Source organism: Pempheris klunzingeri, chromosome 22, assembly GCF_042242105.1.
Source record: "Pempheris klunzingeri isolate RE-2024b chromosome 22, fPemKlu1.hap1, whole genome shotgun sequence".
In the NCBI taxonomy this organism is placed as follows: Eukaryota; Metazoa; Chordata; class Actinopteri; order Acropomatiformes; family Pempheridae; genus Pempheris; species Pempheris klunzingeri.
In genome coordinates, this window is record NC_092033.1 from 11,825,043 (window position 1) to 11,969,221 (window position 144,179).

The window sequence follows — 144,179 nt, forward strand, 5'->3', positions numbered from 1 at the left end:
GGGAGTCGCATTTCAGCACCATTTCTTTCGAAACGCAACAGTGCAAATAAACGCCCATCGAAATCCAGGTGGCAAAGAGGCTTGACTGCAGCTCCACAAAGCTGCAAGCAACAATCAAGAAGGTCGAGCAAATTGTGCGTGTAACGGACGGGCCCGTTTGGAATGGGCACTGCTGCAAGAATCGATTTTCTAAATATTCAATCGTGCTTAGACCTGGCATCAATTGATTTTAATAATGTTTGTTCGGAGAATGTATAGGATCTTTAGTGTTTTTTAGTCATTGCAAAGGTTCTGCAATGTTTTCTGTTACTATGGTGGTTGCTATGGACATTGCGGCCGCTGAAAGGTAGCGTGCATGCCGTCTGAATCATATCTTTGATATTTCTCAACACAATGTTAAGGCCATCGGTTTTAATCTTTTCTCCTTCCATTCTGAGAAATAAAGGTTTTTGTCAGTTTTTGAGAAGGACACATTCAACTATTATTATGGGCTGTCTGCTAATTTGGAACATATCAAATATCCACCTTCAAATGCTCTCTAAAACAAGGACTATAATGCCTCGTGACCAGGACATGAGAAAATACATCAATGGACGGGTGACGACCTAGAGACCATAGGTCAATGTGAAGACTCCTCATGGCTCCTGTTGGGAAATACTGACCTTTGAACCTTGACCTTGCTATTTGAGGGCTTACGCTTCAACAACAAATAGGTGTACAGACATGGGACCACTTGTTATCGAGAGAAAGTATGGTTGTAAACAGGATGGTAGAAAAAATATATCAAATATGTTGTACAGCTGAACTATTAGTTCAAGCATCAAGATAATCTATGTAAAGAAAAAGTAAAGATGTTTGATATTTTGGCTAGTATTCTAGAAATGGGGCTTTGGGTTGGTAATTTGCAGAGTAGGGCTGTAAAAAGAAAGATCTGTTTAATATATCAAGTATATAGTACGGCTGAACTAGTGCTTAAACTGCATCTAGATGATCTATGTTAAGAAAAAGTGAAGTTATTTCAGATATTTTAGCCCAAACTGTGGTCGAACGCACCCGCCCACATTAATTATGAATTAAACTGTCAGCGATTTTTTACATTCACTTAATTATTTAGAGAGTAAAATGTCACAGAACATTAAAAAATTGATGAACAGACCTTAGGTGTTCACTTCACAACGAAAAAGCGGAGAAAAGCAAAAACTGTCATCTTCAAGAACCTGGAAAACAAATTTGTTTTCTGTCATTCATCTATTTGACCAATTGACTGTTTTAGCAACGCTCACGTAACTAGTGGTGTCTAACCATTGAGTTCTCTGTGTCTGAGTCCTCTGCCTTCAGCTCAATGCAGAGAAGGTCACTTGAATTTCAAAATTAAAACAATTGATAACAAAGCTCAGTAGTAGTCTTTCTATGGAAAGTCCTGTGAATGGATTTCATTGGCACTACTACCAAAGAAATAGTCCAAAGAAAAATGACATGCATGCTAACATGCTTTCTTGATATTTAGAAAGCGTGTAATATACTCAAGGGGGATCTTCTAAACCACAGCCTACTTGAGTTGAGGACAAGAATTCATGCGGCTATAAGGACCTTAGTGATCCTATCGCATGTGTATGATGCTGATTTTAATCTTCATCAAGGTTAAAAAGAAAAAGGAGACCATCAAGTTTCTTTTACTCTCTACTTTTTCTGGTTTTATTTAGTTTTTAGTCCGTTTATGACTATCTTTTGCTTTGTATATTTGCTGATTTCCCTATGTTCGACATACAGTAGCGTCTTGTAATCACATGCTGAATGGGCCTATTAAAACTGAAGAAAGTAGGAGCTTGTGAGAAAATATCGATATGCATATATATAATTCTAATTGACCCTTTAAATTCCCCTGACAGGCCTCTCACTGAGAGGCCACATCAAAGGAGGGTGACTAAAGCGGCAGAAAATAGCAATTACTTCAAAGATAGAGGAGCTGTGCGATAAAAGAATCATCCATAAATAATCTACATGCATGCCGCCACCAGAGAAAGACTGCCGACGCGTGACGTCTACTGCACTGTGTGTGGAAGAATGTGTAGCGCAGACTGACAGTGTGTCTAGTTTGGTGTTACAATGCATCTGTCCGACATGACTGCAGAGCTGATAAGCTCAGTCTTATCTGTGTAGCCAACTGCTGCCGCCAGAGAAAGTAACCGAGGGGAGAGCAGACACTAAACACAGCAATGGAACAACACTGAAATAATGCCTCCATTGTTCCATCTTCTGATGCTCTCCCCCCTACACACACACACACACACCCTTCAAACATTCCCCACCCTGTTTATCGCTCAGAGAAACCTCAACAGAGTCACCCGTGCTACTTTTACACCGTTACATCATGGCCTCCCCCTTGTTTACTCTGTCTTCTCTCTCTCTCTCATCTTTAAAGGTGCTATAAACACAGCATATGCACCCCCACCCACATGCGCACACTTCAGCTCGTCCAATTGGCAGCACACATGGGAGCCAAACCCACCCCGGGCATTACGTAAACCCAGCCTAAATCTTCTCATTCGTCTCTCTCAGGCTCTTTACGCCTTTCTGTCAGATTGTGATGGCAGCTCAAACGCGGGGATGCCAGGGTTAAAGCTGCTGCTGACTGAGCGTGCCAGCGCATGCAAAGCGACAGCGTTCATGCGTTTGCAAATGCAAAGTCTTCGTGGCGCCCAGATCGCTCACAACGCACAACCGAAGAGGGCATCCTTCAAATCAGGGGATGCAGAGGGAGAGTGGGAAGCTGCATTTTCTTTCTTTCTTTGGTCTTAAACAAAGAATTGTCAAACTCCCTGTGTAACTTTTGGGAAAAGAAACGACACATTCTTCTTTGTAGAAATGAAAGTTGAACTCATAAGCAATAAAGCACCTCCAGTTCAAAACATTGAGGGTTTTTTCTGCTGCAGCCTCACTTAGTAGAGGTTATGTTTATGGTGGCTGATGTTACTGTAGGTTAATGCTGTGTAAATACAGTCTGTACACTTTACAGTAAGTAAACATAAATTCACATTAGTTAATGCAGTAATAAGCATTGACTTACAGTTATAGTTGACTAATGAGTCTGGTGATCATTTACTAATGTTACAGGATTACTGTAAGCAGAGAAAGTGCAACACCTGACGTGACATGACACAGAACACTGCTGTACGGTGGGTTTGTGGAAATTCAGTTTATTCTATGTTTTTCATACAGATTTTTGCGCTCCAGTGGTTTTATTTTTAGTGTGAGATGAGACTGCAAAGTTAGCAAGCTAACACAGCACACTTTTCGAGCTAATCATGTGACTTTAGTGTGCATAGCAAGTGAATAAACTCATTGCACATTAAATTGTAAATCTTACCCTATTATCGTAGTATTTCATACTAAAATAATCTATTTATAGTATAGTTATAAATAGAGTATTTATATAGAGTATAGTTATAGTATAGTTAGTATAGTATATTTAGCTGTAGTGTAGTCAGTTCTCCCCTTTGTAAAGATTTTGCTTTCAAGATTTTTTAAGTTAACTTCAGATTAATTTTCATTTTAGTGAAGTTACCCACAGTTTACGACGTTAACGAGTGACTTGGTGTCGGCTACTGACTGCTGGGTTTGATTCTATGTTAACCTTTTAACTTCAACTGTTAATTTGTACTTGCTTAAAGCACTAGTGGGAGATCAAGTTCTGCAGCACGCTGAAATAATGATTATGATAATAGTATGAATAGGGGTGTTAATTACTTTTATCACGGTTACTAATGATCTAATTGGGAAAGAAGACAAGAAAATTGCATAGCATCGCAAAAGTTACAGAGTATTCAGCAGGGTCAAGCGTGAGCTCATTTTTACTACCCTAGATGCATGATTGGAGTGTATGAAACATACAGTGATCCAGTCCCCAACAAGTAACACATCATGAAATCAAATTTAATTTGCTTTCTCGTGGCTCTATTTAAACGAAACTACATTTATGGAAACAAATAATAATTACACAAGTTAAAGTTAATACATCATTTAGTCAATGCTGCATGAATCAGCCTATCTGAAGATCAATGCCGAAGGCAGCATCAATAAACCAGATAAAGTCACTCACTCACCTGGACCTCAGTAGACTTAGTGGACTGTAGTGTGAGCCAACACACACAGGAACTTCTCCCCCTCCGTGTGTGTGAGCGGTGCGGGCATGTCAATATTTAATTGGAGCAAATTAGCCTCTCTCCAGATCACCACTTCCAACTACTTCGTCCTGCAACAATAAACAGTGTTTACTTACAACTACAACGTGATTAAGGAACACACAGTTTAGTAAATTTATATTTCATTTGACTCACTAATACATGAATTTTCAAGTACAGTGGGGCAAAAAAGTATTTAGTCAGCCACCAATTCTGCAAGTTCTCCCACTTAAAAAGATGAGAGGCCTGTAATTTTCATCATAGGTACACTTCAACTATGAGAGACAGAATGAGAAAAAAAAAAAATCCAGAAAATCACATTGTCTGATTTTTAAAGAATTTATTTGCAAATTATGGTGGAAAATAAGTATTTGGTCAATAACAAAAGTTCATCTCAATACTTCGTTATATACCCTTTGTTGGCAATGACAGAGGTCAAACGTTTTCTGTAAGTCTTCACAAGGTTTTCACACACTGTTGCTGGTATTTTGGCCCATTCCTCCATGCAGATCTCCTCTAGAGCAGTGATGTTTTGGGGCTGTCGCTGGGCAACACAGACTTTCAACTCCCTCCAAAGATTTTCTATGGGGTTGAGATCTGGAGACTGGCTAGGCCACTCCAGGACCTTGTAATGCTTCTTACGAAGCCACTCCTTCGTTGCCCGGGCGGTGTGTTTGGGATCATTGTCATGCTGAAAGACCCAGCCACGTTTCATCTTCAATGCCCTTGCTGACGGAAGGAGGTTTTCACTCAAAATCTCCCGATACATGGCCCCATTCATTCTTTCCTTTACACGGATCAGTCGTCCTGGTCCCTTTGCAGAAAAACAGCCCCAAAGCATGATGTTTCCACCCCCATGCTTCACAGTAGGTATGGTGTTCTTTGGATGCAACTCAGCATTCTTTCTCTTCCAAACACGACAAGTTGAGTTTTTACCAAAAAGTTCTATTTTGGTTTCATCTGACCATATGACATTCTCCCAATCCTCTTCTGGATCATCCAAATGCTCTCTAGCAAACTTCAGACGGGCCTGGACATGTACTGGCTTAAGCAGGGGGACACGTCTGGCACTGCAGGATTTGAGTCCCTGGCGGCGTAGTGTGTTACCCAGCTCTCTGCAGGTCATTCACTAGGTCCCCCTGTGTGGTTCTCGGATTTTTGCTCACCGTTCTTGTGATCATTTTGACCCCACGGGGTGAGATCTTGCGTGGAGCCCCAGATCGAGGGAGATTATCAGTGGTCTTATATGTCTTCCATTTTCTAATAATTGCTCCCACAGTTGATTTCTTCACACCAAGCTGCTTACCTATTGCAGATTCAGTCTTCCCAGCCTGGTGCAGGTCTACAATTTTGTTTCTGGTGTCCTTTGACAGCTCTTTGGTCTTGGCCATAGTGGAGTTTGGAGTGTGACTGTTTCAGGTTGTGGACAGGTGTCTTTTATACTGATAACCAGTTCAAACAGGTGCCATTAATACAGGTAACGAGTGGAGGACAGAGGAGCCTCTTAAAGAAGAAGTTACAGGTCTGTGAGAGCCAGAAATCTTGCTTGTTTGTAGGTGACCAAATACTTATTTTACCGAGGAATTTACCAATTAATTCATTAAAAATCCTACAATGTGATTTCCTGGATTCTTTCCCCCCATTCTGTCTCTCATAGTTGAAGTGTACCTATGATGAAAATTACAGGCCTCTCTCATCTTTTTAAGTGGGAGAACTTGCACAATTGGTGGCTGACTAAATACTTTTTTGCCCCACTGTATGTATGATATATGCAAAAAATCAGGCATTGCACACAGCAACAACTGAGATTCAGAAACAAAATTTTTCCTTCGTCTTTGGACCAAAGGCTACTTTACAAAAGGAGGAGTAAGCCTTCTGAAGTTTTGAGGTCGACTTTATCTTCAGCATGACAGATGTTAGCATACTGACACATTCTGTCAAAAACATCCGCAAGTTTAGCAACAGCCTCGATGACTTAAGTGTGACTGATTGACACACATACTAACATCACACACATTGTGCATTGATCATGTTTTTATATTGGGTTACTGGCACACATTGTGTAAGAAGTAGACAAAGCCACAGTGATGTCACCCACTGGTTTGTGAACTGCTGTTTTGAAGCCCTGAATCTGGCTAAGGGCGTCGCCATCTTGGTTTTTTGGAGCCAGCAGTAACGTTCATTCCTCAAATACCACCTTTCATTAGCTAGTCAAAAGTTTATAGTCCATTATACTTTAAATGGAACCATAATTTATTAAATGAACATCCTGCTGTATTGAAGAAGACTTGATGAAGAAGACTTCCATACAATCCGACTTATTTTTGCAGCCAGTGGAGTCGCCCCCTGCTGGCCATTGGAAAGAATACACGTTTAAGACATTTGCGCCTCAATTTTCAGACCCGAAAGCTACGTCCACTTCTTTTAATGCAGTTACAGGTTACAGGTAATGGTTACTGGGACAGAACATGATAAATGTGTACATAAGTGCTAAAAACAAGCATAGTGTTAGAATTAGCATTTTAATTATGGTGAAAACCCGGGACAATTTGGTAGTGAATGTTGAAAACGAGGACATTTTATGGCTTTACAGATTTCTGCCAGGACTTGGGACACCCAGCTTGAAACCGGGACAGTTCAGCAGAAACTGGGACTTATGGTCACCATAGCAGCAACAGGGTGTATCATTGTACATTAGGTAAAAGGCAAAGTGGGATCAAAATTGACATTTTTCAAAAGGGTGAAATGAACGACGAATTGATTCAGAGTAATTTTGTTGGACAATTACACCCTATCACAAAATATTTTGGAATGAAACAGTATTTGTGTTCAGATTGGCACGTGCTTAACCATTTCTATGTCATTTCATTTGTGCTCCATGGATTCTAAAATCCAGTTAATGCAAAATGATATGTGCTGTATTCTTGCATTCTTCACATCAAGCGATAGAAATCCCTCTTGTAAATTTCTCCTCTGGTTAGCTAATGCTGTGTTTACAGGTCTTGTTCAGAGACATTTACAATGCAAATAGGGTTAGGGTGACATGTTGATGTGTGTGAGTGTGGAGACAGCCTTTACATCACAGTCATTAGCAAATAGGAATATAAGATTATGGTGGTTTGTGCATCAGCGCACGCACCTTTTCGGGGTCAACAAATGTTCAGGCATGATCCAATTTTCTCCCAAACAAGCCTTTGCAATGAAAACAACTGCAGGTAACACAGCCTTAAAGGCCACGCAGGAATACTAATGTGATGGAGGTTGTGTGTAGGACTGACAACATCGTCTCCAATTACCTCTGTGGGAGACCCTGTTTGGAGATCACAGGTACCTCGATTTATAGGATATTACTGATAAAAGCACCTTATAATGAAGTGGATTTTGCATTGGAGGTACACGATAGAAAAAAAATCATTCCTCTTTTGAGTATATTTAAGAGCAAAATCATCTCAGACGGAAACCTTTAAATTAGTACGAGGTATTTCTGCATTAAGAGCGGATGTGATAGAAACATGACATTTAAAAGGAAAGATGAGACACCGGAAAGGGGAATGAAAGGAATACATGTGCATTAGCACCTTATTAATATTTAAGTAATTTGTTTTTTTTTTAGTGTGCAAATGCCTCATTAACCGTTGAATATACATTTGTACAATGACACAGCAAGTCCAAGTGGTTTGTAAATGGTTTTTATTAGCAAAATAAGGGAGATGAGTCTACAAAGATTCTCCATCCGCGGAGAACATACACACACATCGACAGTTGTGGCAGTTTCTTTACATGAACAGATCCAGGACCGTTATTTATCGCTCTTCTTGGCAAAGTAGTACTGATCTAAAAATCACAGACCAGGCTCTTGACCGTCTTCGTTTCCGTCAACCTGAATGAAAGGCTTTGCGGATCCTCGAGCAGCGCCTCTACTCGCAAATCATCGCTAGACAGGATCCAAGAACGGCGGTCTGAACCTTAAAGTGTGTCAGACCTCATCCTCGTCTTCGCAACCATCTTTTCTGTGGTTCAGTTTTTCTCTCTTTAACACCAAAACTCTCCTCCAAATACATTAAAATATACATTAAAGTGTGCCAACTCTGGTCTTTACACTTGAAACACTGGAGCGTTTTGTCAGCTCGGTGCCTCAACTAACCATTTTCCGAATGGATATTTTGTACACTGTTTAAAAACCAGAGCCCCAAATCTTTGGGGTAAATGTAACAATATACATCTCAGTATTGTACTGCGTGATCAGCCAGTAGGCCTTCCATTGTCATGGCGGGTGGGGGGTGTGGGGGTAGGGACTGTGGAGGCTACATGTTGGTCACCATGGAGACCCATGTACCTTTAGACCAGAGGGAAATCGTCCTCCTCCTGATAGCTCAGTGGTGTGCACATAGAAGATAGCAGGGACACTAACATATGAAAACAGTTTACCTCTTAATGTTCAGAACAATTCAGCAGGCAACAGAACAAGCATTGGGACTACGACCGCAGTAAAAAGGCATGCGAAGGCACAAGTACCAACAAACTGGACTCAGAATTGGGCCCCTTTTCTTCCCTTTGGGTTGTAGCAAAGGAAGAAAAGAAGCGTTTCCACCAACAGCAAAGTTTCCTTTTCCAGAGACAGCGGCAGAAGGAACAGAGACAAAAAAAAACAAAACATGTTCTCAAAAATTAAAAACAAAATAGAAAGTAAAACTTTTTAAAAAATGTGCCGAAAATTTGCGGTGACGCTTTTACAATGATACAAACATCCTACACAAATGCCGTAACGCTAGTTCAAAATGTTCCAAGACAAAAACATAAATAAAGCTGTTAAAAGTGGCATATAGTACAGAACTGGTCCGTGACTGATCCTCCCGACTCTTCTCATCTTCCCCACCAAAGATGCACAATAAACTGGCTCCACTGCCTGAGGACAGAAGAGGAGACAGAAAGACACATGAAGGAAGGAAGTGAGGAGGAACGAGGTTTTGGAGAGCTCGACCTTGCTGCTGTCATTTCGCAACCATCTAAAATGGAGCAGAAAATGCATTTAAGCCTTTGATAAAAGACGGCACCGATCTCAGCGATTCGGTGATTAAATTATACATTCCATTATGATGGATTATGCCACATCTTTGTGGTCAGCTCCAGCTATGCTCCTCCATAATTCTGAGTGTTTAAGCTCCGGAAACAAATCATTTGAAGCCAATTTGCTAAACACATTTGAAAGAAAAAAGCTAGAATGCCGCACACACTTAAACCAGGCTCTCACGGTTTCCTCTGCAACGCCCACTGCATCCTGACGCTATTCCCTAAAACCCATTTTGCCTGGTGCACGCACACACACACACACAGGAGACCGGAAACAGGGTGTGGACCTTGGTTGAATAATATTAATCCCTGCTTAATAGAGAGCAGGGATGACGAGGAAGAGTTCCTTACCAAGAAAACGGTTGTCGTCTTCGTCATTGTCCTCAGAAGAGACCACAGTCTTTCAGGTTGTTCTTGATGATGACGTCGGTGACGGCGTCGAAGACAAACTGCACATTCTTGGTGTCCGTGGCGCAGGTGAAGTGGGTGTAAATCTCCTTGGTGTCCTTCCTCTTGTTCAGGTCCTCGAACTGACACTGAATGTAGGCAGCTGCTTCCTCGTACGTGTTAGAGCCTGGAGAGGACGAGGAGCGGTCGGTGAAAGAGGCAGGAAGTGGCAACACAGGGGAAAAGCGTATTGTTTGAGGACAGAGACATGGCTGGGCTTCATCCTGCTAACCAAGCATTCAAGGCTTATGTACCAAACGATTTCTTAACGTCCTGAAGTCTCTGCTGGTTACTCTTCAATGTTATATAATGACAAGACCGAAAGTCACTGCTCTCCATGGGGGAAAAAAACACAACTTGTGGTTTTTCCACTTTTTTTGTACAGATTTTTGGTTTTGTGTTAATTGAATAAATGTCATATGACAAAGGCAAGAATTGGTGAGCTTTAAAGGTCTAGTATGCAGGATTTGTTACCTTTTGACAGGCTAGCAGTTTCTGCCTGCTGCTGGTGTTTATGCTAAAATAAGCTAAGCTAGGCTAAGCTAGGCTGGCTCTAGCCGTATATTTACAATAAACCAATTTCCTAAAACAACTAATCCTCCTGAAGATTCAAAGAACATTTGCGATTTTCCATAAATAAATAGACACACCAGATAATTTCAAATATAACAATAATTTAAATTCATAGAGAAAAATATTACTCCTCAGTTTGTAATAGCAGATTGCACATATTTGAAGTCTTGAAAACATTCATCAGTAGTAGGTCCACTTTGAGAGCATTTTCTGTGAAATGCTGCCAGTCTTACCAGCGTACTCTGGGTAGCAGATGGTGAGAGGACTCTTCTTGATCTTTTCCTCAAAGAGGTCCTTCTTGTTGAGGAAGAGGATGATGGAGGTGTCCGTAAACCACTTGTTGTTGCAGATACTGTCAAACAGCTTCATACTCTCATGCATTCGGTTCTGAGGGCAGAAAGGAAGGCCAATGTGATCACTGTGCTTTGCTCACTGATCCATAAACGTGGAGCAACTGTGAGCGGTGCCTGTCTCTTATATTTCTACATCTCTGACCCATCACGACTCCAGTAAACAGAGACAACGCTGTGTCAGTGGCTGAGGCGCTCACCATCTCCTCGTCCTCGGCCAGCACCAGGTCGTAGTCGCTGAGGGCCACGCAGAAGATGATGGCGGTCACGCCCTCAAAGCAATGGATCCACTTCTTCCTCTCGGAGCGCTGGCCGCCAACGTCAAACATCCTGGAGGAAGGAAAGGAGTAAAAAAGGTTCACGTACGTGCCCACATTACAAGCAGCTTTAATGAAACAAAGGCAAAACGGATTATGGCGTTAAGGAGGTTCTTCTGCATGACAGTAATCGATAAAGGAGAAGGAAAAACAAGAATTCTTTGTATAATGTTACTTTTTAATAAAATGTTAGTAATGCAGAGAATACTCAAGTGCTCAGCAAATGCCTTTACTGAAGTGTGGCTGTGTAAGAAACACTAAGCTTGGACTTGTTGTCCATTTGGCCAACCTTACAGATGAACTGTAATGTGCTGTAATATACAACAGTGATTGTAAGTGTGTCATCATGACTGTTGCTGCTGTCTGAAAGAAAAAGAACGACATTAAAGTTTTGGATTTGTATGTGTATTTTTCCTGTTTTGTGGCGAACAGTATCAATTTCAATCACACTGGCATCAGCTACTAGAGCCGTTATCATGATATCATCATCTCCATCATCTATCATGCCTCCACTTCCTGTCTGTTTTTTTTTTTTTCTTCTTTCAACAGAGGACGACTACTGAGTCACCGCTGATGTGCAGAACACCTTCACAGACTGTGTCACAACTTACAGCTGTACAAGTACAAAGGGAATTTCTATGGGCGTGAATGAGTCAGCAACAGGAAGGAAAGCTAATTAAGCCATCATGTAAAAGGCTTTGAGTGTAAGCCAGTTGTTGCAGTGAGGAAATTCTCACTTGAAGTGCAGGTCCTTGAATGTGAAGTGTGTCTCCACAATGCCTGTGGTCTTGACTCGGGTCCTCAGGACATCCTGCTGAGTTGGGATATAGGTGGCCTGGGATATCCTGTCCAAATCGTTCAAGTAGCTGGAGGGAGGGAGACAAAGGAAAAGGACGGGAGGAGGGGGAAAAAGAAAACAACGGAGAGAAAAGGGGGTGAGAAAGAAAGAGATCAGGAGGGGAAACAAGTGGGAGCAAATGTGTCAGAAGTATCAAGGTCAGGTGTGTAACTGCCAGTTGAACAAACAGCTCCCAGCACTTTAAACCAGGCTGGACTCTGTATTTCAGAGTGAAGCCAAGTCGTGATTCAAACTTTCTGTTTCCTCTTACAAGACAATGAGTTCAGCATGTATCAGATGACTACATGCTTTGTAAAATTAGGACACACATGTAGAGATTCATATTTTCAACAAAACTGAGTTTCACCCAAACTTAGATGAAGATAAAAAGTGGAACACACTTCAGTTACAAGATAAGATGCATAATTTGCCTGTGGTGAACTTGGTGTTTAGAGCTGCTGACATGGGTTTTAACCTGAATGTGCATCATCTTCTCTGAGTCTGGGTTCCTCTCCAGGTCTAAGGACATGCAGCTGTCCATCTGTCCAGGGGGCTGTCCCACATTTTAAATACGTGCTGGGACAGACTCTAGTGTTTTCATGGTTGTGAATGAGAACCATCTTTACAGCATTACTTTCAGCATCAGGTGTGAGTGCAGCCCATGAAATAAGAAAGCACATTTTACAGAGTGACCCAGTCTCATCTGAAATAACGGTGGACAAATATCACACATTGGTTTCTTTTTCTACAATACCTTAATGTGTGTTTGAATTGTTTCAAATTTATCTCTCCAACAATCACCTTTTCTGTTATTTTCTGCTTGACTGGAGTCTTTATTTGTTTTCATTGTATGGACACAGATGTTGCACTCATACACGATGTCACACACAAACCAGCATTTTTACACACGGTGGGTGTCTTCTGACCCAAGCTGATACCTCAAGGTTATTGCTGATAAATTACAACGGAAAGAGATTAGTGACCTCTGGTTGCCAGCAGACAAACACAAATAATCTCCCCTTCAAGCAAACAAGGTACTCCAAGGTATTACATGAAGTAGAAAGATTTAGAAATGGAGTTTCCTATTCATGAAAGCCTCTGCACGGCGGGATTAGAGGAACCAATTAGAAAATGACCAACAACTGCACCTCTCTCAGCCTGCAGTGTAGCCACTGGTGTTTGTTTTGCAGCAGGAAAAACAAGGCAAAGGGCCTTTTCTCACACCTAAACACAGGAGCTGCCTTGTGATGATATCATTTGTTGCAATGCCAAGGTCTCTTGCACAATATATACAAGATTCCGGCTGGTCAAGGAAAAAAATGCCAATTTAGCTGTAGGCAAAAAATCTTCTCTGTATTTGTGAATTTTTTTCGACTTCTTTTTAAGCATGTGGCAAATGTTCCTGTGCCGAGGTGCGAGGTCAAAGATTAAATAGTCTTTCCAGCCACTGCTCTTCAGGCTTGTGGAGGAGGGCAAATATTGACAGTGTAAAAGTCCAGACAGAGGCACGGTACTGTAGCTTTCTGCTCTCTGAGCGTGGCTGAAGGCCGGAACAACTTGTGTTTGGCAAGTTGTGGCAGCAGCTTTCTGTGCGTTTTGCAGGGGGAGCGGCAGTAATTTGTACGTCTGATCATCTGGCGTGGAAGACTTTGTCGTTAAAAGTTGTTGACATGAATTGGTGCACGAAGGGTCATTGAGTCTTTTCAGTGTGTGACTCACAGTCTTGGCTAACCCTGCAACTGTCGCCTCGGCTGTTTGTGTGTGTGTGTGTGACTCACTATGCTGCCGAGTCGTTGAGCTGATATTCGCGGGAGCGGCTGAAGCAGGCTTGAACACCTCCGTCCTTCCACAGACGCTTGATGACACCGGCCAGCTCTCCCGTCATGAAGCCTTCCTCGGCTGAGCCGGCCAGCACAAACAGCTGCCGTGCATCGTCCTGGGAGAGGAGTCGTGTGGATTTCAACGTCATAAATCATCCAATTGCTGTCATTATTTTATGATTAACATTAAACACCTAACAAGCTGAAATGCCAGTCACACCGTTATGAGGGACATGCTATTTCCTTGTCTTGATTATACATGTGTGCAAGGAGAGACATTTCTCACTGTAGAAGAGCAAAAAAAGTCACATCACCTAATATGACAACCTTAAATATACTCAAAATTACTTTAAGCCAACCTGAAAAGACTTCTGAAATCGTGACTACATTCAGAGTGAAGACTGCTTTCCCAAGAGCAGTTGGTGACAGATAGACAACGTTTGTACCCGCTACTTTTCCAACACCGCAAACTTCAGGTTTCTGCTCTACACTCCCCCCTCTTTGCACTCACAGCTCTTGCGGCATCGCCAAAGTCGATCTTGAGGCGCCCCATGGCTCTGATGATGGCGATGATGGACTGGATAGTGTTGCTGTAGACCACAGCCTTGTACTGCTTACATTCCTCTTCTGAGTAGCCCGCCTCGTGGATGATCCTGCAAAAAAAAAGGGGGATAAATATGGTCAGCAGTTGCATCATTTTCCAGCACTGCGAAAACTTGCCAAATACAGCAACAAACAACAGCCACCATTTTGTTCCAAATGCTAATAGCATTGACAGATAACTCATCTTTTCATGAGCCATTCTTCCCTCTGCATGATATCTCCACCTTTTCCTCTTCAAATGACTTATTTCCCTCTTTGGCTCTTATGTGATATCTCTTCTCTGCAGAAATATTGTCAGGCCATAATGGCCCTGATCTCTGCAGTCCTCCTGTCTTGCTGCTTAAATCATGATCAACCAGGGGAAAGAAGCTTTTTCTACAGTTCTGCTCTGGATAGAAACATCAGCTGGAAGCATACAATGTAAAATTATCATCTTGGAGTTTACCTTGAATATTCTAAACAGGGACTTGGTGATTAGAGTTGAAGGATGAGGCAGGAATTATTCTATATTTTTGTCACTGTCAACAAATCCCACATAAAACACAAAACCAACAATGCACCTCTCAAGCTCTTTTGTTCCCACTGAAGGTGTGAATTCTACTGATGTACTGCTACATCATGTTCTTAAACACCTGGGAACTGTAACCAGCACACTTATTGGGGACTATTTTAAGCCACATGTTAATGAGCACATATGGCAGCGGACCAGTGAAGACAGGATCTACTCAGAATGAAACTTTAGTGCTCCTACTGGTTGTAATGAGGGAACATGTCACCCAGTGCAATATGTGGCTCTGTGATGCGTTTTTCCGTGTCAGGCTCTGACTACCCAAATAATATTTGTTAGCAGAGCTGCAACTAACAGTTATTTTCATTGCAGATTAATCTGCCGAATACTTTCTTGATTATTTAGCTATTTGTTTGGTCTATACAAGGTTAGAAAACAGGTCAAAATGACAACTCCCTAAAGCCAACAGTGGCTTTCAAAATTCTATTCCATAGATTTTCTAATTGTTAACATTCAATTCACAATAGACAAAGAAATGCAACAAATTCTCACAACTGAGAAGCTAGAACCAGAGAGTGTTTTATTTTCATTTTAATGATTAATTGATTAAAAATAGTTGCACATTAATTTTCTACTGATTGAATTGTTTCAGCTCGACTTGGAAGTTTAATTAATTTATTGTTGCTTTGGTCTTTTCATGAGATCCTCTTATCTTTTCATCGCATGAAAAAGTGCAAAAAGCTACTTTCACCAGCTAACAAAGTGTAAATGATCCGTCAGCTGCATTATGTTAAGATGAGTGTGTGCTGTAAAGGATTTCTTTAAAAACATGACTGTTCATTGTTAGTAGAATAACATTTGCACAGGAACAGTGTTGTAACTGTTCTGCGACCTTCACAGCTAACGAACCAACAGACAAAGCTTACTAATGCTGTGCGTCTGAAGTGAGTATCTCTGCTGTTTGATGAGTGTGTCTGCAGGGATGTTTATGACAAATGTAATTCATAAGCAGGGCACACAGCATGTGGACGGCATATAGGCTATATGTCTATAGAGTCTATAGTAATGTATTCTGCTGAGCTGTCATTATGTCTGGTACCTGTTTGTACTGCGATCCACAGAGCGTAATATTACCCAGAGAGAAGCTATAAAAGCATGATTGGTGTTTGACATTGTTTGCGTTGTGGAAAATGAACACTCTCTCAGAGCCACTATGCATATCTGATGAGAGAAGTCATTGTTCATACACTGGCGGAGGAGGGGGGGGGGGAGAAAAAGTTTGTTCTGATTGTTCGGTGTGCTGAATGATAAGATGCAACAGCAGCAAAGTGAACTCACTTCATCTGCTTCACAATGGTACTTTTCCCTGATTCACCGGCACCTGGAAAAAATGGAGAAGAAAAAGAGGTTTATTAGAGTGTAAATAATTCAAGAGGTTAATGTTGCCTGTAGCAAGCCAAGTGCTGTTTATTCATTTTAACGCTCATGTAGACCAGCTTACTTCCTTCCTACTTACAGTGTTTTACACAATGATCTAATGTAGCCGAATGACATGATGAGGAACCGTGACAATGAAACCCGAGCATTATAACCGCAACCAAAAGGAAGTAAGAACTAAGAAACAAGAGTGTGTGTGTGTGTAACTTGAGGTCTGAGTATGACTTGGGTGTTTAAGTTAAAAGGAGTCTTTAAAGCTCTGGTTTGGCCTCTGCTCCCGGCCTCGCATGCTGATGCGTTTGCTTGCCAAGCTTGCTCTAGTTTTGTGTTACCCAACCTGGCATTGTATACGCCGACTGAGTGTTTAGAATTTTATTAGCAAAAACATCCCATCATCGAGACTCTTGGCCTTTACTTGGCGTACAGCTAACGATAACATAGATTATTATTGACAGTGCTGTGAAGTGCCGAGGAACACGGTGTCACTTCAGGATGTGAGGGCACTCGGTGCCGATGACTAATTAGATTTACGTCGGTGTAGTTGAGACATAGTTGCGACGACGCGCTGATGAAAAGAGTGGAGGGGGGTCGGGTGGGATGGGGCCAGCATAGAGGGAATCAGACTGCTGGCACGGTTTTTACTTTGTGGATCCCTCAAACGTCACAGTGCCATGGTAACTGCTGTTATATCCAGGACATCTCTAGTGTAAGGCTGCAGTCACCTGAGGAGGCTTTGTGGTTGTGAGCGCGTGTGTGACATGTTGGCTTCCACTGAAACCATTATCTATTATGCATCTGCTGCTCTTTCCCCTCAACCGTACTGTACTTGATGTCCCCGTGGTCAGTCACTCGGAAGTGTTCTTTTATTATCTTCTTTTCTTGTACAAATCAAAGCCATTTGTGCTGTTTTCAAACCACATTCATTACACTCTTGTCCTGTAATGGCTATTACCGTAAACCGCATTAGATGTACTAATGTGCACTCAACATCCTCATATTACAGCGGCCCGGTCTTGGTTCTAGTGAGGCAATTGGCCAGTTGTTGCTGACGTAATGTTCCTCTGCCACTAGGGAAGATTTTTTCAAACCACTTGAGAGTGGCTATTCCCCGAGTAAACACCTCCAGCTTCTCTCTCAGCTCTAGAAATAAGAGGAAGTGGAATTACACATGAAATCTACCATTCTGCCATTACCTCGTGACACTGTGAGCAGACACAAGATGGTTTACTCTTGCATAATAAATCATCCACCTAGTCTAGTTCCACTTTGAGTCAGCCTCATGCTGCAAGTTAAAGCTCAGCCTAAGCTTTATTTCTAATAATTTTAACAGCAATGAAGACATAAATATAAATGTATCCCACTGCAGTGTTCATACCATCTGTCTGAATTCCTACAAACTTTCCCTCGGCAACAACTGCATGCTGATAGTGCACCCCTGGCATGTCACCTTCAGGATAATTGGATGAGATTCACCTGAGGACACATTATTTTAATTACGTGTCACCACTCAGGTGCCGCAGCGCCCTCGAGGGGGGGTGACGGTACAGTGGCAGCTCCCTGTGCTCTGAGGCCAAACACTGACTGTGTGAATCCCTGAGGGACCGGCGCGCAGGCGGCAGATACGCCGCTCAACTGGGCACGGCTGGCCGGTGAGCTGGCACAGTCGCACCCCTTGGCCTGCCCGAGAGCCATTTCCACAATGCCACACACACTTCACATACCGACGCTGTGCCTCTCAAAGTGGGACGCATTAAAATCCACTTCAGGCTCACACTGAAGTTCAATGTAGCCTCCTCATAAAGGAAACCTTTAGCTAACTGCTAGCAATGTGACTTCTCAGTGGTTTCTATGGTTTTTCTATGGTTTTGCTTGCTTTGAGTGTACTTAAAAGTGCATCATGAACAGAAAAACATACATGCAACTGTAATGTAATGAAATCGAGAAAACAACATTAGTCGCAGCCATACCCACATCAGTCAGAAAATAGTTAAAATACAATTTTCCAAGGAAGGAATTCCAATTCATTACATCCACCGGAGTGGAGGGGCAAGATTTTTGATTCAGCTTAAAAACAGGAGGGCTAATTTTGACAACTTATTAATGGTGCATCACACTGGTTGGGAAACACTTGGGCAATGGATCTTAAAGGCAAAAGTGATATCTGATTAATCGCTGTGAGAATATCTCCTTTCTGAATCTGTTTATTTCATCTTATAAATCTTAATTCATTTATCTTTAGATATTTGGGTGCGTAGAATTAAGAATAGAATAAGAATTAAGTGTGTTGAAGCAAGCTGTGCCGCATTGAATTCTTTTGTCCCTACTGTTCATTGCACAGCTACCTTCATTAGAAATCTAGTACTAGTACTAGTACTACCACAGAAATGGGAAGCACAAATACAATGGTAATAAGTCTGCTCACTAATTCTAAGAGTTCCAAGGGTTAAAAGTGAATGAAAGCAGTAAATTCAGCATCAAAGTCTTTATTATAATCAATGAGATGTGAACTATGGGTTTATGAGAGTGACTTGGCTCTGGGCCCTCAGCACCAGTGATATCATTAGGGTGTGGATCTTGTCAGAGTCTCCAGGCCTGATGAATACAAAACAAGAGTTGTCCTGATTTTTTTCTCTCTCACACACTCACATCACATTAGATTGACTTATAGTCAATTCCTGGAGACTAACCCTAACCATAACCACTACTTGCCTAAACCTAACCCTAACTTTAAACCAAATCTACACCCTAAAATTTTATGGCAAGGAAAGGAAGGCGAGTCCCCACAATGTGACTGTAAACAGACTTGTGTCCCCACAACAAGAGTAACACATGGCACACACACACACACACACAGACCTTTAAGGGTTACATGGCACCACAGGCCTGACCTATCGGCCCTCATGCAGAGTCATGTTACACACCCACAGCTTTGATACGCCCACCCCAAAACAGCTACAGATTCAAAACCACTGGAGCAGCTGGTTTCTGTTTCTAGCGGTTCAAACTATTTTAGGAAAATCCAAGCTAACCCTTCGAGTGAAAAAGGAGGGTTTTTTTTTTTTCCTCCCTCTCCTTTTTCCACAGAGAACAGAGCCATTTCTATCTACCAACCGCAAGCACATCTTTCCTCACGGAACTCTCCCAGTTGATATTCCACTAAGTACGAAGGCAGCCTGGATGAGGAATGTTTTATAACAATGGCAGTATGGAGACAAATGTGATTAAAATGGCGACCATGCCTGAGCTTTCTCCATTTATAAATTAACCATATGTTACTGCTACTTCTCTTGGAGAAGCAATGTGTGATGTCATACCAACCCAAAGTTAGTGAGGCTTTTGCTCTTTCAGGCTCCATATGCACTGTATGCCAAATCAATGGCACGAAGATACAGTTTTTGAAGGTCAGCAGGTTTATGGCCACCAGGCTGAGAGCCCAACACGTCCACTTTTAGGTGAGCAATCCAAGGACTGGAGCAGGGTTTGTGAACTTTGGCACAATGTGCTAAACACGTTAGTGATGCCAGATTAGCCGCGTGAGCTCGACACCACCTCTCTCTCCGTCTTCTCTTCTCTCACTCCGTCATATACATCCCTCTTCCGCTTTTACATTATCTCTGTCTCCCTACAGTCATTTTCCCTTTATGATTTATTGTTCCCCCTCAGTCAGTGTCCAGTTCCTCTTTTATTCCCTCCCTGTCAGGGGATTTAAGTATGAGTCACTCATGAAGGATTCCAGGAGCCTTCGAGCAGTGCTACCCACCAGGGGAAATGACCGCAGGGATCGATCTGCCAGCGAGCAGATCGAAGATTGTTTCCCACACACACTGAACGATTAACGCAGTTGTCCAATGATTTTTACAGTGATGAAGGAATGTGAGCAACTGCTATGGTTGTCCTTAGTTTTAAAATACGGAGAACATTTTAAAAAACAGTGACAAAAGTTAGACTAGGATTATTAATAAAATCTTCCCACAGTTGCATGACAGCAGTAGAAAGAGTAATTAGGCTGAGGAGATTGTAATCTATTTTAGCATGTAGATATGAATAGAAGGATAATTGGTTCCTGGAAATGATGGAAATAAAATGAGAGCCAAATTAAGACGAGAGCTAAATGAGAAATGTTCACTTTTGAGGGGAAAAAAAAAAAGAGAGAGAGAGAGAGAGATTGCATTCCCACTTTCTACAAAAGACACCTGAGCTTGCCAGCTGGTTTGGATAAGACAGCGTGCACACGGACTCACAAAGATTCAAATCATTTTTCATGCAAATTGAGTTTTTGACGTCAGCATGATGATTTCATGCCTGCGACTGGAAGCGGAGATAAGCCTGTCATTAACATTTAGGACAGTGGAGGAGAACCAGGCGGTCGCCACATGAACAGGTTTGCTGTATACACAAACATCTACACACTCGGTAGGAGTCACAGCCACGTGATACACAAAACACTTTGTTTTTTTAATCGTAGCATAAAAGAAATCCTTACAGCCCTGCCAGCCTTTTACTACCAAACCACATGTGCTGTTGACTTTGAATCTCTGTCGATGGGGTGTGTTTACAGAGTAGTGTAGCTACTCCTCAATGCAAAACAGTATCTTTTCACTGACATTTTTTCCCCCCCATCAGGTAAACAACTCAAAGTCCTAACCCAGGCTCCCTTCTTCTCTGCAGCGGAACTTTTTCATTTTTAATGCTTCAGTCATTAGCAGTGTTCTCGTCTTACTTTCACCAGGCGTCCCAGCCTGTCCGTGTGTCACCTCAGCTTCAGGTGGTAACCTGAAGAGGCTATCACGCTGAAAGGATCAAACACAAATGGTAGGACACTGTGCCAAGGCAGCCACGCGTGGGGGGCCGCACGACCTGGCACATGACTACGGCGAAAAAACAAAGCTATTCTACCCACCAAAAAAAAAAGGAGAGTGGTAGAACGGTTGCCACAAGGTTTGTGTCAGAGCAATGGGTGATGAAAACTCATATTCCACCCTACAGCGGCATAGCAGAAACTTGACCTAACTTGCTCGCTTTCAATCAGCAAGCCCCATCTGGCCTCCAAGTACCTGAGGAATGTGGTCTACCTTTAGTGAGAAAATATGTACATTCTTGCTCAAACAACACACCAATATCACACTTGAAGCCATTCGTAGCCCAAGAAATGTAAAGATTGTGTCCTTTTGATGTGTGATCCCATGAACGCCGGCGAGAGGGTTACTAAATCTTAGAAAAAACATGAAAAACAGTTATTTATCTTCCTCTGGCTCACAAATCTGCCCACAAAAGCCAGTTAAGAGCCCTTATTCTGTGCCTTCTGTCAGGTGTTTGCCTGATATTGGCGCTGGCTTCAGACTTCGTGTCCTGGTAACCCACATACCATGTGTGTGCATGTCAACATTTCCCAAAGCTGGGGCATTGATGGAAAAGTTTTTCACCTACGGCCTCTATTTACAAGGATAACAGTGTTTCCCCACATGTAAGTAATGCCATTAATTTTCACGTGGCTGCCTCCTAAACGCAAGTGGTTCACATAATTGTGCACACAGAAGCAATGACAGGGCAAATCACATGTAATGAATGCAATAAATTACTGTAATGATATATAAAAAGACTTCAGGGTGTGCGGTACCATTCATTATACACTTTCCCGGTCGATTTTAAAGGGATAAATCAATCTGCCAAAATAATACAGTATAGTGGATTGTAAGACACTGCCCAAACATAAAGAGAAAATGGTTTGGCGTAGAGTTAAAATTGGCCGTTGCTGTGAGTAATGAAAGGATCATGAGACAAACTATCTCTAGATCAGCACCTCATGTCATACAACTGCTTGGTTATTTAAGTTGATCTATGGCAATTTAATTTAAATGGCTCCTATTCAAATCTCATGTTTAGGAGGCTTATGACTGAATTAGACTTAATTTCTACCACACCATTATTATGATTTCCTGCATTTGTTGCGCAAGATGCTTCTCTGTGTGAATCTGACTCTTGAACTTGAAATGAGGGCAACAGGGTGTAGCAATGTGGCTTTCAAACACAGGGGGGGGAAAAAAAACTGCTGAGAAACGCAATCCCTTCAGCCCTTGACCCTGAAACCATCCCAAAATGAGTGGACTCAAAGTTTTCAGTCACATTCAGTCAGGCCTGGGCCCCTAATGAGCCACAGGCCCCCTTTTTTCACTGCATTGCACTGGACTAGACAAGAGGAAATGTGGCATTGTTAAAAGGGTTTAGTCAATACAAATGGTGTACAGGGGCTGCTGAATGGATCCAATGCCTACAACAGGGGGGGAAAAGGGAGAAAAAAACTTGCCATGTGAGCACGTCCGACTACAACATTTGACTAAAACGGGTTAAAACGCGAATAAAACACAATTTGACGTTAGCTTTTTGTTGTTTTAGATGATGTTTTGGGGGGTTTCCAGTTTAGAAATGTTGCGTTTACGGACCAGAGTTGACGGTTAACTAAGTGCAGCTAGCAAAGAGGGGAGTGACAACGTAAGCTAGCGATGCGGAATTGAAACTCCGTAACAGTTCATGACTGGCACCACCTAAAACTGACCAAAAACCAAACTAAATCAACCGACACTAATGTGGTTTCTTACGCTGAAGGGTGTCAGGCTAACACTGCTGTAGGAGCAGGGGGGTAAACACACACACACACACACACAGACGGAGAAGTTCGTGCCCCCTCCTCCACCCCATCTTCTCCTGCTTCCTTACCGAGCAGCAGCAGCTTGACCTCCCGGGCCGCCTTCTCTCCGTCGTCCCGCAGATTCCTGTCGATCATTTTGCTCCGCTCCACCGCCGCCTTGTCCTCCGTGCTCAGCGTGCATCCCATCCTCGACTGTGTCCTTCAGACCCAGGTGGTGTGATAAAAAAATATATCTAAAACACCATATAAACCCACATTAAATGGTTAAAACTGCCTTCACCCCGCACACACGCCCTTTTTTTAAATGACAGTCAATCGATCTGTTCGTGGGAGGAAAAGCGATTCGACTTTACAAAAAATGTCGCGGCGTTTCTTCTGCCCGTTCGGATATTTTCGGGCGAAAAACCCTCTTGTGTTTCGAGGTGAAGCTATTTTGATAACGAAACAATTCCTTGGTTATGTCTCCTCCACCCGTTCGCCTCCATTCGTTGCGGCGGCGACTGCCAGTATTGTGTGTTTGACGCTCCGGCTGGACGCGTTCAGCCAGCAGCAGCCACGACCACACATCCGGTCCGGATCTTCACAATGAAAGGCCTTGACTTCCACGCCCCTAATACTCAAAAAGACGTGTGGGAAAACACTGAAGTGATCTCTGTGGTAGTGACTGTTATATACTACGCAATGCTATACTAGACTAATAATGCACAAAATAGATTTAGAAATAACCCTGCAGGCCTGCAGTTTAGCAGTGCACCTGTAGTATCTGATGGATGCATTTAAGAGTGGTATTTATGATTGTGTCCACTTGGTGTTTATGGCTGTGCCTGTTGGTGTCTGTCTATCTAAATGAAGCATGAACTCGACAGGAGTGATTGATTATACCTCCTTATTTGGGTACGAATGGTTGTAAGTATTTTGGTACATTCCTGTACATTTTTAACAAAGACATCAGCTGTCGAGCTAGGAAGTGAAGAAGGAGTATAAAAGATGAGCAGAGAATGGGCTCAGGAGAAGACAGGGGTTACGCTGTCTGTTCCTACAATTGGCTGAACGTCTTCCCAGGCTTCCATGGTGCCTGTTAGACAACTGACCTTGTTGCAATAAACCTATTTTATTCACTAAGTCGTTGTCAGCGGAAGTTTCCTTTCATCAACTGCACATCATCATCATCATCAGAGAAGACACAACACACCAACATTTAGATCACATGCAGGCTAAGTGGTTCAGAAACAAACAAAGCACAATAGTTCAACTGTGCCAATGTGACATTTTAATACAAAAACTGCTTAAGATGTTGCATTCTGGATGCCTGGTGCTTGAGACTGTAACCCCGATGTGCCTGGTTTGATTGTGGTCAGGGACCTTTGTTGTCTAACTCCACTCATTGCGTGCCACTGATCCTCAGTCCTTTGCCAAATAGAACTGTTTGACAGTGTTGGGCAAAATGCTCTAAAAATACAGAATGAATTGAGACCATCATGTGCAATAGCTACGTTTTTCCACCCCAAATATGTGTTTAAATCTTGATCTAAACCTTATTTTCAGTCCCATTAACTATCAAAGGTGTATATTTGTTTTAAAATGTCCCACCAGATAGTATAACTGACTCAGACAGCCTCATTCAAAATGTATGACTACTGCTGAAGAGCAAGCCTGCTGAGAACATTACATAACACATGGATATATTGTGTGAACTTACAATCTAGGATGAGTTGTTACATCCGCTTTGATGGATGATTTTCAGTCTATTACGTGCAGTTCTTACAAGTGAAAAAAGCTCACACATTTGAGTGTTTCCATTCTGTTTTCTCATATCAAACAGGAAGCCGAGCCTTCATTTAGTGTGTGGCGATTTTAATACCAAACCTCAAAGCTGAAAGGTCTGACGCCTTTATTTTGAAGGTAGACGCCCAAACCGGAAACGTCTTGACAGAGGAACGCATTTCAAACATGCACACCCACAACTTAACTTAATGCTGCTGAAATAAAAAACTCCTAATTTTCACAATATGGGCCAAGTCATGTGACGTTTACATTGATATACAATAAAGATTAGATTCATTTGCCTTGTGAGTATCAACAACACATTTTTAAACAGATACATTAAAATATGTGATGCATATTTCCAGTATAATACACACACACCAATAGGCCCACTTCTTGGATCAGACATGTGACCTGTTCAGGCTTTACTAACTGTGTAACCTACATTTCTACCATTTACTGTTCCCATGGAAACCAAATGTCTAACCATGGCAGTGTCACTCCCTCTCCCTGTGCATTCAGCTGTACATGACCATTGTTTGTGGTTTAAATAATTTAGCCAAAGCCAAGAGTGAGTCTTCAAAGTCTTAAGGTCAGACTTACGGTCGGTTGTTCTCACTTCAAAACTTTCCGCCCCCCCCTTCAAAACTTTCCGCCCCCCCCCTCTTCCTCTCCAAGCAGTTTTCATTTCAAATGTGGCTTTTTGGGAGCACATGCAAATGACCTTTCCCCTCTAATCCTATACTGGCAGGAGGTTTCCCTCTTTGTTAGCCAGGCCCTCTCCAGGTTTGAGACAACAAGAGCCAGAGGGTGTAAACCCAAGGCAAAAAAGGTTATGTCATTCCATCTGACAGAGAAAATACCACAGACACGGGGTGCATTCATGCTCTTTGAAAAAGACAATGTTCCTCGCAATGAAAGATTCATGTATACCTCTGCTTACATTAGGATCTGTAAGATCTGTAAACTGTGCTTTCATTTTTTTCCCTGCGAGGCTGCATGTGTTGAAATGTATGCATTATGCAAGAGGAAACAACATTTTCTGGATGCTTATGCGCCATACAGCCACTTATGTTTCATTTATGGATTCAATCGTAGGAATAAATGAACCACGACAAACAAAATACGACACACTGTCTTTTTGTGTACACAAGATCATTCCAGATGGATAAGAAGAAAGTGGCTTGTTAAACTAGTCCCTGTATCCTTATCCCAGACAAAACAGGTACATTGTCTGACCGTGGTAACCGACATGGTCCTCATATCTCTTACAGGCACATGAATATTTCTAAGTGTGTGATTACTATTTATTTATTGCAGCAGCTGGGAGGGAAAAGTCTCGTCTACATAAAGTCTATATCTCGGCCCTGTGCGTGCCCACAGCAACTGAAATCCAATCCAAATGTTGAAGTTGTACTTGCAGGATCAATGTAAAGTCAGTCAGGTGAGATGACAAGTATGTGTGTTTGAATAGAGGGAAAGAGGGGACTCGGTGGGAAGAACCACGTGGGCAGCAGGGTCCTCTGTGCCGAACATGCAGTGGGAGGCGAGGGAATGGAGGTGCTGCCCTCCAGTGGTCATGACCATGTAACTTCACAGCGCCGTGGAGCAGCGTGCCTCATGTGGGCTGGGATCACCTTCTGTCCGACCCTACAGCGCAGCAAGGCTTTGCAGCATTAAAGAGGCAGTCCACCATTTTTTTTTTTTTTTACAAATAAGGATGAGTCTGCTTGTCGCTGGGAGCACAACGCAACCTGTAAAAGCACTTGTGTGATGTCTTCTATCGTTTTTTTAAGGAGCTTCCTGAAGTTGGTGAAAATAACCCCTTGTGAGGTCATGATGATGTCATCAGGGTCATTACAGCTTGGGCTTCAGACACAAAAAGCCTGTGGTCTGAAGCCAGGGAGGGAGGGCTTAAGGGAAAGGCACTATTCTGGAGCTTGACCTGCAGGGACTAAACGAGGACATTATTAATTAATAATCAATGATTTTTGTTTGGGGGAACGGAAAGACAGCAGACATTGGAACAGGAAAGTTACAATTAGATAACCCCCATGCACTGGCATTTTTTTTTTCTACAGTGTGGTTCGTTACTTTTAAATCAAAGACAAATTGCACAGGGTCCAATGATTACAACGTGCACAACCAATTTTATATTGTTGCTGATTAGGTTCCAAACACCCATGTGCAAGGAAGTCATTCATATCACAGTGAATCAAGATAAGCATGGTGAAACATCTTTTAAAGGAGATCAGTTGATTTAGCTTAGCCCCTTGAAACAGAACTTTTTTTTTTTTTTAAACCGTCCCTGCACAATGAGAATACACTTGATAATCGATATATTCCTCCTTTTCTGTTCCTGGTAAGCTTGTCGCTTAGACGAGCAGAAATTGGAGAGGAGACGAGAGATGAACAGACAGAGGCGGTTAGATAAGAAACAGAGCAGGAACGTAATAAGAATGAAATGTCTATGAAAGCTGTCATCACCCAGGTTATTGGATATCTAGAACTGGTATCTGTATATCTGTCTATCTCATAAGTCAAAATGAGATTTGAAATGAACTTTACTTTATGCACTACCTCTCTGTGTGCCAACTCCTCCTTTAACCTTTTTCCTCAGTTTAATGTAGCTGTTAATCTCCTGGCTGGATAGTGATTGCTGATATCATGAGTGCATCTCTTATCTGGACCTTAAACCTTTCTTGAAGTTATATAACTTTATTCAAAGGAGGTCCCTGGGCGTCTGCCTGAGGTGTCTGTACCTTTACCTGGCCTCAGCTGCTCAGTCAGCTCCTCTGATGGTACAGCCTGACTGTGCTGCTGCTGCTGCTGCCGGGACACAAACACAGACAAGCTGCACATACTAGCACACTCCACAAACACGGAGACAGAAGGAGAACAGGCTGCCAGGGAGACAGACTGACGTTCGTTCGGTCGGACGGAGGGAAACGCACACCACCATGGGCTGCTGTAACAGAAGGTGCGGGCTGATAGCCGGAGCTGTGTTTGGGGCGGTGGTAGCCATCCTGGGAGGCGTCCTTATCCCACTGGGGAACAGCGTCATTGGGGGGACAGTGGAGAAGGTATGGTGCTCAGTTTCATCCTGGGTTGGGGAATAGGGAGCGACAGAGTGTGTGAATGTGAGTGTGTGTGCAGAGATCAAGGTGAGTCAGGAGAAACGTGAGGGATGAGGTGTGCGTTTTGGAAAGCTGCTTCAATTGGTAAACCAGTAGCTGTGCAGAAAGCCAAGTGTGACTTGATCAGCGTCTGTGATTTCTTTTTTAGATGAAGAAAAATGTAAACGATTCAGACCTTCTTGTTTTTTTGTTTTTTCTTTTGAACAGAGCAGCTTCCCTTTTCATGTATCAGTGGGGAAGCTGGCCTGCTGGCAGTCTTGAGGCATGTTAAAAATAGACTGTCTGTGTGTCTGCGGGGTTTAGGAAGCCGTCATTGAGCCTGGAACGACAGCTTATGACAACTGGGTGTCTACGGGGGCAAAGGTATACAGGGAGTTCTGGTTCTTTGACGTGAAAAACCCCCTGGAGGTTTTGCAGTATGGAGCAACTCCAGTGGTGGTGGAAAAAGGACCTTACACATATAGGTAAAGTTGATTTGTTTACCTCTTAAATATCATTTTGATGACAGGCTATTAGAATTAGATTTGAATCAAATACAGTATAGAATTAGATCTGTTTTTTGCTTCCTCAATTAGCCCTTCATGACATTTATCTGATCAAATAACATAAAGTAATCTACTCTCCCCCATTCAGGACAAGATATCTCCCCAAACACAATGTTACATTCAACGACAATCACACCGCCTCCTTCCTGCTGCCTCTGGGCGCCATCTTTGAGCCAACCATGTCAGTGGGACCAGAGGAAGACAAAGTCGTCTCCTTGAACCTGGCTGTGGCTGTAAGTGAGTGTCACCCCACTGTGCGGTGATTCCTGACTTGACTCAGCTCTATCGTTAATAGTTACTGTGCATCTGTTCCGAAGAAATCCAATAGAAGCCGCGCCAGATCGAGCTGTGCCGCCCTGCGGTGGGTTGCTTTGGTCTGCGACCTCTCGTTTTACTGGTGGTTCCCAACCTGTCTGGTTTGTGACCAGCTGTGACAGGTTGTTTGTGAGCTGTGAGAAGTTAAGAGAAAGTGATTTCCCCTTTACAGGTTGTTCCTTTGAATAATTTATCTAGAGCTCAAAACTATCCAGAATTTGATATGAAAAGTAAGGATTAGAGAATAATTTATACAACTGACACTCTTTGTAGAGCAGAAATTCACTAACTTTAATCCAGTTTATCTTGTGACCCTATTTGGGGCCCAACTTCCAGGTTGGCAACCAGTGCAAGTATTGGATATTAGAGTTCCAGCACCAATGCAAATATGATAGCACACTTTGAGAAACATAAATGTGATTTTCTGCAACAGAATAAGCCCAATTCAAAGGAGAAAGAAGAATTCCAGTATTTTGGGTTCACTCTCACAGTGGTTATTAGCATAACATATGTAAACAAATGCATGTACGTAGATGAATAGAAAGCTAGCTTTGTTAGCCGTCAACTTTTCTTCAAAGTATCATGCCGTTAACAACAACAGCTAATAAAACAGGCTAATTTCTGTGTTTACTTTGACGGCTTTAAGCATGTTTCTCATAAATAGGCAGCTAGCTTGTTGAACTGGCGTGCTGTCCAGGGTGTTAGCTACAGTAGCGAATGCAGCAGGCTCATTTCTGTGTCTACTTTCTGTTGAATAAGGGTTTGAAACTACTACTTTCGAAGCTTTGGATGCTGACGTTGCTTGCATTGACAGATGTTGTTTTGCGGTGTTTTCTAAATCTCAAAAAAAATGGATGCAGCAGCTGGAAAGTTAGCATGACCCACGCCATGTCATGATGGCCGCATTTATGAGAAGAAGAACCAAGTTGAAAAATACCACAGTTTTCCTTTGACTTTTATCAAGAAACAAGCAAAGAACTTTACTTGTATGAAACAATGAGATTAGCATAATTATGACTCAAATCAGAGCATGTCCTATTACAAAGAATGAGTGAGAAGTGTACCAATCTGTGAGTAAGTGTTGGCATTTGGCATTTAACAGTTTTCTGTACTAAAAAAAGTATAAAGGTTTGATACCCAGCTCAACGGTGACTGTGGGTGTATGATTTGTTGTGTATGAGTTGTACTGTGTCGGAGTTTGGTGATTATGTGCAATTGGGAAATCCTGATTTCAGAACGGCGTCTATGATTACGGCCACAGTATATATGCCTTCTCTTCAAATATTGACAAGGCTCAAACAAGGAGTGCAAACTCCAACGAGACGCTCAGTAAGTAATTATGTAGTGTAACAGTCATAAAAGATTGTTCTTTACAGGCTTATCTCCTCATGAAACCACAGCAGTTTGTTTTGTCTGCAGTTTTGCATGTGAATCGGAGCCATGCTGTCACCTCTTGTAATTGACACTATGCAGAGAAGGAAATTAAAATTTGCTGAGCGTTTCCAAAAATAAAGATACTAAATGTTTTTGATTGTTTTTTGTTCAGGGTGCTTATTCTCTAGTTCCAAAAGTGTTTCATGGTGCACTGGAGAAACTGATAAAGTCAAGCAACTCATCCTTGTTCCAGCACCGGACAGTCAAGGAATTGTTGTGGGGTTACACAGACCCCCTGTTGAAAGGATATTTGGGCCTATTTGCACCCGTGAGTAAACAGATATTCACTCACACTTAGGTGTATAGATAATAAACACTGAAGAGACCAGATCAGAAATAACATTTGTCATTTTATTCCATGAAATGTATTTTCTGTAGTACAATGGCACCTATGACGGCTACTACACAGTCTACAACGGAAAGGATGACATCTCTAAAGTGGGAATAATTGACCGCTGGCGAGGAGAGAGGTGAATGTTATTCTGAATAAACTGATAGAGATACTGAGTCTTTTAATCAGGCTATACAGATTTGAACAAGTGAGAACGGCTTTTTGAATACTGCTGTTGAATCTAATTTGTCTGCCAAATTTCATTTTGTTCCGCAGGAACTTGCGTTTCTGGGATGACAAATACTGTGACATGATCAACGGGACAGGTGTGGCTCGTGCTGCTATGTGTTTTGTAAAAAAAAAAAAAAGAAGTCACATTCTAGCAGTTCCCAATGGAGATGAGTCACCTTTATGATCGTATTTCTTCTCCCCTCTTTCTCAGATGCTTCTTCATTCCCTCCCTTTCTGAAGAAGGAGAATCCTATCTATTTCTTCTCATCAGACATCTGCAGGTGATGAAGACTTTCATCTTGCGGAAGCAATTTCATCTGATCTAGTATGACTGTGCTTTGCTAACATTAAGTGAGTCAGTAAGTATCAACGACGGGAGATTTAATATCTTTAACTTGAGAACTACAACCCTTGGACTTTTTTCTCAGTAACCACTAGAGGTCAGAGCTTTCCAGTCCCAAAACCACAACCATGTACTTAAGTCTGTCTGATTTAAGTTGCACAGCAGAGCCAGAGACTATTGTGCACATAGAGGTCAGATGCAGGAAGACATTTGAACTAATCTTTGTGTTGTTCTGTCGTCAGGTCTGTGTCAGCTGGCTTTGATGCGAGCCTGGATCTGAAAGGGATCGAAGTGTACCGCTACACCCTGCAGCCAAACACCCTGGCCTCCCCTACTGTCAACCCAAACAACCAATGTTTCTGCAAAGACCTAAAGACCACCAAGAATTGCACCATGGCCGGAGTGCTCGACATCAGCTCCTGTCAAGATGGTCAGTTTGTATTGGTTTTGTTGAGCTCAACATAAATGAAGGCATCCCCAAACTTTCTCCTACAGTTTTATCATTCTGCTCAGCAGCTTGGCTATTGAATAGTTTTTTCTTTCATTGCCATCTAAACAGGAAAACCTATCTACATCTCTCTGCCTCACTTCCTTCATGGCAGTCCGTACCTGCGAGAGGCCGTGCTGGGCCTCAGTCCCAGCGAGGAGCACCATAACACCTTCCTGGATGTGGAACCTGTAAGAGCTTCTAAACTTTTATCTTTGTGATTTTTGACTTTTCAGGGGCAGCAGGTCTGATGCAAATTTTTTTGTGGTGTGTTTTCCACCAGACAACCGGGTTCACCTTGAGGTTTGCCAAGAGAATTCAACTGAATATGATGTATGGGCCATCGAAGGTCATCACGTAAGTTGTGCTTCACTTTTTTGAGGGAAAAGATTTTGGGAAAAACAATTATTTGCTTTCTTGACTAGAGTTAGAGGAGATGATTAAGGCTGCTCTCATGCCTGTGTAGTGAATGTGAAGCTACAGTTAGCAGCTGGTTAGCTTCGCATAAATACTTGGAGCAACTCACAAATTAACACATTAAGGTTACAGCTTTGGCACATAACCCTCATAAAACCACAACAGGTCATCATTAAACTTAAATGGTTTTGCGCAAACTATTTTTTTGGCTTTATATGGAATGCTAAGCTAATCTGCTGATGGATTTGGCCTCATATTTGCCATACAGAGATGAAAAAGTTATCCGTCCTCTCATCTAACTCTTGGCAAGAAAGCAAATAAGCGATTACCCCAAATGTCCAACTAATGAATTCCAACTCTGAGTGGCAGGATGGTTGGGTCTGTATCTGCACTGTGACAGTCAAAGCCAAAAAAAAATCAAGTTTGAGACGCCACGCACTGAATGCCAAGTAATGAACTCTTTCCCTGCAGGGTGCTTAACAAAGTCAAGGATTATACCATATTCCCTGTTATTTGGCTGAATGAGGTAAGATAAAAAAAACTGAGCCCTGCAGTCACAAAGTTGGCTATATTCTGCTGTCTTAGAGTGCATATTAACAAGTCAATCGCTCTCTTTCTCTGTGTAACCAGACGGCTTCGCTGGATGATGAAACGGCAGAAATGTTCAAGAGGGAGCTCATCTCCCGCATCCAGATGTTGGAGATAATACAGCAGTCGCTGCTGGGCGTTGGTGTGGCCATCTTCGTCCTGTGTCTCATCTCCTACTGTGTGGTGAGGCGCAGAGACAACCAAAGCAAGCTGGTGTGAGTGAATCATGCAGAAGTGTCTATTTCTGAGTGAGTTGCAGAGCATAGTGCATTTAAGCTGCTATGGGACATCAAACCTTTTGATAAGGACTTGCACATTTTTGTAATTTCAGTGTTATTTATAATGTCATACCTCCTTTGATACCAGGGGGGTAGTACTGTGATTTTGTAAAGCCCAGGAGCTGAATTCCTTTGCCAAGTATTAATTTAATTGCGAACACTGTAATATTAACTCAATCAGGGATTTCTAGATGGAGAGTAGATGGGGACTCCTCTAAACTGTCAGGTTATTAATCCGCACAGAGGAGAAATGTGTTTGTTTGACGTCCTGTAAAAGAAATGTACATGAATCCAATCTTGCGCAGATGTTCATATCCTTTGCTGAACTAGTGTCTTCAAAATGAATAAACGCTGAAAAGGAGTTTTTCATTGGGTGTCCTGTTCCTGGTATTGGATTGTTCCTTCTGCCAATACTGGTCTACATCCCCACTCGGCCAAAAGTGCAGCAGTCGTTGCCCCTGCTTCTGAAACAAACCTCTGCATTGTGCACGCTGAAGCAAAATGATTTGGTTTCCTCCTCACCTTGAGTGGCCCATAAATCAAAAAGAGCAATAGAAAAATGGGCTGGGGGGATGATTACACCGTGGTTATGAGTGGTACTTGGGTTTGTTTGGTGAGAAAGCAGTATTTCTGCCCAGCAGGAAGCCCCTCTTGGTTTTATAGGTTTTAAACGACCCTCTGCAGCCTCTTGGGTGTCTTTGATTGTACCGTGTGGTCTGAATCTGACATGGCACACAGATGAGGGAGTTTTATTGAGATTAAAACAGATACGTTTTTACCCCTCCTCCTTGAGGTGGTGCAATTTGTAACCTTTGGGTATTTCAGATACTGTGCACTGATCTTTGCTGGACCCTCTTAAGATTCCACGTCGTATTAAACCCATACATTGTCCAGTTTGTCAGAATTTCTTCTGTGGTTATCTTTTAAGAAATAGTTTTACATTTCGGGAAATATATATATATATAAATATAATTTTTTTGGCAAGACTTAGATAAGAAGCCACGTCGCCGCCATGTCGTCGCCATGGTGGTCTTTCGTTCTTTCCGTACAGAACTGCCACCAGCTGTAATGAACGCATTGCTACCTTTCTCTTTCGTTCCAAATGAAATGACTGGACGAGTTTATTACAGTCCTGTGACAGCCACAGACACTGGTGTTTTCTCCTTTCTTTTGGTCAAAGTGCTTCATTTATTGATTGCTGTTCAGCTGTTTTGACAGTTTCAACAAACATAATAAAACAAGTTGCATACCTTGCCTTTCAAGCCAGACAGTAAGGATTTATATCATCGCATGACCTCACCATGGAACCTATTAGGTAGACAGAGGGATGATGTGTTTGCCAGTAAAAGAGAAAATTGTACTGATACAAATGTCTGACAATAAAATGCACAAATCTTTCTGTAAAATTGAGATTCATCTGAACAGATTTATTCAGGCTATCATGACATTAATAAATAGAAATACACATGTTTCATAACACTGAAATTACACTGAGTTGAAGCTGACACGATGCCGGTCACAGTTCTATTAACGGTGGAGCAGAGATCTCTATGGGGGAGGGTACAACTAGAACGTCTTTTCTCAAAATGAAAATAATGCTGTATATCTCTGCAATTTGCAGATACAGTCAGATGGTGAAATATGTTGAAATCATAAACACAATAAAAACACGTTTTCACAAAACTCGGCACAATGTTAAATTAAAAGGATGAAACAACCAAACAAGAATACTCTGTACACAAGCAACAAATAAACTCTATCTACATTAACTATGCTTAGGAAAAAAAAGTCTATTCACATATGTCAAGTGGTCTATCTCACAGACTATGTCATTGATAATCACTATTTCTGAATTTATAGTAGGTTACGTCTACTGTGCTGTAGACATTGTGCAGAATGTGGATCCAAAAAAGGATGTTGTCATTTTGTATGTACCATATTTCCAGGTTTTTATCCAAAATGTGCGTATCTGCTTGTTCGGTTACTCAAATCCGATCCAGGCAAGGATCAAGAGACCTCTACATCACTGTTGAATTTCTATAAACATGCCACTGTGATAGAAACAAGAGAAGTATGATACGATGTGCAGCTGAATTACAGCGAAGCATGTTCTCTTACATGTACAGGAATAAATAAAGGAGAGATGTTTGCAACAACTCACTCGGAGTTTTATATTCTACTCGGTATTTTACTTCTATTTCTGTTAGCAGTGGATGTTGGCCTTTGAGCGAGTACATTTTTAATTTACACACAAATGTACATTTTATTACCCTACATGTGCCCACAAAGCCCTGTTCAGACATTTCCCTGAACAGAGAGAGTTTTGTTAGTTTAAAGTAAATACAGGATTGTGAGTAGAATCTAATTAAATATTAGTGTAATACTTTGAGATGGCACTCGCTGTCAAACATGCATCTGCCTCCCAATTGTCCCTTTTCAATCTCCTCTATTTACTATCATGATTTCAAATGACCTCTTTTTTATGAACAAAGGAGAAATCCATTGTGAGCGATCATCTGGCCGCTCCAATTTCCCCTCTAATATTTAAAGTATGATAAGATCAATGACCGTAGCTGCGCCTCAAGGTGTATTATTAATAAGCAGTATCAGCTACAGACTACAGTTCATTAGTGGCACTCGTAACAGGGCCGCTTCAGTTTGTGTTGTGACTGCGACAGCAAATGAATGGCTTGTGGGTGCCTGTGTAATAGTGTATGTCACAGCCATCTGGTCACATTGCCTCATGCAAGAAAAAGAGATATTGCAGAATAACAACTCCCCGCACCCACCTCTTCGTCTGTCTGTGCATCCACAGCGCAGCTCTGCAGTTTCAGATGAGAGGAAAATGAGGGTCTGGTTATAGAAACAGAGGAAGGTGTGCGTGTCAGTCTCTGCAGCTGCCAAGCCCCCCCACGTCAGACCTCTGGGAGGTGATTGCGGCGGTTGCGGCTCTTCCTCCGGTCCAGCAGGGGCTTCAGCTTTGCAAGGTCCCCCCTGAGAGGTCCAGGCGGCTGAGGCTGCTGCTGCTGCTGCTGCTGCTGCCTCTGCTGGAGGTTCTGGAGCTCCTTCCTCTCTTTGCAGTACTGTTGGACGGCCAGGCTCTCTGCTGGACTGAAGGCTGCCAACAGCACCTTGGGATGCAACGAGCTGGCCCAGGCCCACGGCGACTGCTGTTTGTCTGTCAGCACGCTCACCATGGCCTCGCTCAGCACTCGCAGGCGGATCTTGGCAATGGTGCGTTTGAAGCTGTTCTCGGTGGTCAGGCAGTAGTAAAGGCCCTGGTCGGACATCTGGGCCGAACGGATGAGGAGGCCGTGCTCCGTGGAGAGGACACGGTCGCTCAGCTTCACCTGTGATTGGCACAGTTGGACTGTGTCATCACCCCATCCACATGCTTTGTAGCAAGAAAATGGAAAAGAACCAAATCTATCTAAACAGTAACTATACAATACAGACTGGTGCCAGATTACAGGGGTCACTTAATCGTTTCATGAAGATTATGTGCATTAGGGTATCACCTTTGCATTCACCAGATTTCATCCAATTTGAACACACATGACAGATTTCGAAGCAAAGTGTTGGTCAATATAAAAAAGATCACTGAGAGACATTAAAATGGTAATCAAAGTGAAAGTGCTGAAAGAAGCTGAAGTGCTTTGGTCATCATCAGCTTTACATAAGAGAGCCAAAGCTGATGCTTGCACCCTAAACGCAACACTTTTTATTTATTTTTCACTGACTTCTTTAAAACCAGCCAAGCCCTCGTTTGGATAAGGCTCCAATAATTACACACCATAAAACCAAAGTGATTTATTTTAGGGCCAATTCCATTCTCATGGGGAAATAGCTATAAAACGGCCATTAGTCTGAGTCTACTACACAGAGGTGAGAGTTAAATCCATGAAAGATAGTGTCTTTATCAAGCAGGCACTCTCTTGCCCAGGTTTATTTAATCTTTCAAAGCCTTTCAAGGAGTTAAAGGGCTGTCAAATATTTGTCAAATGTTTCCCCGCTGAGAATCCAGCCATTAGTCAGGGTCCACATCGTGCTCAATCTGTATCACCTCTCATCAGGATGCTCTGCTGCCAATAAATGTTCGCTGTGTCATTCCTCAGGCGATACAAGGCCTTATCAAGCGTGTGAGCTCATTTGATTGCATGACATGTTTAATGTTTGATGTATTATTTAACTGTGTGACCCAAGCACCAAAGCGCTTCCCTATAAATCAGAAAACGGACATTTAATCAGTTGTATCGCTTAGGGATTTTCATCGTGTCCTTGGCTCCAGTTCAGGTATGAACAAGTGCGGGCTGTGACGATGACTGTTGACCTCTCTAAACATCAAACTGACCTCTTTCCTCCTGTCGTTGTCCCTCTGAATAAGCCAGCGAATAGAAGCCTGGGGAGACTTGGGGAGACACTCCAGGAAGGTGGTGTTGTTTTTCACGCCGTACTGTGTCATCTCCACTGCATTTCTGTAAGCTATCACACACACACACACACACACACACACACACACACACACACAGAGTCACGGAGAGTCACAGAGTCAAATCAGACGTCACTTGCTGACATACACAAACCCCACAGATGGAATCAAATCTGTCTGAAGTCTGAAGAGTGAAATGTTGACACAAGGCTTAGTCTGACACCTGCAGCACAACCGAACTCCACCCAAATTTCTTCAGTGTCTACAGACAACCAAACACAACAAAAACCAACCCTCGACACTCAGTTTCATCTCATTTACCGTCTCGTTCTTATTGCTGCTAAATGGTTCATCACTCAGCTGGATCTATGACAGGGTTCTGACTAATTAGAGGTAATAGCCATATGGTTGGTTCCCCAAGCTCGTGTTAATTTAGAGATGTAAACTGTTCACGGAAATGGGACACTCTGGGGAGCAAATCCTCCCCTCTCATTAAACTGCACCCTGCCAGTCCGCTGTGTGAATGTTCCTGAATGATGTTGTGCAGTGCCTGGAATCACAGACAAGGACAAACACCCCTGGACAGGGACATGAACACGAAAACGCTTCGGCTTTGGTTTGGAATCATTTGTTCTTCAAAATCATTTTGCCATCAAATGTGGACTAATTTTTCTCTTCTTTGTCCAGCCTATTTTTCCTGGACATAACTGAGTTCTGATTAACATCCATATGAGATTTTGACCATTTTAAAATTCAGCTCCTGAGAAATAACCTTCCTCTTGTCTCAACCTGCTTTAAGATCTTAAAATGCTCTCTATTTCTCTCACTGCACTGATCTTTATTTGTCTGAAGTAATTAGCTCCTCACATGATGGTAAGATCCAAAAGTAAAACCTGCACATCTCAGAGCTGTCTCTGTTATACTTCTATCAGCCTGTGAGCACAGCAAAATAACTGCTGATTTTCTTGTGTTTCTACTTTTAGTCTCAAACGGGACAGGATCATTTGTCTTTGATTGATTCATTCTTTTGCTCTTTATTTCTCCTAATGGGGGAGAAATCTCCAATTTCCCTCTGGGAGAATCTGCTGGCTGCCTAAGTGCTGTCTGTTGCTGGGCAGGTAGTGCACAGAGGGTTTATCAGAGCTGTTTTGCTGAAAACAGCTGCCTGCTGTTGTGAGTTTGATGGTCCGTAAAATCTAAAACAGTTAGCAAAAAGAGGCTAAACTCTGTCGAGCTGAGGAAATATACAAAGAGGGGTGAAAATTCTCTGAAGGTTTGCTCCTATGAGCGACTGCTTTCACACAACGTATAGTCATTAGTGTGGCTTTAATTACCTTTTAGATTGAATCCCCTGCATTGAGTGAGTGGATTTCCATGTATAATGTCCTGCCTTCTGCTTCTCCTAAAAAAAAAAAGAAGAAAATACATAGTATGAATACACTATGGCTAAATACAGAAACAACCTTCCTCCTCACATGTTCATCTCATTTTTAAAACTGAAGGAGAGGCAGTCAGAGCTAAAACAATATGAGGAAAATCTGACTGTTATTCATCTCAGTGGTGCACACTCATATGTAACAGCTTGAGGAGAAGGGCAAGTAAACAGCTGACACATTTCAGACGCTTTTTCCTGCAGGAAAACCGGGATCGCACTTTTGTTCTGCTCCCAAACTAAACTTGACCTGCGTCTGTCTGGAATGTCAAAAGACACAGGCAGCTGGTCCTTAAGGAGACCAGAGGCGGATCGTTTTAGAGGCGAGGTGTCGTTCATACCTCCCTGTCTGTGTTATGTCTAGACGGAGGGAGGGAAACAACAAAAGCAGAATTAGTGACATGGCTTATGTTCAAGTGTGTACTGAGGGATTCCAGTCATGATCTGTTCGCCCTCATGAACTTTTCTACTATTGTTCAACTCACTGTTGCACACATTCAATACGACTGGGTGTGGTACACGGATTGATTTAATATTTGTTACACAACTAATAAATATTATTTTGGTTGTTTATTGGAGGTCCAAACATTGGGGCAAGTTTGGGGCAAAACGGAGCATAATTGAATACAAGTGAACAGAAATACTGTATACTCTTCAACAAATGCACTCCGCTAATGTTTATTTAACATGTGTGAAAGTTTTGAATAGCTTCCACCATGAATGTGCACCCTAATCAACATCTGTCACCACTTATTAACACTGAAAAATTTGTTTTGGGGCCTAAAGGCTTTTTTTTTCTGAATGGCATCATTGTGGACACTCAGTATTCTTTAATTTTGTGCCAGTATCCAGTATCTTTCCATTTCATGCACAGTTTTGAACCCTACAACTGTAAACCTTTGTGTACCTTTTGCCGGTGGGATAGAAGCGAGAGCAGCTGAGTCCATCCCAGGCGCAGTAAGGGTCTCTGGCGAGGCAGCAGTCAGCGCAAGCCGAGCCGTAAGCGTGGCAACGGTGCAGGGAGACCTGCGAGACCCCGTACTCCGAGCTGACGTACAGCTGTTGCTGCAAAGCAAACAGTTCAAATGTCAGCCGCCCTGTTTGTCTTAATAAGTGGCCGGCTGACAGGAAAATGAGGCAGAGCGCCGAAACAATTATGGCTTATTATTTCCTTGCCTTTGGGAAGTTTATTATGCACAGGAGATATGTGTTTTGTGCATTACATAGTAGCCACAGACAATGAATAACATATTAAAACAATAAAACTGTGCTTAATATGTGAGGACAGCAAAGTTGGAAGGATGCTTACTTTTTTTGAAGATATTCTCAAGTTTGTAACAGAAGCTTGATTCTGAAAAACAACACATACAAGAAGCACGTTCAGAGCTTTTAGACAGTGTCGTCACTTGTTTCCATCAAAACCTAAAGGAACAGTTGGGAACATTTTGCGGAAGTGTGCTTATTCGCTTTCTTGCCAAGAGCGTGATGATGTCTTTGTGCTAACCTAAGCTTACCAGCTGCTAGCAGTAGCTTCATATTTACCATAAAGATTGGAAACAAGGAGACACAGCTACAGTAGCCTGGCTCTATCCAAAATCCACATACCAGCACTTCTAACATCACGAAATAACACATTATTTCTTATTTGTTCGTTATGCAAAAAAAAAAGTGTGAATAAGCGAATTTCGAATAAATAACGAAATCTTAACAATAAAGAAATAAAAAGAATAAATAAGTAGTTATAGCAGAGAGGGTAGACATCTAGAGCCAACTTCTGCCAAGATGTTCTGAACTTTAAAAGATAAATATATCGTGTCTTTTGAGAATAAATTGAAGGAAAGCTACAGTCCAGCTGCAGTGGAAGATCAAAGGAGCCGTGGCCTTTACGTCTGATCACAGACTGATCGCACATTTGGTGATCTGAGCTAACGTAAAACAGCATGTGCATAGGTTCACCTGGGGCAACAACCAGACCCCTGCACTATGCTAGCATGTTTCCCATCAGTCTGCACTCTGCACCACACGGCAGAGCATCCATCTCCCCCGAATGCCACCCTGCTTTTGTCTGCCTGCCCCTGGCCTTTGTGTTGTGGCCAAGCTCACCCTCCTCCTCCCTGCCTTTGATTTTGGGAGAGAAAGGGGATGAAAGTAAGGGAGGAACAAAAGAAAGGAGAGGGAAAACAGACAGCTGACCTTAAACACTTCCAGCTCCTCCAGGATCAGGTCTTCATGCAGGGACTGATTGCTCGGCAGCACAATCACCTTCTGCACTGTACCTTTGTCTGGGGGCAGAAAACAGGCATGTCATCATTGTGATCACACACACACACGCACGCACGCACTGTATTTAACAACTGTGTGAAACAAATGTGTGGAACAAATGTGGCATTACACACTCATGTGTGCCGGCAGTGAAACTAGACTACAACTGCTAGTGAAAAAAATAAACTCCAAGTCTGTTTTCCTTTGCCCATGTTTGCTTTTGAATTAGGCAAGATAGCCGTGGCCAGTTTTCATAGAAAAATCAACTGTGGCAGGAGTGGGAGTGGAAGCTCTTAAGCTCCCACGAGGGAGGACGAGGGCCACGAAAAGGGCAAAACGCGACGCTACTGTCATCAATAAGGCTGCTTTGTCCTGGGAGTTGGAGCAGCGGAGCAGGGAGAGGGAGTTACAGTAACAGCTCCTGAAAACGCCTGATAAGAGCGTTTTCCTCATCCGTCAGACAAAGCAGCATTTGGGGGCTCAGATATGGTTAGACAGCGTTGGCTCTCCTTCAAGAATCCGGGTGGGAGAAACAGAATGGAGAGGCTGCCTGATAAACACGAGCAGCTGTGAGCGAGAGTCCCTGAGCGGCTCGTCGAATGCAAGCATGGGCAAAGTGGACACGAATACATGCATAATCATGTGTGCACAGACACATATTATTCTGTGTAACCACCATGTTATAAGTGTGGAAACAACAGTATATATATATATATATATATATATATGAGGTGGGGTTCCCAAAACCAAGCGATAATATCAAGATTGACATTTGTTTACAAGAGGCAAAATAAGTTATCTCAACCCACCCACAGGCGCTTTCACCTGATTTAATTAAATGAAACCATAAGAGGTCAAAGTTCTCTCCATAATTTATGCTGCATGCTGTGTCATGCTGTCTGCGTTTTCAAATTTGCTACCACACCCACAGTTGCCTGTGTTATCTGTTTATCTGATGATCAGCTGTGCCAATGGGACTCCGCTCAGCAATCATTTACTTACGAAACACCTTACTGACAACACATATGAGAGAGGGGTGGTTTTACTGACGTTTTCCATCATTTCAGTGTAGATTTAGTTTGTTTCTAACTGACCTGAGGTGACAATGACTTCATAAATTAGCCGAGCCAGTATTAGCTTATAATAGATCTTTCTGCATCTGCGTATATATGAGCTAAACAAGAATCTGTGGCAGGAAAACTGCAAAGACATGTTTGAAAAGGAAAATGTTGCACTCAATTTTCTTTAACACATCCTTAAATAGAAATGGGTGTTTATATAAAGAAATCGTGAGCATTTTTTCACCCTACCTGCGAAACTGAAGGGAAAAAAAGATTTTCTATTCTTCTTCAATTGTCAGATTCTTTACATTTTCAAACACTGATATCAGGCAAAAAAAAGTCCAGTATCAGTTGGGCTCTAATGCTCATGCCAAAATTAGGTTGTGGTTTCTATATGGTTAGATTGACTCACTCAAAAAATTCATCATATTTATTGAATCTCATATGACTTTCTCTGTGATACTAAAGGAGTGATTTCTATTTTTGTATTATTTTTGAAGCTTATTTTTAGAAATTGAGTCAAACTGCACGAACCCTACCTGCAAAAAAAGAGATGTTACATCTGAATGACATTTTTTACATTTCTTTATCCATCCCAGTCTCCATAGCTGTGCACAAATGCTTTCTGGTGGTTTGTATAAAGTGAAAGTGGCAGAAAAAAATCCAATAAACAGTTGTCATGTCTCATGTGCTTCTGAGCAAATATCACACCTTGAAGTAAGGCAGTTGGATCATTATCCTGATAATCCTTTGATTCAGAACAGTTGTTCAAGATTAAACATTCTGATTTTTGCTTAAAAACCCTCAAAGCTGGCTGGACTTTGGTAGAATCTGCAGGACCTGTTTTCAACCATACCTGTGCCCAGGAAGAGCACTTGATAGTTGCCATCGGCAGCCATGACCTGGTCCACTGCCACTGACGTGTACTTGTAGTCAGCGTTGGTCCGGACCACAAGAGGTCTCCTCCCCACTGGGTAGATAAGGTTGAACATGACTGGGTGGTTCCGTACGAAGGTCACTACGTCGTCTGGGAACTCCTTTGTTGTGTGGATGTCAGGTGTGAAGGCTCCACCAGGACACTGAAGAAACAAAAGTAAGTGAGTGTGTTGAGGTTAAAAGAACGACATTCTTAGATCCTATCCCACAGATTTTATCCCTCTGATTGTTCATTCCCCAGTCTGTGACAATGAAGTCCCAAAACACAAAAGACAGTGTGTGCATTTCTTAATGAGGGACAGTTTAGAAATGGAACTTATTAAGATAACAGACAATATGTAGAGTTGTTGATAATTGATCTGAATATATGAAGATGACATATGGAGCCACACAAGGGCCCATATTAGGGCCTCTGTATATTTTACTTGTTTGCATATGAATGTTCTTCAGCTGTATTGTCATTCCTTTGATAGCAAAAGGTTCTTAAATCATTGATGTTATTTATTCATTTTTCAAGAAGGACGCTGGTAATACAAGATTTTACTTCTCCCTACTACTTTTCTGGTTAAGATGAATATTTTATGTAAAATTTTGGTTTAGAATCGTGTACTGCAGTAATGACTCACTAAATGAATGAATGAATGAATGAATGAATGGCATAGAAATGAACTCACAGTTCCGGGTCTTGGATAAGGGATGCGCCCCTGGAATGCCACCCACTGAAAGTTTGGCCCCTCTCTGTGAGCGAAGGGCCCGTTGAAGACGGTGAGGATGTCGGCCATGTTGTACACACACACTGCTGAGCCTTTAAACACGGAACTGTGGAAATGAGATGCATACTTTTATGAAACACAGGAACCTTCTGTGCTCAAAACCTGGAGACACACCCAGCTAGAATATTCTGCAGTTGTTTAGGAAGATCTGTTTCTGGGGATGTTTGAGTCATGCAGCCTGAAATGCTGCTCACCTCTTTCCCCCTCATTGATCTGATGTGGTTTGGCTCAGTTCTTTAAAACTACACTGCTTAAGACATAAAAGAGGCTTTGTTGAAAAGGGGGAACAGAAGCATATTGTGCAAAGTGGAGACACACAGCGTGGAGACATTGAGCTAAGAGACCTCAAGGACCTTTCTGTTTGGTTTGGCTGTGTTCTTTGAGCCAGGATACATTACTGTAGCCTTTCTATGATCCTGAGGTAACAAGTGGATGGAGGGCCTGCGGCAGTGTCACCCTGGGTTAACCAGACGAACCCAATTAGAGATCAGAACAGCCGGATCAAGTGACCATTCTTCTAACTTGCCATGTAGCCCTGCTGGCCGTGACTTTTGGCTGAATGAGAACAGTTTAATGTGTTTATTCAGTGTGGTTTTCTTCAGTTACCACAAAGGTCTAGATAGTGTGTGATAAACTCTTTCTATCCTTCATTTCTTATGTCAAAGATCATGATGTTTACATGATGTTCATTTTAAAAGTAGTAGAAACTCTACCATGTTTAGAGGTTCTGGGATTAACTGATGAGCTACTAGCCTTATAGAGCATAATATTTACTTTACATATATTCATATATGACTTAATATATTACTCCTTTAATCATTGCTGTCCAAAGAAAACCACTAATCTCCAAATTTTGAATTTGTCAGAAGAACTGAAGGGCTGTTTTTCTTAGCTCATCAAAAGGAGACATTTTGGAGATTCATGGTTGTCAAATTACATTAGATACTATTATAAGGATTTCAATAATAGAAGCGAAAGGCATAAATAAACCAATTGGTATTTTTATTTGTATTGATAGAATACTGGGAATAATTTCTTTTTGATTTTTCCTTCATCTTTTTCTTTTATTTTCACTGGAACACTTCCCAAAATATGGTCAAAAGTGACCACTTTGGTTTTTACAAATCTTTTTTTCAATAGAGAGTACATAAATAACATAAACTGTTCACAGTCATTTATCAGTTGGTCTATCTGCTTGTCTGTCTGAATTTGTCGAATGTTCACTATTTGAATTCTAAAATACAATGAAAAGAGTAAGGTGACCATCTTTCCACTCTGTCCTTTTTCCTCTGCTACCTGATGAACAAGGCTCTGGTTTCTGAAAAATACAATAATGAAACTCTGCCTGTGCTCAAAAATCCTGCTGTGTACTATTACTCCGTGCCTGTGGAACACATCCAACAATGCATATCATGTAATGCATATTCTGTATCAATGTGTACTATAAATATAGCTCATGCACTGAAAAAGCCATGCACTGTTGCTTGCGATGAGACAGAAAGATCATCAAATCAAAGGCCATATGGTTGAGCCACCAGGACACGTTGTAATTGATAGTTCATCATCTGAAGGAGCTACCCTGCAACACGACACATGACGTCTCTATCTAACCAGCCCTTTGACAAGCACACCCCCTCCTGCTGATATCCAGCCAGTGATTAACATAACCGCTGAGGCCTGCAGGAATGTTACAGTTGGCTTCATCGCCGTTGGTCTTACCTTGTGGATGTGAAGACTCCAAACACCAACAGACCCTTGGGCTGATCGGTTTCCAGCAAAAACATACTTTCTGTAAGGGAAAACACATATGTACACTCACAGACAAATACATATTTAATACCTTCAACAAATTCCCTTTATTCCGTATCACCTCATCCGTCAGGTGAGATTGCCAAAAAGTGATGAATGCATGAATTAATAACTGCACATGCTGACAGATGGATTGGCTTGATGAGCTAACTGGAAAAGCAGGTCCTAGGCTGAAGCTCAGACAGGAATGGAATAATATGCTCAGAAAGGAATACAAGTTAACCAAAAACAACAGAGGAGCTATTGTGAAAATTGATAAAAGAGCTACAGCTTTAATCCAGACCAAATAAAGGAGGTTCCACGGATTGTTTATGGAGAAAGCAATTGCTCAAAACCTTGGAACAAAAATAATGAGCTTTCGGGTATTAGGATTGTCTCTGGCTCTGTATTTTCTAAAATCCAAACTTGTTTCGTGGACCATGACAAACGGAGCTTGGAAGTCACTAAACAAATAAAAGGGAGATAAAAAAAAAACATGTAAAAGCACATCAATATCCTTCCTGTCCTGTTCCATCGATTTACTTACCCAGTTCGTCAAAGTGGGTTTCGGTGCCGTCCTCCTCCAGAACTGAACACACCATCCTGGCCTTCAGGAAGGTGGTCCACTTGTTCACCAGACTCCGCTGTCCCCCGATGTCATTCTGCAGACAGAAGCTACACATAGCAACTGGAGACCACAAAACATACACTGTTGATCTATTTAGGCATAGACAAAAGCACTCACTGGACACACTCTGGCCACCATGGTGTGAATATTTTTAGTATTTCCACTGTTGTCCGTTAACCTCTCACGGAAGAAAAAATACAATTTTGCGTCATTGGGGTCTGTTCCGTCTGGTATCAGATGGGCATCAATGAAGATTGGCTCTAAATGAAAGCAAGGAAAATATACTTTTTACAATGTATGTATAACTAAAAGAAAAGAAAACATCTCATCAGTGAAAATGAATCAAAATATTTATACACATTCAAAAGCTTAAGAGAATGTTGGTGTGCTCACCACTAAGCCACTTGGAGTTGTGCTGGTCTGTGCGCACTGCATTTCTCTTGGTCAGGCTCCTGAAGATGGCAGCATCTGTCCCCATGAAGTCAATGTACATGCCTGAGAACAGCTCCTGGTCTGGAGGAATGCACACACGCAACAATTCAACAATATGCTCACAAAATGTCTAGATGTTAAAAAAGAGGCAAAAAAGTACTGTACTTCTAAAAACCAAGAAAATACTGACACAGCCTCAGACAACTGAGATAATATGGATAATACACATTTTATTAAGTGAGTGATAAATAATGTTATGCTTCTTCTATGAATGGAAATAAAGGAGTGTGTGGGTGTCCTAATAAGAGGGGCTGTGCTCTCCACAGGTCTCTTCATGCTTTTTATCATTCCTTAACTCTCACTTCATCATCCATGTGTTCCACACCATGTGTTTTAGAGGATGTGGGGCAAACTTGGAGAGGAATAGGGGTATGTGGCCCACATCCAAGCTGGCTTGCTAAGGAGCAAGTGTCGACAGCACTCAGATGGCCACAGAGGATCCAAAATGTGAGGATGGGGAGATGAAGGAAAGATTTTTATCGAGCCCAGACACTGCCTCTGATTGTCCTCTCAAGATCGGAGTGTTGCATCTCTGCTGCCACGGCTTTGTCTTTGACCTCGACTCTGTTTGGCAGAGCACCTACCTTCCCACCCTTTAGTTTATTTCACAATCCAAATCTCCCACCCTCCCCCCTTTCTCCCTCCTGGGCATCTCTGAAGGCGCTCACTAGCTGGCAAAGCTGCTGCTGACATGGCCATGCTCAGGTGTCGGAAAGCAGAGCTGAGGGTGCAGCGTGTCGCCTTTAGCCGTGTCAACAGCAACCCTACACCCCTCGACCAATCAGAGATCAAAGGAAAGAGGGCAGGGGAGAGGGGAGGGTGCTGCCTGACCTGAAGGAGGTTGGCTTCTTCTGTGTGCATTAAAAACTCAAGCTGGCATTTGAATTCTCCTCACTTTTTGTGGAAAGAAAATTAACTTATGGTGATTCTATGAGTCCATTTTTCTATGTGGGCATTTGCCAAGACAGGTCGTCTGGAGCTGGAGTGAACTATTTTTAGTTACCACTCACACACAGACTGCCCCAATCAAATTTCAGTTCACACATCATTCAAAACCAAAAATGTTGAAGAATGCCAATGAAGGGGGCTGTGCTTGTGGAGAAAAATAAGAAAACTTTAATTTCTTCTTTTTTAGTAGAGGTATTTGAAGAGGCAGAAAGCATGAAGGTGGAGGTAGGAGGCACCTACTGAGCATGACGGAGACTGTATTCACTTGAGGGTTGAAGGAGCACCTCCCTTTTCCAGATTCGGTCCTGGAGTCAATGTGAAATACTTGTTCCTGTCACAGAGAAAAGAGAAGTCAGAGAATTTGGAGACAGTTTTATATGATAAATTATTCTGTCTGGTGGCCTCTACCACAATAAAACTGCATGTATGAGCGTACTAAGGTCCCACATGGTAGTCCTACTCACTTTTCCTTCCCTTTTGGGTTTAAGGAAGCACAGTAACAGTCCAGGTCTGGTCTACCTTAACTGGCCCATGTGGGACAGTAAAAAGAACATTCCATTTGGGAAGAGAGGAGGAATTTCCCTGCTAATATGTTGGATAGCCATCGCTCAATCTCAGGTGGAAGGACTGCCAAGTTTCTACCCCCTCCCGGTGGAGGTCTGGACGGTCCAAGCACCTCTAACAGAAGTCTGGGTAAATGATAGAGCCTCCTGTCCGATCCTATTTAGATCTGACCAAGGGTGGCAATGCAGCTTCCTTGAATGGGATGAGAGTGACGTCAACCAATGAGCATTTTTCCAGGAACAACACGTCTGTTCGCCAAGACGTGCTGGAAGTGGACTGAATCCATCTGGTGCTTTCTGTCATTAACACTACACTGCACAAAGAATCCATTTTAACAAGTAATCTTATGTTGCAATGAACCATTAAAGCCCCCATCCATTTAAAAATAGGTTTTGTTCATCGTTAGTGAAGAATGATGTGCGTGAAAGGTTTAATACTAAAGGATGTTTCACATAAATCTGCCAAAGAAGGAAAGTTTCTCCGTGCTTGTCTTTAAGGATGTGTACGTTGTGACATCACAACTTGTTTGGAAGTTAATCACGTAATCATGTCAAATATGAAGATTATACAAGTGTGATGTGGAAACTTGAAAACCACACACACGCACTTAAAAAGGATTCATCAGACAGTTCAACTTTTGAAAAAAAAATATATATTTGTGTATTCATAGTTACATCACAGGATTTTTATATGCCCTAAAACATTTCTGGAGGGGATCATTAAAATTATATTTTTCTTCTTATAAGTGAGAACTGTTTGTACTGATAAACGTTTCTGGGGAATTTCTAAAATAAGTTGTCTAACTTGAATGGAGTTACCACACGCTAAAAAGATTTAAAGACTAAATAAGAGACAAATTGACTCAGTAAGACGGAGTGCATTTACAAAACAGCACTGACACATGCAGATAACCTGTCTGTTGCTGCCATCCTATCAAGTTTCTAAACAACATAATAGTCTGGGGCACATTCTCGGAGCAAAGGTCCACACTGAGCTTTGTGTCAGCTTCCCTCTCCAGCAGCTTGTTATAGTTAACAGATCCCTTTTCTTGAGACACTGACATGTTTGAGCTCAGAAGTTGCAAACAGAGCAGTCTGCCTTTCAAACACAAACCCCAAATGACAAAAGGCACCGCAGTGCGGAAAGAGCCTGGGTGGGAGCTCTCTCGCTCTGCTTATTAGTGTTTGGCAGCGGCCGGCAGTCTGTGGCTAAATGTTGTTCACTCGGTGAGCACTTTTCTCCTGGAGGGCGTCCCTGCTCTCACTTACCGAGCCGTGTGGCCGGAGATGAGAGCGGCGCCGCCAGAAATCAGCCTCCATCCCTGACACCAGAGGGTCATTTTCTCTCTCTTATCCTCCGCATCTCCTCTCATGTGGCATCAAACTGAGTACATAAAAACTTTGCCCATATAGAGTTCGAGAGTCTCTATCAACGTTTGACTCTACGGCTTCTAAATTCTTAGTAGATCACTCATACTCCTGCTACCTGAAGTTGCATATGAATTTCATGTCAGGAAAAGATAAACTGTGATGAAATTATAGCAATTAATATATTCCTTCCGGTAGAGAGAGTGCGAAGATATTCTGCCTCATATTATTGCAGCTATCAATCACATGATCAAATGTGATTTGATCAGAAAACAAAATTCTACACCCACATGCCCTTGAGGCATTTTTTTTTTTAATCTCTCACAGAAAATTATTTTTGTTTACTTGCTCTGGGTGGCAGTATTCCCATTACTTGGATATCAATGCGCTCAAGAGTGACTTCAAGAGTCAACACTAAAAGTGGTTTTAGTGAGCAACATAAGAGGAGGAGAGTTATGACTCACTGTCCCAGCTGAGCAGTGACATTACGGACATTAACTCAATTATAGTTGATGTAATAAGGTTTATTTTTGAATTAAACTCAAGGGAACCACTGCATTATCTTTGGTCATAATATGTAGCTCCACAAACTGTCCCATCACCAAACCCCATTGACATTATTTAAAATTTAATAATAGTATATCCACACATGCAGTTTAAATACTTATGATGTAGGATTAGAGGTGTTGGGTGTTCTTTAGGGAGGTAGTATCATTCAGCAGCCTGTCCTCATCAAGTGATTTAATGTACAGTAATGGTATAACAGTAATAGGTGTGTTGATGTCCCCAAAACATGGTTTATACTGTCAAGAGCTTTTATATGAAGCGGAGTGAATCTGTCATCATGTGCCCACCTCTGGCCTGCGGCCCCTGTTGATGTACACACAGACGGGACTGTATGCTCCGCTGCCACACATAAACATATGAGTTCTGTTATAGGGCTGCACCACCCGGATGAAGTTCCCACAGCCGTGCTGGAAAATACAGACAATCACAGAAAGAGATGTTCATTAGATGAGAAGGAACAATGAAAAAGGCGATTCAACTTGCAGGAAATTGTTACGAGGAACCTTGTATATCAGGATCGTTGTTGCACCAGACTTTAAAGCAACACTTTATAACTTATGAGAGAAGAAACAACACATTGTTCCTATTACAAATGAAAAGTTGCATCCATAGGCAAGAACATGCACCACTGATCAATTTAATCCACTCAGGAGTTTTGCTGCTACAGCCTTAGTTGGTCTGGTATGACCAGTTACTTATGCTGGCTAATGTTAGCTAACTATCCATAAATATTGTTTTTCACTTGTAGTACGGTTACAATAGCTTAGCATTTAGCCCCACTGGTTACTTTTTGAAAAACTAAACTGGCGGTCTGACTAGCAACACACAATCCATTACAGTGCTGGAAAAAATAATAACTGTTTATTACTGCATATTTTCTAACCTCAGCTATGACATGATGCACTGAAACAGACATAACAGGGGATTAAGTCTATTTCCTGGTATACAGCCAAGGTGAACAGAACTTGTTTATCTCTCCTGAAGTATCCTATTCCATATGAGGGAGTTATTCAAACTTATCTAACATGCTATGACGGTTAGACAATCACATGCCGCACAATCAAACAGTCCCCGAGAGCTCACTGGTCTGGTATTAAGGCTGCTGGAAAAACAGCGTCAGTGGTATATGTGATATATCAAGGTGAGGCCGATCACTGAACGTCCTCTGTCTCTGTTTTCGCTTCTCCAACCCAAAAGGCAGCAACGGGAGTGCTGTACTTTGTGGCTAATTAAGCCTGAACTTGCAGAAAGGAAGAGGGAGAGGAAAGAAGTGGGGAGGAGAGGAAGACGTATCCAGGGAGCCGTCAGGAACTTGGCCATGGCTGCAGGAATGGCAGCTGCCGCAGCTCACGGTCAGTGCACGGCTCCTCTGAGAGCTATCGACGAAAAACAACTGAATTTTCACCGTCACACACCCATCTCTGATATTTATCCTCCTCCTCTTTATCTCCCTTGCTTTCTCCTCACTTTTATCACCCATTCATGCCATTACACACCCGCTGGGTCCAGGGTCTGCATCCATATATGATGTCAAGTTTCATAGAGCCACACATGTATGAAGGCGCATCCTGTTTGATTTTTCCTCTTACGTTTTCTATCCCAAGACAGGCAGCCTTCGTGACTGTGCCAGATAAACAGCATCCGGCCTCACGACCTCAAGTTCAAGTGGTGATCACGCTGGGTTTAAAGTGGAGGCTTTAGAGCAGGCAGCAAACACACAACCTGGTTGGTCTATATTTCTGCTTAGATGCCACCCTCGGGCGCAAACAATGCACGGTCGCTCTGTGGATCCCGGCTTGACCACAAATTCAATCGGAGGAGAGGAACTTAATATAAACAGATGGGAAGGGTAACCATAACAGAGGGAATGGGGGCCCTGATTTAAGTGAAGAAACCCATGAGTAAGGAGGGCAGCATTATGGTAGAGAGAAAATGAAATATACTGCGGTAAAAAAGAAACCAAGAGATGGAAAGAGTGACCAAGAAAAGTGGAAAAAATAGTAAGACCAAAAGAGAAACTGATTTTTTTTTAAGAGGTGAAACTGGCAGAGTTGCAAGTCAAAAAAAAGGGATGCCAGAAGGAAGGAGGGCCCATTGAGTGGCTCCACATAGAGATGGCTCACACAAATATTTGTGGGAGCCGGTCTGTGACTCAGAGCAGCACAAATCACTCAGAGACTGGAAACAGCTTCTTCTCTATTTCAGCAACAGCATGTTTTACAAAACCCTCGCTCTATAACTCCAGCTGCTGTCAGGGGATGGAGACGTGGTGGAGAATGTAGGACGATCATGCAGCACTGGTCGTGGTGTGCCGCTTTTTATGGTGACTCTTACTTTGAAAATTAGGGTTTCAATTTATGTAAAAAAAAAAGTTGCTTAGGAGGCTTCTTCTTTAAAAACTTTGCTCTCTACTCCCCCACTGCAGTATCTATAGGCAACTGCTCATGTAGACCAACCCAATTAGGGGTAAACAGAGGCGGAGGAGGAATCACTCTTCTGAGTCCTACTGTAAGTCTTCATTAAATCTCAGCTAACAAGTGCTGCTCAAAAATCAGGCTGGGTTATGAAATCTCTGCATCAATGAGCTTTGATTCTGGTTTATTTTTCTACGGCGCTCCATGGCCCTCCATCCTCCCACGCCTCGCCCTGACAAACTGTTCCGATGCCAGGAGGACTCCGGGCCAGTCTGTGACCCTGCAGACATCTGCTGCCTGCTGCACATGTGGCTGGACCTGACACAAGCTCACAGATGGATGGAAAATCCCAGGAGGTGGCACGAACAGTTCCCACTGAAAACAGCTGACAAAACCTCAAGTCTAGATTTTGACCATCACCATGGCAGACAAGCACAAGGGCTATTTCTGATTTATTGTTTTAATCATGTCAGTTTCATATGTAATTTGTAAGGCTCGCTACCATTAACAACCTCAGTATTAGCTACTGTTAATGGGGACCGTGTATGCACCATCACAGATGTGCTGCAGCTAGATAACTGTGATGAAGAAATTACTTTTACTACACCACTGTCCATGGCTTTATTCCTGTCTCAGCAGAACATGTGCAGTGAACATGTGTAATGTTGTAGTTTCCACAAACAAAAGAACCACGTGATCTGATTATACACAAAAATGTGATCAGTATTCTTTTTTATGTCGCATGGTCCAATAGTTTTTTCATAGGCTTTTCCTGTTCCTTTGCTAGACAGCAGTCAGTATGGCTACAAATGACTGTGGGATAGTTAAAATGTTATTGCAACAGTGGAGAAGTGTCGTGAAGTCAGCAAACTGAATCAGTATTGTCCATTTATAAAGGAATATTCACCCAATTACACAGTAATATTCATCCTGAAGCTTGCTAACATTAGCCATCATAAGCTTCTGGTCATAGCAGAGCAAATGAGGCAGTCAGAGCGAAACCTCTAAGTGCATTCAGATGATCAGCGGTGCATTTCATTACTATGAAGTCAACTTTTTCATTTTGTAAGAGGGAGAATGTGTTATAATGTTAATTATTTCTTCCAAAAGTTACATAGTTTTGCTTTAAAGAGAATCATAAAATGTAAAAAAAAATCTGACATAACAGAAAACAGACTTTTACACATGAGGAAAACATAAAAGTGAAGTTAAAATGTGCAGTAGGTGTGTTTATCACATGTGTTGAACAAAAAATGTGGTGTGTGATAATGTTCAAATGTTAAGATATTTACTGAATGCACAGTAAATATTAGCAGCTTCATGCGCTGCAAGCATTTATATCTGTATTTCTATTTATTTATAATTTGCATGATTTATTATAACTCTAATAACTCTACTCTATAAGACCCTCTGAGGTCCAAGATGAGAGTCTTGGAAGGTTCAGGGTTCTTACCGTGGGGTCCTTTCCTGCCATTTGGCATTCCTCTATCTTGCTTGCAGATGCAGGCCAGAACACCTGGTGGAAAGAACAAGACAGCACTTAAACAAGCGACAAGTGTGGAAGCGATCCTAGCAAACCGGCAGCAGATTGAGAGAAAGAGATACAACATGCATATGCCCATACTGAGGTTTGATCATATCCTGTTTACACAGACAGAAATCACACCCAACATTTGCGGAAAACAAATGTCCTAAAAGTTTCAGTGTCAGTGATTACAGCCAGCCACCATCTGTGGAAAATGTGTGTTTTGAAACCCAGGAGAGGTGCTTAAAAGGTCTAGCTCAATGAATATATCAAGCAATTTGCTAGGGAAAAATGGATGCGGTGCAGCACTCCCTGGGGGAACCTAAATGCTTTCCCATCTGTTTATGCACTTCAGGCCTGTCAATTACACTGAAGATAACTCCTTCACTGCATGCAGAATCAGTTATCAGAGCGCTCTAGCATTTTTATGCCTCTTTTGAATATCCCTAAAATTGGTCTGATCGTGGCAAATGTATGGTAATTTGCATATCATTGCACAGATTAGAATAAAACCACTGCAGCAGTTTTGTGATGTGCCTTACAATGTTCAATTTGACAAACATTTTATTTTCTCCTTTGCCATGGTGAGAGAAGACAGATGTAAGATGCAAGCAATGTTAATTACAGGCCTCAATAATAAGCATCTGCTGACCTTAAGCGTGCCATGGGTGATGTTGTTGATGTCCACGGAGAGGACATTATCTTTACAGCCCACATACATCCTGTCCTGGTCCTCGTCCATGTGCAGGATCCTGTAGTCCATGGCCTTGTCTGATATACTGTAGTGTTCAAAGGACTGGGACGCCTGCAGGTCTGAGAGGAGGAAAACATACAAATTAGCTCGTTTCCACACTGAGATGAGAGACGTTTTCTCCCACTTCTACTAAATTAAACTCAAGAGAGACGTACGCTTCGCACAAGCCCACATTTAGCTCTCTCTGATCAAAACAAGAACTCCAAATTAGGCCCCTCTGCGTGAGCCCGTGAGTTTGAGAGATCTCAAAATGAAACTCAAGATTGACTTTTTGAATTTGGAGGCTTCTCTTGAGTAGCTTCACCATAGCAATTTCCTATCGAAGCAAGCACGCAGCAGCGAGTTAGTGCCAGAGTACAGATCATTATCTGAAGATTAGTGTTGGCACCACATGCCAGCATTTTGAGTAACGAGAATCCAAAGTGTCAGGAGACAAAAGTTTGCATTCAATTCCAGGTCCAGTTTTATTTGGGTAATGTTCTTGCACATTCTGTACTGACTTTGCATATTAACAAAGCTACAACAGCTACTACTACTACTGTGCCTCTTCATGTGTGGTTAAACAGCAGTGTTTTAGCTACACTGGTAAGTAGCACAATACATTGTACGCAATATAAATCCAGTGTTGTGGGAAAAAAAATGCAGCACAGTTAGATGTCAGATGATTTATAGATGCCATTTTGGAAAAATCTGGGATTAAATGGGTCTCCAGAATCCTCATTGCTCTTGTAAGTGTGATTTTTATCAGATGTAAGTGATCAAAAGATGTGAAATTGAAAGTTGTCCACTTTCAGATGGGATTATCAGAATTAATTATCCGAATTACTCTGAAGTAATAACATCATCGCTATTGAGCAAAGAATAATTTGCCTATGAAAGTGATCTCACACGGACTTGTTGCTGAAGATACTTCACATTTCCACTTCACATTTCACTTAACTTTCATCCAGTCAATTAAAGCGCTGCTGCGACTACAGAGTACGCGTTCGTACAGCATGTACCGCATTAGAAAAATAAAAAATCTCTTTTTCTACTCATTAAAAAGTTCACATTGTTCACACACACGAAGTAAACATTCACAGACAGTTATTTTCAGCCTGTTTGCTCCAGAGATAGAGAACTCTCAACCATACCATCAAAGGCCTTCACTGTCGAAGCCAAACTCATGCATATTTATCACTTTTTCAATCTGCACTGAGAGCAGAGCAGGGGGTGTGGGGGGCAATGTAGATGTACACCCTCCATTTCCTCCCCTCCACTGACCCTCTTTGAGCTCTCTTTGCGTTCCCTCCTCTAATCAACAAACAGGTTGCCTGTGCTTGGCTTCAATGCCTTGGGCTAAAGTCACATTTTCATTATTGCGTGGCATATGCATTTGAGGCTGGGGCCTTTTATCTTGAAGAAAAGTGCCTTTTCTTTGGAACTCCTCGCTCTGATCACAGGCTGTTGCTCGGTGCGTTCACCACGTAAAGGCTGGAGTGTTTAACTTTAAATAAAGACAAGTTAACCACCTCAGTCACAGGCGAGTTTCCCACGATTCTTCACTCTCTGCATTGACCATGTTTAGGTGAATTGCCTTATAAGGCTGACGTCTTGAAGAGCAGGGTATTTTTGAACATTGTATCATCTGAAACAAGAGCATCATCTGGCGCCTAATGAAGAACATAAACAGAAATACGACTCTGTTTTTACCTGACTTGCCAAGAACAAAAAAAAAAAAAAAAAAAAAGCCATCGTGTCCTGTCAAGCAGATATGAGTTTAATAAAGAGGGACTTCTAAAAGAGAGGTCGCGTCAGCCTCCTGCTTCAAAGCTGAGGAGATAGTATCGCAGAAAGCGTCACAGAGCGCTCGGTGCAGAGGCAATATTTTCCTAACACTGAAAGGGCTCAAGATGTTACACACCTCGCTCTGCCAGAGCGAGAGCCACCAAGGGCGAAAGACTCACTAACAGCTAATTAAAAACATGCAGGGCTCCAAATTCTGCCAAAAAAATATCAATTTAAAACATCTTCCCATAATAAGTTCATGGGGGTGATGCAGAAAAACTTAGAGGTAAATCTTAATTTAAAACACTCAGCACCAGTCATTAAAGTTACAGCTGTTGACAATGGATAGTCTGGGCAGGAATTTTTGTTTTACTATCGCGTGTTACTGCTTGTAGAGGCAGAAATAATCACAGTGGTTGAGTTAAACCTCAGTGGGTTGAAGCCAAAGAACCACAGCTTTTTAAACTATGAGAGATCGGGGTGAAACCCTCTGAAAAGGGCAAGAGGTGAAGCATTCTTTGTACTTGCTAAGAAATGCAAAGCAGCTAAACAAAGCTTTTTGGCCATACTTAGCTAAGCCAAGCTGCTTTAGGATAAGCCGGTTTATTGGGCACAAAAGCTAATTTAGGAGTAGGCTTATGTGACATTTTGATTAGATAGTTTAATTAACAATAACTTTAAAAAGGGAAACTGCAGTCAGGTTTATCACTTAAATACAATAACTATCTAAAGCAAAAAAGGCCACTAATAACTTTTTTTCTGGAGCTGTTAACTGCATTGGTTTTTATCAGCTGTTTGTTGAATAAGACTTTCCTATGAGGAATGTCAAAATGATGAAATTGTTTTTTGTCAAACTGCTTCCAAGGTTAGTTAACTTTAGGCTAAATTGTTCATTAATGTTGATGCCTTCGATAACCAAGATTTTGGTTTCATTTGGATCAAATATGAAAATGTTAACTACATAATAATCTCATGGACCCTTTAAATGCTGCAAATCTGTGATGATTCAATGTTACATCACAAAAATGTTGCTTATATACAAGTGATCACAAGCACTAGTCGATGCTGCCAAAGTGATTTAAATTTCCCCACTGTAAACTCAAAGTGATGTATTTTACTAAGGGATGAAACTTAATTTATTTACTGCATTTCTAAAAGACCAACATTTATTTTTGCCATTCAGGTTTAACTGATCTCTGCTCAGAAATATTGAGGTTCTCTGACTTTTGACACAGGTAATTGACTTCAAATGATAGTACACTCCTGTCTTTTTAGCATCCCCCCAGAACATTCCACAAAGGGAACACGTTGTTCAGAGGGGTGTGGTGTGGGGTGAACTAACTGTTTAATATTATGGTGAACTTTGCATTGTTTTCTCAGTGGGGGGAAATAGGAGACTTTCATTCTCCTTCATGAGGGTGGAAGGCCAGTTAATCCTGGTGCTGAGATAGGACGCAGCGGGTGTGTGTCATATGGATCCAGCGTATTCACCGAAAGTCAAGTCGAAACCCTCTGGAGCCCACATACCATTGGATCCAGTATCTTCTCCGTGCTCTGCTTTCAGTCTCATGCAAACATATGAGTCATGCCTGCTCTGCTGCAGCATTGTAGACCAACATCAAGAGTTCATGCTGCCAGATGGTGCACCTGCTCTATCGGGGAGAGGGAGGGCTTTGAACAATTGTCAAGGTTTTTCAGAGTCATTCAATATATGCACTGGGACCAACTGTTTACAAAATCAATGCCAGCTCATAACCCTCGTATGAGGTCTTTGCAGACTGAGGTTCCTGCTAGTGTTGAGTCCAAGTTTCTCTTCACCACAAACTCAGTTTGTGCAGAATTAGACATCAGGAACAGCATTTTGTCACAACATAAAACAAAAGTTGAAGCTCAACTGTTTGTTGTTTTCGTGTCCGTGATGAAGAAATCCCCTGGACCACGTGTGGTTCATTAGTCGTGAGTTTATATGCATTCCTCATTGATCGCAGAACCTCCAGAGAGAGAAGAGTGTCAAAAGTGTTTGTGGACATCATTACTCAGGTAGCCTCAAGCAGCTTGTTGCAGCGTTGTGTTTTGGGATGCAGATTTAATCGTTTTGCGGATGCTGAAGGATAGAACACTAAATAAGAGAATAGACCTCTCCTGCTTTGTAAAAACAACTGAGGATTTGAAATGAGGACTTTTAGGGAAGATATTTTGTGATAAGATACAAAGTTGGGTACTGCACACTAGAACTGAGAAAAGCTGAAGCAATGTGTGTGATGAAATTACGTATTCTGTGTTGCTCTGCCTTTCCTGCTGCTGCCCTCATTACAGGTGGAGAGAGAAAGAAGCTGAAAAAAGAGAAAGGAAGCAGGGTTTGAGCATTGACAGTTGGTGGGCTTTCTATTATGTATGTGGGCAGAGGGGCGTTACACCTCCCTGTGGACCTCACAGCAGTCCCCAGTGTCCTGCTTTTGACTTTGAGCTTTGACCCATACAGCCCTATTGGTCAGATGCCAGACCAATGGTGATACTCTCTATCCTGATCCACGCTACAGACAGTGGGGATAGAGGAAAGGGCAAGGTGGCGACTGGAGAGCCCAGACTTCCTCTCTCTTTGATGTGTTTTTTTGTGTGAAGTGGTCAAGCGGAAGCAGCACAAAAGCCTTTTGTTGGACCAGCGGTCATTCAATATTAAAGAGCAGGTTGCTTTCTTCACTGCAGAAGAGATCGTTTTAGCTGAAAACATACCTCACATGTTGGAGGATGGACAATGATGCAAACGAATAAAAGAACTATAAGATTAGAGTTTTCCTGCAGTCATTTTATTTAATAATCGATTATCTATTTCAAGGGCTACTCCTGCAATTTAGTTATGTTATCACAAGATTCGTCATTAGCTATTCTTGAGCTTTCGATTGTATCACATAGCCTTCCTCAGCAGATGAAGTTTGCCCACTTGTCAGGGAATTTTAGATGTTCAAATTATCATTCATCATTTTGGTTTAAAAACTAAGATTAGATTAGTAAATATTGTTGGGTTTTGGACTATTGGTTGGACAAAAACAAATACGATGGTCATGTATCACTATTTCTCGACACTTAATGGACTGACATTATCATCAGATCAAAGTCAGATCTACAGAGGTGATCTGGTGTTGTGATCTGTTGTGACGGCCGGATGAATGCACATTCATCTTTTAACATGTGTGACAGGTTAATTGGCCGTCGGCTTGGCAAACGTCCCTTTTCAGAATTAAATACAGCCCTTTGATTTGTGACAGCAGACCATGCTTTTTGTTTTGGCTGTTACTATGGCCTTGAGGAAAAGATATCTAAAGAAACTACAAGCTGTGATCATTGTAGTGGGTAATTCAGCCGTCTGTAACCCGTAAGAAAATTGATTGTTCAAGGGCGCAGGCAGCAGGATAATAACCAAGAAAGGCGGCAAGCAACAGAGTCCCACAAACTGAAAAATAAAGAACTGAAAAGAACCTCTTTGTGATTGTGGTGAAAAGCCATGTAGAAATCGAAAAAAAAATGTGGGCATCAGAAATGGATCTGTCATTTGTGCCCGTTTGTATGGAAGCAATTAAAGCGCAGAGCAGATTGCAGTGCTCATGCCTCTCTGTTTTCTTCTGTCATGGTTATACGGCCACGAGAGGAAAGGCAACAACCACAGGAAAGGTTCACTCAGATTTTGAACCCATAAGACTTTCTGACAGTTTTGGCCTCCAAATTGTTCGCATGGTTAAATAACCAAGTTTTACAGCATTGCCTCCAGCAGTAAACAACGCGTCCATGGTTCTGGTTTGGGTTGTCCATACAAGGAGTGGTTTGTTGTAAGGCAGTGTCGTAAAAATTAGAGATTCATAGTGTCTGGAAAGTATGTGGGATCTTTATGAGAGAGACAACTGTAGTTTCGGACCGCCTGCGGCAGAGGTTTTAGGTGCTGGTGCCAACTGACTGAGCTGGTGTCGCTTCAATAGCCTTAGGGTCTTCTTCCAGTGTGATGGGAGATACCAAGAGTTGGGAGAACACAAAAAGAAACTTTGTGGCATCAAGGTTTGTTTCGAACAGAAATGTGGTGGGAGAAAAGTGGTTAAGACAAAAAAAACACAGCTGTAGTTTATCAGATCTTTCCTGCCATTTGCCAAATGAGGGAATCACCTCATGAAAACCCATCTGCACAGACTTCTCCGTCAACATGAAAAGGTGATAAAATCAGCATGGTGCAACAATATGGGATTATTTTGTCAGAAAATTAGCTTACCCATTATGAAGCAGGGATGAACGGCTTTAACCAATTGACTGCCTGTCTGAAGTGTTGGGTTTTTTGATTAACAACAGTGTCTGAACACGAGCCAAAAGGTCCCAGCACCTAATTAACACTTCAAGTTCGGACAGTGGGCCAATTACAAACCAACCTTGGCGTAGCCCATGCAAATCAGCCCTCATCAATTGGCTTTGTACCTGAAAGGCCAGCATGAATAAATGAATTCCATGCTAATGAGGCTTGCTTTCCCTTCAGTTCAAGGCAAACCTGTTCTACGGTTGTCAGGGGCAGCTGGTGGGAGGACCCCAGTCACCCATCTTGATAAATATTGAAGCAGGGGCTTATACCGCCCCTTTGCAATTCATCTCTCCTCACAAGATGGAGTGGGTTTTATCATGGAGGCCTGACTTCAAACCTGGTGCCAAATACCATTGCTCTTTGTCCGGACAATGCTAAGAGCTCTTCGGGTTCAATTCTGGATGGCTGCACTTACCTAACACAGTGTTGGCCCACTCACACATACTGCGCCAGTAAGAGACTTTATCCTGGCAACTGACAGGCCCCTCTAGAGATAAATAATAGCCGTTACCCGAATGGGACAGCCATCCACTCTCCTTGGGGACTAACTTGATGGTATACAGTAATGACTGGTGGTGTATACATATGTCAGAAGGGAAGTTAAGGTGTCGTTCCAGTGCATGGAGACCACCCAGGACGTCTTGCGCCGGCTGACAGAGTCGTCCGATTGTCTGTCCAACAGACATGCTCCACATTCCCAGGCAGGCCGTGCTCAGCACTCAAAATGCAAACAGCATGCACAAGCTTACTGTACTGCAACTACTTGTCATGGACAAATGCCAATGTTGGCTCAGAGACGAAGGCTTTATATCTATTACGTCTCATTAATTGTCCGATTGTTGTCTGTCACCAATTATCTATATCCAGCCATTCGTAATGGAAATCATGTGGCTGCACAGAATGCCTGAGCTCTTATGTATGTCTTCTCTCACTTTGGCTTCCCAGAGCAGACGCCGCATCTAAATATGACATGTGAGCCTGGAATGTATTTTCTCCTTTGGCTCTGTGTATGTGTTTGCGCAGAGTGATGTTATCCAGCACCAATGTCAACTGCAGGTTTCATAGCACGGCTGACCTGCTAAGGTGTTGGCTAATATTCCCTGTAGGAGCTGAAACTTGAGATGACAACCTGTCCATCATGTCGCCCTGCCAGCCAGCTAGTTTGCGTTCCCAATGCTCCAATTAGCACATGGCCTCCCCATCACATGTCACTGGCAGCCGTTCTCTCGCAGAGAACCAACCCTCACGGCCAGCCATGGCGGGGAGGCTGGTGGTACGGCCGTGACCTCTCACCCGCCACACCAGGAGCTTCTAGTTACTGTTCACCTCCGGCAGACAGTAAATCTCTGTGATTTTACTGTCAGTGAGGCTCTCATCGAGACTCTGAGAGTGAGGGGAGGCTTGCAGGCGATATGGGTCAGAGCATTTGCAGAGCTGATGTGTTTACTAGTCATGGAGGACGGCCAAAGGAAAAAGGAAAAGCTCAACCAGGTGGGACTCCTCTCTTCAAGGCAGGTTAAATGAAGCTATATTTCCTGAGTGGCACAATGTGGCTGAGGTCACGGGGTTATTTCTGTGGTGTTGAGAAGGTACAGATTTGCAGTGAAGGCACTAGTGACACATGCACCTGCTGAAACTTTTGCAGTTGGCTGTGGACTGCGGGAAAAAGGTTGTTTATGTACTCTTTTGATCCAGGTGCTCAGAGAAAATCCATTCAAGTCATAAAATATTTTCAATAATGGAAAAGGAATCCGTCTTAAGCCTTAATCCAGAGATAGTGAATGGCTTTTTTTTTTTTTACCCCAGCAATGTTAAGCACTCCTCACCTGATGGAAAAACTGCAATATGAGAATTGTTATTGAACTATTCAATAACCTGAGCTTACAAAATCTGTAACAAAGGAAGGAGTACAAACAAAGTTGCATAAATAGTTTCATAAGAATAGGTCATTGATTTGTGACAATGCCAACCTCCAACCAAAAGATTTTCCAGCTGACCTTGCCTATCCTTGAGGGGTTACTGTCTTTGTTCGTATTGACGACCATTGATTACCTTTCAACATGTTGCGGAGGAGGAATAATAAAACATTCAACAGGGCTAGCAAGGTCATACACATGAATAGCTGAACACAGAGAGACGGGCAGAGAAACGCAGACTGACAGAGGAGCTGTCAGACATCTCACATGCTGTCAGCCCCAAGGCGATGCAAGCTGGAGCTCACCGCAGAACCTCCTGCCTCCCGCAGAAATTGTCCATGCTGCAACTCAGGCAATTAGATGGACATCTGAGGACATAGGTCTGGAGGAAAAGCCTGCACACAAATAAGTAGCTCGCACACTGTGTATGCACCAGCATTCAGGCTCAGAACGGACACACACACACAGACTTGCCATGAACTCAGAACTATTTGTAGCATATCTTTGTATGCCCTTTACTTTACAGGCTTTGCTATGTTTACCACAGGAAAGTGGAGATGCTAACGTGCAGGTCTGGTGTGAAACAGAAAGCTGTCCTACGTTAGAAAAGAATTCACCTTTAGGCACGGACATATACATCCTGGTCTCCCTCTGGCTACTCATTGACATTTTGACCTTTGACCCCAAAAGTCTGGTGCCCCAAAGCTTGTGTCGACATTGTTGGACGATCATGATGTTCACTTAACAGACCATTTAAAGAGATTTCCATAAAAAAAGAGTGAGATGATTTATCCACAGCAGTAAACCCTCAGACAGGAGAATCCTTTGCATCAGATCACTTTTCCTTCCGCTCACACTGAATTTAAATATGAGGCATTACCTCACAAGAGGTTCAATGTAATATCAGCTAAGACTACTCAGGCAGATCTCCAAGAAAACAGAGCTTTGCTCAGATTGATGTAAGTCTTAAAATGGAGCTGGTTTTCTTTGAGGTATCCACTTAGACAGCTTATAGATTTAGTTCCATAACACGGAAAGCTGGAAAACCACATAGTTTTAACAATGATTCAGCAAAAAGTTTTGCACTGAAATGCAATCAAGTCTCAGGAATGCACAGTCAGGCACTTCGGAATAGCGCCATGGAATAACATATATTTTTTCCAACAGAGTGACACACGAATGCCTCTGCAAGCCCTCAGTACTGAATAAACATCCTTAACAGACTGACATCCACCTACAGCATATGAACAATGTCCTTGCTGCATGAATAATGGGGGGTGAGTGGAGGTAGTAATGAGGCATGATAAAAGTGTGGAGGGATCCAGTGTATCCGCTCTCTGATGCCTGGTTCCTGATCTCTGGTTCTGTTCAGGCTGTGAATGAAGTCCATGTGGCTCATACCAGTGCGAGGGAGCACTCATTAAACCACAGACATCACCTTAATCAATCTCTCCTATGTCTCAGCCAGGCTCTCAGCCAAACATGTGCAAAATCTACATTATCCACATGAAAGCTTGCCGAGGCTCGCTCACTTTCAAATAAACATCTTCCATGGTTTGACATACATATTGTATATATTTCTAAATTAATACTGTATTAAGTTAAGTTCTTTTGCCAGAACAGGGTGAGACTACTGATGAGGTTAAATGATCCTGATCATAAACATAGACCACTGCCCCAGCAGGCAACTGAAGGGATACATGAGGCTGAATTTTTGAGGATGGGGCATTTTGGGAACAGTCAGGCCAACCTCTGATATAGTAGCAGAGGCAATAAGCAACATATTAAACGTGCTATGTTTCTCAGCATTTGTATTACTCTTCTTCAGTTTACATCATATGAAGGCAACGTGTTACTGTATGTTAAGACTTGCAGGAGATAATGTGATGATGTTAATATCACACAGTAATAGAGCAACTTCTTAAACAGTACATTAACTTCCCTGATGTGGTATTTTGTCTGTTTTGAAACAAGATAACAGCTTTCATTAATTGACATTGGACATTCTGTGCCACAGTCCCATTTCAGATGGTATAAAAAGTTTCATGATTAAAATGTATTAGGTTCCCAACATTTAGCATCCCTAGAACCCCTATATGGAGATTCAATATGTCATTTTTGAATAACGACTCCTTTGGCTCCTTTGTCCGTAATGCCTTGTCACAATTCTGGCTCGATAATAAAAATTCTCCAGTTTCTCCTTCTATGATATGGGATGCTGCTAAAGCTACCATACGCGGTCAACTTATCTCCTACACATCCCATCAGAAGAAAATATTGGAGAACAATAGGAAACTCCTTGAGAAGGAAGTCTCTAATTTAGAACAACTACATAAACAATCACCTACAGTCTTAAATCTAAAAGCATTGGTGGCCGCAAAAACTAAACTCAATATTGACCACACACGTCATATTCAGAAGTTACTGCTTTTCTCTAAACAAAAGTATTACGAATTTGGTAACAAATCCAGTCGATTACTTGCCTATCATTTGAAGAACCAAAACAATGACCGTTCAATTAACATGATAAGGACACCTAGTGGCGGCGTTTCCTGTGACCCTCTTATCATTAATCAAACATTTCGAGATTTCTACTCTTCCCTTTATAGCTCCCAAAAGGCTGATTCTAATATCAATTCCTACCTTGATAACATCTCATTACCCGCTGTTGCAGAGGAGGATCGTTCCAACTTAAATTCTGAATTTACACCAGAGGAAGTCTGGGCTGCAATCCAAGCCATGCCAAATGGGAAATGCCCAGGCCCAGATGGGTTTCCATTAGAATTTTTCAAGAAATTCTGGCCCGAGATTCACCCAATTCTTATACCCGCCATTAATAACATCTGGAAGGGTGATACTCCACCATCTTGGAGATATGCCTCTATTAGCCTAATTTTAAAGAAAGACAAAAGCCCCTTGGACTGTTCATCCTATAGGCCTATCAGCTTACTTAATGTAGACTATAAAATAGTTGCAAAGGTACTGGCTCGTAGACTCGAAAAAATTCTCTCTAAAGTTATCAACCCAGACCAGGCAGGATTTGTGAAGTCAAGGTATGGTGTAGATAATGTACGGCGTGCTCTTAATATCATTCACTATATCAATACTAATAAAACCCCAGCATTTATAATCTCCCTAGATGCTGAAAAAGCTTTTGACAGAGTTGAATGGCCTTTTTTGTTTTCAGTATTGGATAAATTTGACCTCGGCTCTAACTTCATCAATGTGATCAAAACTCTCTATTCAGACCCAATGGCCAGTGTCAACACTAATGGCCTGATATCTGAAGGTTTCTCGGTGCGCAGGGGTTGTAGACAGGGGTGCCCTTTATCACCTCTATTGTTCACCCTGTTTATTGAACCTTTAGCCGAAGCAATTAGGTCTAACTCTGATATTATAGGGATCACAAGGAATGAGAAAAAACATGTAATTTCCCTTTTTGCTGATGATGTTCTCTTATACCTATTGAAACCTGAAAAGTCCATCCCAGCTGCTTTGAACTCTATAGCCTCATTTGGCGCCTTATCAGGTTATAAAATAAACTTAGGTAAATCAGCCGCTTTGTCTTTCAACATTCCTCGGGATAGACCAGTACAATCTCCTTTTCAGGTGTCAGAAAAGGGTCTCAAATATTTGGGTATTTTTCTCACCCCAACTTTGACAGACTTATTTAGTACTAATTACTCCCCTTTAATTCAGCAAATTAAAAATGACTTAAAGAAATGGTCATCCTTACCTACTTCTTTTCTAGGGAGGGTTAATGTTATAAAAATGAATATCCTCCCTCGACTAAACTATTTATTTCAAAACCTTCCCTGTTATTTGACCCCTATTTTTTTTAAATCTTTGAACACCAATATTTCTCAGTATATTTGGAATAATAAACATCAGAGAGTTAAGTTTACAAAACTCACTAAGCCGAGGGAACTGGGGGGTTTGTCCCTGCCTAATCTTCAACTTTATTATTGGTCGGCTCAACTTAAAATGATGACTAACTGGTTCATGAATAGACAGGACTCATTATGGATTGATCTTGAATCCCTAGCATGTCATCCTCTCAAACTGGATTCTCTTCCTTTTATGTACAATATAGACAGAGTAGAATTTCATTTTGTTGTTTACAATACATTATTGGCTTGGAAGGACGTTAGAAAATATTTGAACATCCCATCAGTTATTTCAGTTCGATCCCCGCTGGCTCTGAACCCTGATTTTCCTCCTCAGGTTAGGAGTATTGGTTTGTTAGAATGGATGTCTAAAGGTATCCTGGATTTCACCAGCCTGTTTACTTCTGACTCTTTAAAGCCATTTGAGCAAATTAGGACGGAGTTCAGCATTCCTTCTAAAGACTTTTATAAATACCTTCAAATCCGTCATTTTCTTGAATCCCTTCTGCGGGGGAGCAAATTTCGTCTGAATCTTTCTGAACTGGAAAACACCCTGATCTCTGCTGAATCATTGAAAGGGAAACTCTCAGAGTATTATGCTATACTTGTGCACTTCCAGACCTCTGCCTATGATTCTTTGAAGCCGCTGTGGGAGCGTGACCTGGGGGTAACATTTAGCTCCAGTGACTGGACCAAGATTTGTGACGGAGTGTTCCCAAAATGTACTTCCATCTCAATACATGAACAAAATTTCAAATTTTTTCATAGGACTTATTTCACCCCTGTTCGCCTCCAAAGGATGTTCCCCAACAGCTCAAACCTTTGTTATAAATGTAAAGTTCATAAGGGGTCATTTATCCATTTGTTCTGGTCATGTGATCACATCAAAATGTTTTGGAAAGGTGTACACTCTGTTATCCAGGAAGTGACTGGTAAACGTTTCACAATGTCATCCTCTCTCTATTTGTTAAACCATGTACCTGATAATCTTTTTGACACAGATACAAGATCTCTATTAACAATCCTGTTATTCCTTGCTAAGAAATGCATATTACTGCGATGGTCGGCCCCCCAGGTCCCTACGGTCAATATGTGGATGTCTCAGATATCGGCCCTTCTTCCTTTGGAAAAACTGACCCACGATCTGAATCACAAATCAGAAAAATTTTGGAGACTCTGGACCCCTCTGCATACTTTTTTACAAAAAAACTCTGACCGTAGCTCCATATCATAATAACTCAATATCTCACTGAAGGACGCAATGTTTTTTTTTTTTTTTTTTTTTTTTTTTTGTTTGTTTTTAAATCTGTCTGATAAGTATATGTGGTTTTTTTTCTGTAAAATTCTGTATATTGTATTGCAGTGCATGAAGTTAGTTTTGTAGTGGGTGGGATTGTTTTGTTTTTGTTCTTGCCTTCTTGTTTGCTTGTTTATTATTATTTGCACAAAAAAAAATTAAAAAAAAAAAAAAATGTATTAGGTTCAATATCAAGCCTCTAATTAAAATGGTAATAATGCATTTGGACAACGACTGTCAATTTTTGAATACTGTTCAAATGTTGGAAAAAATTAATTATTTGCTCTGTAATGATCTGTTCATTGCCGTATCAGTAAATTAAATATTGTTCTTCTTGCCAATGCAAATTGGAGAAAACCAGATGAACTATGACATTATCCAATTGAGAAGTAAGGTGTGGAGGCATTCTGGATTTGACACCATAGATAGAAAAATTATTTCCCAGCTTTTATAAAGTAAAACTGCCTTACAGTAACGTTGATGTTCAAGCGAGGCAGCAGAGGCAACACGAATGACAGTCGATTCTACAACATACTTTAGGATTGGGCTACATGTGCTGGGCTTGATACAGTAGTTTAAACCGACTCAAACTTATCTTTTTTTTTGAAAGACCTCCAGCTGAAGGGCTGGTGAACTTCCAAAATAAGTCAGGCTTTTTGGAAGTGCTGGGATTTCACTTTTAAAATTTAGTGTGATAAGACCAAATCTATTATACCAATGGTATCAGTTACATTTCTCTGCAAAGTTGCAGTCCAACTGGTCTTTCAGATCAGTCTACTGTAGCATTTCAGCCTCATTCTGACAGTAAATACATCAAACACGCCATGAAACAGGCCAAAATAAACACTCAGAGCACAAGAGATATTTAAAACAAATGTACAGGAGTAATTATCTTTTATCGCACAGAGTATCCCTAAATAGTCTTTGCTGTATGGAATGGGGGCTTGTGTTTATTATCCGAGGCACGGAAGAGAAAGGCATCGCTCGAGAGTTTATTATTTGGGTTAGCTGCATTTTTCACTGTTTATTATGCGGTTTTAATTGTGGTCTGGCTGTGTTTGCCTGAAGAACACAAGAGTAAGCAGAGTGAGGGAGAGAGGAATGTCAGAGACAGCAACTTCTCTGCAGGGTGTGGGGCTACGCCGGGAGTCCCATGAACCTGCCTTACCCCTGGATTGGATTTCAGTGGTGACATGAGGAGGAAAAGGGGGAGGATATTCCAGCTTCCAGATCTATGAACAACCAGAGCGTCTCACTCACTGGTATATTTTCTTGATTTAGTTCGTTCCAGCTTGTGATAATTAACAGGTTTTCACTTGTGGGAGCAGAAGAATCCAGACGAACCTTCTGGCCACCCAGCAGGTGCCAAACCACCTGCATCTGCACCTCTGGGACACCACTTCCAGCCTTCTTCCATGACTCTTCATCCATCTTTCTGGCTGCTTTGGATGGAGCCCAAACTCCCTGAATTCCTCCATCAGTGAGGACGTCCAGTGTTCACTGGAGAAATCGGCCTCCACCTCGGGAGACTCCCTACATCTGGTGCTCACCCATGCTGAACTCTCCTGCAGCCAAGAGGGAGTTCTGACCCTCATCCTCCTCAGTTCAAAATTATTTCCAGTTCAGAAACAAACAGGTGCATCTACTCTTGGCTCTCAGATGTGTTAAACTCAGGTGCTAAATCAAAGCTGGAATGTAAATTCACACCTTGAAGTTGGCTGTTTAGTTTGAATAAACATCCTCCTGCTTTGAGCTGCTCTTTCCTCTACAAATTCACCTACACCTATTCCAGGGAAAATATAACAGTGCATACACATAAACACGCATTAAGAATGAAATCTAGACCTGGTTAAAAGATACCAAAGATTTACTCTCCATTTATGGTCCTCCCTGTGGCAAAAATACTACAGTTTGTAACAACTCAAATGAAATCCGCACTCCGAAAGGGAATCAAGCGTTCCACGATTATAGGGATTTGCTCATTTTCGGCATGGCCACTTCTGACCATTTAAGCTGGCTATTTGGAAACACTGGAGGAATGAAGAGCGAGTGAATAATGTGACTCAAGTGGTCAAAACCAGATATGATGATGTGTGATGTGATGTGATGCTGTAGGTAGCCCCCTAACCCAATATTCAGTCATTAGTTTTGGCTCTTCTTCAAGCTGGCTGTCATTTTCAACAACTCGCACAGAATGCGGAGTAGAAATAGACTGCTGGCTGGTTCATATATTTGGAATGAAACAATAATCAGAGAAACCTGAAAGCACAAAAGGGAAAACAGACAGGGAAGGAATGAGAGGGAAAGCTTTAAAAAGGAAAGAATGGAACCAAATTGGAAAAAGACGTGGCAGAAGTGAGTCTCAGTGAGTCACACTCAGAGAAAGAAGAGGAAAAGCTACACCTGCTTTAGACTCATACTATGAGGCTTTATTATCCGTCTGAGAGCAGAAACCTCGCTGATGGACAGCCTCAGCTGCTCTGTGCTGCCTGTTCCACAGCGAGAGGTAGTGAAAGGCGATCAAACGTCTCCTTCAGCCCCTGCACACTATCCAGCCACTGCGAGAAGGTTACTGAGCCACTCATAGCTTAGGGGCATGAGTGATCGGCCCGCTCATCTACACTGACTCACGCAAGCATGCACACACAGTTAGTTAAACCTGCATACCCTTACACTACACTCTCATTTCAAGGGAGCATAAAAAATTCATGAAATAATCTATGTCAAACAAATTAAATAAAACAAGAGAATCAAAACCAGGGACAGCAACTGTGTTCACAGGCAGTATGGAGAGGTGTGATTAAAGTTTAACTAGGAACAGATTCAGGGTAGTTCTGACAAGCAGTGCCACCTCCTGCAGAGGTCTGACTTTTTGCTGACACACAGCAGGACAATGGATGGATAACGACTGTTAAAGAATGGAGCTTCCAAGGCCTGAGGTGTGTGTGTCTGTGTGTTTGATAGTTTGTGTACGTAGCTGGGAAGGTTGAAACATTAGTCTGATCCAAAAAAACAGCATAGCTGCATAAGATCTGCAAAGTCTAGGTAATTCCTATACCACTCCATAATGACGCAGCCTCTAGGCTTGTCTTCATTATCAACCATTTGTTCAGCATTAGCGCGCTAAACATATGGCATCAGTGCAACCTCATTACATCTGCAGAGAAACACAACAAATGGATTTGGGCCAAGCTGATGTTTTACATCCATTTCAGGGGTGCATGCTTGTTCTCTCTTCTTACCCTCAAAGGAAAGGAAGACTCTTGGCAGGGGCTGTGGGAGGCTGGAGACCCCGGTGGAGAGGAGAGAGAGAGCCAGGAGGGAGAGCGCCATAGCTGACACCAGAGGTGGCCTGGCCAACCCCTCCGGCCTGTCCATGACTGCAGCGCCCAAGAACCCTGACCAGTCACCACTGCCTGTTGGAGAGAATATCAAAGATCATGAGCACATGTTCCCCAGATTTCGGATTGTAATTGTAAAAACACATCAGTGCTTGTATAACTTTTTTTTTTTTAAAGGAAACCTACCCGAAATGGGCCTAAAAGACATCCAAGTTAAAGATTGGGCAACATTTGAATTTTTCTTTTTAAGCTAGCTGACATAAATGTTGTTTGAATAGTATTTACCAAGGCCACACGTCACACCACTTGAAATGTAGTCATTCCTCAATCACTCCACTATGTTGACCAACTAGTGGCTAACTAGCTGTAGTCTAACAGCGTAGCGGTTTATCAGAGCTTTCTGCTGCATCTGGTAACATGGTTGATAAAGTATTTACCAATAAACAATGAGATGCCAAAAAGCACATTACAGTCACGTGAGCCATTATTGAAATGTAGTGTCAAATGCAGTTGAAGAAACCATATTTATTCTATAAAAGAATCTTTAGATTAAATATGTTACATAAAATTTTCGCCCAATAGATTTTGAAAATTTCAGATCGGCTCCCCACAGTGGTGGCATCAACAAAGACAGTAATGTGTGCTGCGACACGACTGGGGTGAAAGGGACAAATGGACAACACAAATTGAGATTGACTTGAGCCATTAAAATAATCTGTAACACTATCTGTAATCACATATAACTTCAACTAACACTGGCTCTCACTTCAGCACCTTTTCATCTGCAAATCAAAGCTTGCTGGGATGCAGCAGTTTCAAGTTAACAATACAATAATGTTCATGAGACAATCTTTCTGATCATAATTACTTAATTCAAATACAACACCATCCGTTGCTATGAGGATAATTACATTTGCACGACACGACAGGTAATCAGTCTAAAATAGGTCCAGAAATGCTGACAAACGACACTGAATGAAGACACAGATGAGAGCCTCATGTCAGTTAAATCCCACCACTTACTATATCCTAGTGATGTACCTCTCTTAAATATGGATGAGTTAAATCTGCACAAAAGAGCTGCAGGAGAAACGCTTCCCTCAGCCTCCTCCTGTTCCTTTTCCATAACAGGACAAGAGCAGCTCAATTATTGATAGAGGCATCAGGCAGGTACTGTACTGCCTGTGGGGAACCCAACTCCTGAAATGCAAATCTCCTTTGCTGGAGTAAGGCTGTTTTAACCACCCAAACTGGCTGTTACACTACCTGCCTGCACAGAGCACAATCGCACGAGATAAAGACAATGTCCATTTTGCATGCACAAAGAAAATACAAGGGGGTGTGTCTCTGTTCTCATGGCTTATAGATGTGCAATGAAAAATTGATGGCTAAAAGATAGGAAAGCTGCATGATTGCTATGAAAATTTCAGTTTGGGGTGTAGTGTACAAATAGGGTGAGATATGGGTGTGTGTGGTGGAGTGAAGCGTGACTGATATATCGCTGAGGTGAAATTCTATAGTTCAGGTGCATAAGGATAACCAGATGGAAAACTGCAAAAGAATGAGATCTCTTTGGCTGCACTTGAGAGGAATAAAACCGCATGGGGCTCATCCAGACGGCCCCGGACGCTGTATTGCAGCCCTTCTAGTGCCGCATCATCCACACAAACACACACCCTCCCCCAGAGCCTGCCTCAGCTCGGGCGGCTCCCACAATTTGAGCCCCCATGCAGGCAGATGGCTCTAACCCTGTCCGGTCCTGCTCTGTCCTGCTCTCTCTCTCTATACAATTTCCCTATTACCTCTTCCATGCAAATAGTTTGACATATTCGTCTCTTAGATTTCTGCCTCCACCACAATACAATCTAGATAAAAGGCAAATTACATATGAAGTGTAAGACTTTCAAGTCTCTGAATGTCTGCCATGAAAATGACACAGCATTTGGCATTTTCCTTTCAAGGCTTTCTTAATAGGACAAAGTTCTTTGAAAGCATAATCACATTTTCAACATCTTTGGCCATGCAAGATCCACCTGTCAACCATTTGTTTTTTTTGTTTTTTTACCATTCCAGGACTTAACCCAGTCAGAACTTGACAGAACTAACATTTTTGCATTCAGGTCTCACACCAGCTGAGGCCACATCTCAAGTCCACCTTAAGTTTTATGTCTACAGCTTTGACGCAAAATAGTTTGAATGTATGTCTGTTGATTATTCACAGGACTAATTTGTATTTGGGTGCAGGCAAAGAGAGAGCAGAAAGTTACAGTATGGTGCAGCTCTTGCAGCATTGGATGGGAGTGGGAGTGCACCCCATCACCAATCAACAACTGCCTCTTTATTAGCCTTAAGCCACAATGTTTCCCTCATTTTAAGTGTTCTTGTTGTCTACACCTAATCTTACACCCATAGATTTTTGCCATACTCAGAATATTTCCTTAAGCTGAAACATACTGCTGATGCCATATGCAGAAATTGTAGAAAGGAAGAAAAATATTAGCATTGGACATAAAATTGTTGTCATTGGATGTAATCTGGGGTTTTACCCAAATGTCCAATATTGACATTCTTGTCTGGGGGTCAAGATTAAGTTACCACTAAGTGAGAGTGTAATGTTTTTTTTTTGTTATTTTGAGTGAATTGATGCTTTAAATGTTTAACACCTACCCGTCCGTGCATGCTCAGAGAGAGTCTCACAGCTGCTAAACCCATTGCCAAGGGAGTTTGTCTCCTTCTGAGTGTCCTATGACACCCCACTAGGTCAGGTTTTGACACTTCCTTTTCTTCAAACAGCGGCGGCTTTATGGAGACCATTACACTCAGACATGAATGAGCTCACTACCGACCTCCCTCGCTAACCACCGTAGCGCTCGCTTGGATTAATGGGTTTCCCAATAATAAAAAAAATAAAGGTGCAATTTGTGTTTGTTGCTATGAACAGAAAATAATTAATATGTCAGTTTTGCTGAGCTTGTCAAAGTCCAGAAATTCCAGGGTTGAGTTTGCCAGGGATCTGTGACGGCAATTAAATGTTTCCACAAAAGGAGGTCAGCCTGTGTGAGTGGAGAGTTATATTTCCAGTGGGATGCAATGATAATTGTGTTTATTGTGCATTCCTTGGCTGACAGCCTAATGAATTTTCCATCTCACTATTTCAGCTCAAAAACTAATATTGATGAATGTAGAAAACTGCAGCGCTATACAAGCAAACAGCCCCCCCCCCACCCACCACCACCACCACCACCACCACCACCTCGGTCTTCCCAAACTGAGTCTGTGATTGTTTGGCTCCCACTAATCTTTAATCGCATGAACATATACAAGTATGAGAAATTGAGACATTAAGTCCTCATGTCTGGATTTAGGTTTCATGGATTCTAATGTTTTTGGTATTTGGATGTAAGAATTGAAAAGGTAAACAACTTGCAAGTTGCTCCCTCTGGCCCAGCTCTAACAGGACAGTGTGTGTTCATACCACACCCCTGTCGCTCAGTTGTCAGCGGCTCTGTTACAACCACACGCTCACACACACACACACAAACACATGCGCGCACACTCACACTCACTCGAGAACAGCAAAACATGTGTACAAAGTATTAGTAGAAGTATTATAGATCTCTAATCTAATAATGTGAATCTTGTCATTGCAGCATTCAGACCCTGTGATTCTGGACGATCATCTTCGGAGTAACAAATAAGTTGCTGGTTTTTTTTTTTTAAAAAAGGAAAGAGAATATGTGAAGCTTAAATCAGACCAGAAAGCTTTTCTGGTGCAATAAAGTAATAGAAAAACACCAGGCTAACCAAAATACCATTTAAAAGTGCTAATTCTCTTTTTGTCATGACTCATATTCTTGAAATTTAAACTGTATTTAAAATAGATGCAGAAGTATGTGAGAGCATGCCACAGTAGCCTGATGTAATACTACACAAGATTTAGAGGGAGCAGCGAGTGAAATGTGTTAAACACTCTACAGTCAGATTGAGTTTACTTCCAGCTTTTCTCACTGGTGGGACTCTGCACCTGTTAGCCTCCTGCCTACCACCTCCTCTCTGCCTCCACTACAGCACGGTGCAGTACAGCAGGTAGACCCCTCTACCTACAGAGCAAGGATCCAGATCAGTCCCTGGTCCAGGACTCACCTTCCAGGAGCTTCCTCCAGTGCTGTTCCCACTTGAAGCCAGGTACCAAACAGACCTGGATCTTATTTATCCCCCTTTAAAAGACACCTTGTTTCCAGTTTCCTCCAGTGACACCAAAGAAGAAAAATGCTGCTATTCCATCTAAGAGCTCACAGAGCAGGCTTGACTGAGAGAGCACAGGAGAGAGGAGAGGAGAGAGAGGGAGGAGAGCGAAAAGACAGAGAGGGCTGGTGTCCTATTACACACTCTCCACTGAAGTCCCCCTCCTCCTTCCCCTCCGCCTTTTCCCCACCCCTCCCCTCCCCTCCATCTCCCTCCCTCTGTTAACTAGACAGCAAACTTTAACATGTACAGCTCGGAACATGAGAGGTGGAGGACTCGTACCTCAAACACAGAGAGGGTGAGGATGGAAAAGTCAGACACATTCAGGACAGAGGCTGCTTGTAATGATCACATGTACCCTCCATGATATGAATGAACGCAGACATTTTCCATATTAAGTATCATCAGTTTTTCCACAATAATGAATCAGCTTGTAGGTATTTGCTGGAACCATTTTAACAACCCAGCCACACGCTAAACCATGCAAGAAATTATAACTCAGCTCCGAGTAATAATTGAGGCTCGTGGCTCAAGGATGCATTACTAGCATAACACACCCCTTCTGTTCTGACTCATCAGCTGTATAAAAGAAGCGGACATATCCTCCAGGTCGAAAAAGTGAAGCCAGGCTGGGAGTGCTTTAGACCTGCACTCCTGAGAAAGAATAGTTGAAAAGGCCATCTGTATGCAAGTTTGAGAAAATGACCCTTCTTCAACACAGCATGATGCTCATTTTATAAAATTATAGTCCAATCAGAGGTGGGTTTTGTCTAATCCTAACCAATCAGAGGTGGTCTTCGCAGAATGAACATCAAAACTGCCGTCAGTGACTACCTCTGCTTCTTATCTAATATACTCCAACTGAACTGTCAAGTTGAATTATGGGCAATGTAGGAAGAAAGGAAGAAGAAGGTGTGGAATAAATTTTTTTTAAAAAAAGACGATATTTCTACTTCCGGAAAATCGTCTGGCAATTTTACAGGACTGTTAAATTGAGAAATCAGTGATTCTTTTTCTTAAGTGTGTTAGCATGCTAACTTGTGCTAATTAGCACTAAACACACAGTACAGCTGAGGCCGATGGGAATCATATTTGTTTTAAATGTATTTGTTCAAAAGCCAAAGTATTGGAAACATCAAAGTTTTGACCAAATATGCTTTATGCAAAGTTAAAGCTAGAACCTCTCTGAGCATAAATGCACGATACAAGCCCTCACCACGTACCGTCATCGTGTTTTGTAGTCTCAGTGTTTTTGAATCTGGGTTTCTGGCCTGATATTCCCATGCTTGCAAACTGTTAGTGATGTGTCTTACGTCAGCCACCAAAGATTGATTTGCCAGAGCTGAAGGGGGGAGCAACCGAAGTAACAGAGAAGGCTACAGCAACCTTAGAATCGTCCGAGAAAGGTTTTATGCATTTTGTCAATGCCAGAAGTCATTCGAACACATTGTCAGGGAACCATGGTCATCTGACAAAATGTTGTGCAAATTCATCAGGTTGTCTGTACCAAATTTCATGGCAATCCATCCAATAATCTTTGAGATATTTCAACCCGAGAGCCAGCTAGCGTGGCTAAAAACAGTCGAGTCAGTCCTTTTTCCCTTGCTGATGCATTCTCCCTTAAACAGCATTTACCATTCAGTATATTCAAACATCCTCTTTTGAGTAGTCTTCCCAACAGAAGTGATGGATTTCATCATCAGAATAGACAGTGAAGTAAAGTAATAACACAGGACATTCTTCATCCAGTGCGGTCAGCCATTAAAGCATATGCGGATATGCTTTTGGTGAGAGAAGCACGCTCCATCAATCCCAAAGCATGCAAACTCTGATTTGTAGAGAAGGTCTCATGTTCAGCTATTTTGAAGAAATGAAAAAAAAAAAATACAGTTATCGCACAATTGCATTAAATGGGCTTATTGGGGAAAGCTTGCTCAGCACAGGGAATCTAAACCATGTCAAACCTGTATCAACACACACAAATTCTTATTCCAGTACAGATTTGTAGTTTCAACAAGACCAGAGTCTAGACTTGGCTGGATACTGCTACAGTATGTATTACCATGTTAGCCTCTAGCAATATGCATTTAATTTAAATATTTCCACACTAAACTCCAGAGAGAGAAATTATGCTCTCTTTGCATTTTCATGAATGGATGCATTTGTCTTTCTCCTGAGCTGAGTGTCACATGTCACTTCACTGTGAGTATGAGCCAGGATGTGAAGGATTTTATGCTTTAGCACTTTGGCTTCAAGGTAGAATTAGAGCGTATTGCTAAAAATCACAGCTCAGGAAAGAAAAAAGGAAAGTGAAAGGAGTGGGTGAGCCAGGTCTATGAAGAAAGCGTCTAAAACAAAGTAAAATGGGGGGGGGGGGGGGGGGGGGGGGGGGTGAATGTGGGGATTACTGGTGGCTGAGACAGGAGGAAATAATTAGCCTTCTTCCTGACAATGGAGCCTGATTTACGCCTCTCCAATTAAAGTGTCAGGATGGCCCACTAGAGCGATGCAGGGTTTTCCGTTGGGCCGGATCATGCTCATCATTGGTGGAGAACAAGAATGGAAAGGGGTGGGTGAGAGCAAAATAGAGATGAGGTGTATCCTTTACCATCCCCACAACAGAGCTTCAGCAGTAAATTAACTTAATGAGTGTGAAGAGCCAAAGAGAGTGTAACCAGGTAACACCACAGAGGGTGAATGTCTGTCAGGAGACATGATTATAGGAAGCTCTTCCAGCAAGCGACTGTAAATCGTCAAAAAAAGATGCGTGAACACAGTCTGGTCATGCAACATCCAATCTGCATCGTCTCTGTTGCGCAATTCACAGGTGGCAAGGTTTTACAGTGATGTCGGTGCTGTGTGCACGCAATGCTCCTCTCCCGCTGCATGGCTTGTCCACGCACACAACTTTGAACAACCTGTCCCTTGTTAGGACTGCAGATGTTATACATTTGTCATGCTGATGTTAAATACGCAGGCCAAGGTCAGGGGAGGCCCTCACATGATGCTCGCTGCATCACATGCACATGCGATATTGAGATATTGTCACAGGCTGAACTGTACCATACTAATATACTGTCACCACTGATGTTATATTTTGGTTTGGGTCCTTGCTTTTATGGTTTTGCCTGTTCCTGAACGACCAGGAAGGCTCACAAGTTACAAAATACCCCAAACTTGGTGAAAAAAGTGGTCACAACCAATTTTTTTTATCTCCACAAAAAAAAGGTGTTCTTAAAATTACATCTGCTCTTCCCTCATTTAAATATCCAGAATCTATGAATGGGCAAATATTTCTCATTGCAAAGCTGGTGCTGCTGGCCACAAGATGTCTTTTTCACTCAGAAACTCATTATCAGTGCTGACAGGTTTATTCTGAAGGAGTTTAATGGACTGTCCAACACCCTCCAAAAATGTGTCTGAGGTGCTTATACAGTAATAAAATGTCTGATTTAATGCGTAACTTTTTAAACTTGCAAAGCAAACAGTCATACAGATTCCAGTCAAATATTATTATCAAAATATTAAGCGTGTCATTTTCTAGCTTGATGTGCAACTGAACCTTGAACTGACTGGTTTGCTGCACATATTGTACCTAGCAATAAAACCAGGCTTTTCCCATCGAGGCAGCTGATTCGACTTTACATATGTTCATTCCATCTGTGCAGCCGTTGCACATTTGTAGCTGACACTTCTGTAAGCCCGAGAAAGTGAGGAAAAACAAAGAAAGGCAAATCCATGAATAATGACATTGCCAATTAGCTGCCAGGCACCAAAGGAGAAGATGTGATAAATGCTAAACAGAAATAGGCGGCGCCCTTCACTTTCAACGGCTCACTCTAAAAGATTAATCGAGCGGTTTAGTCACCCCTGCAAAAGAGGTGAGGAATTCTGCCAGAGTCACGCTCCGTGTCTAAACAGCTAGAGGGAAATCTCCCTGCACCTTTTTCTCAGTGTCTGAAGTCATCAGCTGCGATATACACATTACAGTACAACTCGGGTGCCGCGTAGTGACGGAGCCTGAACCGCTGAGGTCGGCTCTGCTCCGTAATGTGGAGTGACTGGGGCTGAAAAGTGAGATGGAGTGCGACTTTCCCTGTGAGGGGGCCATTTTCATCATAGACACCAGCAGTGCACAATGCGAACCTGCAGATGAAGCTGAAGGTCCAGCACAGAGAGGAGGAGGAAATAAGGAAGGGTGGAAATAAAAGAGGACTCAAGCTGGTGGTGAGCCACAGAAAGGAGGATTAGTCATTTAAGTGACTCATTTGTCCACTGACACATTTTTGCTCCAACTAACTGTCTTCTAAAACTAAAACACAAGACCCATTTTTAGTCGCTTTACTAGCTATGAACCTAAATCCAGTTGATGAGGATGTAAACTAGTATTACTGAGTGGCATGGAGCACCAACACCAGAGGTTCATTTAATATATACATAGTACAAAGCTGCAGTTGCTTAAACAAAAGAAAAACTTAAACACAACTGAGGGATTGACCATCTCACACAGTAATGGCTGCTCAGTCAAACAGTAGTTTTAAATCCATGATGGCTGAAACCATTTACATTAACAAAGGTGAAACAAAACAATTAAAACTGCCAAGTAACTCAGCAACATTTAATTTTTCACGTACTGTAAGCTTTAAAATGTATAATAATCATACAATATTACATTCATGCTAGCGTTACCTCTCAGGGCTGACCCTGAACCCAAATACAAAGAAAAGAACCCACTGCTTCCTCCCCCCTTCAATCCCACTTGGTACAGTCCTGATTGCCTGGACAATCTGGAATAATTGCCAGCACCTGCTGAAGCACATGTTCATGAATGCAAACAGCTTAAATAAAGAAAATGTATTACTGAACTCCTCCAAAATTAAGATGATGAATGTTCCATAAGCAAAAAGAAGAGGGGAAACTGTTGAGTGAAAGGGCTTTTCCAGTGGTCCATGTGGGAGTTAACGACACACTGTTGTTGGACATGGATTTAGGCTCATAGGTGACAGGCATGCAGGCCCCCACAGGTTTTATGACTCCAGTGATGAATGTGGGTTTGAAATTAAACCATGGCTGCTAAAAATTCTTAATTGTGGCTGGTGGGTATCCATACATTACTCTGGACAGTGTATCAAGGCACCTATGAAAACACAACCAAAAATAAACAGCCTATGAATAGCTTCTAAATATGATCCAGGTACATTTAATTCACAAGGCCTATATATAAATATTCAAATTTAGCCTTTTTTCCAAAAAAGACAATATTCCAGTAAAGCTGTTTACATGGCTAATGAAAATGTATATTCCACTAATATTCCTGATTAAATGGAATATGCATATGTATACCCCAATGAACATGTCATTTATCACGTCAAAATAAAGGAGGAGTGAATCTGCCTTTGTGTCAAAACAGGGTTTTTTTGTTTGACTATATGAAAACAGCCTCCTCGTATCATTCTCTCTTGAAAAGGTCGTTGTTGCCATAGTTGTGCATATCTCAAAACCAACTGATATCCGAGGACTTGAAAATGTTTACAGGTAGGTGTGTTTCTCCTTCTGATCAGACATGTGGGCTTTTCTTTGGGCATACAGCCTCGCAAAATGTTTCTCTGAAATCTAATTGTTGCTGTTGCTAATTGAGCTGATCGTTAACAGGCAAGAATGCTCAGAAAACCGAATAATATTGGCACATCTCACAGTTGGATAATGCTACATTTGGAATAAGGCCTTATTCAAAATATCCAAAATGGAATATGCCGTTTACATGTATCGAATTCAGAATATTATCATATTCAAAATAAATGTGGAAATGCAAACGCAGCTAGTGATACAACTAGTAAGGTATTATCCCTTACTGCCTTACTTAAGTCTGTATAACTTTGCTGCTCTTTTTCTTTCATCTCGATCACCGCCACCAGCCCATCAACCCCAACATGGTCTCTGTCAACAGAAAAATGCCCCTAACATGTCCCTGCATGAGTAAATAGTAATTTCATTTCAATTTGCATGGATTAAGTGCTTGAACACACAGTTTAACATGCACACATGACCTGTCATTATAACCTCCTCTTAACTTCATCTTTAAATGTGTATCAAGTTGGATTGTAATGGCCTCTCTCTGTGTTCTTTTTTGTAGACAGTAAGGCAATGCGATCTTCATTTGATTTGACTATAATTAATTATTTCAAAAAAGAGCATCATGCCACAGTGTTTAGCAGAAAGGAAGAGCACATTTCTACTTGCTTTGGGCTATTTTTGACCACGATGGCCGGTGTGGAGCCCATCTGTCCCTGTTTTACCAGACACACTATACTGATGATTCTCATGTTGGTCTCCTCTCCTATCACTGCACATCATTTCCTGTCCTCCACACTTCCATCTCAGTGGGTGGGTGGGTGGGGGGGGGGCATAATAAATCAAATTAAAAGTTCTCTACTCGAGGCATTAACTTCCACAGAGGAACTAATGGAATCTGGTTATGATTTTTACGACTTCCTGCTTGTGTAGCTGCCGTACTACACGCAATACTGAACTCCTTAGTAAGATGGATTTAACACTGAGATCTTAATAGATTTATTAGACAACACCATCCACATCCACAAGTTTATTAGTCTGACTATTAAGCTTAATTAATTTACATGTAAAACAACCACTGTAACAGTAGTTGTGGTTTTGAGAGGCAGATTTACAAGCCTCATGTGGAATTTACATGCTCTTTACTGGTTTCTGAGCAATTTGCCACATACCAAAAGCCTCTGTATCAGGACTGCAGTGTTTTGTGATGATCATTTCCTCGTTTTCACGCATGCTCCAGATTTCCTGTTACAGTCATTGTGATGCTTTAAATCATACTTATCTGTCTTTAGGGATCAGCAAGATTACTTCCAAAAGATTACAAGTGGCCTCTTGAATTTAGCTTTCAGTTTTCCCCTCAAGCAGCTTCCAAGTTAGACAGAACTATTCTCTTCACTTTCCGTGACTATGACAAATATGTAACCCACATGTATTTGATGCTGAGGCTTGATCGGAGCTGTGCCACATCTTTATGAAATGCTATTATTCAAATTCAGAGTGACACTTTTTCACATCTGCACAGTAAAGAAAACTCTATTGATCTTGTACCCTACTTTATACTGATTTGTATAACATATTTGATATTTTTTGAAAACCTTGGGATCTGGCCTGGAGTTGAAAGTTTGGAGTTTAATTATTTGGGTTTAACTGATAGACCCATTGTTGGCTCTTGGGAAGAGTTTCTTTTACAGTGTAGATGACCTTAATATGCCGGCTAATAGGTGGGCAACTACCCTAGGGTGTGGATTTGGTACTGACATGAAACTATATTCTATGTTCAATGCGAACCACAATTGGAGGTTTCATGGGCCACCGTGAGTTAAAGAATGAAAGGGCAGATTTTTGGTCAAAATGGCTTTTAAAAAGGCTGGACGACACTCAAATGAGTAACACAATAACAGGCCTGGAATGATGAGACCAATGCTGTACATTGTGGATATTTGGCTTGATGAGGCTGATCGCTTTGGGATTACACAAGATGAGACAATTGGCCCCAGATGCTCTGAGTTGGGATCCAGTTTTTTGGATTCGGGCAAGTGACAGCTGCTGAGGAGAGAGGAGTCCTGGAAGCAGATCCCGCAATAATGGACTCACTGGAGGGTGGAGAGGTTGTAAGAATGAAAGGTTTGGGAGAGCTGTTGGCAACTGGGCTGGACTGTACTGCTGGGGGTGACATGCTGGAGGGCAGACACGGCCAGAGAAATTGGGTGTTTGGAAGGATGGTAGCATTGGATGCCATTCAGGTGGTATCTGATGTTTTATAGCTGTTGAGCTGGTCTCTGAAGATGAGAGTTGAAACAAGAGCTTGGAAGAGACTGAGCGCAGGGAAGAAGGCAGCTGGGAAGAAAGCTGCAGCATGTAATGGAAATTTGGACCAAGGGGTATGAAATACAGGACAAGTAGGCAAGCTGAGACAATGACAATGTAGCCCAGATTGTCACTGGAGGCAGCTTGTTTCTGCCAGGTAATCCTGGAAGACAGAAGTATCCTTTGAGATCATGGGGCTGGCATGTGTTCTGGAGGATAGTCTTTGGAGAGGAATGATGTGTCTGTGTTTCAACAGAAATCCTTTAGAGTGTCTCAAGGCAAGATGGCAGTGTGGAACAAGTAAAGAGGATAGGGAGACAGGTTTAATTAAGGTAAGATCAACAAGGAGTAGATACTTCAGTTCTGTTTCAGTAATGTTTCTGTAACGGTAGGCATAATAAAAAACTATTTACTGCTGAATCGTTCTATGTATTATGTGTGTCCTCAAAATTGAGCACAGCTGAGCTGGAAATTGTTGTCTTGTGATAGAATATATATATATATAAGTGTGCAATGTTCAACCCAACTGACTCGAGAAAGAGCGATACTTAACAATATTCCACAAGACTGAGAGAGACAATTGGACTAACCTCTCTGATTGGAGTTGTCGATTGTTAATGTTTTTCTGTTAAACAAAATAGAAGCAATGGTTCATGACTAGCAAAAGCAGGAAATATGATAATAATCAGTGAGCGGATTGAGCTGGCTCCAAATCTATGAACTCAAGTAATTCTCCATATCTTCGCATGCTCCTGCCTTGTAAAAGGCTGCTATTCACAGCGCAAACACATAGCCACTCAGCAGATGCTATCAGCTAAATAAGTTATTTTAATGATGAGCATGCCAGAGAGACAAAGAAAGACTTGAAGATTGAGCAGTTTAAGATGGTACGCACAAGATGCTTCCACGCGTCCTGCTACACCCTCATTCCACATCATCATCGTGGAGAAAAATCCATTTTGGCTTGTCAGCTACAGCTCATTAACTTGCCATGCCAGTTCCCATCTCGTTACTGTGCCTTCTGCTGCATTTTATTAAATTTCATCCCTCATTTCACTGATTCTTTTTTTTAAATACTATCAGACATGCATCCTACAGCTGCACATTCTTTGTGTTGCAAAACGTGTTTGCTTCTTTATATCAAGCGGAACAAGCAAGCATAAAACTTAATAAAGGGTAATTCTTACCATCAACTAATATGTATCTAACTGTTTGAACTTCCAAAAATAGCTTTGAGCAAAATCAGCTGATAGGAAAAGTTGTTTTTCTTATCAGTTGATTTTGCTTTCTTTTTTCTCAGGAACATGTTGGTTTAACCTCCAGTTAAACTCTCAGATCAACAGTGTGCTTGATTTGACCATTAAGACCAAACTTCGATAAGATCTACAGTGATTACTTTGACAGTAAGGTCCCTCAGTGATTGATACTGATGAGATACTACATATCAATTGGAGACAAATCTTAAAAAGGAAAAGAAAAAGCCTGTTCCAAGAGGCACATTCCACCCCACTTTAATTTATCATAATTTACATGACTGCAGTGAATAGTTAAGGGTGGAGACAGAGATAAAAGTCAGCTGTAGGGGGGACTGATTTGTTTTATCTTCTTCATCTGAAGTCCTGTGATTTGACTGTCACTGTGGATCACTGCAGTTGCTTCAGATTTTCATGTGGCCCCTCCACAGGAATTTCAATCAGGCTGAGAGGGGATTCACCACAGGGATTTTCTTGTCAATAGGTTCAGAGCAACAAGATCACTCAATCGTTGCCTTTGTGGTCAATGCGGTTGATTGAAATATATATTCTGTGGGCGTTCTGAGCTTTAAGGAGATCATGTCAGTGTCAATTCTGAACAGTCATGATTGTCCGATTGAGCCTTAATTTAAGGTCATAGGTCACGTGTCCGTCACCGTCCTGCTGTCAGTCACAGGTTGACCTCCCTGAGAAATGGAGAAGATGCAGATTTTCTGCTGTCGCCGCACCTCCTCCCACAATATGAGAGTGTACAGAACAATGAAGACACCAAGTCCAAGGAACCGGAGAGAATTCCACCGATTTAATACAGCTTCCCTAGGACATTGTTTGGACGTTCTTTTTTATTCCACATATTCTTTGTTTCAACCACTAATATTTCGACCGGAGATTTGGGTGTGTTATGCAAGTAACGGCCAATGTAACCTTGAGCTGCTAGCCTAGAGATGAGGAGCAGGCTACAGAGGTCTGGTAAACTCACATACCGAGGTTTTCCAACTGAGTTTGACTCAAGTGACATCACTCTGGCCTTACAGATAGCAAAAAAAAAAAAGTAACACAGTATACATAGAGTGTTTAAGCAAAAGGGAGCGATCGTCATCAGTCTTGGACAATGTAAACACCTGAAGTTCCCTAAAGGCTCCTTTTTATAATAATTTTAAACACCCACTGACAGCTAAATGGGACACTTTGCAACACTCATGGCATTGTTTGAAGTGTAAAGATGGATGGATACTTTATGCATCAACGGGCAAAAGTAAACCCCTCGATATATTGGCGTTTTCAACTATCCCTCGATGCATCTTACCAAGATTCTTTAGTTCATAGATGAGCACGTCTGCTAAACTCTGACTAAAACTCAAAGGATATACAACCTCGTTAGGCTGAAAGCTAGGGTGTCTCTTGAAGCACATGGCTCAACTGCCATCAATTTATATACATCAGCAGATTGTTCAGATTCACGGAAGCCACAGCCCCCCACACACTACCTGCATTATGAACAGATGTGCCAGGAGCTGGAGCCCCTGATCCAGCGGCGCATGACGAATGGCTGAATTTCACCTAAGGCCAAGGGTCAAGTCGTATCCCTTACCCGACCCTGGCATTAGACACAGATGCATGATGTCAGTTCCCATGTGTTGGGACTGGAAGGTGACTGCAAACCCTTTGACATGCCTGACACTTCCCCACGGAGCTGCAATCCCGGCAACCGCTCACCATGAACCGTGAACCCTCAGTTCCCAGATACCCACCTGAAATTATCCGGTCCCAGAGGAGCTGCAAGCTTTCTTTCATTCACCTTCACCGACAATTCCCCTCTACCAACCAGGCCCCAGACACCCACCAAAGTCATTCACCTGTGGAAGGAAGCACATAGTAAAAGAAGAGGTTCAAATGATGTCTCAGCATACAGGTCATGGTTTCAGTATGTCATGGCCTTGTAACTCCTGGTGTGCAGCAGTTCCTTTTCATTATCTATTGAACACTACACAGGCCCACCACTTTAGTGAACACGCTCCTAAAAAAAAGGAAGCTGCTGCACTCTTGTCCTTCCATCAAAACCTTTTCAGAAATATCAACATTTTACCTCTTTTCATAATAAAATATGAACTAATCCAGCAACTACTGACGCTGTGCGCTGTAGCTTTAAGGATGAATGGAGGGCAGTTTTGTATTCAGCAGATGTTGAATTTATCAATGTGATATCTGTGTCATTACTGGATAAAAGGTGATTTCATGCAGCTGTTTTTACACAGCAAACACAATGAAGGCTCCTCTCTAAACACATGTGTTGCCAGAACAGAAATCTGTGGCTTGTTTTTCACTTCATTGTACCATTATGGTTTTGCTTTTCCTCTTCATTAGCTTCACTGTGCACTAGCAAAGATAGATAACAATATATAAAGTTTTACTTACTTACGACTGTTCTCAATATCCAGACAGACAGAGCAAAGATGTCTAAATATTACCCATACGTACATCCGCACAAGGTGTAAATTTGTGTGAAACAAAGGTCCATTTATCAGATTAGAGTGCCTGGATGGCAGCAACAGGGAGGGTGTATGGCCCTGTTTCACCCATCACTTATAAATTCGGGCTTGTGTAAACTTCCTGGTGTTTTATATGCTTCCTGAGGTCAAGGGTCACCTGATGAGAATGACCAATCACAAGATAAATCAACGTCTGAAAGCATTTTGTCATCGGCACACTAGAATTCGATTAGCTATAATTCATTGTAAAGGGCCTCAGTTGGCCCTGTTGTTACTCATCTTGATGGATGATGTTTTTAACAGTGAGCTTACATATACAGTCTGCAGACACTGCATTATATGGGAGTGCTGAAACGTAACACTTGCCGTGAGTTACATTGCAAATTACTTCAGAGCAGTATGCGCTTTGAGTCCACCATAAAAACTTAACACAGAAAAAATATGTCACTTTTTTTTTGTTTTCAGCTTGTTCCTCTGCCTCCAAGTGGCCAAAAAATCCATTAATGCAGCTATAAAATGTTACTGTTTTTATCCCACTAATGGAAGAGCTTTAGATAAGGCAATATCGGTTGGTTGATACATCACTTTCTCTGAATATCTCAACAACTATTTGAAAGACTGCAATGAAATTCTGTAATATCTATGGTGCCCAGAAAATGAATCCTGCCTTGGTGACCAATAGGTCAAAACTTTCTCTAACCCAGTAAAATATCTCCACATTTACTGAATGAATTCTCACTAAGCCTTGTAGAAAACATGATTTACTGTTGGAATAACTTCGTGATCGTTCATTGTAAATATAATATAATTGTCTTACATCATGTGTAAATAGACAGCATCGCAATAAAAACTTCATTAAGTCATGATGTTTTAGAACCTCGTTAAAATGATCAATACAGCTTTAATTAATGAATGGTTTCTCTGCTGCTAGAGCAAACATTATTCTGTCTGTATTTCATTTTTACTAGTGAAGCTGGACTTTAATAAAGTCATGCAGGTGCCTGACATGCTTTATTAGCATGGCTAATCGCGTCAGTACACATTATTTATTTGTGCTTATTTCAATCTGGGGACCCCTAAAGACCAAACTAATCAAATCCTGAATGACCCTCTGATTGAGGTTCAGACAGTTTAATCAATATGCCCTGGATTAGTGGTAAGACGGTGCCATCTCATAGGCTGCTACTTTTAATTACTGTACCGCTTTGCATTCTGGAAGAAGGCAGTTTTAATAACCATCTTAAGTGTAAAAGGAAAGCTGAAACATTGCCAAGTCTAATTTCTTTCTATCAGGTTAAGTGAGAAAAAATAACCACAGTTTTCCTAAAGGTATTTTCTGGTTCCCTTTAGAAAAGTCACATACAATCCTTCAAGAAAATTACAGATCCAGCTATAAGATCTGCAGTATCATTTTAAGCATTTTTCCCATTACAGCCAAGGATTCAGTTGTTTCCTCTGCCAGAGTGGTGCTGCAGCGTGAAGGTACGCAGCATTTTTAGCAGCTGAGTATAACCGTTGGAAATCAAATTTTCCACTCATCTTATCAGGTCTGATTTGAATCACTCACACTGCTGAGAGTAATACCTCCTAAGCTTGAAACTGGAATCGCATGGGGAGAAGATTATATTATGGGAGGATATAGCTTCATCTTCATTCTTGTGTAGGGGAGCTGCTGCTGCGTCCGAGGTTAGGCCTGCTTCGCCATGAAGAAGAGGCTCATTACGGCAAAAGAAATTAGGCCATCACGAGGATTAGAAACATATGTGAACAAGATGCACAATTAAGGTACTTGGAGGAGATTCAAAAGTGTGGAACAAACAAACACTTCCATACGCCCATCATCTATCAACTGTCAGTTTTTAATTTCAGCACCACTCTTTGTGTGCCAATAGAAGACAAATTCATATATTATGGAAATCACCCACGCGTCTCATTCTGACCAGCCCCTCCCTCGCTATATTACTTTGAGTTGTTTGCCGTTTTGTCTGCCACTCAGCAGTTCAATTACAATGAGCTCCATGACCTGTCATTTCCCATTTTCTTGATTACTTCTGCAGGGTGACCCCCAAAAGACTTCAGGTCCAGATCAATAATCAAACCCATCGCCCGTCTGCAGACTAAAGGCAATGCCCCGCCCAGCCCCTGCTGAGTTCCTCAGACTTAAATGAGGAGGAGGGTAACACCGAGGGGCCATATAGAGCCAAGATGTTTAATTAGTTTGACCCTGTGAGTGCCATGGGACTGTCTCCAGCCCAACTAGATGAATAGTGCTAATTAGCTGAGTGGATGAATGGGGAATACTCACAGGTAATTCCATGCAAGGCTCTGATAGATTAGGTCAGATTTAACCTGTGGACTCATTTTCCCAGGAGACTGTGGGGCGGACTTCATTGTCTCAGTTCCAAATTGGGCTGGACGGCCATCTGCCACAAGTGGGTACATCACTTCAGCAGAAAACCAGTCACTTTGGTATATACCAGATGATATATGAAGATGAATGTACGTACTAGTGCATACCAATGAAACAAGAAAGATGAGGCCTGAGCCACTTTGTTAGTTTTTTATGACGCAGTTTTTGAATTTTTGCTGTTTGTAAGAGGAAAACAGTTTTTATTTAAAGGGACCTGGACATAATTTCACTCATATTTACTCTTATGTAATTGCTCACAAGCACATCCGTGAGAGAGCAATAAAACATTCAGGCTCATAGCACGCCGACATTTGCCAAGCACACAGATCCCAACAGAAAAGAGCCAAGAGATGGATTTAGCACAGGACAGCAGAAGCTGTAGGGAGTCCAGGGAAAATTTCATTATGTTTCTCCAAAGCCAACTTGAAGCAACATTTTGGGGCAGATAAACAGATGAGCTTGCGTATAATATGCTACATGAGCAGTGATGAGCGGTTCTATGGCTTTATTTATCCACATCCTGAAATATATGAATTAGTTACTCAGTACGCATCATATTTATGAGGCTGCGCTGTCATAATTGTAATATTGACTCACTAAATGGATTGTGGTATTATTTATAGAAATCACTTTTTAAGGCTGAGATGTGCACAATCAATCTAATACAGTAGTAGCTGTATTGACAGATCAGTATTGACTGCATATTCTGCATGCACACAACACTTTCATACTCGCCAGCCATGCATAGCATTATAGTCATTGAATTAAATACATTTTATGAGGTCAATACTGAAAACTCAAATCCAATGTATGTTCATTATTCCGTCAGCTAATATAAGCAGCTCTGTTCTGATTGTTTTTACTTGATTACAGTATATGTGAAGTATTTGTGGCCAATTAAACACAGAAGAGAAACATGTGCTGTATTTCTTGTGTTTTGGACTAAAGAATCTTTAAAACCTGCTATGTGACTTTGGGCAACACTGGCACCACAACCAGACAAGGATTTCCTGGGTAATTTGGTGGGAGAGCAGACAACAACACTGGAGGAATGCGATCATATATGCTGGTATTTTTGAAAGGAATGCCCACAAGCTATGCATAGCTCAGCTCGTTAACCATCAATTAGAGATTCTTCTGGATGAACAGATCCCACCTGTTCGCTCACTGTGACACGGCAAAGTTAAAAGTTCAGTAGCTCTGAATTTGGAAAAGGGGATGAATGAGTTGGAATTATTTAAAAAACAGCAATGAACATTCAGTACCACATGTCAGAGTGAGTGTTTGCTGTGGTGAGTGGAGCTTCGCTGTCCAGCTTCCAAACTAAAAGCATCTGCAGAGGCACTTTGTGACTACATTCACATCTGTTTCCTTAAATTGGAGTGCTATAAAATGCAACTGGAGGCCAATGAATCTTTGTTGTCTTAGTTTTTTATCATTTGTTCCCCATAAACATGTTTCCTTTTCTGTTGAGGAAAACAAAGCGTTTTCTAAAAGTTGGGATGATGCATCGAGTGGAAGCAATGATCTATTTTAACTGTAAGGTCAGAGTGAGGACAAGGACATTAACCAGTAAAAGTTGTTTTATGTCAAGTGTGGATACAGATGATACACAAATGAGATGGAGAAATGAGAGGGTAAGCAATGTGTGAGTTAACAGTTGGTATACGACTCCCAGGGGCCCTGTACGCTTCTACACAGTCAGTTTGACACCAAACACATAATGGGGAAGGCAGGCAGCCTCTGGTGATTTGGCCAGTAGTCCTCTCTCTGTCTCTCTCTCTTCCATTCAAACACACACCAAACACGCACAGACAAACACACTGCATTTCATGGTTTGCTCTTTGAGAAACAAACACTGCTATTCCCCATTCTGACGCTTCGTTTCCTGAGCATGTTTATGCTAAAGCACATCGTCCATTAAAGTCAAACCAAGATGGCGGCAGTTAAAACAAAGCTGGCAGGCCATCGAGCCCCAGTGTCACTTAATGATTAATTCTTCTCTAAACAGGGAAATGTGCCAGAGAGCTGAGCAACGTTCAGCTGAATTAATCAAAGCCAAGTGTTTGATTCTCGGCCACCTGCTGTTGCTGTATCACTTACCATTGATCACAGAGTTCAACGGAAGCAAGGCTGAGTATCAACAAACATTCATTTTCTAAAGAGGAAATCAAATGTTTCACTGTGTTTACACGATGGATTACTACCCACGAGTCCACCTCTCCAGCCTTGACTGTTTACTCATTTCTCATAAAGGCAGGATCTGGTTCCACGGAATCCCACTAGGGTCTATCTTTGGACCACAGTTTTTTCAGAAATCTTTGCGCAAGGATACGTTTAAAATTTTGCAGAGCTATATTAGGTAGAATTCTGGCCGTGGCTTTTCTGCAGCCAACAAACCTGCATATCAGAGTGCTATGAAACTTAATATGAGGGTTTATATGAAAATCATCTCTGCCAATGCAGACATACAGACCTAACATACAAAGATTCATAACAGGGAATAAGGAGAAAATGGCTCACGGGTTATGTGATCTAGTGTTGAGGATCTTCGGGCTTTCAAATACAGGGTGGTTGAGGTCAAAAAAACTTGGAACCACAGTGGTTTGAGGTCTCACTGTTCCCCCTCTGCCATAACATTTCATCAGCATGCCGCGGATTTGAACATGACAAGAGACATTTGACTGGATCAGCAGACCCTCATTATCAGGGCAGCTCAAGACAAGGCACACTTGTTACACATCTGAAGCACATCAAATTCCAAAAACGTTTTTATGTTTAAATTGCTTCTGGTAATCCTACGTGTCTTCAGCATCTGACAAGGCGAAGAGCTGTGCAGAGAACATGAGATGGAATATGGTATTCATCATGGATACCATCTCCAGCACAGATGAGTTAAAATGAGATTCTGGCTCTCTGCCAAGAGGTTACAATGCTATTTATTGCTAGGACTTTCACGTTAGTGCTGTGATGTATTGAACTGAATTGAATGAAGCTTATTTTGGGGCACCATTAATTGCCTTTTGGGCCATTTAGGGACAGCAGAACAACCTGTAAATACCTTATGAAGTTGTTGTTGCAAACAGTTATTTACACATTCAGCTGGTACAGAGCAACACTTTTGTTCATTTAGAGTTCTGTTTCAGGCTACCACATGAATGTATGTCTAGTATTCTCTGTCCCTTTAACTCTGCTTTGGTCTTCAACAACTCCTGACTAGGCCTGTTGGACAGGGAAAACCATTCCACATTATGAGAAAATGCAGATTGATACTACTTTCATATCTGTCTGTTCAAAATAAAGCCAGAGCCAAATTCTGAGAAGTAAAAATTATGCAACTTGTCAACCACAACTTACTACCGATGAAGGAAATTAGATATAATATGTTTATTTTTTGACATTGCTAGCTAGCTATTTCCCCTTGTTTCCAGTCTTTGTGCTAATCTACATTGGCTGCTGGCTGTGGCTTTCTACTTAATGGACAGAAAAAACACTTTCTGTCCAAAATGTTGAACCATTCCTTTAATAAAAAAGTATGAATTAGTGCAGCTTTAAAACATTCCTTATTTTGATCACATCTATATTGCTCCCTCGGAGGCTTACTTGAAGATTAATTTCAATTTTCCAAATAAAAAAGATCTAAAGGGAGTCTGTGAGATAAGACATCATATAAATGTCACAAAGAACATCATCCTCACGCAGCAGCATTATCAATCACTCATACGCTGTCATTTTCAGGCATTCATGGGCCGACTGAGACTTCCCTTTGAGACCGCTCCACCTGTGGCTGGACTGCACCGAGCCAAATCAAATTAGGGACCCAGGGCTCTGTGTTGAAGCACAGCATACCACGACTCCCATGTGAATTCTGCACCTCTTCATAACAATACCCGATAAGAAATCGGGAGGGTAACAGAGCTATCCCGTGGTCTGCCAACTGTCTTTCTCCCATCACTGTATCAAAAACATATTATCCCCAACAAATCAGCTTGGTGGGAAAGCTGAAAAGTATCCCAGGAGTGGGATGGTTGTGATAGCTGAATTGGCTTCACTCATAGGATTTGAATGACATAAATGAACTAGGTATTGTCAAAAACTTGATTTGAATCCAGATTCCAAATGTATCAGGACAATAAAAACCCACACAACACTGTTACTTCAGTTCTATTCACTTCATATGACCGTCTCCTGGCTGTTGTGATGTTCTGGTGAAATACAGTGTTGATTCCTGGAAGCCGGGGAGAGCAGGAGGCTGTTTTGAGCAGACTGCCTGCTCTCACTCACGCTGTGTAATTGGCTCTCCGACACAGCGAGGTATCCCACTCCCCGACTAACACATTCCACCTCTGTCCATCCATCTATGCACCCATCCAACCAACCCCTCCCCAGTTTCCCCCGCTGGCACCAGCTCTCCTCTACTCTCAGCTACTATTATACACACCACAGTAGCCACATTAGAATAACTGGGCTGCAAAAATGACCATGGACTGTTTCTAGAGATGTGGTTTCCACTAATGATCTGCTATAATGCTGAGTAACTTTAAGATTGCATTTTTTTAGAAGGAGACTCCAGACCAAGAAAACTGCAAAATCACCCACTCAAGACACAGGCATGACACTAGTTGATGGGCACATGTTCATGACCTCACCCTGCTTGCGGCTGCAGCTCATAAATCACCTCCTAATGTGCAGTCATATTTGGAGTTTTTGAGTTACAGTTTTCATTTTGCTCACGAGGAATGACAGCGATTCTCTAAAAAGCCCTGTTTGGTTATGAAAACTACATTTTCCACAAGAACATCTTGTGTCAAAAGATCTTCAGAGAAAGAAGTCTGTAAGGGCTGTTGCTGATTTTTTTTTTTGCCAGAGGAATGTTTTCAGTGGTGTGGCCGGGAGTGTTTGATGCCTGAGATCAAGATCCTGAATTACTTGCTCATGATGTCCGGGAAAAACAAGGCCAAGCTATACCACAAGTCGTCTGACTGGCAGACAAGGGAAAAATCCATGAAATCTTTAAAAGGTTTTATTATGGCAGGCTGCCGTACGCTCATTTTATAAACCACATGGATAAGGTATTGAGCTGTTTAATTTGGTGCAGAAAGGCACAATGTGTATGCGTGTGACACATTGTGATGCCTCCTCGGTCCCTCTCTGCCAGCGGAGACTTGAAGCATGAAAATATGTCTGACAGCTGTGGGGAAAACATATGCAGCTGATAAGCATGAGTTAAAACAACTGGGTGTTCAGCTGGAGGTGATCACAAAATATTTCTAATAGGAAGGACACATTCCAGATTTGACAAGATTCAGTTCTAATTAAGCCGCCTCAAAAGCAAACCCCTTCTCCCCCAACACACCACACCACACAAAAAAAGGAGCCCAAATTAGAAATGCCACGTTGTTGATTTTTAAATTATTTTTTTTTATGCAGCCCACATTTTGTGTCAAGGTAACAAAAATACATTGTAATGACTTCAAGAGCTCTTAATGAAGTCATACAGCGTGCATGTATGCAGCACATAGACTCAGAACTGACAGTAAGAGAAGACTTTTACTTCTTTTACATGTTGTTCTATTACATTTAGCTCAGCTGTCCCCCATTATTCCTCAAAATTCCTGTTCAAATCAATAACAAATGACAAGATCATGTATCTGATAAGAGGAGTAAGGCTCCAAGTAGGAGCCAAATTTGGAAATGCTGCCACCTAGTGACCATGATCAAGCTCAAATTACAGACACATTGTTTCATAAAAATATATTATATTATACATAGGAGCAGGTGCATTACCATGAGAAATAGGCAGGTTTAATAGTTTCCTTGAAAAGGAACAGTTATGTTCTTTGTATTTATGGTAAGAAGAAAGATGGAATCCACCTGTTTTCTTGCTCATGTATGATCATTTAAGAGCTATGCTTTGCCACAAAATGTAATTCAGCTGTAATGATTTTTGATTGGATTACAAAAGACATAAGTTGGGTGTTAAGAAGTGAGACAGATATTTGCAATGTAATATTATAAATAAGTCACTGTTGTGTCAATTTGTTTTAACACTGGTGGCTTGGCACATAACAACAACTACTGTTAAATATTGTGGGCTTAGGTTAAACTGCACTGCATGATATCATGTCCCAATGTGGAGATAATATAGTTATGATATGATAGAAAATCATACACAAGGGCATTTTTTATAGCTATCTCCCTATTTTGGTAGAAATATCACACATTTATCAAAAAAAAAAAATTATAGTAAACATGATAAAGGTGACTGCAAGTTTTAAGAACATGAAGTTTCAGATGAAGAACTCCAAGCCAGCAGTTCTGTCTGCGGCCACTTGGTGCTGCTCTCTCAACATGCATCACGCCGCTGAGGGTTATACGTGACATTTAGGGATAATACACCAAGGGGGTGAAATATTACAGACTCATTTTTCATGATGCATACTGATAAGTCAATAACTCAGGTAGATAATAATCTTTCTTATTAAATCTGAGGAGGAGATGGAGATAAAGAGAAGCAGAGCAGTTAGTCATTTTAAAACTTTAAGACAATTAAAGCGTGCGAGAAGGGCTGTAACTCACTATCGGTTTGATTTTTATATTCAGTGAAGTAACAGAGCAAAATGAAATGACTTGCCGAGCAAATATTTTACAATTTCACCACAAGTATACTTATATACATTTCACAATCCTTCATATATTTACTGAGTACAAAACTAAGACACTCAGAAAACCACATCTGCTTTAAGCCTATAAAAACATCTGCATCAAGCAACTAAACTTGAACTACTTGAAAATACAACATTATACACATTTTGCCACAAGGATTTAAGGACTTTTTTTGCGCTTTATGCCAGAGGTGAGTAATGGTACCATCCAAAACAATAAGGCATTACAATATGGGAAAATACGTATGATAGATGGAGCACAGCGGTTGTGAGGGTGGGAATGCTTTAATGAAACTCTGCTGTCAGACTCAATCGTGGGAGCAAAGTCCTGAGCTGTTTTCTTCAGTGTCCCAGCTTCTTTATGCTCCATCAAGTTGTGCCCAGAAACATCCCAAAAGCCATCATCATCATCATCATCATCGTTAGAGCAGCGCAGGGAGCAAAAGGCTGATCCTCCGTCTTGGAAGGAAATTCTGCTATACAGTCCTCACCTCCTCATCAGTCAGTCCTCCTGAGTCAGAGCCAGTAGCTTGGGCATCGGATGAATGCTGACATGCTGAGAGAGAGAATGAAAATCCTGCAAGAAGAAGAAAAAAAAAATTCTGTGATCATCATATACATCTTCAGAAATTAAATGCTATGCGGAGAACATGCAGCTCTGGTGGCAGGAAATGACAAACGCTGGCAGACCAGCGTTTCAAAGGCGGGTAAAAAGGCTTGAATTGAACCAAAGTGCTAAAATGTAAGCAAATGTAAAACCAATTGAGTGGAGGAGGGAAAACAGCACAAACCAGATATATACTTTCTATCCACTCCAAGAGGAGTGAACTGCAGGAAAGCCTATTACGGCAAGTACCTATTTCCCAAAACGAGTGGGGAAATGGGTAGCTTTGAAGCAAATATCTATCAAACATTTTACAGTTTACTCAAATGAGCAATCAGTGGTATTGATGTACACAGACTCTTAAGTACGAATCTGTGGTTTTCGTTCAAAAGGGCTTTTACTGTCAAATTGAATGAGCACAGCAATCTTTTCTAGACAGAGGAAAGAAGCATCTAATGCCGCCGTAAAGTAATTTGATGACATCAAACACGTACACAGTCAGCATAGAGGGGGTGGAGGTGACTCTGCACCAAGCTGTCAAACTAATATACCGCTCATAGTTTGATTCTGCATATTTCTTTCTTTTTAAAAGTAGATCAAAGGTCAGAATTATCAGAAAAGTCAGTATGCAAACTAGCCAGAGCCCATTACAAAACCCACATCGTTTGCCTATAGTCAAGTGCTCACTTTCATGATGCAAGTGGAAGCTTATTGGAGCTCATGGGTACACAGTTGATTGATTAATAATGCCATCCTGTGGTTCACACACAGATTCGTTGCTGGATTTATCTTATTTTCATATAACGCACAGATAAGCCGGATCAAACATAATGTATTACAGTTAGAATCTGATAAGACTGACAGTGAAAAACAACTGCATTTTAGGAGCTTAATTCAGTCCTTTAATAAATCAAATCCATGGGTCTTTGTTGCACGTCCTACCCTTCTCTCACCAACTGTTTCCTGTCTTCATCACTAGTGTTAAACTGGATAACGGCCAAAAAAAAACCCCAAATTAAATGATCTAGAAACATGTTGATGTACTTCACATAAAAATGACATACTGTGATATTATCTTGAAGGCTCTGTCTCCGATTAAATCTTTAGAAAAGGAATGTGTTTATCGCAGTCAGTGATAAAAGCATATGTTGGAGGATAAGGATATTTATTGTCACCATGTCAGATATGCGATGCACACTACTGTCCCACGAAGCATTGTACAAATGAAACGGAGGAGATGCTGCAAAACATTTAAATACATTGTGGGCAGTGATGAGACGGCTTCAAGAAGAACAAAAAAAAAAAAAAGAAGAAATCTTTGGAATATTATTCTTAGAATATTTAGCGCTCTGTTTGTGAATTACTACTGGCAGCTTGTGCATCGCTGAATATCATAAACAAGTGTATTGATTTTTCCTCAGTCTCATTTTCGACCTTGAAAACTATTAATTCAAGGTCCACTCTCTAGCTTTCTCCTCAGCAGATGTGTTGGAAGGCTCATCTGTTTGAGCTAATGAGTGGACTCAGCTCCATTAGCTGAGGAAGACAAAATGTGGACAAGCAATATGTGGATAAAAGCTAGTGGAAAGAGTAAATACACTTGAGATACACTGAGGTGACATACATGTTTTTGCATGCTAAGTGCAAAAGTAGTACACAATAACAATTAATATATACCGCTCTGCCTACTGTATAAGATTTGTATGTACATTTGTATTTGTATTGTACACAAACATCACCTCAAGAGGGTCTGAGATCCTTTTGCACGGCTCTGAACAGCTGTATCACAGCATCAGTCCACGCCCCTCTCTGCTGCGGGTTGCTGACTCGAGCCAGCGTCTGAGTGCTGTACACCAGGGTCAGCACCGTCCTCTCAAAGTCCTGCCAGCTCAGGGGCTGCCGCCGCTGGTAGAGCTCTGCTGTCAGGCGGCGAATGTCGGAGAGCCTCTTGGGCAGGACGTCATCACAGATCACCATCAGCTTGTCCACGCTCTTCAGGGAGGCCAGCTCCTCATCTGGGATCAGCATGGAGTGTTCCCCACCTTGGATCTGCATACCAGCTAGCAGGATCTGGGAAGAGAACCCAAGAACTATCTAGTTGCACTACTAACCAAACAAATGACTGAATGATTAGTTATTCACCTCTTTCAGAAGTGAACTGAGGGCATCGTAAGATTCTGAAAAATGTTCATTAACATCAAGAAAACTCATACCTAACATTTCTGCTTGTGATTATCAGAGCAGCAGCAGTTTTTAAAAAAAAAAAGTTTTTCATTCAGGAGCTTTCAGCAGTGGACGACAGTGAGTGACTTGGACAGATATTTTGCACATTCTCAACATACTTAAATTCCAGCAATGAGCCCTGAACTATTTCAACACTTCTAAACCCACAGGATCTAAACTGACCTCAAAAAGCAGGTTGACGTCCTCCACCGATCGCTGGAACGTGGGGTTGATCAGTGAATATGTCCCACGCTTTATCCTGTGTGCAGATGGATACAGAGCTAGAACACATATGAACAGGAAATTGGATTAGTGGATCTCCCGCGTATTCAAGAAATTAGGGAGCACATTATCCAACGTGGCATGCATGTGGGTGGGCCAGCGGTTGAGTAAACACAGATATATTACTGCTCAAATATTATGCAGGTGGGATAGAATCTGGCTCCAGCTGTGCAGAGGGTAATTGGTTTTCGACCCGAGCCACACATGCTCCTATATTTACAAGTGGCAGTGGCCGGTGCATCCAGAGGTGAGATATCCCCGCTCACAGAGGGGCAGGTGTTGCTGACCTCATTTGGTCAGATTTCAAAGCGAGTCCATATGTGTAGCGGACCGGAAACCCCGTAATCTGAGGTGTGCAGATAGGGCTGGAATGAAACCCCTCGCTCTCAGCTGGTGGGAACCGTTGCTACTGCCACATCTCTATGATAAAAATAGCATAAAATTCAAAAATTTTTTACTGGAAGTGATAACCAGAGGCAATTCCACATGGTCACACACCTCTTATCCAGAGCTAGAAAGTAACTAAGTACGTTTATTCAAGTATTCAGTTTAATTTTGAGGTACTGATGCTTTACTATACTTTTAAGTTTTTTTGTTAATTCCTCTTATTCCTCAGAATTGTTTTTGTGTTTTAAAGGGGACATATTATGCAAAAAGCACTTTTAAATGTCTAAAGACCATCAAACTATGAGAAACGACCATCCTCTCTCTTTCTCTCCTGCTCCATCTTTCAGTAAATGTGTGTGAAAACGCTACGTTCAGATATGGCCACGTGTGGGACGTCACACGCAGGGATCGGTTGAACACGTGCACTCCTTCGCTCCTTCAGCAGGCTCACAGTTCTACCCACTGGAAACCTGAATGCATCTTGCTGTCCTTCACTGCTATATGTGGTTAACCCTAGCTCTGGTAATGACGTGTCAAAGGTACGAGCAAAGCACGTAAATTAATCTGTTTTTGGCTGCAAAGGCCCACACAACAGTTTTTATCCATCCACCATGTGTGGAAGTGAAAACTCAGCAGATTTACTTCACTCTGGATGAACCTGTAACATAAATGTCTTCACAGCGACACAGCAGACACGACTGCTATGTGTTTGTATGTGTGTGTGTCGTGTTAATGAGTACTGTTACCGACACAGCACAAGAATGGATCGATACTTTCCGTACCCGACTTCAGACTTGCAGGCTATAAGTTTTGCCTGTTTTATGTTATTATCTATTATGTTATGGTTAGCATGTGGCTCAGCTAACGTAGCTCCCCCTCAGAGCGGGGCCTGCCCAGGCTTGTGGAAGCTGACCAATCAGAGGACACTGAGCTTTTTCTCTCTCTAATACTCATGTCTGCAATTCTTTATGTTTGGATTTGACTGCTTATTATGCCATTCTCCTTATTCCTGTAATCTAGTGATATTGTCTCTTTAAATAATTGAAATTCAGTGCTTTCTTTCTATGAAGACTTGTAAAGCCTGGGAAAGATTGAAATGCTTTGTATTCAAAGAGACATCTTTTGGTTCACTGGCTTAAAATGCAACAGCAAGTTGAAGCAAAATTATCTAAATTCTTAATGAAACCAGGAAGACATGTCTTTGTCTAAGGGATGATTCACGAACTGGCCTGACCGTCCAGCCCCATATTTGTGGTCTTATTTTTGCATAGCAGCCCTGCGTGATAGTGAGCAGACATTCCCACTTGTAATGGAAAGTCATCGGGAGGTCGAGTATAAACAAGGGTTGAATAAAAAGGAAAAGAAGGAAAGACAGCAGAGAGGTCACACAAGGAGCTCAGAGTAACCCCATCCACTTTTCCCCCTCCATACTGATTATAATACGACTACTAATGGTGCCCTGACTCTTTAAATATGTTCATATTATAAAGCCTCCTATTGTATGAGACTCCAAGACCAATTTGATGACGCTGCTTCAGGAGAGTTAAGTGAAAAGCAAAGTTGATTAGAGCTGAAAGGGGATTCACAGCATAATGAAGTAAGTTAAACCTTCCTTTGAGCTCCTCCAGACATCTCACTCTGGTTTTTTCCACAGCATATATGGTTGCCAGCCAGTGCTCGGCCCAGTGTGTAAGCCAACACACAGATCACACACATTGATCTTAATGAGGTGTACAGTATAAACACTGGACTTCATCCGAATTCAGACCCAATTGTTCTCATCTCGTCTACAGCGTTCTGCCCTGCCAGTTCTGCAGTAATAATCAACCCTGCTGCAAGCCAGATACGTTAAGCTTTACAGTATTTGTTCGGCCAGCCAAAACCACATGCACCGTCTGATCTCTTAGGGTACCTGCCTCCTGCTTGGGTGACTGCCAGTCTCAGCTCAGCTTTGCTTTCGCGATCCAGCCACCATTCACAATGTAAAGAAAATCTGTGGCTCAGTGTTGCAGTGTTGGAATAATAAAACCCACCACTGTGGCACATTCATGTAATCCTCAAGATATTATCTCAAGCCTGTCATCCCTGAAAACTACCCCAACCAAACAGCGTCATCGCCAGGATTTTTAGAAATACTAGTCCCCAGTGCAACTCCACCCACATTTATTTATTTTTCTTTTTTTTTAATCCACCAAAAAAACGTTTAAACCACATGTGGTTGTGGTACAGAGCACGACTCAACCTGTGAATCTGTATTCTAGGATCTTGTACGGACACTCACAAAAGCAACGTGTTTCACGCTATACATCTGGTCTTTATGTTAAGCTATGCTAATTGTCTCCTGGCTCCACCTTCATCACAATCAGAATCAGGATCAGCTTTTATTGGCCGAGCATGTGAACACATAGAAGGAATTTGACTTTGGTTTTTCCACAGCTCTCGTGGACTGACACACAATCAGACAAAAAGAGAGACAAGAGCACCAACAGTGAACAAAGTAAACACATATTCATATTGACTTAAAAAAAAGATCCTAAAAAAAATGTACATTAAGTAAAGCCCTAGCTTGTAAATGCCTTCCTTAATTTGGCAGGAGCTGTATTGAGGGAATTTCTCTGTGTCCAACACTGACTTGCAGCTCTGAGTACAAGGTGATAGTTTACACTCCTCATTGAGTGAGTGACTCCCAAATGAACGATAGGGAACGCCCGGGCAGTCATATTAGACACAGAAAAGACACTCCAGCTTCAGTGGAGCATTGTCAATGTAAACAAAACACCACCCAGGGGAAAGTGTGCTCATTAGAACAAGGGTTATGTTACTAAAGGATGGAGGAGCTGCAGAGAAATGACAGCTTAGAGGCTATCCCGGTGCTGATTTACATTTAAAATTAATAACCTGTGATTTACATAGCAGTTATCTGCTACTCTCTGGCATTGTTTGCTCTAATGCAATAGTCCATGGGCATGCAGGAGTGTGTGTTTGATGTTTGCAGCAGGAGAAACAGCAGTTTGGAATGAAAATATTGGGAGGAACAGCACTGCCACTGATAAAGAAACAGACCATGTGACTTATAACATTTATAAAGCTAAAAAAACAACCCTGCAAGTAATTTAATGTTGCACGTTTTAACAGCAGGCAAAGAATAAAGGCAGGCATACAGGCGGGCAGAAGATGGTTGAAACGCTACGGCTGCAGTGCACAACAGAAAATCTGGCAGGGAAGTGAGGAAAGAGTTGTGTGTACTGAGGAGCTGGTGAGGGCGATGGGAACAGGTCTGCGGCTCGGTGTGGAGGTCAGGTGATGATAAGGAGTGGGAAAAGGGTCACTGCAGTTCAGAGAGGGAATAGAGGAGAGGAGAACTAGGCAATGAAACTGCTGGTAACTCTAAAACGGTAACTCTGATATGACATGGTAAATGGTCTGTGTTTGTATAGAGCCTCTCTAGTCATCTCAACTACTCAGATCACTTTTTACGTTACATCCTCATTCACCCGTTCACACATCATTCATACGGGAGGAATCTAACTTTGAGGGAACACACACATTCACACATTGAAGCTAGGCCTCAGGAGCAAGTGGATGTTCAGTGTCCTGCCCAAAGACACTATGACATGCGGACTTAGAGGAGAAAGGGATGAAACTCTTCCGATTGCTGGACGACTCGCTCTGCCTCAGCAACATAAGCTATGTAGACTAAGCTAGAAACTTATATTCGGACAAATGCCACAGTTTAGTCTCTTTCTCAATATTTTTTGCTGATAAGGATTAGGCATTGAAATACATGATATACATTCAAACACCATGCAACTAAGGCGTACATACTTTGATGTCATAATGTGAGCTTAAATCATCATCAAATGCCCCCTGCACTAGATTCCCAATTACAGAGTGAAATAGATTTGTAAGTGTTTGACTGTAAGGTTTTAACATGTTAATGCAGGGGAACAAACAAACATAAGGCGATTAATATTTTTCAGCTGATTTGTCTTTTCCTCATTTTTCTCTCTCAGGTTGAATATCTAATGTACGTTCCCCTCCTTACAACATCCCAGCTTATCCTGCCGCTTGCTCTAAGCCTAGTCATACCTCCCCTCCCTCCCCCAGTGCTCCAAACAATCAGTGTTTGGATGGGCAGGCTTCCCCCGGTGTCATTATGCACAGACAGGGAACTTGTAATCTCCTGCTAACTGCTTGCAAGGAGATGAGGGAAAAACAAAGATCCATTAATTAGCCGGGCTAAATGGTATTCCTGGCTGGAGGGATGGCTTCAAGGAAGAGAGGGAAAAACAAACAAAAACAAAAACAATATGGACGTCTGGATCCCCGTAGTTAACTGTAAAAAGGGGTGAAAAGGACACGGCGAGAGTAAAATGTTTGCCGCAGTGGTCCATCTACTGCTTAGCATTTCAGTTTATCTCTAAATTATGTTAAAATCCAAACAAACTGCACTTTTTTATCAATTCAGATAGAAAATATAGTATTTATTATGTATTCATATGCTCAATAAAACTGTGAGGAGGCTAAGCTGCAATAAAGTCACTTATTATTGGCAGAGAAGACAAGATAGGATTTGACACTGGATATTAGAATACTATATATACAGTACAGGCCAAAAGTTTGGACACACCTTCTCATTCAATGCATTTTCTTTATTTTCATGACTATTTACATTGTAGATTCTCACTGAAGGCATAAAAACTATGAATGAACACATGTGGAATTATGTACTTAACAAAAAAGTGTGAAATAACTGAAAACATGTCTTATATTCTAGTTTCTTCAAAGTAGCCACCCTTTGCTCTGATTACTGCTTTGCACACTCTTGGCATTCTCTTGATGAGCTTCAAGAGGTAGTTAAAGGTAGGTTCTTGCCATAATATGAATTCTAACAGTTGTCCAATAGGGCTGTCGGCTGTGTATCAACCTCATTAATAAGGCAAGAAATCCCACTAAGCAACCCTGACAAGGCACACCTGTGAAGTGAAAACCATTTCAGGTGACTGCCTCTTGAAGCTCATCAAGAGAATGCCGAGAGTGTGCAAAGCAGTAATCAGAGCAAAGGGTGGCTACTTTGAAGAAACTAGAATATAAGACATGTTTTCAGTTATTTCACACTTTTTTGTTAAGTAGTTTTTTGTTCATAGTTTTGATGCCTTCAGTGAGAATCTACAATGTAAATAGTCATGAAAATAAAGAAAACGCACTGAATGAGAAGGTGTGTCCAAACTTTTGGCCTGTACTGTACATATATATATATATATATATATGTTGTTGTTGTTGTTGCTTTTTCATGATTTTAAATGGCCATAAAAAAATTAAAGCTGCACCAATCAATACTTGTTATGTATCTTTTTTTTTGCAATAAAACTACGAGACATAAATGTTTAAATTAATTTAAAATAAACAAACAAAAACAGTAGAGGTATCATTAGTCACAGTATTTTCCCCTCCTGTTGCTGGTTTCAGTATCTTGTGACTTATCCAAATACTTCAAGTTATGTGAGCGCTGAGAAAGGAATTTCCTCAGTGAGAGGATCCAGTAACAACAGGCCATCACTTTTCACTGGAAAATTATCTGTTGATGTCCCGCATGTCGCAATGGTTCTGATATATTCTGAAGATAAACACATTCTTTCACAGCCTCACACACACATATACACACACGTGGATTTAAACCATCATGAATGTTCGTTTCCATTTTCTAAGGTTTTAAAAGAGGATGCAAATCATTGCAATTTGTGAATAATGAATCATTCAAATCAGCTTTTTACATGATGCTGACATTGTGACCTGAACAAGATAAGTTAGATATAACGTCTGCATGGAGCAGGTGAGTCTGCACAGCCTCTCCAAGTCCACCTACCTTTCCTGCGGTGCTGAGTGGCTGCCAGGTAGACGGACAGGTAAACCACGATGAGTAGAGCCCACCACTGCGTCATGTTGATTATCGTCAAACACAGATCGACTCACACAACTCGAGCTACGCTCACAAAGAAACGAACATCACAATGGTGGATAAAAAAGCTCAGACTGTTGAGTTTTGGCATTTGACATGCATTGGTTTCATATGCAGGATCCACTCCTTCATTCACTGTATTCATTTTTCTGTTGCCTCCTCCCTCCCTCCATCCTCTCTCCCTCCCTCTCTCTCTCTCTTTTGGTGTGTGTGTGTGTGTGTTCTCCACTCAGGCCAGGCTGTCTGGGCTCTCATCTGGAAATCATCAGGCTTTGGGTAGTGCCTGCCCTCTTGGCTGGACTTTCCTCTCAGCTACTGGCTGACTGCTCGACAGGCTGACTGGTTCAGTTACTGAGTGACTCTCCAATTGACTGTATAACCAGGTGACTGGCTAACTGGATGAGGGGCTGACTGGCGTGCCGATTGATTGACTGAGCATAATGGCATCCCATGAGCCAGAACCAAACCTGTGCAAGTACAAGAGGTGGATGGTTTTAGTAGAAAAGTGTTCTAGCTTGATCAAGCATCCTTTTCAGCTTAATGTATTCTTTCAACTTGGGGTTTATTTTCCTTGTTTGGGCCAACAGTTCTGATAACATTGTACACACAAACCAAGTTAACTATTAATATCTGGGAACACAAAAACCTTGCCATTATTAAAGTAGAGGATCTAGAAATGAGCAGTCAGAATATATTTGACACATTGTAAACAAGCCAACAGTTACCTACCTCACTGCACAAGGAAACTACAAGCGCACAACTTAGTAAGGAAGGTCACTGCCTGAACTGAACCAGTAAACTGTGATGGATGAGGACAGTGGACAGTTTCTGTTTCTGTAGCCTAATTTTAGGGGTGGTCAGCTGTAGGCATGGTTAGTCAGCTGGTCCAGACTAAAATCTCTCAGCAACTACTGGATGGATCGTCAGAAGACTTAGTACAGGTATTCATGGTCCCCTGAGGAATGCACCAGACTTCTCCTCTAGCACCACCATAAGGTTGACATGTGTGGTTTTGAGTGTAACATCTCAAAAACCTTTGAATGGATTGGCGCAAAAATATTGTACTGAAATTTGGAATTCTAATAATTCTGGTGATTCTCTGAGTTTCATCTTCCATCAGGTCAAAATCTTAACATGTCCAATACTTAGGTATCCTATACCAGGTCCTGCAACACCTAACCTGCAAAATTAAAAACATTCTCATCAGCCTCAGTCGTACTTTGTGTTAAATGTTAGCAGCACAAATGTTAACATGCTAACACACATGCAAAAAAGAATACTGTCATCCATATACCTGCTAAACATTACCGCTGTAGCATTGTCATTGTAGCAAGTCGAACTGTGCCTAAGTACAGCCGCACAGAGCTATCTGTCTAGATTGTAACATTAGATAACAATTGCGAGATTCATACGTGTTGTTTCTGCATTGTGCGCTCTGTTTGACATTGGGTACTGCTAACCATAACCAGAAACCTAAGCATAGCCTTAACCCTAGACCAAAATCTTAAGAGAGTTTCACCAATCTGTGGTTACCATCTAGATGAAACCTTATTGACAGCTTTACAATCATCTGACTTCTCATGTATCTGAACCAGTTGGGCAACGTTTTAGCACTGTCCCCATATTATCAGACCTCAGCAAAGAACTGAACTTCTGAGTACAATTTTATCATAAAACAATCAAGATCCCAGATAAGTTTATAAAATGGTTTATTGTAACAAGATCCAAGCTGTAATAATAGTTTTTTCTTTAATGTATCCTGCACAAGCCTTTGTCATGTGTTTTGACTCAAATTCTTGGTTAATTAACAGAATTTCAGCATTACAAAGAGCAAAGTCCTGACTTAAAAGGCCTGTTTGATTGCAGCTAGCGTGCAGCAACTAGGCAACGATGAAACCCGGGCCGAGGCAGACAGAGACAAACGGCTACAACCACCACCAACAACGTGAGGAGCACTCAGAGCATCTTGATTCAAGGCTGTCAAGACCCTTTCCACGTCTTTATACTCTCTCCTCCACAGCCTTTTCTGCTCTTTGTTGTCACAGAATATGTGCATTAAACACATTTCCCCATTGTGGTGCCAAAGTGCATAATAGACAGTGTAGGTGCTTAGGATTTCAGATGGTTTGCTTTCTTGGCTCTGCCTCTAAGGCTGCATCTGCCAAAATAAAACACAGATAATATTCCAGTAACGGTCTTGCGTGAAAGAAAGACACTCATGCTCAATCAGTAGCTTAGAGAGCAATAATTAATTATTCAAATAGAGGCTGCAGGTTTTATACTTAAAATATTTATTCTATCATTGTAAGGCTGATAAGAGCCCACTATTCCTTATCGACGCTGTGCTGCTGGAATAACCAATGATGTCTGGTATCTGTGCGCAGTTATCATAAGCTTTTTGAATCAGAGGCCAGTGCATTTTTTTCAGCTAAAAATTCCCTGTTGACAAAAGCAATCACAAACAGCAGCCCCAGTGCTCCAATTTCATTTCAGCAGCGATAAAAATATTGAGTGGACACGTGGGAGCCATAACTCTGTTAATCTGGATACTTTTAGAGGTGTTTGATGTCTGTACGAAGGAAGTTGTCAACAATGCGGCACACACGTGTTCCATTTTAATGCTCCAAAAATATGATGGCAGGAAATAAAGTGGGAAGCGGGGGCGGAAGAACCCAACAACAAACGGCTCTGCCTGCTTGATTAGGAGACATAAAACATAATCTTGTTAATCTAGTGGCATTCAAAGGTTTGATTAATCTACACAGCGCTGGATGACGCTCTGCTGCTGCCATATGTTTGATTGAATGTTAGCTCGCAGCAGATGGGAAACCAAGGTATGATGTCCTTCTCGCTTTCTTTTTTTCTCAAGCCTGCGGAACATAAAGCACATTTACATGGATGAGGGAGCTGGTAGAACGCCTCGGTGGACAAGCTGTAACTCTTGTCTGCATGTGATTCACATGACTAACACATTAGCTGACAGCAGATGGCATTCTGAGGGACAAAACAAAAGCCACAAATTGTCTTGCCTGCAGCTCACAGCTTACCTGCAGGGGCAACAACTGTGAGAAAAGAAAAATGGTACTGGCCTCTGAACATGTGGGGTTATGAACACACAGTCCACGCTGATGCACTGTAAAAACCTTTTTGGTAATGACCATGAGGGGGCAGTGTTACGACGCACATCCTGAGCGACCCACAAGTACCCAACTTATCCAAGATCCTGCATTGATTGCCGCTGCTCCCCAACTCTTTTGGTGATGCTGTATGAATTCAGGAATAATTTAAATCTATTCAGATAAGGTCTGACAATATGAATGCAGCCACTTAACAGAGATCAAAGGGTTGTTTGGGTTCAAACCAGGTGGGGACCCTCGAGACATCCTTTAGTTTAATTGCTTCTATGCTGTAAATCACTGGAATGCCTCAAATATGCAAATTTATATGAGGCCACTGTACATCTGAACTTGCATGAGGCTTGCTTGATAGTCAAATTGCTATCACACAAAAGTCTGCAGCTGCAGTTTTATCTTACAAAGCTGTGAGTCGGGATAATAGGTAAACACCTGACCTGATTGTGCAAATATAGAAAATGCTGAGATGTGTAAAGCTGAGGTTTTGTACTTCTTCCCAGCCAAGGGATTGTGACTCATGGGGAGTGTTTAGAGTAATGGCAAAGTTGAAACCATGTTATAATATATCCAATATTGCCTCTGACAGCTTGCAGGAACTGAAGCCTGGAGGCCCCAGCAGGAGACTGCATGTACTAGATGTAAAACACACTGCCTTCCTGGAGGACAGCCTCCAGCTATGAAATGAGTTGTATGTACATTGTTACTGTATTGCCGTTCACTTCTACTGTGTTCACAAGTCTGTGTAAAACCAAACCGAAGCCTTTAAGATGTTGGGAGTTAGAAATTTTAATTATTTTTAATCCCCAACCAAAGCTCTGCTGAAAAGCTTTTTTTTTGCCTTCGTCAGGCTTTCACTGGATATTAGACTTTGTTCTCGCTTGATCCAAAAGGTTGAAAAGAGGCAAAAGCACATAGGCAAGTCAAAATTATTTTTTTGGAGGATCATATTCACTTAAATTAATGCATAAGTGCAGGAAGCTTAGGGAAAAGCAGGAACAGGCTGCAAGAGATGTATCATGACAACAATTAACACTTCTTTGTCTTGACCGACAAAGAAAACTGAGAAAGGGTTTGATAACATTTGGATAGGAACTCTTTAAAAGTTTAAAACCAAGGTCTACTGATTGACCATATTTAATGGCAGCATGGCAGCTGTCACAACAAGTGAGGCCGGTGTGAGAGCAGGCTGTCTGGCACGTCTCTGCTTTGCTGGCAGGAGGCACGCATCAAAACGAGTCAACAAAAATACAGAGCGAATGAGTGTTCAACCACAATGGCTAATCATCATACCTCAAGCAGAATAATTACCTCAAATGTCCATCAACACCTCTGCAAACAATTTCATCAAGGCCCATCTGAATAGAGGCACAGTCACAGCTCAGCGATGAGTCTTTAAATGAAGTTGGCATATCTTGGACAGCTTGCATTATCATGGTTGGCCCTGGTGGGTGCCAGTTGTCTCCAAACCCAAAAAAGCAGCTACTTGCCTGTCTGATATACACCGCAAGTGCCGGAGAGGAGACAGCTACAGCAGCATTCTAGTCCAAACAGACCACCTGTCTTATTACTGCAGCAGCCACTATTTTTTACTTTACAATACCGTAATTAGTCACTGGAGTAAATAAAGCTTTTTAACTGTTGTGGAATTAATAGAATGTCTTACTGGAGTTCATGTTGCTAATTTCCTCCTTTGTTCTCCTGCTTGTACTGTCTGACCAATTAATTTATAATGACCGGGCTCGCGGTCCAGATGGCAGCCGCTGTTCCAGTGTGCACTGCAAAACAAAGTAGTGTAAAATTGTGCGTAGGGTCAACACAAGACAAGATCACAAAGGTTATTGTACAAAATACTTGTTGCTCTTAGGAGAGTCATGTGGAACCTATTTCAGGTTTAACTTTGCGCATTCATAATAAACTGCAGATGCTCAAACTTTCCATTATTGACAGATCATTGTTGGGCAAAGTTGGCAATTATTCTGGAGACCCAGACCCTCATGTAACACAAGATTGCTTGACTGTTTTCTGAACCAACATCCCAAAGTTTAATATGAAAAGCCAAAAAACTGAAGGTGAAACACAACTGAAAAAGTTTAGACTGCTTGGAGCAAAATCAGCCAAAACTGCTGTAAAGTTCTACTGCTCTCAAGGCCAGGGGATGAGGATGTACCGTCTTGCTCAGGGACACTTCGGTAGGGTAAATACCAACCAGCCTTTTGATTTGGTTCTGAAGCAAATGTGTTCTACCCTCTCACCCAGCTGCCAGTAACTGCTGCCTAATAACTAGAATAATGATGGATATGTATATTTCATTTCCTGTGTAATCATTGCACTGTTCATGCTTCAGTGTGCGTCGGCGGGCTTCTGCATGTTAATGAAAGGTGCTTATGGAGTCATGGCGAGAGGCGAACACATGGGCAGAGCAATAACATCTGTCACTATGATCATGACCGATGCGTGAATTGGACTCACGACTTCCAGTTACCATCATCAGCCGGTCTTGAGTAATGAGGATGTGTTTGCTGGGCTTGATCACTGGCGCCTCAACATTAGCACACCCCAGGGAGGGAGTTGTCATGATGTGAGCCAGAGGCACCGAAACGGACTTGACCAAGAGTTGTGTACATACGACATGGTAATGAAAACTCTTTGGTGCTTATGAATGCTATGAAGTATGTGTATGTGGGCTTGTGTAATTTGTTTTTACAGGAATTTCCAAGAAATTGACCAAGGAGAAAGATTGAAAAAATTATGTAGATATCAGTGTATATGATACTGCAATGGTTCTATGTCATTGTCAGCCTCTGAACATTCATTCATTCAAGGCCAATACTCCCTTTAGCCTGATTCAGTTCCATGACAAATGATGGAATGAAAATACTTCAGGCTCTTAGTAAGAAAGTTTGGAAGTTTTGATGGAGAAATGCCTTACTTCTTACTTTTGATGCTTTATTCAGTTTATTCTGTTGCTCCAAAGACTGTATCTTCAAAAGGATATGGTGGAAAATATTACTGGTCAATATACAATAAACCCAGGTCACTTGGCAATCTGGGAAACTGCTGACCTGGAACCGAAGTTCCTGAGATCAGTCGATGTCTGAGCTGTTGAGCTGCTCAGGCAAACAAACAAACACAGCAAAAACAAAGTGGTGGTCATTTTCACATGAATTGTACGATGTGAATTCACCCTAAATACATCTTTGAATATTACGGATGAAAACAAGATGAGGTTGGGGTACAGATTAGCAGTGGTATAAATTGTGTCCGTGACATGATGATATACATAATTAAAATTTGCACTTTATTTCAGTCATCATAAAAACAGGCTTGAGAGTCTGAATCTGCTTCTTTCCCTCCCCGACACCTGTGCCTCTTGGGACAGCTTCCCCAACCTCAGCAGACAAAAACCTCCCAGCACCTGGTCCACAGAACAAAGCTGCTGCCCTGTGAGACATCATGTGGATGAATGAAAGATGGAGAGCAGAGGGAGAGCGAGAGAGCAGCAAATGAGGTCAGTTCCAGGTCCAGGAGGCTGTGAGGTGTATTTGTTTGTGTGTGTGTGTGTGTGTGTGTGTGTGTGTGTGAAAAAAACACCCCCAGAACTGGGAAAACACTGCTGTATGGGGCCCACAGTGTTTTGTGGGGGCATTTTGCTGAAAACCACTAGAATAACAACGATTTTCTAAACTGTGTTGTTGTTATTGATGAAACTAAAAGTGTCACAATATTTGTTTGGTGATGGGTAAGGTTAGGGTAAGGGTGAGGGATAGGTTAGTATTCTTTAGTCCCCACATGGATAGCGATACATGGAATGTGTGTGTGTGTGTTATGTTTGGTGTTTGAGGTAGTAGACTTAGGTGGGAGCTGAGTTTGAAGAGGTGGGTTGCAATGTTTGCTCTTGGCCCTGAAATGGAGAGCTAGACATCAAAGCTTCTGCAGCCCGGACCCCAGATGGCTAATAGCAGGATCAGGCTGTAGCCTTCTGCTGATGATGCAGTGTCAGTGGACACAGGTAGAGAGGGGCGGCTTTATCCCACCAGAACTTGGAAGGAAATATATTGGCAGAACTAAGGAGAGGAAGAAGAAAATGTATTAGTGCCATTTGTGGTGGTTTGTCAGTCAACGAGACAGCTGTTCTAGAGAAAAAAAGACCATTATAATATAATAACGATATACATAGTCAAATCTTAACTTTCTATACACATTGACACAGCGTAGTTGGACTTTAGAAATGTGGTTCTCTAATTGGTTGGAAGGTGAAATCCAAAGATGCTAACATCAAAAGCAGGAGGTTCCATAAAGGTAAAGAACCACTTCCTCACAGGGTGTCATTGTTCTTGTCCTCCAGCAGCATAGCACACACAACAAGACAATCCGTGTTGTCCTCCTTTTGTTTGTCGACAGTTTATTGCTGTGTTAATGTCATATTGGGCAGTGATAATGAGCGGTCAAGTGAAAAATAGCTGGAGGTATTGAGAATTTTGGCATCAATATTGGAAACAGCTCCCATATCTCCAACTTAGCTAAAAACGCATACAAGTTACAGCACAACAGCAGCAAAATTGTGTCAAAACCACCATCACAGGCAGTTAAATTCAAATAAAAAGTATTTAGATTCAGTTTATTGAAACAGAGCAGATCAGAGAGAATAATAAAACCCACCAATATCCATTACATGCCAATACTTGAAATCCAATTTCACCGTGTGACCTTGGCGGTACTATTGATGAAAGCTGCTTTCCATTAAAAACATATCAAATGAGGTGGATTGGGGGCAACAAACAAACATTAACTTTGCCAATGTAACATAAATAACAAGAGAGATGCGGATACATGATGCAATAAGCAGCTGGGAGCCAGAAAACTCTCTCAAAAACATTTCATCTCTCAGCTTGTGACTGGATTTGGGCTACGTCTTTTCAGCCACCGACAAGCTCTGACTTTCTGTATGTGATTTGAAAACAACATCTGGAGGGAGGGAGGGATGGAGCTCAGCTTGAACCTGCCTTTCTCTCTTCATTGTGCGCACGTCTTTGTGATTGTCAAGCAGTCACAAAGCCAACCAAATCCAAATCTCTCCCTTGTTAAAATCTCACACTTCTTCCTCCCCCTCCCCCCAATCCTCTCAATGCTGTCTACCGCAGAGCAAAGTGCCTTGTTAGATCAGATCTGTCGCTGGTTCTCCTGCAATATCCCTGGCTCGCAAAGTCTGGATTATACAATTAAACTCTACATTTTTGCATTTCAAAGCTTAAGCCTTCATCAAAGCACAAACATACAACATACGCACTCAAATTCATGAAAATGAGCAAGGAAACTTAAAGTTCGCCCACTCAAGTGAGATGTACGTGTATCCTAATCAGAAATTAGTTTGTCATAGTTTTGGGTCCATAAACTGTTCCTATCGTCTCTGTTTTCTCTTCTCAGGTTATTTACTGTGAATGCAATTCTTTCCTCTCCGCTGCGGTCTCATTCATTCGTCTCATTAGCTGTAACCCTGTAAAGTCAACTCTCAGAGCTTCCTCCATCAAGGCTTTTCCTCAGGAGCAGACTCGCTTTGGTTGCTTTGCTTGTTCCTGCACATCCTCAGGACCAGCCAGTGACAGCAAACAGCCCAGGATCTGCCTCGCTACTCAGCTACAACTCCATAAAAAGCAATAGCTCAGTTGTTATGTCCACAGTTTAAGTCTTGATTCTGCTTGCGTTGAATGCTTTTCTCTTTTTCGGGGGGAAAACTAGAACCGTGCAGTGGAGCAGTAACAAGTCCAAATGTCATGAACTAGCATCTTTGGTCACACAGATTTTGGCAATGAATCAGTGCCTTAGAGAACTAGTGTGACAATTCTGGGCACAGTTTATTGGCTGAGACAATTTTGACTTGGTTTGTATGAACAAAAGAACATTTGTGCCGAAAGGCATCAGTATGCTTTAAATGGTGTTTGTCAGACTGCTGAACAGCCTCTGTAACCCCCTCTCACCAAGCCTTTCCTCTGTTGGAATTAGAGGGACTACCTCTGATATTATTTGTATCGGACACTTTATGGAACAACTGGCCAGCTGTGTCAAGGTCAGACAGTATTCAGGGTTTGAACTGAACCTCTCCCTTCCTGCAACTACTGTTGCGACCATTTGTGAGTGTTACACCATGAATGACACTTGAGGACAGTTTGCTCAAATGCGTACAGTTGAAAACCTTTGCCTTTAGCAACTTGGAGTATACTGACACCTGAAATATCAAAACATGGAAAAGTTGGACAAGCTGACTGGAAGTATTGATTGAAAGATTATTAGAAGATACATCTTTACAACCAGTAACATGACTGCTAGATTCTTTCTTAGTTGTTTTCCTTCCTACCAGTTTCTAGTTCACATTAGTGATGATTACCTCTTTAAAGGAACAGCAATATTTTGGGAAATGCTTGATTGGTTTCTTGCTGGTTACATAACGAGAATGATACCACCACAAACGTCTACAGTCAGGAGACAATTAGCTTAGTTTAGCGAACAGAAGCATATAGCCAGCCTGGCTCTTCTAAACCTCAGTGCTAACCATGTTCACGATAAGAGTCCAAGGAACGCCCCCTCGTGTAGTATTTACAACCTCCAAAGTGGGAATTTTCTGAAATCTCAGAGTTCATGCGCTGTGATATGCAGTTGACATTTTCAGAAATAGTGGAGGCCATGGAAGTTAATTATTCGGTGGATGGTAAGCTTAATATGTTGGAACCGTATAAAGTTTTTCTTGGTAACTTCAAATGTAAGGATAATGCTAATATTTCCAACAGCCTCAAAATTCCTATTTTTATGTTACTCTCTCACTAGCTAGCTAAAATGTTCACCTCGTTGGCTTCTAGAAGACGTCTTTTGGCGTCGTTGTTGCCTAGCAGTGATGCCTAGCAATATCGTTCTCACGACGAAACACCAAACATGTCGTGTGCACAACTTCACGTCATAACCACAAGCTCACCGTCTCTATTTGCAGGCAGCATAATTTTCTTCAATCTGTACAAAAAGTTATGTTCTGCTCTGCAGACCAGGAAGTGCTGATGGGCGAATCCTAAAACAGAGGAAGGCTAGCTGTTTCCCCATACTTTAGGTTTTTTTCCCCCTAGGTGTAGCTTCATATTCAATCTACAGATATTACAGTGTTATCAATCGTCAAGCCTTTTTTTCCAAAATGTTGAACTGATTATTTGTTCTTGATACATCCCCCCCCCGGCACAGGATGCAAAAAGACAATTCAGGTTCAGCAGATGTGGTGCTGTGTGTCTGCTGCCTCTGTACTTTGGGTATAATTACAAAGGCTACTATATTTCCAAGTTGATATGGAGCTTTTTTCAGGGTTTCTCTGCCAAATCAGCAAAGTGATAGGAAGGAAGGATAAAGTGCTGGAGATCAGAGTGTCCTCAGGTGCACTCTTGGCTTCTTAAAAACGAGTCTAAGAGTCTGCTGCCTCCACATCTTGCCTTCCTATCTCTTCAAAACACAGCATCCTAGACTTTTTTTTTTTTTCCCTCTGATGATCCAAAATGATTTTAAGGGCAATTGTGAAGCATAAGCTTCTCCCTGACTTACCCCTTCAGCATTTTGTTTAGCTTCCTGCAATACGGGGCCTTGGGGAAGAAATGGCAACACAATGCAGCATGTGACTTAACACAAAAATTTGGAATTTATTCAATCAAAATCCTCCAACTCTTTTTTTCCCAGGATAATCTTTTGGATTTGTTTTAATCTTTCTGTGCTCCAACTTTGCGTACTAACCCAGAGTGTGAAAAAGCACTGCCCTAGATGTGTCTCTCCTCCCCAGCAGTTATTACTGTTATTTATCTCCCCCTGCTCTCTATCTGTCCATCTTGCCTACTCATGACTTATTCCATTATGTCTCCGAATCCTTCTCGCTCTCACTCCCTGAGCCCCTCCCTCCACTTTTTACTTTCTTTGTCTGTCTTTCATTGTACGTCAGTTTCTCTCACTTTAATCGGTTCTCTCAGCATTAGGTTTCTCGCTCACAGCATCAAGGTCAGTTTTTCAGTTACAATCACAGATGTAACGACACTGACTGGTGGTAATCCCAGCCTTGAGCACAGCGCCGTGGTTACAGTCGGGAATACCATGCAGATGCACATGCAGGTCAGGATAGCGCTTTTGTCTGGGTTACGTGGGGTCGTTCTCTCGTTTTGGCAGTGCTGCTTGGGTGCGCCGGTTTGTTTATCATCATTTGTCCTCTACTGTCACGCCTCCTGGTCAACCCCTGGGCCCCTACGGCGATGAATGTTCTGACCCCAGCAACCAGGCGCGCACACGGCTGCGCACACTCATTCCTCATCTACATGTGTGTACTTGAGCCACAGGCGAGGTATTTGCGACCTTACATAGAACTGTCTATGAATTCATACAAGCGTGCGTCTTTGTGAATAGAGAGAATGAGGCCACCAGTGGGGTTGCATAGATTTTTTTTCTCTGCTGATAGTCCCCAGCGCTCAGGGGAACACTGACCCTGGCAGTTTGCTGGCGAGCTGGGGCCTGCCATTGATCACTTCTAACACAATAAACAAACAAAGTCCTCCATGCTGCCTCCCCTCCCTCCCCATCATCCCTTGCTGCGTCTCCGAGCCAACACCAGACTCCAGGGCACAAACTGGCAACACTGGGCTCATAATCCTGTATTACCCAGCTGAGGTTTGCTTTGTACTGATAAAACTTTACTACGATATACAAAATAAATCACATAAAGAATATTTATTCAATCCGAAGGTGTTATCAGCACTGAGTACAGCACACACAGCCACAAAATCCCAGTGACTTTTTGAGGAAAGATAATAGGGTGGAAGTAAAATACTGAAACTTTTTTAAAATCTGTTCTGGTCAATGAATTTGTTAATGTTAGATGATGAGTCTGGATTTATGAGTTCTATTTACTTTGTGTCCAGCCACTATTTCAACATGGGTGAGTGATTTTTATCCAGTGAACCAGTGTCAGGTATGATGAAAACTGAAGTCTAACAGACTGCATGGGAACGCCCGAGGAGGGAGCTCCTGATGACATCACAAGATGCGAGTCGTTTTTTTTGTGATGTGGTGCTGCATGACTGACCTCGCAGCCTTTCCTCCAGGTTTCGCATTATTCAAGAAACCGCCAGCCATTGATTCAAGCTTCACACCTACAGGTAGGCAAACTCCTCCCTGAAGACACAACACTTAGTCCAAAACATAAATATTTAATTGTGTTGAGCACAAAGGCAGAAACTCCAACACCGGTTTCATATTCAGAACACGTCTACCCATGAGAGCGAATTAGCATTGAAGTTTTGTGAAACTTTCTCAAAGATTTGAGAAGAGCTACAGATAAACAAGACACTCTGTATAATTACTCAAGTAGCTACGCCATAATTAAGACCCATACTATCAGTTTTCCTTGACAACTTGATACGAACCTTTTATTTTTTTAAAACTACTGTAAACAATACAGGAGATACTTTCTCTTTGTGTGGTTCTAATTCTGGCATGGAAAAATATATGGTTTCTTTATTTCCCACAGTTTCCTGATTGCAAATGAGGTGACAATGTTCTTTGTATGCTCAATTGCTTCCTGGGTTGCTTTTTCTCGTCTCACAGCGATGTCCCCCCCCCGTGATCAAGATGAATCAGCCTTGCAGAGAGACCAGCCGCTGTACGGTTCACATTATTTGCACTCACCACTCTTTTGCGCTTGACAACATAATTACCAAAGCCGAGGCCCTGTGCAATTAAAAGCCAGTGACTGCTGACAGCGAGGGCTTGCGCAGAGGGAACATGGCAGGGATGAGACAGGATCTCAACAAAAGGTGTTCTTAGAGAGGAACTGTCCCGGTGTTTCAACGAGGCTGACAGGAGGGCACGGAGGATCGGGAAAAGTTTTGCCATCTCGGTGGTCTAAAAAGGTCTAAAAGTCCCTGAAATACCATGAATCTCTTTTCATTAGCATGCGTTGAGAGAAGAGCGGGCGAGAAGCTAGTGAGGAGCGGTTTGTGGGGGATTTTGGAAAAGTTTTCTTATTGCATGTGTTGATGAAAGTTTACACGTCTGGGACGGTGCTGGACCCTATCAAAGCACTTGGCCTACAAGCGCTGATCCCACAGAAGTCCTGCAGGCCAGACTGAAGGACTTGAGCCAGATGGTTAAGCCTCATAGTGAATTAAACTAACGAGGCATTCAGATACTCCTCATTAGCATGTAAAGCTAAACATTCTGCCGCCCTTAGAGTTGATTAAATGGGAATACCAACATGAAAAGTTCAGCGGTATCCAATATTTCCTGACTTTGTGAGATGATAAGGATCCCCTGAAAGCTGTGTTTAACAGCCTGAGAAATATTGTGGTCTGACCTGGAAACCGTAGGTCATGAGTTGGTTAACAGGATAGGAAAACAAAACATTTCTGCTAAACAAAATTATGTTTAGTTTTTGGATTATGCGGTTTCTTTTTTAAATATTGAATAACTTTAAATAATTCAGTCTGAGAAGAGAACTCTCCCAGAGGTCCGTACAACATTTTTAGCATTATTCAGCTCATTGTTTTGGGTTTCAAGGCTGGCAACTTTACTGTTTTGGTTCACTTTCTCTTCAATCAATCTTAATTCCAGAAGCAGCAGAAAACTTTTGCGAAAAAAACTCCACAAAACCCATTGTGCACTGCCTGCCGAGCACATTAACCACCTTATCGGGTGAACATAGTGGATTATTTAGCAGGTAAGGTTTAAGTCAAATATTCTTATGTGCGGATGATGGACCCCAAAACAGAGTTAAAAGGATACTAGGATGTGTAAAGAGTAACTGTTTGCCACAACAACTTTATATGGCAATAATGGTTGTGTTTAGAGTTTGTTCCACTGCCTCCAAGTGGCCAAAAACAGCAGCATTCCTTTTGGAAGAGATTTTGAAATGGGGCAGACCTCGTTGACCCGTCACGATGCATTCACTCTCAAAATGCAGCCTTTGAACTGGGACACAGCCACTGAGAAACTGTAATATTGTATAACAGTCCTGGATAAAATGGCAGCAGGACAGTCAGATTAATTCCATGGGTCAGATGACTCAGTTACCAGCTGATAGAAACGTCCCTTTGGCAGGGAGCTATTTAGATAAAGACATACTAACACACACACACACACACACAGTCACACAGGTCTGCCTGAGAGCCCAAATGCATGAATACATGGCCGGAGGGAAGTAACTGTCAACTTCGATGTGCGTTAAATCTGAATTATTGTCTCCCTGCATCTATTTTTATGGTAATATGTGGAACCCTTCTGTGCATTCAACATAAATCAAGAATACAATTTTTGCTGTTTAATGAAGAAAAATTACCAACTTGTGGCTGCACAGCTTGTTAGGCAAACAAAATGAGTGGAGTTCCCGTTGGGCAACATGGTTCCAACCTTTCCAAATGAGCTCTCCATCACATACAATCAATAATTGTCATGCCTTGCTCCACTCTGAGAGTGCAGCGGCTTTCAACTAGTCCAAATTGTACACATTGTTCTGCCAAGCCTACCAGTGCTGCAGCCACAGAATAATCAGATGTTTAGCCCTCTTATCACACTATTTCACTGCAAACTCGCTGGTCTGTTTTATAGAGCCGAAAAAATGAAACAAAGAGGAAACATTTGTGAATAAAACAGCTGTGAAAAACCAGCTCCATATCGTACAGATACTCCTCAGCTCCAATAACAAAACAATATATGCATGAGATGCTAAAAACCCAGCATCACAGCATTAGCTGTGCTGTTTTCATATAATTAAGAAACCTAAAACAAATTATTTACTTCAGTGCAGATCCACAACTCTGCAACGTCACAATCCTGCACATAACAATCAGCCGTTGATGAGCCAGTGCTCATCCTGTGAGCACTGGCTCATGGTAGGAATGTAATGGCATTTTCATTAGGGAGTTTATTTGTTTATTGGCAGTTTTTGAAGAGACACAATATTGGTTTAATTAGGAAAAAGGCAGAAAGTGGCAGTTTGGGTTGTAAAACAGCTCAAGAAATGAAAAGGCAGTGAGGCATTAAAAACAAAATGTTGTGTAAATCAAGTCTGCCACGGTGCTTAATCATCCTCCTGTCAATAGAGAAACTTTCTTTGAACATGTTCACTGCTGTCAATAGTCTCGGTCTTTTACTCTGGATGTATGCTTTTTTAATATCCATGAAGGCTGTCTTAACTTTCCAAGCTTGCACAAAATAAGATATTTTTCTGCACTTACTGATGAATCTTGTAAACATGACCACAGATGATGTGTTCTGACTATTGAGATCTAAAACTTTCTACAGATAGACTATAAAAGACGCTTATTTTTTTTTATTTTCATTTTTTTTCCCCCATCGGTGGGTGACTGTAGATGGATCTCTATTAAAAAAAAAAGCTTTAACCACAAAGCAACATTGACGACCGCAGCTGTCAGGCTGATGAACAGTTCAGTGGAAAGACGATGCCCGCTGCTGCTTATGTAAAATAGAAAAGTTTTGCAGTGTTCACTTCAGAAAGTAGCGATAAACACAGCAACCAATGACCTGCTCTGCGGAGTTAATAGAAATTGTCTGAGAGGTGAGAGTGGTCAGCTGAGCAGTATACAAAGGATTAATTGAAAATAATGAAATGTTCAACAGGAACAGGAACATATACATAACGAGATAAAAGGGCACATTACCTCTGCCTCAGTTCACAGTTGTTTATGCTATGACTGCCAAAAATCATAAAGTTTCCTTTTGTTTTAAGATTTATTTTGCTGCAGGAACGACTTGATCACACTCATACAGTTACACATTTACACCTGCACAGTAGAACCAGTCTGAGCTGTGTAGCGCCATTGGAGCAATTGGGGGTTTGAGGGACTTGAAGAAAGGCAATGAAGAAAGTGTGGTGTTTATTATAGTAGTTTAGCATGTGAGCATAGCAGCACTTGCTAATTAGCACTGAACACAGTTGTTGTTAGTTTTTTCATTTGGTCATAAACCAAACACACTGGATTAGTTGACTTAATTTATCTTAATTTGATCTGATGATGGTGCCAGGCAAACAATTCATCCAGAGGGGGACAAGAATGTTTGTACCAAATTTCACAGCAATCCATCCAATAGTTTTTGAGACATTTCACTTCCACATCATGGGGGGCGCTAAAGGAAGTCAGAGGGTGATCAGAGTCATTGGGATTCATCCTCTGGAAACCATGAATGTTTCTATAACAATCTACTAGTTGTTGAGATATTTAAATCTGGACCAAAGTGATGGATAGACCAGCTGCTAGCATGGCTAAAAAGAAAAACCTTAATACAGCCCATGCATTTTAACTTTTCACTGTAACAGCTGGAGATCATCCAACAGAATAGACAGCCCAACACCACAGCTCCAGTGCAGCTCCATGTTTTTACACCCCTCCTTTCACTTTTTTCATCTGAGTCATTACCGGAAAGTCACCTATTCCCTGTCGAGCTTCTCCTGAGCTGATGCTCTTCTGTCAGCATTTCATCTCCACTTGCTGTCACCTTTGAAAGTCTCAGTCAAAGCAGCAGATTCTTTTTGAGATTTGCAAACATCTTACAAACATCTTACTGTATTTGTATGCAATTTTTGTCAAATTGCCAGGTACGATTATTAAACTTTACAATTTAAGATTCATTTTTTGCTTAAATCAAATGAAATGATAATAGACATTGATACTGATTAGAGGTCTGTGGTACATGTACAAAGTCTCCAATAAGGTTTGCACGAGTTAGATTATGCTAAATAGACATTATACAGTAGAATGCTTGTAGTAAGTAATGAGCTACTTAGTTTTCCATTCATCCAGGCCAAAATTAACAGTTTTGAGGAACCTCCATTGGTCACTCGTTTTATTGATTTCGAAATTAAGATATCTGCCACCACTATTTCTATGTCATTTCTTGGAAATCTTCAAGTACTAAATTGTTGGCAGTGTTTTTTTTTTTTTTTTCATTCTCCATAACTAGTGCAATTTGCCAGGAGTTTTAGTCCTCTTAGGAGATGCTATCTCTCCTTTTAGTCATCTCAAATTCTATTTTTAACAGACACGTCCTCCTCCTCCTGCTGCCGTTTTCTTTTTCTTCACTTCCTCACGTTATCTCATCTTAAAGCGCAGAGTGGTGATCAGCACTGACAGATTGAAGCCACCCTTCATTTCTGTCAAAAGAGCCATTGGCTTCTGAGGTGCGAAGAGGAAGTGAAATGCATCTCTTTGCCACCCACTCCTAAAATTAAAAAGTCAAATGTTCACATCCCCTGCCTCTATAGGTCTCTGCCGTGTTTGTCCCGAGCTTCGGAGGTTTCAGTGCAATTTGCTTACACGTGATCCTGGGAAATAGGTTGTAAGGTCTAATCAGCATGGCACAGCACAGCACTGTCTTGCAGGTATGAAAGAAGGCTGATCACGTATGAGCTTTAATGGCCTACTTACCATAATAACACCTGGTAGTAAAGCGTGCTCTCTGGAGTCAGAATTCAGCCCCACACTGACACGTTCCCATCAGTGTCACATGTCCGCATTATGCTCCATAATGGAGGTCAGCAGTATAAATAATGGCACGTTTGTCATTAAATTAACCTTCAAACACTAACTCAAGTATGCATTAGCCTCCCAAAGACCCCCAGCAATAAATTCTGGGCATTAAAAACGTGCTAAATAAAATCATAAAAAAAAATAGAGTATGCCTGCTGTTCAATTTTGCCTACTACTTGTAAAGATAATGACCAGATGGTGGGACAACAAGGAATTAATGTGAAGTTATTTTAGAAATTAATAATCTTGAAGGAGAGAGATGCTTGGGAAAATAGAGTCTCGCCCCTTCTGTCAGCTTCAGTCTCAGCGGAGGCGCCAAAGTGAGTAAACATTAACAAAAGACCAAGAGGGATGTTCAGAGGACGGAGAGAAAACACACAAATAGTTCTTTGAATAAAAGGTCAGCCACACTGCTGCTTGGGCTACTATGAGTTGGAGCACTTGTGAAATCTCTTTTGTGCCCAATTAGTTTCTGTTGTGCATCTGCAGAAATGAACACAGGAAACAGGACTGAGGATCTTCTGTCACCAGCCCTCAAAAGTTAAATCTGTTGAAAGTTTCTCATAGTTTCTAATATCTCATCAGGCTTAAAGAGAGCAGTCTGATCATCAGTCTCAGTGACTAGATTAAATGAGACGGTAAACTGACTCATCATTTCTGGTTGTTCTGTTATATTTTATGAGCTGGGTCTGATGCTTTCCAGCCACGGATATCCTGTGAGCCTGAATTAGTTCTACATTTATTGTCAAACACAATAAATGACAAACAAATGCATCTTAAATTGTTTCCTTCAAGGCAACAGATTTAAAAAAAAACCCAAAAAACAAGAATTTTCTGCATCAGACTCATCATCATATTGAAGCGACACAGTTTCCCAGGTTATATATAAACTTTCAACAACCCATGTGACCACTACAACAGGTGTCCTTAATCTAGGCAATCACTGCAATTAACAGCTGTGCTCCAGTTCCACACCTCGTCCTAAATCTAAGATGGTTTCGAGTATGTTGTGTCTACACTTGAAAAGTGACAAAATTACGTATAATCAAAAAAAGGCAGCATGCAAGTGAAGTGTTGACTGTTTTCTCACAATGCAATTCACACAAGAAATAGTAGGAGCCACTCACAGCTGCAAAACATGACAACAAGGTGTGGCAACATCAAGCACACATATTATGTTTTGTTAATTAATAAAAAAAATTGTGAAATCTTTGAAAAAAAAAAGTTGAAGCTGCACATTATTCTTAATTTTCTGTCGGTACAAAATGGTAAAGAGCACTGATTCTTGTATAGTAACTGCAAGAAAATTGAAATATGACAATCAGTACATGGCTCATACTGCACAGTAAATGCACCGGTTCAATTGGACAACATTTAAAGAGGAGTGAACAAACAAAATTCTCCTAGTTGCATATCATCCACGAAAAGGTGATTAGCAATTTTGTAAGCCACCAGCTCTTTACAAATAACACTCAAAACCCTGTGATTAGAAATGGCAATTTCTTTTCAAATTGAACAACTGCATCCAAAGTGGTAATGAACTAAAACAAGAGTGAAGTATCACCATCCAATAACCAAAACCAACACATTTGTTCCACTGGCAACACGCCAAAACCTGAGGCTCCATGTGAAACAGATATGTTATGAAGCAGCTGACTTGATTTTACTTGCCAAGCAAAACGTTTAATTTCTTCCCTGCAGACAAACTCTTTCTCTTCGCATATCCAACTGTAGTCATTTCTCTATTGTCCTCAACATCCAGTACAAGGCAGCGATAAAGGCAAATACTGAGCTAGAATGCAGCATTGATATTCATAAAGTGTGCAGTAAAAGACTAAGGTACTGAAAAGGTTAATAGAGTGCACATAATCTATTCTTCTCAAAAGATTGCAATTGAATTACCTTCCAAGCCTGGAGGAAAAGCTCAACTCTGAGTAAAAGAACAAAAGGGAAAATTAAGGTGTACAGGTATTTGCACCGCTGTCACTTTGCACAAAGACCAGTGGAGCGAGTAAATACTTTACTTCCTCCTTTTAATTTCTACACCCCAAGTCTCTGCCATCAGTTGGGCTTGACATTGTAATTTCAGCCCACCATTTGGTACCCTGCTACGCCACCCATGATACGTCTGTATTGTGGTTCTCTCTAATTCCATCGGCAAGTGAGGGGAAAAAGAAGACAGAAGCAAACAAGCATAATCAGTCCCCCTGAGAAGCTTTTGTTGATGGGTTAAACAAGTGCCCTTGCTGCCAGCAGCCATTAGCCACTGCAGCTAGTGCCAGCTCTGACAGAGCATGGGGATGTTTAGGACTCGGAGATAATTTGAAAAAAGCCCTATAATTGGCCGCGATCTGTCTGACAGCTTTGAGTGGAAGTCCCCGGGGGCCTCCATACCGATGAATCTTCCTGATTTGAGCTTGAAACCTTCCTTCTACCTTCTACGGGCAGTATGGGATGGTCATTGCTGGAAGTTGCTTAATCCTCAAGTCCTTTAAACTTATGAGACACTGTGTACCTGGACAGTGATCGGAAAAGGTTTAGGAATGATGGAGTGCTGCAGTGGTACTTCTGGGCAAGTCAGGATCAGAGGAAAGTTAAGCACTTTTCAAGCACTTTCAATGTAACGAAACCAAAAAGGTGAAAAATAACCTACAGAACACCTTTATACCCACAGACATCAATGTATATTGTCACTTTGTTTTACCAGCTGTTCATATTAACTTTTATTGTGCGTTTTGATTATGAATATTAAATCCTCGCCCACTCTACTCAATGTCTGGTGTGAGATTAATTGATAACTGACCCTTCTTTTGTCTTGTCTGAATTGAGGCCAGGAGAGAGAGAGAGACAGTTCTGCTGTTCTCATCATGGCTTGCCATCCCTGTAATGGAGTTAGTGCACCAGCCCTCTCTGCTCTCACAGTACAACCAATTAGCAGCAGCTTGCCTAGTTCCGTATGTTGAATGAAAAATTCACAGTCACCCTAGACTCAAACAACTGGCGTCAAATGCTCCTGATCCTGTTTGGAATAATCCCTCTCTCTGCCTTTCACTGTGGGTCTTCGATTAAGTGCTACCACTTGTTCCACAAGATCCTGCACCATCCGAACCAGCATCAGTACCCAAAGTATCCTTTGGAATATTTCATCTTATATCTACAATACAGGAAGCATTCAGCATTACTCTAGGAAGTAAACTGGCTTTCATGTATCGAGGAGGAAAGTAAAGGTGTAGAGGTGAGGGTAGTAGTGTGCGTCCAACTGTTATGTAGGTTTCACAAATCTCCAAGTAATAATAGCTTTTGTTTTAACTGTAAGTTATCTATCTCTGACCCTCTGGTTGCCTGAAGGGTTCAGTGTGCTTCAAGCAAACTACCTTGTACAAATATGTCAATGCCAATTCCCCTAAATGCTATATGTGCTACCAGTTGTCATTCATTATTTGTAAGTAGGCTAATTTAAAGAGTGAAGACACAACTATCCCTCTACAAAACCACACCACCCACACTTATATAGGCATATAACGACAGTCCAGCAGCAGCAGCGTCTGCCATAACTTGTGGATTACATTGAAATTGAAAGTTGCAACACCATAAAGCATTGACTGTAGAAGCAGGATCTTTCATGTGGAGGAATCACTGAAGCAGAACATCATCAGATAAACGGGTAAACGGGTGTCCCGTAACGGGATAACAGTGTCGACCGCTCACCACATGACAAAGCACTCTTCCTCCCATCATGCTTCACTCGGCCTCCTCCTCAGACGGCCCCTGACCGGCGTAACAGGACCCTGGGTAACTGACACCTTAGCCTCGCAACACAATAAAACACTTAATTAACAGAGTAGCGATGATAAACAGCACTCCACTGACCGTTTAATGACTGGATCAATGCTGTGACATACAGCCTATCTGAGACTGCCAGCAGGATTCACTGCCATATTCAGCCGCCTGCATAGGAACGCAAGTAAATCAGAAAACTCTCCACACACATATGTATGTGAGCACTGATCAAGATGTTTCCTTTCACCCCCGGGGGACTTTAAAGCTTTAATTTTGGTGAGATAACGCTCCACTGTGTTTTCTATATGTGGATGATTCTTCGCAGAAAAACGGCTGCCTCGATCAAAGAACTAAGATGTTTGTTTCAGATCTAAACTAACCATCTAAAGCACCAAAGTCACACAATAACACAAGCAAACTAACGAGGAAGCAGTAGGCTAGAAACTCCCATTTCCTGCACGGGAAAATTACTGTTTTTCTGAAAAGCGTCTGGAGGGTTTGAGGTAAGTAAAAAGAAAGAGAGTTCTGCTTGTTAAGCAGCAAATATATTCCAAATATAGTGACGTCTTAATCTGATGCTTATTTTTGTAGGTGACCATTCTTTTAGGTGAGTAAAGTACATTTTTCTGCTGCCCCCAGCCACAGAAGTAGGCTTTCTTGCTTAGCATCCATACTGGCAGGTAATACTCTAACTACAGATAAGTAGCCGCGTGCAACTCACTTCAAATAACCCAAACTCTCCCTTGAATGCGTTTACTCTTAATGAGCAGCACTCTGCCACTGAGGCCTCCGTCCTACCGAGAGAGAAGTTGGGAATGGAGATACGCTGTCATCGAATGCCAGGAAGAGATATGATCTTAAAGCACGGCAGCATGGCAGATGCCAACATTAGTCAGAGGGGACGACACAAGTGGAGACATCAGCCCTGTCGTAATGGACTTGGTCTTAGCCTCAAGTGCAACCTGTACTATTAGTCACTCAGTTCCCTCTATCACTCTGCCGCAGACAGACAAACAGCGCCTTGAGAAAATAAATGAATCAATAGGAAAAACAAAGAAGATCTTTCAAAGATTTCACTGCACCACGGGCCACAGAGCGCCTCGCACTCCATCTGAGCACTCAGAGGGTACGGTGCCCTCATTCATTTTGACCGAGAGAAATGGCTGGTAGACGTCCTTCTGAAGTCTTTGTGAAAGGATATGGTACAGCAAGTTGGCCAAGAAGGTTCAGAACTGTTGTAAAATACTCCGAGTGGCCATTTTAAAGTTGCTTTATTAAACTTTTGGCCGTCGAGGAGCAGAAGAGCCCTAAAACAAGCTAATGAATGCAAAGCCTGACATACAGATAATGTGTTAGCTAACCACTGTGTACAGCAGAAACAAACGCCCCATTGGAGATGCATTTCTGGCCAGCAGAAGAATATAAGTCAGCATATTCACTCTTATTTGAATCTCTTTTAATCTCCAATCAGCCCTTAAAAAAGCTGCTTGTGTCTCTGATAATTCTCTAGGAGTGTTCTTCTGTTTTTGCAAATTCACATTTCAAATCATCTTAATAACTTAGTTTGTTTTCCTTCTGCATGAACTCTTTTGATAAAAGTTTTTAACTGTGGAGATGAAGTGTAGCATACGTGAAGTTTTTGGCTGAACATCACAACACAGAACATCCAAAGGTATGTGATGTATGCGTCCACCCTGCCATCAACATGTCACAACAGAAACCAATATTTGGACAATCCCCCACTCCTGAAAAATCCAATTGATGTGACAGGAGCGTAGCTCGGCCACTTTAGCTCGATCTCTTTGTTTTTACCAGACAAAAGTGGACAGTGGACAGTCTGTCGTGGCCTGTGGCCCCTGACACTCTGATGCCGCTCTGTACATGATTGTTTCTTCAGCATGTCTGTCCCCGGTGATCAAACTCAAGTCCTTAAATCACATGCCCATCCCATTCTACTGTGCAGCTGAACAGTAACTCAGCACTTCATGTTTCAGGAGTGAGCAACAAAAAACAGAGAAACGCCTTTTTTTTTCTGAACATACTTGTTACTGCATACTGTTTTCTTTTGAATGAAACAAGAGAACAAAACATCTAACTGCACATTACATCGACCCATTGATTGGAATATTAACCTCCTCCATGAATTATTCTTCCATTTTGTATTGATTTTTCATTCATTTACATTTTTCTTTTCATTTAATTTTTTGTGCAGATCCAGATTCGACAATATATTCAACAATAATATTGACCAAATGATAACACCAGCGTCTATGGCAAAGTGAATGGTGTGGTGTGACTAAACATGAACGTGAAACTTTTAAAACACTTGGAAATCAATCCAGACACCTATAGAGGTTGCACATGCAGATTTGCATCTCATAGAAACAAGACTATTGGCCTCGGCGGAGGTCTGCCGTCTCCGATTGCCCCTCTAGTCTGTAAATTTAGCAAATAAAGTTATGTAGACAACTGAGATTATTTAAAGTTGCAGAAACAGAACGTCAAAGTGCAGTGCAGGAGCGGCATCCTCAAACAAATTACCCAGCGTTCAGTGGCACGCACAACCATGGCTGCCAGCCACGCTGCATTCGAACTGCTCAGCCGTCATAACAGTATTAATGAATCCGCTTTTACATCCAATTAAAATGTTCCTGATAGCATTGTGGTTGCATCGATTTCTCTGCAAATGGCTGTTCAGCTGAGAACATTTGCACTGAGGCATCTACGGGGATTTGGATTGGACTCACAGCAAACTGGCTCTGAGTACAAACAAAGAGGGACTGATAAGTAAATAGCCCATAAGAGATTTATGCTTATGCATATGTGTTTAAGCATGACAGAGCACAACTGCCTGCTTTTAAATATCCCTTCATGGTGGGTCAACTGATGTTGGACACTGTTAACGATGCAGGTCTTCAGCCCTTCAGTCTACTCTCCATCTTTCTCTCTCCAACTTTTGCTTTCCTGAGCAACAAAGATGCAGGCAAGATTGTTTGGGGAAGGGAGAGGCCCATCTCACTTCCTTTACTCGACAGCTGTTTGGTCTGGCATAAAAAATTCAAAATGCAGGAGCATATTCACTACTGGCAAACAGTATATGTCCACTTGTGCATATACGGACACAAGAAAAATAACATACACCTGCAACACACCCACTAGAGATTATCTGAGCACTTGTCATACATGATAACTCTGAGTAAACTTGCCCGAGTGAACGGGACAGTATATAATCATGTTTATGTATATGTAGTACACAAAACTGCGTGCTAGACTTCACTTAGTTGTAAATGGTCAAATGGTCTCCCATCCACCACTCGTAGAATGACTGGTTTGTCTGTTAAACTTGGCTATTTGGTTGTATAACTGTTAAAATCAGACTTATCAAACAGTTTGACGGAGCTTAATCAGGCAGTTACATAAATGTGCTCAATTCGCAATACAAGTCCTGCAACATAAGAGCATGCAATAAGGCGTATGCGTTCAGAGGAAAGCGTGCTTGGCTTTCCCCTCCGCTAATCCATCATTTAAAGACCCCTCACTATAGCCCTGTGCACTTAAGCTACACTATTAAATACAGTTGGCTCCTGCAGCCATGCAGGTTTACAGCCAATTTGTGTGCACTTGAGTGAGTGCCAAGTGGAGGCTATACAGCGATTCAGGAGACTTGCAGAGGATCCATACGAGGCTGATACACTGGCTCGATGTCTCTAAAATACTATGCAGCATGTTTTGTGTCGCTCCATACTGTTATTGGAGGTTTATCACAAACAGCATATGGTAGCTTGGTTGTGCAATGAATAGTTTTGAGGAGTTTGCCGAGGAACATAATTCAAGAAGTACATGGAGCAACAATTAAATGCAAATCATCAGATTTTTTTGGATGCGTGGACTTTTTGTGGCCCCAATTACAGATGTGGCTGATTTCCAGTTTTATAGTGTCTATGGTAGGTAATGAATAGCCATTAGTACGCTGAGGCCAATGGTCAATGAGGCTGTGCCTGTTGGTGCTCCTGTTTGTATCCACTGCACATACACCTGACGCACAGTCTCTATATGAGCCTGTTGTTTTTGTATTTCTTCTGTATTATCTCTTTAAACAGCATCTGCATGCTGGATGCTCTATAGCTATACATCCTACTATTAAACAAATCACAAAACAACCTAAATTCAAATGTTCAACAGAAGTTTGTATAGTGATTTTCAATTTGTTGGACTCCTTGGATTCAATTGTTGATTTCATGCTCGGCTTGCCTCCAGATCACGTGACTGCTGAACAACAACTAGGGAAATAAGTTATAGATTTGCTGAAAATCAGTCATAAGCTCAACTAATGCACAAGACAAGGAGTCAATAATAGATTAGAGTGAGAGAGAGGCAGAGAAACCCAAAAGGCACTCAGGAGTCCATGTTAATTATGCTAATGATTTGGATTTGCTACTCCATTAACCACCATTTTGAGCTGGTTGATCACAAGGGTAGCTCCACATAAAGTCTCTGTAGCAACTGTGCGGAAAAAACAACAACAAATGAGGCACAAAGAGAGATTGTGTGTGTGTGTGTGTGTGTGTTTGCGTCCATCTTTGTGCACGCATGTATGTGGGCACATGTCCTAATTACTGCATCTGGTAATTACTGTAGAGACACTCAGCAATCAATTAGGTCGGTGTATGCAATGGGAAAGTACTGTATATATTTCAACTGACTCACAAATCATCATCAATAATGCTTTCAATTATTTATGAAATGCTTTCACTGGTTAAAATAGGCAGTTATAGAAACTCCTGAAGAGAAATTCCCTCAGATTCAGCAATTAAATTCACGCAGTTTTCTTTGAAAAACAGCAGGTGGGAGCAGAGTTCAGTTGTTGTGTATGACCTCCATTACACTCGTTTCTTCTTGTCAGAAGACTGACGCTCATGTTTTTGTGACTTAAGGAATACTCTTTCACATTTTTGGTTATCTTATTGGAGTAAACAAATACAGAGGTTTGGGAGCAACTCATCTGCGCAGCACAGGACCACATACAGAATGATAATATGATACTAAACAAAAGATCCTATGCGGGATTAGTGCCCACGTCAGAGCCCAGGAATTGCCCTGGGTGCCTGTAAAGCAATTTAAAAAAAGACAATTCAAAGACCAAATGAAAATGTACTGCCAATGATTCATATCACATTCATCATCAGCCAGAATCGCAGGCTCTCTTCAGCAGACATCAAGATTATGTGCTAGTTTGACAAAGACAAAGGAAAAAAATGGAGTCTTTTATATTCCGAGAATGTCACTGTCAACCAGCGGACCTCAGTTTTCTCTGGTCGCTCACTTTGAAAGTAATTTAAATGAGCAGAAATAAGATGGTTCGGGCCGGGGGTGGGGGGGTGGGAGCAGTGAGATGAGGCTGTCAAAACGTGGCCAAGTCATTTCATCTTGATGTTTGCCCACATCGCAATAATTGATTTGTCTTTGTTATCGAGCGTGAGGATACAAACATGGCAAGTGGCCTAGAGAGGCATGTGTCTGTCTGATTAACAAAGCATTGCAGCACTCACCGAGCACTTCAGACCTCTCTCACTGTGTCTCAGTCTGAAGCTTCCCTCTGGATGGGCTCATTTGACAGGGCCTGATGCGGCGCTTCACCACATGCTACAGCTTAGTTACACGCTTCTATTGACTTCTTCCACTCAACTTCTACCCCATGGACTCGTTGGCTGGTCCATCATTAATAACTCATGTCATGTGGACAAGCAGCCTTCAAATCCACATAACTTTATTTTTTAATTCTAGTTGAGACCCAAAGGTTTCCTAAGACTCCGAATCCATCAGGCTGAATTGCAGGGAAATGTGTGCAAAGTGACTCATCATCAGACATCAGTGGTGTTGAAGCCTCTCTCTTTTTTTCCTGTTCCAGCTTTCACTACGTGTGTGTGAATGCACACCGTTTAGATTTGGCTTTCGTTCCCACGAATAGAAGTGGGGCTTGTTGAACATAGAACCTCCTGACTGCAAAAACCAACACACTACTCTTCATGTCCTCGCACCACCTGAAGAAGCGAAGAGGAGGATTAACTTTATTTTGGACGGAAATGGAATGGAAACGTCCCCACAATTGATGTAAACCTGGAATGTGTGCGTGACCGTCAAACATACATACAATAGTCACAAATTAATATTTTGGATCTAACTGTACAATAAAACCTCAACAGTAAGTGTTACAATAAAGCGTGCGTTAAAACTATTTGGCAAACAAGCTGAGAAGTGGAAATCGACAGCTGAAAGTAATCGAATAGGTGAAGCATCCGGTCTTAGTCACACAAATACAAATTTGACCAAACAGAAGAGGAGACAGAACTGAAGCAGAATGAAAACATCAGCATAATCTGGTATCACTTTATCTTTTGCAGAAGGCATCTTTTGCTTGTGTACACCTACATAGTCCTCGCCACATCTATCACCCAGAATTAATACACACTGAGGTCCCGCAGGTACTTGTCCCAGGAAAACAGCATTCATTCCCACTCCATTTATCGAAGGGATACTTGCAGAGCATTAGAATTACATCAAACTGAAAAAATCTTGAGAACCACAAATACATTTCTCAATGCAAGCCAACATGTTTCTACTCAGATTTATAGGTGTTCTCCTCCGAAATCCATTTTGGGTGGTGAATTTTATTGTACAGTCATTGCACAGAGAAAAATAGTCAATTTGTTTGTCCTCTGTTGGATCATACTTTGTAATTTGTTTTCTGTTGTCAACCTCAACCTGTTTCAAATGAGAGCAGTGTGAGGTGTAAAATATTTATGAATATACACCAGACAAAAGGAACATGCAACACAGGTGGAAATCAGTTTGTTTTTCCTCGACTCCCCGTCGGGGGGCTCAGAGCTTAGAACAAATCACATAGGAGGTGGAAGGAATTGGTATGATTGCGAAGTAGCTCAAAATTTCAAAGGTTTCTCTAGCAATGGGTGATTGTTTGCGTGCTTGACCTCTTTTCATCTGGTAAACTACAAGACCACGTCATACTGGGCCTGTCCTTAAATAACTATGGTATTTTTACCTTCACGTCTGACATTAAGGTGAATACTCCAACAGAGGCAGACCTGTAAAGATCCTTTTTTTGTTGAACCAGAAACAGCCATTATATCACTTGGTTCAAGCCACCAGAGTTCCATTGACAGCAACAGTAATTTTACCTCGCAGAACACAGAAGTTGCTTCTCTAGTTGCTGTGACTTTGGTGATTTAACGCTTTGTTTTGTATCTAAACCAGCTCCTCAATACACCAAAGTCACACAATAACAAGCAAACTGAGCGATCAAGGAAGCGGCAGACGTTTCCAAGTCCGTTTTCGTCACATTAAAATCATTTTTGATGCAGTGATCCTACAAAATTAACATTTCAGAGTTACCATGACAATACTTGGTATTGACTGCTACAATTTTCTATGGATAGCTGTTAGCATTTTGTGTATTAGAACTGACTGTCACATTATAATATGGATCTTATTTGAATCCAGACATTCCGACAAATCTCATGGGAGTTAAAGTTGGCCTGTGATTTATAATGGAACAGCTTGAGGCAATGGATTTGTATGGCATCAAAGATTAGAGTCTGGAGTTTTTCAACTTTTGGGACAGAGTTGCTTGAGTTCACAAACACTGATTAAGTCGCCCAAGGCTATGAGAATACCAAGGGTAACATTTGTCAAGCAGCGTGATGTCCTTTGTACTAGAAAATTACTCCATATATTAATCGCCGTCTATATGGCTAATGGCAGTTAATGTCTTCATACGATAACAATACCATGGACAAGAACAATAAAAAAGGTGGCAAATTGTGAGTAAATGAACATTTTTATTTCTGGTGCTTGCTGTCAAATAACTGCTGAGAATGTTTCAAATCGGATGGATTATTTAAAAAAAAAACTAATGTAGTTCTCATTTTACCACCAGGCAACCTTGTGAGTGCTTTCATAACTTTAGTTGAGTTAGTTTTCAAAGAAATTACAGATGGCAAACATTTTTATAGATATTTTTATTTGTTTTTACAGACTTTTTGTCACAACAAAGTCAGCAAGAGCATTTTTTTTTGTCCATTACATTGTAGTAATTCATTTGAAAGCAACCAAGAGAGGACCGGCGACCATTTCATAGCTTAAAAGCAGAGGCAATTTTGACATGCAGCAAAACAGGCAGGGCTTTTCACCAAATCCAAGGCAAGGGGAACAACCCCCACTATCCAGTTTCAACTCTAACCCCCATTTACCCATCGTTCAGAGCCCCGAAAGCCTGTCAATTACAAAATACACAGAGAAGCTGCAACAAAAAAGGAATTTTTGCTCTGAAATCTCACTCCAGGGATGACAAAATGAACAAATTCCTAAAATTCCTTATTCTATTATGTGCTGTTAGCGTTGCTCCGAAAAAGGGATTCAGTAACAGATTTTTAAAATTGCAACATTCAAGTCTTTCTAGTTAGCCAGCATGGTGATTGGTCAAAGAACACGGAATATCTTTTATGCGTTACCAACGTAAAATCTGTCAAAAACACCATCTGATATGTAAGTGATATGCCAAGTAGAAAAGGAAAATCTGACCCCTGGGTCTCTCTCAACCAACATTTGCAAAGTTTCAAGATTGGATTGGAGGGACAGTTTAGTCTATTAAAAAACAATTCAAAGAGGAGGCCACACATAATGAAAGGTTAATATAATGAACAAACCTTCTTTTCAATCTATCTACTATAGTACAGTGCAATTACTGTCCATGAAATTACCCCTGGCCACACAATACTTACACTGAAGTTGTAAAAAATGTTAACACACAATTGATCTATTACCATTTGATTTTTTTTTTTTTTACAGTTTTAAGAGAGAACCGCGTATGACAGATGTGTTTTTAAGTGCTAAGCTTTGCGTTTACATTACAGAGTGATTTCTAGTCTGAGCAGTGTTCTATGATCCAGGTGTGACAGCGCTCCCCCAGTGTTTGGTCCCTAAGGGAGACATAATTGACAAGTCCTTCTGTTAAATGGCTACAAGCAGAGGCCAAAAGAAGTGAAAAATCCTATCCCCCCCAAAAAAAAGTTAAGGAAAACCCATCAGACAGACAAAATGACCCTCCAACAAACAGACAAAAGCAGTGTTAAGACAGAGGTTGATCAGGGTAAAAGGGGCGAGTTCATCTTCTGCGCCACTGCATCCATCTGTCTGTCCGTTCACCCACCTGTCCAGCCACCTCCCACACTGTGGTGTCTCACTTGAGCAGAGCCTTCATGGCAGCGTTGTCTGCAGCTTCAAAGGCACTGATGCCGTCCGGTCCTTTTTGGTCTTTGTCAGCTCCCTGTGGAGGAGAGGGGATATGAATATTAAATATGCTTAGTGGGTACATCAAGTCTTCCTCGCAGTATGATGCCAACTCCAGTTCTTTGAGTCAGGGGTTAAGGTGAGGAGAGGAGACTTGGATCTATGGCCTCTTTTCACATGAAGCCTCCTATGCCCGTTTGCCAGGTATTAGACATGCAGAGATGAAGACTGAAAACCGTCTCTAAGTCAGCAACCACCTGCTGGCTGTTCAATGTTCATTGCCACACATACATTAGGAAGTTGAACTTCTTTTAACCGTTTTTAATATCGATAAACATTAAAAGAAATGCCCATTGCTCATTCTAGTAGTAACTCTATTGGCAGCCACTGCACGTACTGTGCGAATACATTCTGTACACAAGTTGTAGCAGTTGCAAGCTTGCAAGAGAGCAAAGTTCAGCATTGCAAACTGTGTTGATGGTTTCTGGGCCATTGAAAAGTACTTTAGAAAGAGATAGAGGGCCAAAGAGAGCCTTCTGAGCTCTGGTCCAGAAAAGGGAGAAAACCTAGCCTTAACACAATGACCTTAGTTAATATAAACTGTGGTCCTTTTCATATATCTAGATAAGGATGGTATGGCATTTTTAAAAAAAAAAGAGATCTTCTATCAATGCCTTTATCCAACAACAGTTCTCACAAGTCCTAGACGATTGCAGCTTAACTTCCCAAGTGAGTCATCTGGCCGCAGCTAGCACAAATATGTATGTCATACCAGCAGGGCAAAGAAGGCCAAACAGACATTTTAGACAGCAGAGGTTACAGAAAACTGGCCTTAGAAGGGAGCATTGGTGAATATGGATATAGAAGAAACCAAGTTACAATGACATTAGTAATCAGACTCCCACACTGGTATATTTTATGGTACATTTTTGCACTCTAATAAATTAATCAAAGCTTAAGTTGTAAAGATTTCAACTTCTAACAGCAGGAGTGAGTTGAGATAAAGCTGAGTTAAAGTAGTTTGTGGAACACAGGCCAGCCTGGAGTTGAAAGTCAGGACTTTCTATGCTCTCTGTGGCTCAGGAACTACATTTAGATCCTTTAGATGTGCAGTTAACGCTCCCGTGTTCCTGAAATGGAAAAGTTCTAGGGGTGGAAAGGTGGTATATCTGGGTGGCCGGCCATGTGTCATGGAGAGCAAAATGTTGACTCTCTATGGTATGTCACTTGGGCATACAATGCTTCTTAAAAATGTCTTGCATATGGCCGCTGGCTCTTTCTGAACAGCTACCCTTGTATGTTATGAAAACCTACGGGTAAAACTTCTGCTTCTTTCCTCTAACTCAGTCACTAATAACTCGCCTGTCAGCCTGTCTTTCAGACAGCACAAGCAAAACCAAGTCACAGATGCCGAGCACAAATCCATCTGAGCTCTGATGGATAACAGAATAAATCTGAAAGAGATGGGAGTGGATGCAATCATTTGGATTACTAAGGACAAAAAACAAACGTAAAAGAGAGAGAATGAGGCAGGCAATGTGTTGAATGCACATGTAGTGACAGCAGATTTAATGGGCAACAGAGGAGTGGAGGGGCATGTAGTGGAGAGACATCCCTTTGTTTGGCCTGCCAACTTTAGCCTCTTAGCAAAGGGCTTACAGAGCCAAGGCAGAGAGAGTCTATTGTTGCGTGGAGAAGCAAGCCATCAAAAACAATGTGACCCAGTTCAAGTGCCCAGCAGTGTGGGGATTGTTGTCTGGGTGCAAATTCCATGCCACAGGAGCAACAGAGCGCATCCTGAGCAAGAGAGATTTACCAGGGCTGAGAGGGTAACCTGTCAGATCTGCATCTCTAATTGGTAAGGAGACGGAAGACAAAGTATGAGAGGGTTTTGTCAATTCATAGCATGCTTCATATTTCTGGGAAGTGTGCACCTGTCAACTGTCCAGTTATGTTACAGCCCTGTTGTTTAACATTTGAACTGGTCACATCACAACTGGTGACCCAAAGCCCCATAGAGGTAGTATTTTAAACAACCAGTTTGGTTTAAACAAAAAGGACCAAATTTTAAAGGAACATATTGGATACTTGGATAGATATTGGATGGTCTCATGTTGACTGTTAGATGAAAAGATAGATTCCACTCATATCTGTATGATAAATAAGATACAGCCAGCAATCAGCTAACTTAGCTGAGCACAAAGAGTGCAAACAGGGAAACAGCTACACTGGCTTTTTCACCCAATAAACGCATTGATTAACACATTGTATCTTATTAAACTGTACAAAAATGAAGTGGAGGTAGGGGTCTCTCCGATGGCTGCTGAGTAATGGTTCCCAGCAAAGTCATCATCATACAACATTAACTTTTCAAAAAGGAGTTGTGGAGTAAAGTGCACATTAATCTAGTCTTTAAAGAATGCAGTTGGCATAAAACTTATTAAAGATCTCTACATATATTGCAGTGTAACACAGATTCAATCATGAAGGCTTTGGTGTCCGGGCCTTCAGATTTCAAAAAGAAAATTAAATGATCATCCTCCTCTCAAATACAGGACAGGACTAATATCTGGGGTAAAATCAGATTCCTTCTAGTCTCATCATGTTTTAATTAATCTCTGATATGAACCGTTGCTTTATCTACCTGTACAAACATTGCTGGACCAAAGTATAATGTTATCGTACTTTAAACTTTTCCAACTGCTGCTGACTCATTCATATCAGGTACCTGGCAACCAATCGTTGTGCTCTCCGCTCCAGTGAGTTCATGGGGTGACCGGGAGGATGGAAAGATAGGAGGAAGCTTTCCTCCACCTTCCTCATTTCTTCAGCTCTTGGGAAGTCATTAGTAGCTGGTTGAGAACATGCCTGGTAGCCGACTACAGGGTTCATTGAGATGGCAAGGAACAGCATTACACCTTGACCCTAGCTCTTTCACCATCAATACTGGTCTTGCTGGGCAACAAACAAGGCATCTGACAAACATAATTATATACTGTGTGTATAGCACAATATTTGAGGTGGAACAATCTTAAAATAAGCATTCCCTTCTGGTCACCACATACCCTGGAGGGGTCTGGCACAGATTCACACTCCCTATGGGTATTTATGGTAGACTTAGAATAATAGCTCTGGCCTATGCTCCTCCCCGTTACTGCCTCTTAGGATACACAATGCCATCCTCCAATGGCCATCTAGCTCAGTGGCAAACTCCCGACACCACTTACATTAATGAGCTTTCCCCAACTCGACTAATGACCCCCTCATGAACACCTCACTGTCCAAACATTATGCAGTCTAAGAGAAGCTAGTGGCCGAGAGGGACACAGCCTAATGAATAAGAATAGACTCCCAGGGTGTCTCCAGTCAAGCTGAGATACATCACTATCCTGGATTATGGAGCCATACAAAGCACTGGGTCAGTAACATAATGCTCCCGACCTGCCAAAGTGTCCATTAAGTTTTCATTATGCCAAGTGAATGGAATTGAAAGGTCTCCCATACACAGATATTGGGCCAGAGTCTCACTCAAAACTTATTTAAAATGCAATGCCCACATCAGACTATTGCCCTGTCAAACATAACTGATCTGTGTGACAGCAAATTTTATATGCAGCAGAAAAAAATGAAAGACCAATATCTATATTGGAGTATGCTGTGACAGCTGTGTGTCTAGTTGAAATGAATATATTTGGTATAAGTTGAGGAGCTGAAACAACCTTGGTCAAAATTGAAAAAATAAATCCAACAAGCACACAAGGTGTTGAAATGCATGGCGGAAAGCTGTATGAGGCTGACAGGAATACACATGGTCACATGGTTTTATTAGAAACCATGGATTACAGCAAGACTAAAAAAAAAATGGTATGGATCCCAATCCTGAGAGAGAAATAAATGGCCAATCCCTTCTTTGTATCAAGGACACACACAATAAGGACACCTTATAGGGTCAAGTTTTAAAGACAAAGCAAAAATAAGAACCGACTTGACAAAATAACTCTGCCTTTTCCAGTCAATGGTCATGTACACAGTTCCCCATAGAAGAAAAGGTTGTGTATTCACATGTACATGCCTGTGTGTGCCATTTCATTGTTGACTTAAAATTAACTGGTCGGCCTCTGCAGACTGTAGTCAGCACTCTTGGCCAGGATCTTGCTGCTGGGTCACCTATTGGGGTTAAAAATGGCCTTTCATAATTCATCGCCAACAACAGCACTGCACAAGGCCAGGGGGCAGGGGTCAGCTCCCATGATGCACCTGGGAACCAAGCCATTTTTCATCTGCCAACACAAGAATGTTTGACAGTAGAATAGTCACAATTCAGTATTCTCAGTGGGTTCCTTTTATCCACAGCAGCGCAGTGTGGTGCTACAGGTGCTGCCAGTGAGTGGGTATGCAGCTGCACAGTCAATGGTGTGGCTGTGGGACAATGTATTCAACTCATGCTAAGACACATGGTGAGTTTTCAGAGCTGCCAGGGGTAGATGTATTGAGATCTGGTCCCCGTGGTGATTGATGACCTTTTGGCTGCGTCTGGGTGTTAATCCTTGTGGTGCTTAGTGGAGATCAGTGCGAGGCCACTGGAGGAGCAAACTCATGGGTTCACCCATATCTTCGCCTTCCACCATAATCCCTGTTCAGATGAGCTACAGCTGCCCGTCTTGTCTCATATGACACCACAGACAAAGGCTTTTTAAAAGGCCCACCCAAGGGCTTCATTTTCAATGCAGAGGTGGAACTTGGCTCACTGCCAATTTCATATGTAGAGTTTTACCACAGTCAAATGTCCAGTGACGTGGATACCCTGGAGTGTCGTTGTAATGCCCCTTCTAAAATTGGAGCTGGAGCCAATCCCAGCTGACTTTGGGCGAGAGGCGGGGTACACCCTGGACTGGTCGCCAGCCAACACAGAGACAGTCACACTCACACTTACACTTACTGGCTATTTAGAGTCATCAATTACCCTAACATGCATGTCTTTAGACTGCAGTTCGAAACTGGAACCTTCAAGCTGGCAGGTGCTAACCACTGCACCACCATGCTGACAATGTGATATTAAAAACTACTAGAGACATAAAGTGCATTATCTAGCACACAGCTCTGATCTCAAATTGAACTACAGCCTGTACTTCCTCTTCCAAGCAAAGGCTGACCAAACATGACCAAAAAAAGAGATCACCAAAAATCCCACCATCTTATTGTCACAAGAATACTGAAGGTTAATATAGTTTATAGAAAATAGCTCATATATTCCAGAGCCAGTGATGGAAACAAGTACAAATTTAAGTCAGAACTTTGCAGGCCTCTCCGCCCGTGGTTGCCAACATTATGCTAGCAAAATGTATAGGAAAGAACTTAGTGAGTAGCAAACTGCTATTTTCTTCCTGTTGGCATTGGCTGCTTCTTTCAGTTTATCTTTGAGCCAACAGCATTGACGGCCAGCTGACAGCAGTAACCAGCTGCCTTCCAGCTGCTGGCCGAATGCTTGCAAGACTGCTGGCTTGTTGATGCAAGGGCCGAGGCGTGCGGCTGTGTTGATGAAAATGGGAGAATTAATACAGCCGATGCCAACAGGAATAAGTAAGCAGTGGAGTGCCACGAAAGTGTCTCTCTCACCAAGCACCAGTGTTTCCCATACATAGATCACGGTTTCCTCTTTTCGAACGTCTGCTTCAGAGAGCTAAAACTGTGAAGTGATTGAAAAGTCTGCCTGAATGGTGCATATGTGATTGTATTGAGTGCAAAAAATGACTTCACTAATCTGTAGTGTGACTTTGCTTGTGCATGCCCCCTCCTGTCTTCCCATTACTTTCGTTGAGCCAAGATGATACCACCGTGAAACAACTCTGTGGAGGGGCTTTCATTTACCCTGCCTCATTTAGCCTGGCTGGGAACAGACAGCTGCTCACTCACCCTCAGCCCCTGAATATCTATCTCCCCATCTCTCCTCCACAAATACACATATCGCTTTACAGCAGACTTTGACTGTAGAGCATTCGAGCCCTCTATAATACATCATGCAGCCCTTTAAGCTGTAGGCTCCTCTCTCATAACGGTGCTGATCTTGTGTCATTAACTTGTGTTTCAAGCAAGCTGAATTTTATAAAGCTATACCATGGCCATTGCTAAGCTTGCATTCTTAACATCATTGCAGTCTTGAAGGGGGACGTCATGCAGCTACACGATGTAACCAATACACTTGTCTTCTAGCTACAAACATAAAAGGAATAATGATATCCAAATCAGGACATTTGCAGCATACACACCTGCTATATTCCAAAGAACGTTTCAGTGTTTAATAAGGAGGAGATCCAGACACAAACAACTGAAGGAGGGATTATAAAAGCCAAGCCGGTTGTGGTACCCATTTGTGTGACATTCACTGCTCACAGGGGAATCAATTCCACTGCAGTCTTGCTCATTTGGGCCTAGATGAGCAGAATATCGGCCATTTATATGCATAGGACTGGCATGCGTGTACTTTGGAGTCAAACATTCAGGTAAGATGTGCAAGAATAGACATTGACATTCCAAAGCTCTTCCACCTATAAATGAGCTTTCTATTTCACTGTGTTTGTTATTCAGTTGCATTTCTACAGCCTATGCCAGCTGAGCTTGAATCAGCATTGTCTCTCTCCTCACAGCTGTGACTGTGTGCACGTGCCCAAATGCATCTACCTGAGGTAGCATTTAAGATCGTTCCAGAGCTAAACAACTGTGGGAGCCTTGGGTAGAAGGACAGGGCAGAAATTTAGATGGAGCACAGGCCTGTGCACCTATGAATAAAAGTGCTTCAAAACAGACACAAAACAAGTGAACACCAGCTATACTGTCTCATGCTCTATGAACATTCCAGCACAGCCTCCACAGGACTGTGTTAAAAGGGCCTTTTGTCCAGTGAGTTACCTCATCAGCACTCATGGCTCATATGGAGCCTTTGAACACATCAACATGCACTGAGGGGGGGTGGAGGACCCCAGGGTGCTTCCCCGTGCAGGTGCATGTTTTGTGCATGCTCAAACCAAAGTACCAACCTTTTCTAGCAGGACCTGGACACAGGCGAGGTGATTCTCGAAACAGGCAGCGAGCAGTGGAGTGACCCCATGTTTGTCTGGAACCTGTAGGGGGAGCGGGTGGGAGAGGCACGAGTAGGAAAAAACAGAGTAAGACACAATGTTTAGAGAAAAGTTTCATACATCAGCAGATCATAGGTGCAGCCCCAATCCTCCGACACAAGGGCACATCCCTCCTTTTATCAAAAAATAAATAAGAAAAAGAACGAGAAAGAGGTTTTATTTCTCCCCCATGGTTCAGAAGCTGAGGTGTTCACCAAGAGAAATGGAGAATTGCGCAAAAACATGCATGTCATGGGAACAAGGCAAAGACTGTATTTAACTTGAAATCCTTGTGTGTGTGTGTGTGTGTGTGTGTGTGTGTGTGTGTGTGTGTGTGTGTGTGTGTGTGTGTGTGTGTGTGTGTGTGTGTGTGTGTGTGTGTGTGTGTGTGTGTGTGTGTGTGTGTGTGTGTGAAGTCTGGACTTTTCGTTGTGTCCAGTACTAATGTTGCTAATGTCGGGTGCCTTAAGCATCATGAAGGACTCTAGAACTCTCCATAGAACACAATTGATCTAAACATAACAGCCATCTAGGTCTTGGAAATTGTTCTGGAAAATCGTTTATCGAAAGTTGGTTTCACGCTTCTCACAAAACGTTGCTTCCTGCCTTGGCTGAAAGTGTAGTGGAGTTTTAGTATTCATGCTGCTTAGCACAAACAATTCTACTGGTTACTGAACAGGCGTTTGAGACCTTTAGAAAAAGCTGCAAATTACAAAAGAGCTCCATCCAAATTACAGACGGGTAAGTGCCCTTTTA

At 41.8% G+C, this 144,179-nt stretch overlaps 5 protein-coding genes across 6 annotated transcripts in view; 1 reads left to right on the plus strand and 4 right to left on the minus strand.

Annotated features, from left to right (window-relative positions):
• Positions 1 to 7,854: 7,854 nt before the first annotated feature.
• On the minus strand, positions 7,855 to 23,283 carry gnai1 (guanine nucleotide binding protein (G protein), alpha inhibiting activity polypeptide 1). Its single transcript, XM_070854250.1, has 9 exons — positions 22,859 to 23,283; positions 16,046 to 16,088; positions 14,108 to 14,249; positions 13,555 to 13,712; positions 11,676 to 11,804; positions 10,822 to 10,951; positions 10,505 to 10,658; positions 9,603 to 9,825; positions 7,855 to 9,087 (listed from the first exon to the last, which is right to left on the minus strand). Exons 1-8 carry the CDS (start codon positions 22,974 to 22,976, stop codon positions 9,635 to 9,637), a joined length of 1,065 nt encoding a protein of 354 aa, XP_070710351.1. The 5' UTR covers positions 22,977 to 23,283; the 3' UTR covers positions 7,855 to 9,087; positions 9,603 to 9,634.
• A 4,184-nt stretch (positions 23,284 to 27,467) lies between these two features.
• cd36 (CD36 molecule (CD36 blood group)) lies at positions 27,468 to 32,619 on the plus strand. Its single transcript, XM_070853651.1, has 12 exons — positions 27,468 to 27,637; positions 27,995 to 28,155; positions 28,325 to 28,469; positions 30,098 to 30,253; positions 30,364 to 30,455; positions 30,593 to 30,642; positions 30,759 to 30,828; positions 31,133 to 31,320; positions 31,450 to 31,568; positions 31,661 to 31,734; positions 32,266 to 32,320; positions 32,425 to 32,619. The coding sequence occupies exons 1-12, from the start codon at positions 27,515 to 27,517 to the stop codon at positions 32,599 to 32,601; spliced, it is 1,410 nt and encodes a 469-aa protein (XP_070709752.1). The 5' UTR covers positions 27,468 to 27,514; the 3' UTR covers positions 32,602 to 32,619.
• A 1,389-nt stretch (positions 32,620 to 34,008) lies between these two features.
• Positions 34,009 to 75,456, minus strand: sema3c (sema domain, immunoglobulin domain (Ig), short basic domain, secreted, (semaphorin) 3C). Its single transcript, XM_070853532.1, has 18 exons — positions 75,288 to 75,456; positions 71,046 to 71,219; positions 54,499 to 54,659; positions 53,775 to 53,837; positions 50,195 to 50,314; positions 47,650 to 47,740; positions 46,363 to 46,482; positions 46,087 to 46,229; positions 45,889 to 46,003; positions 45,273 to 45,342; positions 43,455 to 43,599; positions 42,701 to 42,923; positions 40,715 to 40,803; positions 39,831 to 39,872; positions 39,429 to 39,586; positions 38,424 to 38,491; positions 37,012 to 37,142; positions 34,009 to 36,010 (listed from the first exon to the last, which is right to left on the minus strand). The coding sequence occupies exons 2-18, from the start codon at positions 71,179 to 71,181 to the stop codon at positions 35,576 to 35,578; spliced, it is 2,310 nt and encodes a 769-aa protein (XP_070709633.1). The 5' UTR covers positions 71,182 to 71,219; positions 75,288 to 75,456; the 3' UTR covers positions 34,009 to 35,575.
• Positions 75,457 to 96,004: 20,548 nt separating this feature from the next.
• On the minus strand, positions 96,005 to 105,565 carry LOC139222178 (protein FAM180A). Its single transcript, XM_070854157.1, has 4 exons — positions 105,447 to 105,565; positions 99,095 to 99,192; positions 98,428 to 98,758; positions 96,005 to 96,661 (listed from the first exon to the last, which is right to left on the minus strand). The coding sequence occupies exons 1-3, from the start codon at positions 105,520 to 105,522 to the stop codon at positions 98,429 to 98,431; spliced, it is 504 nt and encodes a 167-aa protein (XP_070710258.1). The 5' UTR covers positions 105,523 to 105,565; the 3' UTR covers positions 96,005 to 96,661; position 98,428.
• A 30,279-nt stretch (positions 105,566 to 135,844) lies between these two features.
• mtpn (myotrophin) overlaps positions 135,845 to 144,179 on the minus strand; it is an 11,989-nt gene continuing 3,654 nt past the window's right edge. The window contains exons 3-5 of one of the 2 annotated variants that reach the window (XM_070854162.1): positions 143,343 to 143,426; positions 136,229 to 136,345; positions 135,845 to 135,998 (exon numbers count right to left, since the gene is read on the minus strand). In XM_070854162.1, the coding sequence (XP_070710263.1) occupies positions 136,259 to 136,345; positions 143,343 to 143,426 (171 nt within the window). In that variant the 3' untranslated portion in view covers positions 135,845 to 135,998; positions 136,229 to 136,258. Of the gene's footprint in view, positions 136,346 to 143,342; positions 143,427 to 144,179 lie in introns of both variants that reach the window. The other variant, XM_070854161.1, reaches the window with a different exon arrangement.

Excerpts from the sequence above, each read along its gene's own strand:
- gnai1 (XM_070854250.1), bottom strand. The coding sequence starts at position 22,976 with ATGGGATGCACGCTGAGCACGGAGGACAAGGCGGCGGTGGAGCGGAGC. Across the intron at positions 14,250-16,045 it reads ACCATTGTGAAGCAGATGAA|GATCATCCACGAGGCGGGCT; the intron begins GTGAGTTCACTT and ends TTTTTTTTGCAG. Across the intron at positions 10,952-11,675 it reads TTCAAGGACCTGCACTTCAA|GATGTTTGACGTTGGCGGCC; the intron begins GTGAGAATTTCC and ends TCCTTCCTCCAG.
- cd36 (XM_070853651.1), top strand. The coding sequence starts at position 27,515 with ATGGGCTGCTGTAACAGAAGGTGCGGGCTGATAGCCGGAGCTGTGTTT. Across the intron at positions 30,643-30,758 it reads TGACATGATCAACGGGACAG|ATGCTTCTTCATTCCCTCCC; the intron begins GTGTGGCTCGTG and ends CCTCTTTCTCAG. Across the intron at positions 31,321-31,449 it reads CATCAGCTCCTGTCAAGATG|GAAAACCTATCTACATCTCT; the intron begins GTCAGTTTGTAT and ends CCATCTAAACAG.
- sema3c (XM_070853532.1), bottom strand. The coding sequence starts at position 71,181 with ATGGACAGGCCGGAGGGGTTGGCCAGGCCACCTCTGGTGTCAGCTATG. Across the intron at positions 46,230-46,362 it reads CAACTCCAAGTGGCTTAGTG|AGCCAATCTTCATTGATGCC; the intron begins GTGAGCACACCA and ends GCTTTCATTTAG. Across the intron at positions 39,873-40,714 it reads AGGAGCTGGAAGTGTTTAAG|AATCAAGCTTCTGTTACAAA; the intron begins GTCAGCTGTCTG and ends GTTGTTTTTCAG.
- LOC139222178 (XM_070854157.1), bottom strand. The coding sequence starts at position 105,522 with ATGACGCAGTGGTGGGCTCTACTCATCGTGGTTTACCTGTCCGTCTAC. Across the intron at positions 99,193-105,446 it reads CACTCAGCACCGCAGGAAAG|CTCTGTATCCATCTGCACAC; the intron begins GTAGGTGGACTT and ends TATGTGTTCTAG. Across the intron at positions 98,759-99,094 it reads ACGTCAACCTGCTTTTTGAG|ATCCTGCTAGCTGGTATGCA; the intron begins GTCAGTTTAGAT and ends TTCTCTTCCCAG.